General features: G+C 33.9%; 7 protein-coding genes, 1 long non-coding RNA gene and 6 pseudogenes across 10 annotated transcripts; 6 read left to right on the forward strand and 8 right to left on the reverse strand.

Annotated features, from left to right (window-relative positions):
• Positions 1 to 2,679: 2,679 nt before the first annotated feature.
• LOC145636445 (L-ascorbate oxidase homolog) lies at positions 2,680 to 11,298 on the forward strand. Of its 2 annotated transcripts, none has more exons than XM_081688009.1 (8): positions 2,680 to 2,960; positions 6,450 to 6,559; positions 8,755 to 9,025; positions 9,186 to 9,288; positions 9,462 to 9,807; positions 9,897 to 10,262; positions 10,372 to 10,450; positions 10,629 to 11,298. In XM_081688009.1, exons 1-8 carry the CDS (start codon positions 2,814 to 2,816, stop codon positions 10,839 to 10,841), a joined length of 1,635 nt encoding a protein of 544 aa, XP_081544135.1. In that variant the 5' UTR covers positions 2,680 to 2,813; the 3' UTR covers positions 10,842 to 11,298. The 2 variants fall into 2 exon arrangements, with proteins under 2 accessions (XP_081544135.1, XP_081544134.1); XM_081688008.1 differs by lacking the exon at positions 2,680 to 2,960 and adding an exon at positions 6,144 to 6,298.
• Positions 3,375 to 4,822, reverse strand: LOC145635398 (uncharacterized). Its single transcript, XR_014113840.1, has 2 exons — positions 4,424 to 4,822; positions 3,375 to 4,020 (listed from the first exon to the last, which is right to left on the reverse strand). It is a non-coding gene; the product is annotated as an uncharacterized LOC145635398 (long non-coding RNA).
• A 19,183-nt stretch (positions 11,299 to 30,481) lies between the features above and the next one.
• LOC145635399 (uncharacterized) lies at positions 30,482 to 36,493 on the forward strand. The gene is made up of 5 exons (XM_081686679.1): positions 30,482 to 30,651; positions 31,539 to 31,615; positions 31,726 to 31,762; positions 35,329 to 35,630; positions 36,273 to 36,493. The coding sequence occupies exons 1-5, from the start codon at positions 30,522 to 30,524 to the stop codon at positions 36,456 to 36,458; spliced, it is 732 nt and encodes a 243-aa protein (XP_081542805.1). The 5' UTR covers positions 30,482 to 30,521; the 3' UTR covers positions 36,459 to 36,493.
• Positions 36,494 to 48,066: 11,573 nt separating this feature from the next.
• On the reverse strand, positions 48,067 to 53,684 carry LOC145636446 (uncharacterized). Of its 2 annotated transcripts, XM_081688010.1 has the most exons (7): positions 53,463 to 53,684; positions 51,109 to 51,381; positions 50,910 to 51,029; positions 50,634 to 50,792; positions 49,639 to 49,811; positions 48,745 to 48,850; positions 48,067 to 48,250 (listed from the first exon to the last, which is right to left on the reverse strand). In XM_081688010.1, exons 2-7 carry the CDS (start codon positions 51,352 to 51,354, stop codon positions 48,221 to 48,223), a joined length of 834 nt encoding a protein of 277 aa, XP_081544136.1. In that variant the 5' UTR covers positions 51,355 to 51,381; positions 53,463 to 53,684; the 3' UTR covers positions 48,067 to 48,220. The 2 variants fall into 2 exon arrangements, with proteins under 2 accessions (XP_081544136.1, XP_081544137.1); XM_081688011.1 differs by lacking the exon at positions 53,463 to 53,684 and having other exon boundaries at positions 51,116 to 51,328.
• A 695-nt stretch (positions 53,685 to 54,379) lies between these two features.
• Positions 54,380 to 61,501, reverse strand: LOC145636447 (dihydrolipoyllysine-residue succinyltransferase component of 2-oxoglutarate dehydrogenase complex 1, mitochondrial-like). Its single transcript, XM_081688012.1, has 15 exons — positions 61,320 to 61,501; positions 61,043 to 61,091; positions 60,859 to 60,942; positions 58,388 to 58,448; positions 58,272 to 58,299; positions 58,063 to 58,130; positions 57,899 to 57,973; positions 57,715 to 57,770; positions 57,585 to 57,629; positions 57,191 to 57,475; positions 56,983 to 57,077; positions 55,966 to 56,056; positions 55,770 to 55,880; positions 54,942 to 55,136; positions 54,380 to 54,842 (listed from the first exon to the last, which is right to left on the reverse strand). The coding sequence occupies exons 2-15, from the start codon at positions 61,085 to 61,087 to the stop codon at positions 54,651 to 54,653; spliced, it is 1,431 nt and encodes a 476-aa protein (XP_081544138.1). The 5' UTR covers positions 61,088 to 61,091; positions 61,320 to 61,501; the 3' UTR covers positions 54,380 to 54,650.
• Positions 61,502 to 62,376: 875 nt separating this feature from the next.
• Positions 62,377 to 64,292, reverse strand: LOC145635400 (putative F-box protein At4g22030 pseudogene; annotated as a pseudogene).
• Positions 64,293 to 66,054: 1,762 nt separating this feature from the next.
• Positions 66,055 to 69,747, reverse strand: LOC145635401 (peroxisomal membrane protein PMP22-like). Its single transcript, XM_081686680.1, has 7 exons — positions 69,507 to 69,747; positions 69,246 to 69,344; positions 68,184 to 68,285; positions 67,478 to 67,553; positions 66,873 to 66,943; positions 66,691 to 66,776; positions 66,055 to 66,573 (listed from the first exon to the last, which is right to left on the reverse strand). The coding sequence occupies exons 1-7, from the start codon at positions 69,579 to 69,581 to the stop codon at positions 66,522 to 66,524; spliced, it is 561 nt and encodes a 186-aa protein (XP_081542806.1). The 5' UTR covers positions 69,582 to 69,747; the 3' UTR covers positions 66,055 to 66,521.
• A 2,265-nt stretch (positions 69,748 to 72,012) lies between these two features.
• Positions 72,013 to 73,483, forward strand: LOC145635402 (putative F-box protein At4g22030 pseudogene; annotated as a pseudogene).
• Positions 73,484 to 75,464: 1,981 nt separating this feature from the next.
• Positions 75,465 to 76,711, forward strand: LOC145635403 (putative F-box protein At4g22030; annotated as a pseudogene).
• Positions 76,712 to 87,379: 10,668 nt separating this feature from the next.
• Positions 87,380 to 88,740, forward strand: LOC145635404 (putative F-box protein At4g22030 pseudogene; annotated as a pseudogene).
• Positions 88,741 to 89,157: 417 nt separating this feature from the next.
• LOC145635405 (uncharacterized) lies at positions 89,158 to 92,032 on the forward strand. The gene is made up of 2 exons (XM_081686681.1): positions 89,158 to 90,110; positions 91,264 to 92,032. The coding sequence occupies exons 1-2, from the start codon at positions 89,816 to 89,818 to the stop codon at positions 91,635 to 91,637; spliced, it is 669 nt and encodes a 222-aa protein (XP_081542807.1). The 5' UTR covers positions 89,158 to 89,815; the 3' UTR covers positions 91,638 to 92,032.
• A 336-nt stretch (positions 92,033 to 92,368) lies between these two features.
• On the reverse strand, positions 92,369 to 94,222 carry LOC145637335 (S-type anion channel SLAH4 pseudogene; annotated as a pseudogene).
• Positions 94,223 to 96,428: 2,206 nt separating this feature from the next.
• On the reverse strand, positions 96,429 to 98,998 carry LOC145637336 (mitogen-activated protein kinase kinase kinase 18 pseudogene; annotated as a pseudogene).
• A 2,843-nt stretch (positions 98,999 to 101,841) lies between these two features.
• Positions 101,842 to 108,200, reverse strand: LOC145635407 (aspartic proteinase A2-like). The gene is made up of 14 exons (XM_081686683.1): positions 108,102 to 108,200; positions 106,409 to 106,780; positions 106,260 to 106,320; positions 105,399 to 105,493; positions 105,203 to 105,315; positions 104,730 to 104,898; positions 104,604 to 104,643; positions 104,338 to 104,402; positions 103,651 to 103,764; positions 103,201 to 103,265; positions 102,748 to 102,895; positions 102,545 to 102,664; positions 102,233 to 102,321; positions 101,842 to 102,145 (listed from the first exon to the last, which is right to left on the reverse strand). Exons 2-14 carry the CDS (start codon positions 106,772 to 106,774, stop codon positions 102,061 to 102,063), a joined length of 1,530 nt encoding a protein of 509 aa, XP_081542809.1. The 5' UTR covers positions 106,775 to 106,780; positions 108,102 to 108,200; the 3' UTR covers positions 101,842 to 102,060.
• Positions 108,201 to 108,594: the final 394 nt, after the last annotated feature.

Below are 108,594 nucleotides of genomic sequence, written 5' to 3' on the forward strand. Positions count from 1 at the left end.
CTCCGGTAGTCCAATTGGGTGGGTGGAACCATCCAATTTGCCTTTAAACGACCTATTTATTGGTTTACAACTTGCACCGATTTCATTAACTCAAGCATACCACGAAAATTATGACAACAAATAATGATCATATATGGTTCCAAACGACATTATATGACCCCGAGATATAATCCCTAGAATCTCAAGACTTTTTGATACCAGGCCCTGAAACCTCCAAAATTTCTCCAAAAGCGTGGATATTAGCCTTTAATTTTGAAATTTTTAGACTTTTTTTCGCCCAAAGATAATAATTGCCGAAATGTTTACCATGTTTCCTAATATCCTCCGGGAGTCCAATTAGGTGGGTGGAACCATCCAATTTGCCTTTAAACGGCCTATTTATCGGTTTATAACTTGCACCGATTTCATTAACTCAAGCCTACCACGAACATTTATGACAACAAATAATGACCATATATGGTTCCAAACGGCATTATATGACTCCGAGATGTATCCCTTAGAATTTCAAGACTTTTAAACACCGGACTTGGAATCCTCTAAAATTTCTCAAAAAGCGTGGATATTAGCCTTCAATTTTGAAAAATTTGACTTTTTTCGCCCGGAAATAAAATTTGCCGAAATGTTTACCATGGTCTCTAATATCCTCCGGGAGTCCAATTGGGTGGGTGGAACTATCCAATTTGCCTTTAAACGGCCTATTTACCGGTTTATAACTTGCACCGATCTCATTAACTCAAGCATACCACAAACATTAATGACAACAAATAATAATAATATATGGTTCCAAACGGCATTATATGACCCCGAGATGTGTCCCCAAGAATTTCAAAACTTTTCGACAACGGGCCCGAAACCTCTAAAATTTCTCAAAAAACAAGGATATTAGCCTTCAATTTTGGAATTTTTTACTTTTCTTCACCTGGAAATAAAAATTGCCGAAATGTTTACCATGGTCCCTAATACCGTGCGGGAGTCCAATTGGGTTGGTAAAACCATCCAATTTGCCTTTAAACGACCAATTTACCGGTTTACAACTTACACCGATTTAATTAATTCAAGCCTACTACGAATATTTATGACAACATATAATGATCATATATGATTCCAAACGGAATTATATGAACTCGAGATAATCCCAAATAATCAATAATCACATATACAAGCACTCAAACTAACATACAGTATTTTATACTTAATATTCATAGGTCGAGGAAAATACAAAGAAATTACCACTAAGTATAAAATAATCTAAACTCCATATTATATTTTCTAAATATTGTTATACAATGAAACAAATACGGTTGTCCCAAGTTAAAACATGTGATATCCAGCCAGGCTTACAGTAAGAGCTCAGTTTTTGTTTTTTTTGACGGTGATTTTTATTTGGTCAAAATTTTCCGTCAATCACTATTTTTCTTTTAATTATTTGGTCATGAATTATGTATTTTCGGTGTTTCCATGTCCATGCCCTAGGGCCTAGAGACTTCGTTGTAGATCTTGAAATCTAAGACTATATTGTAGTCCAAATTATGTCATTCAAATGATTTATGTAAGTAATTGACATGAATATTTGAATATATATGCGACTAAATGACTAATTATATATATTTCACCCGTCTATTTTTATTGTAGAAGTCGTGACACTTTTTGGCATGCTCTTTGATGTATTACTAAGTTCATTAAATAGGTTAAGAATGCACTTATTCATCTTATTCTCACCTATATCCGAGTTTAACTTATTTGTACATTGATATATATATATATTTTTAATATAAGGAGAAATATGACCCGACTTCAATCCTCATGATTTTATAATTCAGTACTTGCGTGTTAAATATTTTAAAGTGAAGGGATAGGTAAAGTCGTAAGGAATCCCCACCCCTTAAGTATCTCCAATACCTCAAGATTGAAAGGTGTAAAATTTACCACCAGTCACCAGACCAAATTTAGCTTGATTTGTATACTGAACTTGGATAACTCACCTTAACCTTATTAACTTAAATATATTTCATTAACTTATTCTTTTTTTTTTCCTTTCTTTCTTCTGATTTTCAATAATTCTTCATGTCACGAGTATAATTTTGTCTCCCTTATGATGGTGATATTCATTTATAATAACTAGATAAATTTTATGTAAATTAAATCACGTCTATACAAGATTTATATCCCAATGTTGAAGATCGTACAAACAACTAAATAAGAGGGCAATAAAATGTATGTTCTATGAGTAATGATCATAAATTTTTAAATCTAAATCTTTTTAAGATGTTGACTTTTTATTAACAAATTAATTTAGTAATAATTAAAAAAAAAAAAAAATCCATTTCTCTAATTGTATCAAATACACGTATAGTGTTATTTAAGCCATCATTATTTCAACTAGCCTTATATTTCCACTTGTCAATTCCTTCATCTGAGTTTAGCCAGTTTTACTAATCACCCCAAAATAGAATTATAATAATATTAAAAATTTCAATCAACTGTTAAATTAGTTGACAAAATTTCATAATATATGATACCATTAATGATCACAGCTAATGAGCTCTTAAATTCATTCTATTATACAAAAATTAAAATTTAATGCAAGTCAGAGGTTAGGCCATTTCAGTAAGTGGGTTCTACCATAATAAGTCACCCCATCTTCTACACTTCTTTTGTGCCACTTCTCACACTCTCAAACTTCAACCCCCCCACTCTCTCTCTACATTTTAGAGAGAGAAAGAGATCTACTAAATAATTTCACTATAAATTGAGAAAATTTCCCAAAAAAGAAAAAATATACTCACAAAAATATACTTTAAGAAAACCAAGAAATGGGAGAAAACAGAGCACTCTGTTTTTCAAGTTTAGTAGTGTTTCTTGTTCTTCTTGTAAATGGCATCAATGGTGAAAACCCATATAGAATGTATGACTGGAAGGTTACTTATGGCTATGTTTATCCCTTGGGTGTCAAACAACAAGTAAGTTCTTTTATTCCATCAATTCGTCTCTAAAAGTTCTTATTTGATTATATTTGTTACACATAAAAAGTCGATACAGGAAGAACTTTAGGAGACTAAGGGAATATCTAATATTCTTGTAATTATTTCATTGAAAATTTATGTTCATGATTTTGTTGTGAAATATGATGCTACATTTATTTTCTAGTTGAAAGATACTACATTATTGATTTGTTTGCACTAAAATAGTAAGAGATGCTTAATAATTAGATCTGAAAGTAATAGTGTCATCATAAATATGGCAAGTTTTTATATAGAAATCTAAACTAACATATACTTGTATATTTATATTTACTTTTAGTAATTGTTTTGTTATTATGGTGTATTTCTCATAATGCAACTTTCTAACTAGGGATTTAAGAATGGACAAATTAATAAAAGACAATAGAGGTTATTTTATTCCTACTTTCCATGCAAGGTTTGATCTAATCGATATAAAGATTTTTTTTAAAAAAAGTTGTATTCTAAAAATATCCACATCAAATGGACTGTCTAATTACTAGAGAGAATCCGTTAGTAGAGAGAATCTCCGATCCCATTTGGATCGGAGATAATAAACTAGCAAAACCAACAAAGAAAGACAACTAACACGTTATTAGATAGGCTATAGTGCTATACGAAGGGCATGTTCTCTTCGACTTAATTTCAGTTCACTTCAGCTCCAATCAGTTTAGTCCAGTTCCTAGTTTCTTTCTCTCTTAAACAATTCATTTCAGTTCAATTCAAAGTAGGGGTGAAAGTTCGGTGTTCGGTTTGGTTTTTGGCCCAAACCGAAACCGAACCACCTTAATTCGGTTTCTTGATTTTAGAAACCACACCGCACCACTTTACTTAAGAAACCGAACCAAACCAAACCATATTTATTTCGGTTTCACAATAAAAAACCGAACCAAACCGATTTTTTTGGGACCGCTCTTTCATCCTCTTCCTTTTTACACCTTCTTTTTTGTTACAGTTAGATTGGTCAGTCTCAAGTTCGAGTTCAGGCTGGTCATTGACACCCACATTGGTTGCTATTACCCTAGGACATAAAAAACAGCAGCATAAGAAGACTAGCAGAGCAATAGCAAAGCAGTAGCAGAGCAATTGAACATGCAGTAGCAGTAGCAAACTAATTAATTCCCACAAATTAGCACAAACTAAAATTCCCACAAATTAATTCCCACAAATTCGCAATTCACAAATTAAAGCAGTAGGCAGTAGCAAATAGCAAATAAAATCGCAAACAAATCGCAGCAAATTAAAGCAGTAGCAATCGCAAATAAAATCGCAGCAATTAAAGTCGCAAATCAGGCATCAGCAGAACAAATCAACATGCAGTAGCAAATTAAAATCGCAAGTAGCAAATTAAAATCGCAAACTAGCAAATTAAAATCGCAAACTAGCAAAACAAAATCGCAGAGAGAGAGAGAAACAGAGCATACCTTAATGTAGAGAGAGAGAAGCAGGTCGGTGGTCGCCTGGTGGTCGACGGTGGTCGGAGATAGGGGTGAAAGTGAATGTGGAGAATTGGAGATAGGAGGGGACGAAACTGAGTGGAGAAAGAGACTGAGAGAAAGGCAGAGAGGAATTAGGGTTTTCATTTTTTTCTTTATATACCTAGGGTAATTACTTTTGGGCCAGGGGTTTTATATGTTGGGCTTATAATTCGGTTTGGTTCGGTTTTGTTCGGTTTTTCAATTTTTCGAACCGAAACCGAACCGAAAACCGAATTTTTTAATTTTTTGACACCGAAACCGAACCACCCTCCCAAAAAACCGAACCACATTCCTTATTCGGTTCGGTTTTTCGGTTCGGTTCGGTTTTATACCGCTTCACTTTCACCCCTAATTCAAAGTAATTTTAGATTTATTAATCTACTTTGTATATCAATTGAGTGTGAAGTGATTCATGTGCATATGATAGTACGAAATTAATGTTAAATTTTAATGTATCAAGATCAAACATGTGATATGTATTGAAACCTTTTACAGCGTAGCTCAGTCATTTAGTTGTGTCAGTGAATTTTTATGGGTCCAATTTCTCATTTACTAGTTTTTTTCCTAATTATTTTGGCATTATTAGCAAATTTGTAGTTGGATATTCATGTAATGACCTAGGGAGTACAAATTGGATCTTAAAACTAAGAGCATTTTTTGATGTCCAATTTATATCACATGATTTAACTAACTCTAACATTCATTTCAAACCTCTTAGCATTAATTTTTTAATATACAATTTTGGGTTCATAGTGTTAGTGAAACTCTTTGTACATCTATAGATTTACTATTAAAAAAAAAAAAAACCAAATATAAGCTTCAAGATTCGTGATCAATTGTATTCCTATGCGGCCTATCAATAACTATATCCGATATAAAGTGTAGACACAAACTCTATCCGATATAGTTTTAGACTACTTTTAGGGGGTGATAGATTACTAGATTGGGAGAGAATTCTGTACATATCAATGTTTTGAGGATAGCTTATGCCGCCATAAGATTGTTGCTAGGTTAGATTAATAGAAATCGCGAAATTTACTCTAGTCCTTGATTGAGCTTGTACTTGGTCCTTTTAGCTGCTTCATATGACTACATGAGCTTGTTAGATGTATACGTATACAAGTTTTGACCTATATTTGATAGAGTATATAAACTGAACCTGAACCATCTGTGTTATGATAGAATAAAGATACATCGTCTCAAACACTTGTATATATAGTTTTCAAGTACTTCACTGAAATGTTGTTTACTATAGATTCATTAATAACCCTAAATTAATTTTTACAAAAGCACAAATATCATTAATTTATATCGACGACGGTTTTGCTTCTAAATTACTAGTACTATTTGATAGAGTATATAAATCGATCCTGAACCATAAGTGTTTGACCCTATTTTTGTAGAAATGTGAAAACGTTTCAAAGACATTCCAAAGAAATTTAGAATAGAAGACAAAATAAATACAACACATTAGTGAGACAACTTTATAAATTACTACCACTTCCAAATTTCCAATAGTACTTAATTCTTTTCACCCACACAACCTCCACTCGTGAATAACCAATCTATGAGCGGTGATTCTGTGACCAAACATCTATTAGGCTTTTACACTTATAAATACAATTGCTCAAACTAGTTAATTAGACTAAAGAAAATAACCCAAAAACAATGAGAGAATGCAAATCACTTTCCTTCTCAACCTTACAACTACTCTTCCTTCTCCTTCTCCTAGTAAATGTCATCTATGCCGAAAGCCCTTATCGATTTATCTACTTAAAAGTGCATTATGGCATTCGTTACCCTATGGGTGTAAGGCAAAATGTACGTAATCCTTTTCTGTATATTTATATTAGTGATCTATGGAGGTTCAGATGTATGCAATCTTTTTTTTTTTTTTTTTTGCTAATGTGCGTAATAACTAGCTAGTTGATTCCGGTTTTAATATGTTTGAGTTATGTGTTTGTTTTGCCAGGTGATTTTGATCAATGGACAGTTTCCAGGGCCACAAATTGACTGTGTGACCAATGACAACTTGATTATAAGTGTTCATAATTACTTGAATGAACCATTCCTTCTTTCATGGTAACTAACTACTACACCTATCAATCTCTTTATGTTTTATACGTATTTTTATGAATCCCTAAAGATTCTATACATATCTTCATTGAAATACTAATTTATGAGTATTATAGATTTATAGATCAAGCATTTAATGTAGATGCCATTTTTATATTTTATGGCAAAGATTTGTGGAAACTCGATTTTTAGCAGTTTAGCACTAACTCGTATGAAATGTTCATAGCAATGTACATTTCAAAAATAAATAAAATTCCTATATTATTAAATATTTATCTAATTTATTTTTTCAAACTTACTATCCATTTGGACATTTGGAAAGAAGATTATTAAAGACGTTAATAATAATGTGTTTATGAGAGTGAGGGATAGCTCAAGTGGTTAGAGTTTCCCTCCCATTTTCAGGAGATCCTGGGATCGATTCTCACCCCCGCCCTTGTGGCTCTCTAAACACCAAAAAAAAAAAATAAAAATAATGTGTTTATATTTATATTTGCAAAAATAATTAAAGGTTCATGTTTATATAATACGGAGTACTATGTTCAATAATTTGTGCGTGTGTGTGTTTTTTTTTTTTTTTTCATTTTTATCACCACTCGATACCAATTATTAAAAAAAAATGTTTTTGGAGAAGAAGAAATATTTAGTTGTCTATTGTTACAAATTTACAATAGGACAATGTACTGAGACAAGTTCAAGAGAATAATGTGAAAGGTAACATGCATGAGCTAGGTAATCATTGACTAATTGCTGATAGCAAAATGTCATCCGTTAAAGTAAGAGATCATAATGTCTTAACTTGCTAATTATGAAATTAAAATTGATTAGTACTCAAGTTAATTGGTAATTATATATCATGTTATAAAAAGTAATTTCTATTTTTTACTAATTTTATATTTTGACAGCTTATAAATAGTTTGGAGGTAGTAGCATATTATAAAATTATATACTATTGATACTTCACTCTTCACATTACTTTTTAACAAGTGTAGTATGAGTAACAATAGTGTAACATAATTAGTTAATGGCTTGACGTAAAATCTAAGAAATGTTGTAAAATTTGACTAATAAATGAATCATGATGAGCATATTATATAGTCCGTACATAATGTTTTATACTAACATTTACGATGAACAAAATATGTGTACTCCAAACTTCAATGTACAGAATATGATACAATCATACAATTACGTATTGGTGTAAAATATTTCTTTTTTACGAGTAATATTAAACGGAACGGAAGTACGGATCAGAATAGTATTTTATTAGGAGTATCTATTCATATTTAAAAACGAAAATCATTTATGTGTATTTCAGTACTCACGTGGGATCCACACACGTGATTAGATCTATGGTGCCGACTAATTTAGACAGAGCATATGATTTGGGTAATGGGCGCACGTGATATCTAACACGTAGGTCAAGATGAAGCACTAAGCATAATCCTTTTCTTTTAAGGAATTATTATTATTTTATGTTTATAATGGTCTGTCATTCCACTAACTTAATTGGGCTTTACGTTGTCATCACTCTCATCACTTTACTCACTACAAATTTCAGCTTTTTTCAACTTTTTTTTTTGGGCCTTTTGGGTTTTTTGCTCCAATCTTATTGTGTGTTATACACTTGTTGCTACTCATTCTATCAATACATTTTTTGTATTGTAGCTATTCCCTCCGTCTCAAATTACTTGATTAATTTGACTTTTAATAGTCTTCAAATTATGCATTAAAGTGATTTAATGACTATTTTTAATTGCATAACAAGAAATATTTTAGAAATTGATATTGTAAAGATATACTATTAAGAGAAATCTAGTAGGATATAAAAAGTTGCCAAGTAATTTTGAGTATAAAACTTAGTCAAATTGTGAACTTGAAGTGTATATGATGAGGCGGTCTCATACAAAGTTTTGCCATGCATTATATAGTCAAATAATAATTTTTTTTTTTACAAGGTTTTGTCATACATAATATAGTTGAATAATTATTGTTTTTTACAAGGTTTTGCCATGCCATGCATTTTATAGTAGATTGAATTCTCCACCAAAAACTTAGTCAAATAATTGTCGAATATAGTTTTTTGTGGAGAATTTAGTCTACTATAATTGTTTTTGAACGACAATATTGTGAGGCCGTTTCATACAAGGTTTTGCTATGTAATGTATAGTCGAATAACTATTGTGGCCTCAATTATGTAGGAATGGGTTGCAACAGAGGAGGAATTCATTTGAAGATGGTATGCCAGGGACAACTTGTCCAATACCACCTAGAAGGAACTTCACATACATCCTCCAAGCCAAAGATCAAATTGGAAGCTTCTACTACTTCCCTTCTATCGGTCTTCATAAGGTTTCTGGTGGGTTTGGTGCCATTAGAATCTATAGTCGCCCTCGAATTCCAGTTCCTTTCCCTCCTCCTGCTGGAGACTTCACTGTTCTTGCAGGGGACTGGTACAAAAAAAGTCACAGGGTAAGTTCATACTGCTGATTACCAGCATCTATATATGTGAGACATTACACGCCAATTTACATACAAATTCATTCCCATTCCCTTAGACTAGAACCTTGCAATTGAACTATAACGGTGTATGACATGTTTGTATAACATCAACTTGTGTATCTTTTTTTAGCAATTGGGAAGGATGTTAGAAAGGGGCCGCAACATCCATATGCCTGATGGTCTTCTTATCAATGGCCGAGGATGGAATGGTTATACTTTCACAGTTGAGCAAGGTAACTACTCTATACCAATATTACCAAATGCATTTCATAATCTCTTTAGTTATGTACCAAAAGAATATACACTAACAGAAAGTAAATAAGAGGAGTTGTTAGGCTCTTAATATCTATTACTGACTTTTGGTCCTCCAAAAAAACTAAGTTACTAACGGTTGTATGGTATGTAGGGAGGACTTACCGGTTTAGGATATCGAATGTTGGGACTGCAACATCCATCAACTTCAGAATCGCAGGGCACAAGCTTAAGCTCATAGAGGTTGAAGGGACACATACAATGCAGACAAGCTACACTTCCCTTGACATTCACTTAGGACAGTCATACTCAGTCCTAGTGACAGCTGATCAGCCTCCAGTTGATTATTACGTTGTAGTCTCTTCGCGATTCACTAAGCCTGTTCTGACCACCACAGCCGTCCTTCACTACAGAAACTCTTGGAAGAAAGTCTCTGGTCCTCTCCCTCCCGGCCCCACCACGCAAATTGGTTGGTCTCTCAACCAGGCCCATTCTATCAGGTATATATATGCTTGCTACATTACAATATTAGGCCTTAAATTATATTAAGATATATGAAGTATTAACATGATTTATGTTTTCTACTCAGGATGAATCTGAGTGCAAGTGGCCCTAGACCAAACCCACAGGGTTCCTACCATTATGGTCTGATCAAATTACAACGAACAATCGTGTTTGCAAACTCTGCAGCATATATTAACCAAAGGCAGAGGTATGCAATCAACAGCGTGTCATACGTGCAGGCAGATACACCCCTAAAATTAGCAGACTACTTCAACATCCCTGGCGTGTACTCCCCTAATAGCGTGCCTAGTTACCCTACATGGCGCCCTGCATACCTTAAGACCGGGGTGTTGCAGACAGATTACAGGACGTTTATTGAAATTGTGTTCCAGAACGAGGAAGATTCAGTTCAGTCTTACCACATTGATGGCTACGCTTTCTTTGTTGTCGGGTAAGAGCCACATATGACATATCTTATCATATCAATATATCATGCATACGCCTTTTTATAAAATCCATTGACTACATATCCTAAAATCTGTTTAATTTTGGATGAGCAGGATGGATGGGGGACAATGGACTCCTAGGAGCAGAGCCAGCTATAACTTGAGAGATGCAGTTACTCGTTCCACGGTCCAGGTATTAATCCACATCACTTAACACCATATCTCTTGTGTTATTGCAACAAAAAATTCTTTTGTGTGTGCTATATTATCTCAAAATATCTGTTAATTCAAGGACATTTGCTTAGAAATAATAGTGCAAAGTGGTTGATGTTGCATAATAATATAACGAGGGAAATGCTATATTTATGCAGGTGTATCCAAAGGCATGGACCGCCATATACATGTCATTGGACAATGTAGGAATGTGGAACATAAGATCAGAGAATTGGGTAAGGCAATATTTGGGACAACAACTCTACATGAGGGTTTGGACTCCCTCTCGTTCGTGGAGAGACGAATATCCCATTCCTAAGAATGCACTCCTTTGTGGTAGGGCTAGAGGGCGTCACACACGCCCTATATAAATATTTTATTTTAGGTAAGTCGAGTCCTCGCTCAACTTCCTACCTCAGGAAAGTGAGAGGGAGACTGATAGACTAAGGGAGTCTAAAAGAGGGAACGAGGGTTCAAACCTACGAGCACTCTTGGAAATTCGAGTAGTGCTCGAGTTGAGCCACACGCCCACACGACACACTCTTTCTAAAGTAATACAGAGTATTAATGTATGATTTATTTTAAAGAGTCACGAGAGGGTGACATAGTTTATTAATTGTATTCGAGCTTATGTAACAATATTGCCATGACGTTACATGGCATAGCGGCAAGAGCTTTGTTTTAGGGGGAGAAGATTGAATTAGTAGGTTGTGAAATTAGGAATTGTTGTATCATGCTTATCTCCCAAGTGTATTGCAAAAATGTAATTCTAGTTCCATTGTTTTATTAGTTCATTTTCGGGAATAAAGTTGAATTCATTGATCTGTAGGAAGGCTGGAAGGGTGATTCTATGATAGGCATCCCGATCCTTAAAATGAAAGTGTGAATTCAAATTTCGAGTTATGTGTTCAATGTTAGAGATCACAAAGTATATCTATCCTTTAAGGCATGATATAACACTTCCAATAAACGAAAATTTTAGCTCAACATTAAGTAACTTTTGACATAAGACTTATTAGGAACAGTTGATTAAGTGGTACCAACACAAGAATTGTCATAAAGTAATAATTCATACATATATAAGATAACACACGAAAAAAAATCTATATATACTTGTATAGTTGTATGCAACACAATTGTAAAGAATTAATTCTCATATATTACGTAATAAAGATTTAAATATTCAACTAATAAAATTTGACATTGACAAAATAATAAAATTTGGGAAATGACATGAATCGTTACATCCTTTAAACCCTCCCCAAAAAAGGACGAAAGATTATATACTCGTGCAAGTGTGCAACAAACATTAGACTATATTTAATATCTATATATATGACCTCATAATAATAATAATAATAATAATAATAATAATAATAATAATAATAATAATAATAATAATAATAATAATAATAATAATAATAATATATGACAATATTCAAAACCGTTTTGTTACATGCACATAAAAAAAATTAAATAATTAAATAGTGCAAAAATAAGCAAGTTATTAAGTTCATCAACCCACCGATTGCATGTATCGAAGAGAATTTAGTTGCACTTTGAATTTTTAATTTTTTTAATTATTTGACGGTGCCCTCCTTCCAATTTTGCCAACGTCAACCTTCTCTATTTGTCAACTCTCAAAAAATTTAGAAGAGAACATTAAATTTAAATTTATTAAAAACTCCTGGAAATTAAATCCAAAATAAATTTGTAGTATTTAAAACTGAAAGAATAAGAGAATTTTGTATATGGTGCATGTTGACATCTGTTAAGAGTTTAAGACCTATGCTTCACTCCCTCAACGTATACTTGTACATCTAAAATAAAAATACCCCAACTATATACTAGTATTTAAGACCCCGTTAAGTTTACCTTAAAATAATACGGAGTAATATTCTGTAAAAATAATTTCAGTCAATAAAAAGAATTCTAGTTTAATAAAACAAAATGATAACCAGTTCATTTTAGTATGTACAAATCAGTAACTTTAAAGAAGAAATATGATACACAATCAATAATAATAATAATTTCAGCTCAGGAAAAAAAAATTAGTTCATCAAAAATAAGATGAAGTTATTTCAAAAAATCAAAAAAAAAAAAAAAAAAAAAAAAAGATGAAGTTTATTTTTGCTAAACTAAAATCATTTTTGCTAAACTTAAGTTATTTTTGCTGACTTAAATTAGTTTTTCTTTTAAGTTTATAACTGGTCTTTCTAGTACGTGGTCAATGTGGAATCCTATCAAAGTATGTACAAGTAAAGGAAAAAAGCGTAGTAATTATATCACACGAGTATATATTTTCCTCTATTCTTCTCCTATTTATACCCCTTTATTTTGGTTGCATTTTATTCATTCCTCACCATCCTTCCTTTCATTTCTACTCTTTCATTTCCAACTCTTCTTCATTCTTTTTATCTCACTAGAAAGAAAAAAATAAATGATGAAGGTCGATCATGACAATGGTGTTAATCAAGGTGTCGTAAGGCCCTATACAAGATCAAAGAAGCCAAGACTAAGATGGACAGATGATCTACACCGTAGATTTGTCAGTGCTGTTATGAAACTTGGTGGCGAAGACAGTAAGTTTAATCGCCTACAAAATTATTATTATATATTGTTAAATATTAGTTGTAATTTTGAAATATTTTATATCTCACAAATAATACCCACAAAGTTGCAACTAATATGTCATGGAGGTAGCACATTTTTTCTTGTCTATGCTTATTAATTCCTACAAATTGCTACAAAGTTGCACATTTTTTTTGCTTATTAAATTTTTTGGTGTATTTATTTTTATTAAGAATTTTTTATTTTATTTTATTTTTGAATATTTTTATTAAGAATTTAACTATGGATTGGGTGTTGTATATTAGGGGCTACCCCTAATATGATTTTGCATGCAATGGGAGTTGATGGGATTACCGTATCGCATGTTAAAAGCCACTTGCAAGTACAATTTTTATCCCTCCACATTTTTCCTCAAATCATATGATTAATTATTATAATTTTAATTTATTTTATTAATTCGCTTCTAATCATACTTAATTAATGAGACAGTTAGATTAATCAAATTTTCATGTACCAAACAGATGTACAGAAGCATGCGACAAGAATCAATAATTCAAGGTACATATTCATCAAAAATATTGATACATCAACTGTTTATGTAATTATTTATTTAATGTTTGTTGCATGGCTGACTTTTTAGTTATTTTCTTCGTCATGTTGTAGGAGTTCGTACTGAAAGAGTACATAAACAGTACAATATAGTTTACTTTCATTCTTGTTATCAGAATTGAATGCATCTCTATTATACATGTTTTCTTCAAATTTAGGGCTTAAATTTGAATTGCTTAATATAAGGACTACATTCATGTTTAAGTAATCTATCAACATAAAAAATGAACCGGAATCCTTACCGTACAAATCATTTAATCCAATATGTATCTAGCGTGCAATTGTTGTAAACCGGCCAAAAAATTACCAGCAAAAAAGAAATTAAAAGGTCCGATTCAATATATATAATAGTAGATTTGCTTCCTTCTTCCATGAAAACAACTCCATAACTATCACATTTCTAACACCTCAACTACATCAAAGCACCTCAGCTCTTTTCAAAGATTTGTACACACTTTTTTGAGATTGATCAAGAACCCTAATTTAACAATTGCTAAATTTCTTATTCACAATTCTCATTCTATTTGGACAAAGTTTTCGGGTTGTATATTTGATATGATTATAATATTTGATATGGTTATAGTTAAAAAAATGATACTAAGAGATATATATATATTTGTATAACATAAGTTGATATCCCTATTATTTAAATTTCGGGTTTAAAGTATATTCAAAACTTTTTAGAGATTTCTTAAGATCGAACATTAAACTTTTCAGAGATATCATCAATATTATTTTTAGCATATCCATAATTCTTGATCGTTTATACAATAGGAGAATCAAATAGCACGAGCAAGTTATCTTTGATAATAAATTAAGGAGTAGGCCCATCAGGTTTATGTGTTATAAAAAAAAGGATGTTTATCAAAATATCACATGATATTTTGGTAAATAAATCAAATATTTTATTCAGTCATCTTTAATTGCGAGGACCCTTTTTAACAAAAAAGTTATTGATGTATCCATGAAAGTGACGTGTGATAAAAAAAAAAAAAAGAGGAGATAAACGTGTATCCCTTGTAAGTTTATAATACTATGTGTTAGAAAACGAACTTAACCAAAAGCTTAAGTTGATGGTTGAGGCCTAGGAATATGTTTTATACTCTATCACTCCACCTCACATATATGAAAGGCAGGCCCACCCATACTGGGGTGAATTAATTCCACTTTGAAGAAGGGGTGGATGAGATTTGAACCTGTGACCTCTATGTCACGTTGGCTCTGATACCATGTTAAAGGACCAACTCAACCAAAAGATTAAGCTGATGGTTGAGGCCCATAAATATGTTTTATACTGTGTATTATATATTATTCTTAGTTATTTTCTCGTGTGTCGTTTGATAAGATTCCTTGCTTGTTTATAAATGTAGAAGCCGTGGATGCGGCTAAGAAGGATATGCAATTGATTAATCAAATTCCTGAGATGATAAACTCACCTACCTCTCGTCCAGTATCTCGTAGGCAAACTCGGCTACAACATGTCAAGGATTCACTCATAAAAAAAGCCTTAAACAAGCACTTTCTTGGTGGTGAAGGTGATCACCACAAGATGCCGTTACAACATTCACTATTGGAGACATTGCCATGGTCAGAAATCGCGGTAAATGATGGTGCTACCAAAGTGTTTTATGTGCCAGAAGAAGCCGATAAGAGGTGTTATGGCTACAAGGTATTCGATGATCTTGCTCAAAGTTCCAAGGCAAAGCCTAAGGGGATGAATAATGACTTAGATACAACTTTGAGGTTGAATCTTTTTGACACTACTTCTGTCATAACTTGTGAAGAAGATATCTCACTAAAACTCTCCCTTTAATAATTTTAGCAGCTAGCTAAGATGATCATATTTATCATGTATCATACATGGACCTTGCATGTGTTTATGAAATTAACTAGCTAGCTAGATATTTCTTATTACAAGTATTTCTTTGTTTTTATTTAAATTTTATGAGAACTTTATTGTTTATGCTTGTAATTGGACTAATAATAAGGTTGACTTTTTTTTTTTTTTTTTTTTTTTTTTTTTTTTTTTTTATGTGTGTGTGTTCTACCCGGTTCACCCTTTGGCCGGTTAATCCGGATTCGAAGATCAGTTTTGGGAGTCAAGGTTCTAGTCCCCTCCCAATTGTTGTTGCAGGGGATCGAACACGCAGTCCTTCTTACTAAGTGTATCCCCAATCACCACTATATCAACAACCAGTAGGTAGATTGTCTCATTTATGCATATATGATATTTAGCTCGCTTTGTTATAATCTTGTACATATAGTACCTCCAACATATATAATAGTACATATAATAATCTTGTACATATAATAGTACCTCCAATGATGGTAGTAATGGATCTATATATAGAACCTCCAACGTTATTAGCGGTTCTATATATATAGAACCGCAATCATTATTAGTGGTTTTATACTGCCAAATTTTAAATTACAACATCAAAATAAAAAAACTCCCATACAACATCTAAATCAATATTCCTGCATCTTGATTCTTCGATTTAACATCTATAAATCAACATACCTGCATCAATTAAAACAAAAAAATTAATAAAACTCACGAACTCAACATAAAAAAAAACGCATGCATGTACCCAGAAAACTCAAAATAATAAAAAATTGAAAATAAACCCAAAAATCCCCGGAAAAAAACAAAAAAAAAAAAAAAAACCCAGAAAACTCAAAATAAAAAAAACCAAAAAACGCATGCTGTACCCAGAAAAATCGATTAATTAAACCCAAAATTAAACCCAGAAAAATCGAGAAAAATCGAATTAAAATCCAAAATCGATTAATTAAACCCAGAAAAATTGAATTAAAATTTAAAAATTGATTAAAATCGATTAATTAAACCCAGAAAAATTGATTAATTAAACCCAAAATTTAATCCAGAAAAATTGCTTAAAATCGAATTAAACCTAGAAATTAAACCCTAACCTCGAATAATTTTGGATTAAAATCGAATTAAACCCTAACCTCGATTAAAGTCGGTGTTGTTGATGTCGGTCTTCGTGGTGTTATTGTTGCGGTGGTGGTCTTGGTGATCTTGGTGGTGGTGGAAATGAAAGAAAAGGAGAAGGAGACGAGAAGGAGATGAGATCGAAGGAGAAGAAAGAGAAGGAGATGAGATCGAAGGGGAAGAGAGAGAATGAGTAGAACGAAGGAGAAGAACATGAGAGAGAAGGAGATGGGATCGAAGAGAGAGAAGGAGACAAGAACAGAGAAGAGAGAGAAGGAGAGAGAAAGATGAGGAGATGGGAGAGAGGAGAGCGGCTGAGGAGAGAGAGATAGAGTTACGATTAGGGGTTTATAAGGGGGGCAGTTATTTTTGATAACAAAGCCACCGATTTTGAACCGGTGGGATTAATATTTTTCCCACCGGTTCTGTTTGAACCGGTGGCAATTCCCTTCCCTCATTTTCCCCCTTTTTTCCCCACCGGTTTTTAAAAACCGGTGGGCATTACTCGATGCCAATCTTCATTTTTCACCTAGTGCTTTTACGGCAAAAAAAATATTCCTTCCATTTTACATTGATAGTCTCATTTTGAGTTTGGGTCTTTAACATGTATCTTTAATGTCCATCAATATCGATAAATATTTGATGTCATGTTACTGCATATTGAGACGAACCAAACAATATCGAACATAAATATGCTCTCTCCGTCCTTTAATAATGGTCCTTTTTGGCCAAATTTAAGTCCCAACATGTTCACCCAATTTGTTTTTATTTTCAACAACCATTAATATTATTTTGAGAAGATATTGCGTGCGTATGGACGCATGAATTATTTGGTGCGGGAGGCTTGGTTGATATATTTTACTTGGTGGCTTATATGTTTCTTTTGTTGGCTGATATGTTTTATTTGCTGGCTTATATGATTTTTGTGTTGGCTAATATATATATATATATATATAGATGTCACATAACTATTTATTTGATGAATTGACTTTATAATTAAAAAAAGTGGTTTGATGAAAAGAATACAAATGTAAGCCTGATTTTTCTATATTAATTAATTTGCTTACAATAACATAAACATAATTACAAAAAAAAATCTTTGAAATTTCTTTTCTTTTTATGTCGCTTTTCTTTATTTATTTTTAATTATATGAGTGTGAAATATTACCGTGGTATGTAAATGGAAAAATGTAATAATGTAAAACAACCGTGTATTTCCTTTGATTCTTCTCTATTTATACCCCTTTGCTGCATTATTTTAATTCATCACTCCTCGGTCTCTCTCAGCCCCCTCATCTCTCTTCTATTCCAACTTTTCTCTGACCATTTCCAATCGTTAATTCGAGAAAATAAAATGGGGTTGGGTCACAAAAACGCTGATGTAGGCCGATCTAGCGCTAAACCAAATAACATGATGTTTTGATGGACAGATGATCTCAAGCGTAAGTTTGTTAGTGCTGTTATGAAATATGGTGATGCAGAGAGTAAGTTTACCACCTACAACTTTATTATTAAATGATTCATATTTACATTAATTTTTTTTTTTTAATTCATGCTTATACAAAATTGATTATGCTAATTGTATTTTAATTTCATCCATAAAATTTGATAAAGAAGAATGTAATTAATTTATTAATTTTGAGATATGTAGTTTTGTGTGTGTATGTGTGTGGGTATGTGTGTTGATTATTAAAAATTCAATTGGGAATATAATGTTGTATTTCAGGTGTTTTCCCTAAAAAAATTTGGCTTAAGATGCGAGTTGATGGAGTTACTCTGTCGCAAGTTAGAAGTTATTTGCAAGTACGTACAATTTTTTTTTTATCTCTCAATTATTTTTTCATATAGCTTGAGATACATTTTTTTTATACGTAAAAAATTAGAAAAGTTTGTTAAGTTCAAATAAGTAAAAATCGAATTAAGATAGATATATACGAATGTGGATTTCAAACAAGTTCTTAAAAAATTAGAAAAGTTTGTTAAGTTCAAATAAGTAAAAATCGAATTAAGATAGATATATACGAATGTGGATTTCAAACAATTGATGGATTGAATCAAAGGGAGTGCATATTTAATCACTATTAACAAAACTGTAACATTATTGTAGGGATTAAAATAAAAGTGCCAGAAGAAGCCAATAGGAAGGAGCATGACTATTGGATATTCAAAAATCTCGCTAAAGAAAGTTCCAACAAAAAGGAAAAGAGGAAGAAGAAAAGTGATTTGGATTTAACTTTGAGGCTGGATGTTCGCAACACTTCTAATATAGTCCATGAAGGAGTGATTTTATCATTAGACCTCTCCCTAGCTTTAATGGTTTTTGCAGCCGGATTATTATATCTATCATGGACCATGTGTTCATGGAACTAGCTTGCTAGATACCTGAGTATTATAGTTTTTATGGATTTTATTCATATCTATATGTCGTTTCATTTTATTTAGACTTTCTAATATCCTTAGGCTTATACCTCTATTGGAGTTATTAAGGTTGTCTCAGTTATCTATATATGATATGTTGTTTTGTTTTCTTTAAGATGCACAAAATTTTTTGTGTCTATTGTGGACTATAATTATCATTTTGTTGTTGTGGTGCATGCTTGCTTTTGATATGTTAAACATTATATTGTGTACTTGTTTAGTAGTTGTTTTGTTTTATTAATGAAACAGTGACTTAAAGTTTTAATTTTTTTTTTAAAAACTTATTCAAAGTTTAAATTGTTGTCGTTTTTAAAAGTTTTTTTTTTTTAAAAAAAAAACTTATTAAATTATGATAAAAAGTACATGATTTTTAAACATGGCTAATTACCTATATAAAAAAAATATAATTTAATTTAAAGACATAAAATGAGTATTAAAATGTATTGTACTGTTCTTCACTTGTTGTACTTAGTAAAAAGAAGAAAATAGTGCGACTTTATAAGAGTACACGACTTAAAGGCTTGTGATTTAATTATAAAATTAGAGACATTTCCTCTAAGAGTGATTATTCTCATTTATAATATAAAACACACAAATACTTTTGGTTTGATTAGGCCTTGTTCACTTCACCTTACAGAAGTATTATTCAGTAAAAATAACTTCTGTTTTGTAAAATTAATTTTAGTTCAATGAAAATAAGTTCAGTTCAGCAAAAATAATTTCAGCTCAGTAAAAATCATTTTAGTTCAGTAAAAATGAATAAACTTAAAGAAGAAATATATAGAGAATCTGTATAAATAATTTAAGTTTCCGTAAATTAAATTTCAATTCAGTAAAAATAATTAAATTATGCAAAAATTAGGTAAACTCAACAGGGCCTTAGGCCTTGTTCACTTCACCTTAAAAAAATAATATTAAGTAAAAATAATTTCAGTTCAGTAAAAATAATTTCGGCTCAGTAAAAATAAGTTCTGCTCAGTAAAATTTAGTTTTCTAAAGAAGAATTATAATAGAAAATCAGTAATAACAAATCCAGTTCAGCAAAAATAACTTAAGTGAAGTAAAAATAATTTAAGTTCAGCAAATATAATCTTGTTTTAATAAAAATAATTTCATTTAAGCAAATAAGGTGAAGTGATTGGGGCCTTAGTCTATTAATCCCAATATGTTAACAAAAGATCTCCTCTATTATTTTCCATTTCTGGTACATAATCAATATTGATTTATTACCTTTTTCAATTGATTCTATATCTTTGTTGATTTATTTCCTAAAATACATATGTTGATGTGTACTTCCAATCTCTCTTTGTATGTAGTTAACCTATTCTATGATTCTATCCACCAATAATTGCTCTTACTAGATAACAGGTGTCCAAATCCTTAATGGGTACCTTTGTTCTTCCATCTTTATGTTGATTTTTATGTCATTGCAATAATGGTGGGTAGGAAATTCAAGTTGTCAATCTCATCCAATATAGCTCCAAATTTATTGTTGTAATAATTAATAGTTAATTATGAATTAACAATAATTAATTATTAATTCACAATAATATCTGGGTTGTCTGACTTCGTTTCTGGTCATGTTGTGTCGGTTGTGGTTCAGCGGAAGCGGGACAAGTATGGGACGCGTTGCAGGGCTGTTGGCTATAGATTTCTTCATTTATCTCCTTTTCTTCATTGGGGGAATTAGAGAAGGATGTTGCTTTGTTGTTGAAGAGGGTTCAGGCGTTCGCTAGGACTCAGGATATTGGTGCTCGTGCTATCGGTTTCGCTATAGCTAGCTAGAGGGGTGGGGGTCCAGATTGTATCACGGCTCTCCACTTTGGCCACCACTAGCTGAAAACCCTTCCCCTCTAGCTCCATAATTGAAATTTTTTAAAACAGGGTAGGGGTCTGGCGGGATAGTCTAGGCGAGGGTTGTGTTTAGGATTGAGGGTTGGAGTGGGAAGGGTTTCATGGTCTGGCAAGGGTCGGAGAAGAAGAGCGAGGGTTTTGCAAACTAGCGTAGGTCGGGGTCGAAGATGGGGAGATAGCGATGTAGTGCTGCAGGAAATAGATGGTAGGAGACTAGGAGGGGATGAGGGCACTGGGAGGTGGCTAACCAGGGGAAGGGAGATTAGAAGGGGGGATTTTTTTTGTAAAAAAAAATTCATCAATTTTTAAAAAGAAATATGTTAAATTGAAATTTAAAAATTCTAACCAATCATATTGTGGCATGTGTTCTTTCTTAACCTATGAAACCGTTCACCGATTTTTTATCCTATTTCCCTATTTGTGGAAGATCGGTATTGAATGTTGTTTTATTAAAAATAAGCAAAAAGTTGTTTTATTTATGGAAGATAGACTAAAGGTCATATTATACTTGACAATTTTTCCTATAAAATACTCATATTAGTTCAGATTAGTGACAATCCATTGAATAACACACATTATTTCTCCGTGCATGAGTGAGAATACGGACAAAGAAATTACAGTAAATAAATTATAATTAAAAAAAACTTGTTTAGGCGCGTGCACTACCATGAAAATTGACATGGACATTTATGGTTTACTGAAATGAATAAGGATATAAAGATTAAGTTTTTATTTTAGTGTTTAGAGAGCCATAAGGGAAGGATGATGAGAATCGAACCCAGAATCACCTGGAACCGAGTGGGGAGCTTTAACCACTTGAATTATCTATCACTCTCATATAAAGATTAAGATAGTTGAATCGTAAAGTATATAAAATTTTAGAACTATCCCTTTTTCAAAAAATAAAAAATAATTAATTACTTACTTTATTCTAGGAGTATATACTCACTTCAACGTTAAAAATTTACAAATTTCTTTTTTAGCTTAACCTAAATATCATGCAGCGCGTTTCTGGTGCGGCTGGCCGCACCATGCGACAGAGTGCCAAATCATCAAATGACAAAGTAGCCCCACTAACCTAGTACCCCCTCCAACCAAGTAACCCCTGACCGGACTAAGTAACCCCTAACCGGATCTAGTAACTCCCCTAGTAACCCTAAACCAAGTAAGTAACCCCTAATCCTACACCACCTTGATGGGCGTGTCGCGTACCTAAAAAAAATAACCGAACTAACTCTACTATGTAGTTGACCAAGTAGGGGTCGAATCCCAAGAGACTAAGGACTACTAATTAAACAGACTCAAATCAATACTAAGCAAGTCACCAATCAATATCGAGAAATCTATTCTAGAACAATTACGAACTATCAAGCAAAGAAAATTATAATAATGAATTAATCAAGAACTAAAGACATCTAAGATTAAGTATCCCCACTAATATGAATCAATGCAATAGAACAATCCCTTTCCCTCAATTAAATCAATAAATATTCCATAGGACAGATGCTTCCTAAAACAATACTAAGAGTTTCTTTCGATCAACTAATAGCTTCCCTAACATGCAATCATACCTATTTTCATGGAATCATACATATTAAAGACATTGAGAACGACATCCTATAAGCCCTAGCAAGAACAATTAGCTATTTTCATGCATAAAAGCTCTTACTTTTAATAAGGGTTCTAAATTCAATTAAGAATCAACTTTCGTTGTAAACCTAATCACATTCAATAATACTATTTCTAGTTTAGTATTAATAATAAAACCAACCCTAACAAAGAGAAATTATGAATTAATTAAATTGGGAATTGGGAATCAAATAACACATCAATCCATATTAGGGTTCAACCTAACCCTAGATTATGAAACTACTCACACATAATAATAAAAATAACAAGACAATTAATTAAAGAAAACATAATAGCAATAAAAATTAAAGAGAATAAGGAAGAGAAATCAATACTTGGAATTGGAATTAAATATGAAAACTTGAATCTTGAAAGTAATAATGAAGAACGTAATACCAAAAGCTCTAAAAATAATGTATGTAAAAAGTGATAGATAAAAGACTATATAAAACCTATTTATATGCTAGGAAAATAACAGTAGTCTTTTCTTAGGATTAGGACTCCTAAAATCCCTAAAACAGGGCTAAATTCGTTGGTAATGAAGAGGCCGCAACCGCGCTGCGGTACAAGGTCGCGAGCCGCGGTATTGCTGCGGTGTAGGTTGCCGACTTGAATTCTTGCTCCTTTGTGAAGTGCGCCGCAGGTAAGCTGCGGTAGGTCATAGTAAACCGCAATCAAGCTGCGGACTAGGCTGCCATGATGCTTCGTGGATGCTAAAAACGCTCCATATGAAGAATATCTTGCGTCCAAGTTGAATTCCACACAAATCGATCCCTATTCCTATAAAAACAAAAACAAACAAACCGAGAAGAGCAATATCAAAATAGGAAGAATAATAGCTCTAAAAGAGTAGGAAAATGAAGGAAACACAATAAAATATGACCAAATATCACATATAAATCATGTATAATATCGTGTTATCAAATTCCCCCAAGCTAAACCTTTGCTCGTCCTCGAGTAAAGCAATGAATAAATAAATCAATACTTCACCCCAAAAATAATCAAAATCAAGAACAACCAATTCAAGGTAAATCTAACAAATATGCTTCAAAATCAACCAATATAATCCATTTAATCACTCATCCTCCCTAACAATTGTCAAATAGAGCAAACCACAAGAGCATATAAAATTCAAGACTAGTGCTCACACACTCGACTCTCATTTATGTGGCGAGTAAAAGATGTACTCGATCGCTCTCCATCCCAACCCCATCATGTGAACAATGCCCTCCCAAATCACGCACTCGTGTGTTTAAAAAGACATACACTCAACCTAATAGTCGACTCGGAATATGTCAAGTCATTCCTTGCATTGATAAGTAACTACTTTCACATTCACACAACTCTATGCACAAAGGTCGGAAGGTCTTTAAAGCTTGTAATGTAAGGTCAGGGTAAGAGGTAGGATAAATTTGGGAAAATGTGAGAGAAAAGCAATGCTTAAGGGAGCTAAAATCCTAACAAAACCAAGACCAAAAATAGATAATGACCAATCATCTCCAACATAACTCAACTCCACCATAAATTCACCAAACATAAATCCAATCATATCAAAAATTTCCAACACTTACAATTACACTCATAAAAATATAACAATGTAGAACTTGATCAGTGAATAAACAAACCTTGAACTCTTCAACTTGATTTTTCTTATTGAAACTCATTTTTTTTTCTTCTGATCAACCTTCACTTAGAACAATTGAATCATTAAACAAATTTTTTTCCTTTTGAAGTTCACTTATTTTTTTTCCTTTTCATTTTTTTTGTTGAACTTCAATTTTTTTATTTTTTTTTCATCATGCTTTTTTTTTTCACAAGAAATTCAACTCTCAAATCATCAAAAATAAACCACCATGAAAAACAATTACAACTTCTTAACACCACCCAATTGTGCAAATAATAAGCACACTACAAACTCTCTCACCTCACTCACTAATAGCTCCCCCAAGCTAAGCTTGGGACTAGTAACCAATGGGGCAAAATCGGCTTGTAATGTGGCTAATAAAGAACAAAAAGGTCATGACAACAACATGGGTAGCAAGAAGGGAACAACTGTATCTAATATCATTTGAAGTCACCTAAAAGAACAACGCCTTCGTCCTCCTCAATGTGCATAATAATGAGTTGTAAAACATTACTTATAGTCACAAACCAATACTCAAATTCATTGACATACCAGGAACTAACACACATTCCTCACCAAATCAACTAGTCAAGCACTATATTCACAAGCAATTGGGCAAAATTGACGCATGTTAAGACATCCAAGCAATCAAATATCAAATCATGGCTAACTTATCCACAATACTCATCATCATATACCAAGAATCAAAACAATTTTTAAGTATGGGGCACAGGGAAGCATGATTTATCATTCATTGGAACGTATTTTTGTATTTTTTTGTTTTTTTAATTTTTTTTTTCAAAGCGGTGAAACTATATTAAAAAGCAATAAATCTATACTAAACCTCCCCCCACACTTGAATTTTGCAATGTCCACATAGCAAAGGTAAATTAACAAGACAAGTAAGGAGAGAAGATACTCACAAACCCTCATTGAGGGGGAAGAGGAGGGTTTTGAAACCCTTGAGACCGCAACCAAACACCAAAGTCAGTGAAAGCCTTCGATAAAGAAGCCAAATGATCCTTGATTTCCTTTTGCTCGGCCTTGATTTGATCAACACTCTGTTGCAATTTTGTAACTGCTTGTTCAACCGACATTGGAGAAATTCTAGCACCTTCAAGAGGAGATGATGGAACGGGTGGCTCGGGAAGCAATGGTGCTTGATTTCTCAGTGAAGAATGAGTAAAGGACCAATTATTTATATCCTTCAAAGATATTTGCTCAGGAGGGGGAAATGCATCTTCATCTTTATGAGTGCACTTAAGGGTGGTGCCATCTTTCTTTTTCAACTAACTAGAAGGAATTTCTACCGCATCGATCCCATCTACAAAACCATCTCTTTTGAGTTCTTCATTGTATCCTAGATAAGTTGCAATGCGAGTGATAAACCCTCCTTGCACAATTTTTCCTCCATTAGTGTTATTATTGGCTACGTGTTGCAGTTGTTGGATAAAGAAGGAACCAATGTCTATAGGTTCAACATGAAGCATGTGATGGAGCATATATAAATCATCCTTACGAACCCTACTTCCTTCTTGTCGACCTAAAATTGTATTGGAAAACAACTTGAGAGTATAACGTAGTGCAGGGTGGCGGACGGACGTAATAGAACTCCTCTTGGAATCATATGTGCCTTCACCAGTGAGGATCCGCCAAAGGTCATCTACATCCCATCTTATTGGGGTCATTCTAGAGCCACCACCCTGTAATCCAAGAGCCAAATTAAGATTATCCAAATTCCAAGTATGATCATTGTTGAATAGCCGAAAAGTGATCTTAGTCTCGCCACTTGATGGGTTTGGGAATAATTGGACTTTTAGGGAGCTTAAGAATTCCAAGGTTGCTCTCTGTGATGTTGGGAACTTAGTCATAAGAAGTTTCCCATCCTGACATTATCGAAAAGCCAACGAATATCATCCTCAATGTGTAAGGTTGTCAAAGTATCAAGGTCACCATAGCGTGTAGCAACGATTCCTCGCTTAAATAGCTGCTCATATTTCTCCTTATACTCTGCATCCCCATTAAAATCAATGTCAAAGTAATTGATGGCTTCATTGTTCTAATCCCCGGCAACGGCGCCAAAATTTGATAGGCGTGTCGCGTACCTAACAAAAATAACCGAACTAACTCTACTATGTAGTTGAGCAAGTAGGGGTCGAATCCCAAGAGACTAAGGACTACTAATTAAACAGACTCAAATCAATACTAAGCAAGTAACCAATCAATATCGAGAAATCTATTCTAGAACAATTACAAACTATCAAGCAAAGAAAATTATAATAATGAATTAATCAAGAACTAAAGACATCTAAGATTAAGTATCCCCACTAATATGAATCAATGCAATAGAACAATCCCTTTCCCTCAATTAAATCAATAAATATTCCACAGGACAGATGCTTCCTAAAACAATACTAAGAGTTTCTTTCGATCAACTAATAGCTTCCCTAACATGCAATCATACCTATTTTCATGGAATCATACATATTAAAGACATTGAGAACGACATCCTATAAGCCCTAGCAAGAACAATTAGCTATTTTCATGCATAAAAGCTCTTACTTTTAATTAGGGTTCTAAATTCAATTAAGAATCAACTTTCGTTGTAAACCTAATCACATTCAATAATACTATTTCTAGTTTATCATTGATAATAAAACCAACCCTAACAAAGAGAAATTATAAATTAATTAAATTGGGAATTGGGAATCAAATAACACATCAATCCATATTAGGGTTCAACCTAACCCTAGATTATGAAACTACTCACACATAATAATAAAAATAACAAGACAATTAATTAAAGAAAACATAATAACAATAAAAATTAAAGAGAATAAGGAAGAGAAATCAATACTTGGAATTGGAATTAAATATGAAAACTTGAATCTTGAAAGTAATAATGAAGAACGTAATACCAAAAGCTCTAAAAATAATGTATGTAAAAAGTGATAGATAAAAGACTATCTAAAACCTATTTATATGCTAGGAAAATAACAATAGTCTTTTCTTAGGATTAGGACTCCTAAAATCCCTTAAATAGGGCTAAATTCGTTGGTAATGAAGAGGCCGCAACCGCGCTGCGGTACAAGGTCGCGAGCCGCGGTATTGCTGCGGTGTAGGTTGCCGACTTGAATTCTTGCTCCTTTATGAAGTGCGCCGCAAGTAAGCTGCGGTAGGTCATAGTAAACCGCAATCAAGCTGCGGACTAGGCTGCCATGATGCTTCGTGGATGCTAAAAATGCTCCATATGAAGAATATCTTGCGTCCAAGTTGAATTCCACACAAATCGATCCCTAATCCTATAAAAACAAAAACAAACAAACCGAGAAGAGCAATATCGAAATAGGAAGAATAATAGCTCTAAAAGAGTAGGAAAATGAAGGAAACACAATAAAATATGACCAAATATCACATATAAATCATGTATAATATCGTGTTATCACACCTCAAAGCCTTAAACTCCACTACACCACCACCACCAACTCCCGTACCCACTGCCCCACGCCACCAGCTCCAGCCCCTACGCCACTAGCCCCTAACCCTGATCCACACACCCTAACACTGACCAAACCCGAACCCACACCCAAAACCCACTCTAACCACCAGAAACCACGCATAGCAACCATGCTGCCACCAACTCCCAAAACCCACCCTAACCACCATGCCACCGCCAACTATGCCCAACAACCCACACCTAGCCCCGATACGCCATGCCACCACCAAAATTCACCGAACCCACAAACAAACCCAGATCCAACCAAAACACAACCAAATTGGGAAAAAATAAATTAAATATAATAAATACCTTAAAAATTAAAAATGTCTTCAAAATTCACTTCAAATATGGCTATAAAGGCCAAATTTGACCATCTAGATCTAAAGTTTTCATGGCTGAATTTGGCCTTAAAAACCTCTAAGTTGTTTTCCGGCGACGGAGTACGAGGAGCTTCAAGGAAATCGACGACCATGACGACGATCTGGGTTGGAGCTTCAAGGAAGAGAAAATGGAGGAGAGGAGAGAGAAGAGAGGAAATAGAGGAGAGAAAAAATTAAAAATAAAATAAAAATAAAATTGTGGTTGGTCGTACGGTGCGACCAGCCGCATATAAAACTTTGTGAATATCATGACAGATTAAAATCAACTTCTATGACATAGCACAATTTATACAGCACATACAACAGTTTCCTTAACCCTAATCTAATCACATTAGGAAACTTAACATAAACTTATCTTTACAATGTGAGACAATAAGACATTTCTTAATTGTATCTTAATTAACAAAAGCGTAACCACTTTTTCGAAACACATGTGATACAATTAGGAATGATAATTACTCTAAATAATTACTCATGTTCATAGAATAAAATTGGAGTACAAAATCTTAGTACTACATGGAAGAATGGATTGAATTGATAGATGGTTCTTTCACTACAAGGTGAAGAATACATCCTAATTCCTATATAGAGGCATTGTCCCCTTTTTAAACGGAAAGAATCTAATAAATTCTGAACCAAATTTATATACAAACTAGCATGGATGCATGCATTATAATATACGTTAAAGACAAACAATATGGAATCTGTAACTGCATAATTATGTACAGTAATATATATATATATATTTTTTTTGACAAAGAACAGTAATATATTAGTACGCATGTTTTTTAGCAATTGATTTGTTGAATTTTTAGTTTTCATTACATTTACATTTTTTTTATTTTTATTTATTTATTACTTCGTACTTTTTTGAGGAAGCAATTTGCCAACCAATAACATTCTTAGACATTGAACCCACATTGGATCTGATATGTCATTGCACTTAATGTGTGCTTATAATTACCCTTAAGAGGTGAGATAGTTATAGAGTTTGAAGCCTAGGTCTAAAAATGTACGTACTCTCAAGGTTAAGTCAAGTTTGAAGGCTTTAACACACTAAATTGGACTATATTTGAAGAATTTTTGGACATGGTGTCAAAAAGTATGATAATGGATGGATTCCAAGGACATATAATAATGTTTGGAATTGTATATGATCTGTTGATTACATCAAGGCTAGTGGTGACTTTAAGATCGAGTTAATGAAAAGAAGCATGTGTATATACGTAACTAGCTAAATTTGTAATTTAAAACCAAAGTAGATGGTTCCAACTGCCTAGGGCTGTTCAGAGTGTGGTCCTATACAATCATATATGGTTCGTTCAATTTTATTATATGGATATTTTAAGTTTAATTTCTTGTATTGTGATAGTTAAGACTCGTTCAAAAATTTCAATCATGTAATCAACTTTGCATTTCGAGGTCCTATATAGGCTTTGAGAATTCTTCACTGGTTTACCAAACTCACCCAACACCATCGTTCGTTTACTTCGTTGCTGCATATATAGGTTGTTTATAGTGCTATACAATCATATGGTTGTTTTCAATTGTTTATAGTGAAATCTTAATTCATGAAAGTATACATGATGAATGAAACCTCATCTCAAACAATTAAGAATAATCAATAATAATTATGTATTGTAGGATCACTACCTTATTTTACTAGCTACTTGTATTATCTGATCAATTTTAATTTCCACCGTTATTATCATGCCTCTTAATTTTTTTTATTAAAAATATTTCTGTTCAACATGCACAACAATTTCAGTGGGACGAAAGGAGAATATTAGATTATATGAAGTACTAGTGAGATTATTATGTTGGGAAAAAAAAAAAAAAAACCATATAAATTGCTTGTAACAATTTCTCCTCCAGAGGAGCAAGTACTATGCATGCATGTTGTCATCAATTGTCTGCATGTATGATAACCTACAGAAATTCAAAATTCACTGTCTTTATAATTACCAATCCCACTTTTTTCTACAAGATAATGAAAACTAAATTGAACATTCACAAATAAAGTCTAAAATTCCGTGAGGAATATTATTATGCCATTTCAAGAATTCATCCATTTTTCTTTTTTCATAATTCCTTCATTAAGTTTCACCTACCTCTTTTATATCCATATTTATCATGCATAAATAAAAGTTTAAGTTAGAAACTATATCTAACATGATTATATATAAATTTTTTATTACTCGCTCTGTGCAAATTAGTTGCTCCATTAAATTAGAATATTTCGTATGTAGAAGTAATATGAATTAACAGCGCAAAAATTAAAGGGGTGCAACTAATTAAAAAAAAAAAAAAAAAAACCAAAAAAACACATAACTGACCATTATGTGCGCAAGCTAGAAGCCAAGGCTTTAGTATAAAGACAAGGCATAAAAACAGCCTATCTTTCTTCCCCTTCTCATTTTCTAGTCAGTAGTAAATTTATTTATTCTCTTTTGTTCCATTCTTATCTCTCTTTTATTCTTTTAAACAACAAGAAGAAATCAAGAATAGTATATGATGGAGATGAAAGGGAGATCGAGAGGTGTTAGACCGTACGTGAGATCGAACGCGCCACGACTTCGTTGGACGGGTGATCTTCATCACTGCTTTGTTCGTGCTGTTGAAAGACTTGGTGGTGAAGATAGTAAGCCTTACTTAATTACAAGCTTTAAATTAATATTTCTTATAATAAACTCTAGTATAATTAATCTCTTTTCTTGTTCATTATGTTGTATGTTTTTTTTTCTTGTATAAATATACTTGCAATTTTTTTTGGTGTAGTGCTCATGAATAAGTGTTTTTTCCAAAGCATTTTGAAAGCATAGTACTTCCAATTATAATAATTAATATGTATCTTACAATTTTTCAATTAATTACATATAAATACTTATTGTGTTTAGAAAATTAATAGATAAATTTAAGTTGCTTAAAATTTTTTGAGAAATAAATTATTTAGAGATAAAGAGAGTATTAGCTAGGAACCATTTTCCTAGATCAAAGTACCCATGCACCCTTAAAAAGAACATGATACAAGCATATATATATATATATATATATATATATATATATATATATATATATATATATATATATATATATATATATAATACGAAGTAGTTTGTTTTAGAGCGAGGTATATATATATTCTTATTCATCAAATAGTTAGCTGAAATGGTGCTTTTTCTGTGTGGTCGGAGTTAGTTATATAGGAGTTACTCAGTCAATCAGAAGTTACTTATAGGGGTTACTCAGTCGGTTAGGGATAACTTATAGAGGTTACTTATAAATAACCCCAGCGACATATAAAAATTTGTATAGCTGAAATAATGTCAATTATAAATTTTAGTTAATCAAACTTTACTCTAAGATGTCACAATAATGAAATCATATATATAGTCTAATGTACTTTAAAGTGATCATACAACTCAGAAATATGTGCCATTAATCAAGAGTACAGTGAAATCCCTAAGTTTTCTTAGTTAGTTATTATTTACTTTTTCTGACAAACATGATTATGGTTAATTAAATTAGGGGCTACTCCGAAAATGATTCTGCAAATGATGGGGGTGAAAGGCATAAGTTTATCTCATGTGAAGAGTCATCTTCAGGTACTCTATTTAATCAATAAAATTATATTAACCACTTTTTATATACTTGGTGTATAGTTTTAATGTGTCCTATATTTCTAATTTATTCACATTCTATATTTGTAAAACAGATGTATAGAAGCATGAAACAAGAACAAATTATCAGAGGTAATTATTTTCTATATTATGATATTTTTCTCTTATATTGGCAAGGTAATTGTCATACATATTGAAGAATAAATATTAAAGAGATTAAAATAATGATTGGATAGTACTCATTAGGTCTACTTATTATATTTTAAGCACATACTATAGAGTGGATCGGTCTAATAAAGTTTCTTTTTCTTTTTAAACTAAACAACCGCTAAAATTTAACCTAAGATTGAGTATCGAACATGATGGCGAATGTCCCAAAGAATTATGGAGTTTTTTTTTTTTTTTTTTTTTTTTTTTTTTTTTTTTTTTTTTTTAATAATTGTGAAAAGGTATATGTACGTTTATCATTTCATTTTGAAGAAAAATACATGAAATCAACAAAAGTCTTCAACTAATATATAGTACTAAAACTTATAAATATATACTTCGTATATGAAAAATCAAAGAAGATAGGTGCCATGCATTCAAAATTATTATTGTTGTAACAATATATTATGCCAAAAATATACGGAGTATCATATTAATATTGTTGTAGGTAGGCACTAAACAAAAAAATATAAGTAAGCAATGTCAATATAACATTATACAAGTATATACTGTAATTTTCTTAATAAATATTTTCAAACATCTTGTTAAACGGACTATTCATACGTCTATAGTCTCTACTAAATTTAATGAAAGAGTCCTACGTAAGGTCATACATAAGACAAATTTTCTTACACGAGAGGAATGTTTTTTTGTTCAAATATTCCTTGTAATAAAAGTAATTAGAATCCGATATTTCTGCCTTGGAATTTTCATGAAATTAAGTGGAGCCATAATCAAGTTGTGGAATTTTATTTTTACTTTAAATTGCACAAAAATATATGCTCAAAAACAGCCAAATTCGTGTGACTTTGGTTTAATTTCACGTGTATTGAACATAGAATAATAGTACAAATTCTTAAATGAACCTGGTTCACACTAATTTATTGTGGACCACTAATATTAGAGAAACTATGATTGTTTTATTAATAAAAAAAAAGTCACTATAATTAAAATAAGGTCACTATGTTGAAATAAAAGTTATTTTGGTAATATATAGGCTATAAGAGATTAATTTTTTTAATGAAATATATTATATACTGGTCAATATGAAAAATAAAGGTCATATGTTAAAATTAGGGTTATAACATTGTATTCAAGTTCACAATAATATTAAATGTTATACAAGTTTTAATAAAGGTTACTATGTTAAAAATAAGGTTACTATGTTAAAAATAAGGGTCCTTATGTTCAATATAACGTCAGTTGCGTGTGTATAAATATCGGGTTCACAATAATATTATTGTGGACCAGGTCCACGCAAGTCTTTTTGGAATAATAGAATAGAAATTACCAAGTAAACAATTGACGAATTAATTTCAAACTACTACGAAAGTTCCTCTTTTTATGACTACTGTGTAATTTTCAAAATATACTAATTTTCAAAATATACTACTCCATATAAATTTGCATACGACAAAATATACTATGAATGTAATAATTTTATCATCTAGGGCTTATTATATAAGTTTGAAACCAAATTATGGAAAAAAAAAGGACATTTTGTGAAAAACTATCTTATAAAACACTTTTTTTTTTTTTTTTTTTTTTTTTTTGCGAGAAATTACCTAATTTAAAAAATGTTGTAAGAAACTACCTTATAAAAGGCTAAATGTTGTAAGAGACTACCATTGGTCGGAAAGTCACCGATGAATTTCAAATTCCGGCGTTGACCACATCACGCTGGAAAATGAAATTCAACCTATTGATGACAGTGCCGCAATGGTAATTCAACCTAATACGAGAGGAACCGTTGATTCACACAATTGGTCATCGTGCTTGATTAGAAATAAATTCAGTGGCGCGAAACTACCATGTGCTGGATTATGACTGAACGCCTCTAAGTCAGAATCCGGGCTAGAAGCGACGCATGCGTCCGCCGCCCGATTGTCGTCCTACAGTAGGGGCTTCGGCCCCCAAGGGCACGTGTCGTAGGCTAAGCTCGCGCAGTGGATGCGCCGTGAGAGTGGCCTTGAAGTATAATTCCTACCGAGCAGCGGGTTGAATCCTTTGCAGACGACTTAAATACGCGACGTGGTATTTTAAGTGACAGAGTGGCCTTGATGTCACGATCCACTGAGATTCAGCCCTATGTCGCTTCGATTCGTCCCTCCACCCCACCCTATTCCCTAAAAACACCTATATTTTGGAAAACGAAGTTAGTGTTGCTTCTTATATGCTAAAAAAATGCGAAGTAGTGGATTGAGACAAGTCACAAGCCAAAGTTTTGGGGCGTGGGATGGTGCAAGGGGGCGTGTGGCATGTGCACAAGACATGTGCACCCAAGGATAAGGCATACAAACAACTAGTTTTGTCGTTTGAGGGTATGCCATCGTTGCCTTAAGACATGGTGCTTAAGGATGAATGAGATGGTTCTGGGCATCATCCATGACTCCCAAGGCCCTTTGGGAACCCATGGAAGTACTTGGATGCATAATCTTTCCGGGTGAAAAAATGATGTACGGAAGCCAAATTTGAAGGCTATAATACACGAAATCGGAGCAATTTAGTAGGTTTCCGGACCCAGTGTCAGAAATTCACGGAATTTTACGGGATGCATCTCGAGGTCATATGATGTTGATTGGACCCATATACAACCATAAGTCGGCTACATAAAGGCCCCGTGGAAGCCTATAGCCAATACAAGTGGCGTGTACGGAAACTGGTAAATTGGATGCTTAAAGGCAAATTGGATGGTTTCACCCACCCAATTGGACTCCCGGAGGGTATTAGGGTCTATAGGTAGTTTCTCGGCAATTTTTGTTTTCGGGTAAAAAAAAGTCAAAAATTGGCAAAATCGAAGGCTATATAATACACGCTTTTTGGCCAATTTCGGAGGTTTCGGGACCCGGTGTCGAAAAGTCTCGAGATACCAGGAGATACATCCCAGGGTCATATAATGTCGTTTGGAACCATATATGATCATTATATGTTTCCATAAATGTCCGTAGCAGCCTCGAGTTTATGAAATCGGTCCAAGTCGTAAACGGGTAAATTGACAGTTTGAAGGTATATTGGATAATTTTACCCACCCAAATGGACTCTCGGGGTGTATTAGGGTCCATGGGAAGCATCTCGACAATTTTTGTTTCCGGGTCTAAAAAGGTGAAAAAATGTCCAAAATTGAAGGCTATATATAATACACGATTTCGGGTCATTTTTTTTCGAAAACTGAACTGAATACGTGGGATGACTCCCTATAATTATGAAACAATTTCATCAACTTCTGTTTTAGTAATAGTTAATAGATATGCTTCGTATTATACATCCTCTATCCTTTATTATAGAATAACATGCATGAAAATAAATTAATTTAAAGAATATCCCTATAATTATGAAACAATTTCATCAAATTAAAGTATCTTTTCCCCATTTTTTTTTACTCAACAAGACTATTAAACTAATTACTCGTATGACGTATCTCCATTTACATAATATATTGGAAATGTTTGTTTCGGTTTGATTTGTTTGTTACCTTGAATTTTGTTTGACAGATATAATTGAAAATACGAAGATGAGTACAATTATGCAGGAAAACGTTCATTTCACTCCTTCACGTCCATTTCACCGCAGAAAAACTAAAATACCCATGTTTAAGGCCTTGCTTGATCAAAATATACTTGTTCATGATCATTTTTCACCCCATGAAAATATTCCCATAAGTTGTAATTCTATGGTAACATCCCCTCATCATCAAGAGATAGCTACCACTTATAAGCAAGGTGACACGGTGCAACGTTCACATCCCTACTTATGCTTCCACGATATCCTCAACAGTTGCCCTAATCTTGTAAGTGTTGCAATTTTCTGTATATCTATATACTCGTGCTATATATTTGCTAGCTAGCTTAACTAGTAAAATTATTGAATCTTACATTTTGAGAATTTTAGCCTTGAATTAAATCTTGTCTGCATTATTAATTGTAACCTATATACTCCATACAAATATAAATCCAAGAGATTGTTTAAATATTTTTTTATGAAGTGTTAATTTTACGATGTAGTTAAGCAAAATAATAGATCAATGTATTAGACTATTAGTGATATAATATAATTGATAACGTAATTTTTTTTTTGGGTGCAAATTAACAAGGGGCTAGCCGCTGAAAAACTAAAACAATAAAATTGACATAAGGGAGGGACAAAACGTAACATAGCTACAACACCATCATTATGTAATATACGATCTAAAGCTAAAGGAGGGATTTATTGAAAACCTAATACTCGTATGAAAAGGTATAACTTTTGAAGTATATACAAGTATTATAGAAGAGGTGGCCCACCTGTCTATGCATCTTATAAGTCAGGCCCGTTTGTTGTGGGCTAAAGAGTCCAATATAAGTTTGCTGGATCTTTTTTCTATATAATTGCCCAATACTCATTATTTAACCCCCCTTTTTTTTTATTATTATTTTTTTTTTTTTTTTTTTGGCAGAAGGGTTACAAGCAAGGTGAAGTGTATGGCTGTACGTCTTCATCATCATCGTCGTTATCGCTGTCGTTATCGTTAGCAACAGATGATGATCAAAACTTGAATACCGAAATTAATTTAGATTGGAACTCGTCATGTAGGATTAGGGCAGCTGGTGTTGAAGATGTTTCCCTAGACCTTACTCTTTCTTAGCTAATTTTATGAAGGTCATGTTTAACTAATTAAGAGATACATTAGATATATTAGAATATTATATTATTATGTAAACATGCATGTTGAAAGTACGTAGAATGGTTAGTTTGTAGTTTCTTAGAAAAATAATCTTCTTTAATGAATTAGTTTCTTGAAATTAAACTCAAATAGTCAAATCGGATTATACTAGTAATTAGTATAGTACCATATTTTTAGCTAGTAAAGTTAGTTAGCTTTTTTAGAGTAGAGAGAATAACAAAACGCAATGATATAGCTGAGATTTGATTCTATACGACGGAACTAGGTGGCGCCCATACTTCAATATAGATCTAGGTAGCAAGTAGAAACTATCCCATCCACACGCACTTCGATTTATCCACAAAAAAGGAAAACAGGAATCAAGTGATTCTCTTAAATTCAAACCGCTTACTATGTCATATATTCCTTTACTACAAATGGAATGCATAATTGTAGTATTCACGATGTTTTTGTTGAGTGCAAACCTAACAAAATTAATGTCGGTGTACTATAACTCTTGTTAAAGGTACAAAGATATAATTCCGACCATAAATATTACTATGAAAAAGGCGAAATTACTGTTAAAGTTGAATAAAAATTGGTTATATGTAGTTTTCAAAGCATATATATGATGTAACATAATATATACTTAAATTACCATATTTAGTAGAGCAAAAGTAGCACGGGCATAAAATGACTTGGATAAAAAAATTGGTGTTTTATTTTGTTAATTAATATTGCTTCATCTAGTTGCCCTAAAAATTTAATACGTACGTACCTATACATCTATATATATCCCCTTATTTGGAGTTACAATGTATAACATCCATTATTTAGGTTAACATATATATTACTATATTGTAAGAAAAGAAATATGGCTAGCAAAATTGTTGTTTTAGTACTCATGAGTGCACTTGTTTGCACCACCATTGATGCTAGGAAGCTCGTTGGTGGACTTGATGAGCAAAAAACCTTCCTTCCCAGTGAGCCACTCCAACCTGGTGGTGGTGGACTTGGAATCGGGACAGGAGGAGGCCTCGGTTTAGGGATAGGTTTTGGTCATGTTGGATTGGGTGTTGGTAGCGTGTTTGGAGGTGGAATAGGGCTTGGACATGGGGGTGGAGCGGGAGGAGGGTTTGGCGGTGGTGTTGGTGGTGCAGGTGGTGGTCTTGGTGGTGGTGCCGCCGGTGGTGGTGGAGGGCTTGGAAGTGGAATCATCCCCTAGGCTAAATATTCTCTTGCTATATTAACTAAATTTATTGGCACAATGTTGCTAGTAATTATTAACTTTAGTACATTTACTATTATTGTGTTTTCTAATTAAGCTTATTAGCCTATGGGTTAACTATGTTCCTAATGTTGATTTAGTTCCCACTAGGTCATTTGAATTATGATTAATGTTGCTGTCTTTGTTGCAGTTAAATCATCTGCATTATTCCCAAGTAAACTAAAGCTATAAGCTAAGTATGTTTGTAAGTTGTGCACTTGGTCAACTTTTAACGTGTTATATGAGCGATATAAACATGTATCAATAATGTATGTAGATTACGCGCCTTATTATTATTTTTTTTAACTTTTTTTTTGTTGCTTAATCAATTAGCCTTTTTACAAAATTATAATTAAATTGTTAACCTGTTGAAAGTATACATCGAGTTGTATAATAAGATTGCTTCTTAATATATTTTTCATGCATGTATATGTAACGTTAAAATTGAGATCATGTGAGAACCAAGGTGAATAATAAGAACTAGGAACTAATCTCAGCCATTGATCGCACTCCATCTAATGGCTCATATTGCACCCGCTCTCATTAATGGCATTCTCGTAATTTCGTTGATTTTAAACTTTTTTCTATTTTTTTAACTTTTAAGGCAATTTTATTTACTTTAACACTGGCTTCATTTACTTTTACTAAATTTTCATTTACTTTTGTGAAATGAAACTGGAAACTACTTTATAAAGTTAAAATATTACAAAAATGCCATTAATGACACGGGAAGTATGTGAGCCGTCCGATTAACATGATTTAAGGGCCTAGATTAGTTCCTAGTTCTTATTTTAGCATTGGTTCTCATTATAACTTGGTTATATATATATATATATATATATATATATATATATATATATATGGAATTGCATAATCAATTTATATGTAGACGACTAAAATGAAACAAAGGGAGTAGTTTCTCCAATGAAAATCAAAAGATATACTAATATATGAGGGCTATACCAGTGGTTAAATACTTAATTTGCATTAGTTAGCATAACATGCATGCTTCAAGAGAGCTAGATATTTCTCCATGCATACAGATTGGGGTTCCATGTGAGATTTATATGTTTGACTTATATAAAATAATCCTTACATTAAACTAATTATCATAATTATAATGTAAATCGAACTAAGATCGTATTCTTTATCCTAATAATAAAAAATTGGACAACACTTTAAGGAGGAAAAATTAAGGAAATAAATTACACACTCTGTATTACTTTTTGCATGTTAATTAGTGAAGAAATCAGCTGCAGAACATGTATGCATGTTCTACTTAGCTCCTAATTATCGTAATAATTATTAATTATCCTAATAGAAATCATATACAAGTATATAATATGGTTTAGTTTAACAAACTTTTGGTTGTATTAATTCTTAGTTAATTATATTAATTAATAAATAGGCGCGGCGATTTGTTGGTTGTTAATGAGATCCATATTTCTGGGATATTTGCTATTTGAAAGAATAAATATCAAGGTTATCATGCGACATTTTTTGGTGGGGAAATCTACTAATTTGAAATTAATACAGATCAAAATTATTATTTTTATTTAGACTATATTTCATTGTAAAGCGGATCTTAAGCTGTATAATCAATTATTGTTAAATTCCAACTACATAGCTTTACAGGAGAAAAATAAAGATTACTATGTAAATTTAACAAAATTAGATAAACTTTTTGGTCGGTCAGAATACAAAATTTAGAGAAAATAAAAATGAAATTTGACTACTATCCAAGAAAAAAAAGAGAAGCGTTTAGATCAGTCGCATGTCTAAAGAAGGTTTCATCCTAAAACATATCGACTTTGAATTGATTAAATATGGAATACTTGTACCGGTATAAGTTTAGCTAGAACATAAATTGATATACGGAGTATAATTTCGAGAGATAAATTAAGCCAAATAGAGTACATGTAAGTTGTTCACGTGACTCTTAAGCTGGCATCTACTTGAGAAAATCAAATATGGGTATAGGTCGGCCGGAAGGCTGCCTAGCTTATTGTACGTAGTACACTAGAGTAAACATCGTATAGCATATACTACAGTATAGTGCAATAGATAAATTGCAAGGAAATCGAGCTTAAAAGTTGTTTTGGTATTACATTAATTGAGATGCATCACAATCACAAACAAACGTCAAAGGGTCTATTCACTTCAGCTTAATTTCGGTTCAATTCAGTTTAGTTTAGCTCCAATCAGTTTAGTTCAGTTCCTAATTTTCTTCTCTCATAAAAATTCAGTTCAGCTTATTTCAGTAAATCAGAACAGGCCCTAAAAGGGACATTTAAGTTTACCTTTGATAACGTTTTAATTAACACATATTTTGCGATAAATTGATGGATCGGATATATAATGGTATCCCAATGATTCGAGAGATATTTGACAATTAAAGCTTAGGCCCAATTAAGCTAGAACCTTCCCCGGCCCCTTGCATGTCTTGCAAATTATTGTATGATTACATAACATTACACTAATATATACATACAAGCAAGTATAAGTTTGATTTCTATAAAGACAAGGAATTCCACTGAAATGCACATCAAATTGAGATTCTTGGTACTTGCACAAATTTAAATTGATCTTTCTAGAACATACATTAAGTAATTACAACAACAAAAAAAATGACTCATTTTTGACAACATTGATCTTATCTTGTAGCTAGCTTCAAAGTCAATAAACATTAGGTTGATTATATTGGAGGTATGGGTAGCACAAAGGCAGTGGACCTGCATGCATGTGTGGAAGCAACGATAAGCTAGACCAAATCAGCTATAACTTGGTCAATAACATAATAACATAACATTTGATCTTGATATATTATGACAAAAAGAAAGGTTGTTATTTTTAGAATAATGTTTTGATGCCTAAAAGGTAACAATATTGGGTTCACTTTAGTTCAAGTTCTTCCAAATCTAGTACCAACTCCCACTAGTCCAATTGCCTTAGAAATTATAAGAGATTTAAATTAGTGAAATTTGCTAAAACTTTGAAAAAAAAAAAAAGTATCCCCAATCTAGATACTAATTTTGCTCGATAAAGGTCTTTAGCCTTAATACTACATTCGTCTGGATTTTGTTGTCATATTACTAATTTGGCTAACTTCATATTTAACTTACTATATAACAAGGGAATGGATTCGAGACAAGCTAGAGTGTGCAAATTTATAAAATTTGTTGTACTCCATCTTATCAATATGTATGTCACTTTAGACAATTTATTTTGATCAACGTTTATGTGTCATTCGAATATTACAGAGTAGTTAAAATATAACTATGATATATTACCGTTTAATTTTATCTTTTTAGTCAAATTATTAATGCGTGAAAGTGACAAACCGTTTGTTGGAGGAAAAAAAAAATTTAGATTGTACTTAATTAACAATTTAGGACAATTGTCAAAAAAAAAAAAAAAAAATTTAGGACCAAGGGATGTTAAAATTAGATTATGAATTATATATTATAACCAATCCTATCTTTGAATGCCAAATAATTAAAAGATTGTAACTACATTATTTTGAAATTATAATAATGTAGCCTATTATTTTTATCATAAAATCTGATAAAAGTAATATATTATATTATTGTGAATTTGTGAGACAGATACAAAATTGTATTAAGAAATTAAAATATGAGTGAAAAATTGTAGAAAAGCAAAAAAAAAAAAAAGGAAAAATACAAACAAAAACCCAAAAATTTAATAATGAAAAAGCATATTTAGCTAGTTTTTCAAACAAGGAGTCACATGGGCTTAATACCAAAGGAATGTGTTTGTTATTAATAATTTCTTTCTCTTCCAATTTCTATCAACACAAATCATACACAATTTGTGCACTTATGCTGTCTTCCAATGTCTATTAAGCAAGACAAAATTACAGTGTGACCCACTATTTGGATATGTATGCCTGCCAATGCAAGTTATTAAAAGTGCTTTAGATTTTTTTTTTTTTGTAGAAAAAATATCCATGTTTGCACCATTTTATGAATTAACCCTAATTATTCTCTAAAGCTCGTTAAACACAATAATTATGAAAGCAATATTTACTAAGGCTCTATTTACTTCACCTTATTTCTTACAAATTGAATCCACACATCAAGTATGTCCGATTGCCTAAAATGTTGATTAGTTTAGATAAAGAAAAAAGATAGTAGTACGTGGAGTCTTAAATAAAAAGAACAAAGCCTCATTTATTTCATTGAGTTTGAGAAAGCATCGCCGAGTTTGAAAAAGCAGATGTAAATGCAAACGATTGCTAAGTATGCGCGGTTTTAAAGCAATTTAGGTATCTATAACTTAAAAAATGAAATTGATTATTGATTAAAGAAATAATACTCTAAGCCGAGCTTTTAAAGTTAAGGGCTTCCTATAAAATGGGTGCAAATGTGGGAGAAATATTACAAAAAAGGCTTAAATATACAATATACAAGTATAAGGTTAATTCCTAAGTTATTTATAACATTTTACTCCGTAATTTTTACGTGCCAACAGACACCATTGATTTATATATCTATTTCTATGTTGATAAAATGTAATTCTTCGATCAAATAAAGAAAAATTGAAATTTATGGTACTTGCATATATATGGAGTAGTAAATTTTTTTCAATTTGAAGAAAAACAAAGAGCATTTAACTAAGGAATGTTACATATCTTAAGTATTTGGAAATATGAGAGTTCTAGGTGTTTTGAACTTTTGTTTTTTAGATGAACTTTGATTACTCGGCAACAATGAGATAATATTCATATTTTAAAGGTTAATTTTTAAATTACCATCCAAAAATGTAATCATTTTTGAACTAACCATCCGTTTAATTTTTTAATTTAAATAACCACCCCTTAAATTAAATAAATGCTCAGATTACCACCCATTTCAAAAATCTGGTGGATTTTCCATCTGTAGGCCTTACCTAACACTTATTTTTACTCTTTTGGCTGATTTTTTTCTCTGATTTTTCTCTTTAAAAACGCTCTCTATACTTTAATTCACATTTCCTTCACCAAATTATACCAAATTTCAAATAGAAAAATGTAAATTGAAGTTTATTAAGCCAAGCCCGTATATATTGTATTTAGTTGGTTAACGGGCTACGTTAAAGCCCTTACTTTGAGTTGTATAAATACCTTGTTTACATGGAATACAAACTAAGAATACACATTCTTGACATGGTATCAGGCCTAACTAAATTTAAACCCTAAACACAGAATTTTGCTTTCCTCTCTACTGTCGATCAAGAACAGCCATGGAAGAGGGCAAACTTGACAAAGTTAGAAGAGCGTTTTTAAAGAGAAAAATCGGGGAAAAATCAGTCAAATTGAGAGGTAGATGGGGCCCACAGACGAAAAATCCACCGGATTTATGAAATGTGTGGCAATCTGAGCATTTATTTAATTTAAGGGGTGGTAATTTAAAATAAAAAATTAAACGGGTAGTTAGTTCGAAAATGGTTACATTTTAAGGTGGTAATTTAAAAACTTATTTGAAAGGACATTCCTGTATACTACCTCTGTTTCTTTTTAGTTGACACATATTCATTTTTAGGAAGTTTTTTTAGTTGACACGTTTCCTTTTGCGTTAAATTTTTTACCTTGCATTTACAAGCTACCCCACTTGCTTTTTCATTCTCTCTCACTCTCTCTCCTCTCCTTAAAATATGTGACTAAATCAAACGCGTCAACTAAATAGAAACGGAGGAAGTATTTTTTTTAATCCACTTTCATATATTCATCAAGTGTAAGATAATTAGGAAACTCTAGCTTATCTTCTTTTAATTTTGTCTATTAGTTTTACTTTCTGTATAAGCTCTTGTCAAAAAAAAAGAAAAAAAAAGTGTAAGATAATTAGGAAAAAAAAAAGTTATAGCTTTTAGGTGTATTTAGATACAGACTTTGACATTTGCTCAAATCATTGGTAGCTGGTGCTAAGATGGTACAATTGGTCTTTGCTTCGAAGGAATTTCATGAAGATATGGTCACCCACTCCACCATTTCTTGTTTCATCAAAAATATAGTATGCATATTAATTAAAAAAAAACACCTATATTTTTGCTTACCTTTATAAAATAAATAATTCAATAACTTTACCTGATTATATGCATTATGCTACTATTATTAGCTATAAACCATATATAATAATTAAGTGGAAATATATGCTAGGCAAGAAATTAATGTTGGTTTTCTAGTGAAGAAAATTGTAACATTTGACTAAAAACCAAGTGTGTACATCATGTAGCACAAACAATTGCTGACAGTACTAGTGTTGACATTGAGAACAAATGTAAGTTCACATTATACATTTCATTCATTATATAATATACATGAATACATCTAATTGTATGTTATTATATATTAATATATGTGTATTCGATTTTGGTAAACAGTCTAAACACTTATAAGGATTAGTACATGGTCATTTTCTTTATATAATACAATCGGTGGTACGTATAATTTAATAACCATGTGGTTATTTCTTTATTCACTTGTTTGTGACTTTTGAACACACATGCCAAAAAGTTGTCTTGGTTGAACCTTGTAACCGTTGTACAGTGAGTATATACTTATGTTCATGTACTGATGTATGTAAAGAGTGTAACAGTGTGATCGACCCATCATTGTGTCTTAGTTTATCTTTCTCCTTTAGGGAGGAGAGGTTGTTGATTAATCTGAGTAGGTTATATTGTACACAAAATACTATATTAACCTTGTGTTGGTAGATTGGTTAATAATATGACAAACAAAAATAATAAGCAACAATAATTGCCTATGACTATAAAAAAAAAATGCCTATGTTTTTCTCCGATATTTCTCCAATTATATCAATTCACATTATTATTATCTCTGATGGAATATATAGGAGATATTAGGTGTTAAATGTTGAACAGTAATAGTAGTAGCTCAAAGAAAGGGTTCACAAATAAGTGAACCAATGAACCATATATGGTTCGACGTGAGATGTTTGAGATCTAGGCGATGATTCTTCGCTAAATATTGAGTATATATATCTCAATTGGTATTATGAAAGTAAAACTTGTTCTGCTCAACTTATTTTCATCAAATTTCTCTTGTATTTTTGTTGAAAAATAACATTTACACTTATTTTTGTTAAAGTTAACAAATTTTATTTAAATAAAAAGTTTAATTTATTGGATAAAACTAATTTATACTTCGAAAGTTTTTTTTAGTTGACATGTTTCTTTAGTCACGTTTGCCAATGCACTTATTCAATCATTAATATCTTTAATTATCGATAAACAAAAAATATGAAAAGTTGATATTTTAAAAGTATATAACGTGACGAATCTAACAAGATCCCACATGACTATATTTTTCATTACATATAAAGCACAACACACAGTCAAAGAGAGGTGTGTGAATAGTTCTAAAGTCAAAACGTGTCAACTAAATAAAAACGGAGGTAGTATAACTTTCTCAAAAAAAAAAAAAAAAAAATAAATAAATAAAAATTTATATAAGCCAAGTCGAGCAAGTGACCTCCAAAGAAAGTTTAAACATAATGCAACCACTAAAAAATCCCTGAAGCGGAAGGATCGAAGATTAATTAATACTTCCATTACATATTATTTGCAATAATTTGACATAAAGTAAAGAGAAAAAATATCTAATCGTTGCAAATAATACAAAATGGAGGTTGTATAAAGAAAAAAACAAGAAACTACGATCATATCTATCAAATGTTGTATAAAGAATAATATTAAAAGGAATGTCTACTTAATTAAAGAATAAAACAAGAAATTACTAGAATTTTATAGCATTATATCCTTAGTGATATAGTGGTTAGACTAGGCAACTCATAGAATTGACCAATGTTGTATAAAGAATATCAAAAGGAATGTCTACTTAAATCTAATCAAATCAATGATTGAATAAATGGTATTTGTTTATTGGAACTTGAGACACTTGACATGTGTATATAAAGTACGGAAACCTAGAGCAAAAAATCATATCTATCAAACAAAGTGGGAGATAATTACTACAAAGAGAATCTAATCATATTACTATTACTTACATACATAACAAGTCCCATTAAGAGACATGGCTTTGTCTGCCAAAGCTCTCTATTCCATTACACTTCTTCTCATGATAACACTTACCTCTTTAAGTAATACAATTCATGGTGACGAAGAAGATGGTGGTGGATTCTTTGGTCATTGTGCATATCGGTGGAGAGGTTGCGGAAGCTTCTTTAACAATGCATTTGGGGGTGGGGGGAGGCGTGGTAGTAGCTTTGGAGTTGGTAGTGGTCAAGGAGGTGGTGGTGATGATAGTGAAGGTGGCAATGTTGGTTATAGTGTTCAAAAGACTATTAATAGTGGTGGTGGTGGTGGAGGGGGTAGTGGTAGTGGTTCAATAGAAGGTTCAGGTCATGCAGAAGGTCATGGAGAAGGTGCTGGTGGTGGAGAAACAACCAGCGGTATTATTAGTGGAGGTGGAGGAGGAGAAGGTGGTGGTTCGGCTGAAGGAAAAAATGGTCATGGGGAGGGTCATGGAAGTGGTGCTGGGGCTGGAATTGGAGACACAAGTGGCAATACGGTTGGTGGAGGTGGAGGAGGAGAAGGTGGTGGTTCAATTGAAGGAATAGATGGTCATGTTGAAGGGCATGGAAGTGGTGCCGGTGCTGGAGTTGGAAGTACAGTTGCAGGTGATGTAGGAGGAGGCGGAGGAGGCAGTGGAGGAGCAGTAGTAGAAGGATTAGGTGCACATGCTGAAGGGCATGGTCAAGGTCTTGGTACTGGAGTCACAAGTGGGGGTGTAGCTGGAGGAGGTGGTGGTGGAGGAGGAGAAGGTTCATCAGAAGGGTTAGGTGGACGTGCTGAAGGTCATGGAGAAGGTATTGGTGCCGGTATTGGAGTTACAAGAGGTGGTACAACAGGAGGTGGTGGGGGTGGAGGAGGAGGAGGTTCAACAGAAGGATTAGGTGGTCATGCGGAAGGACATGGAGAAGGTGCCGGTGCTGGAATTGGAGTCACGACTAGTGGTGCAGCAGGGGGAGGTGGTGGAGGAGGAGGTTCAGCAGAAGGGGTAGGTGGACATGCAGAAGGGCACGGACAAGGTCTTGGTGCTGGTATTGGAGATACAAGCAGTAATGTAGTTGGCGGAGGTGGCGGTGGACAGGGAGGTGGCTCAGTAGAAGGTTTAGGTGGACATAGTGAAGGGCATGGAGAAGGTTTTGGTGCTGGTTTTGCACACACAAGTGGTGGTTCTACTGGAGTTGGTGGTGGGGGAGGAGGTGGAGGTGGAGGAGGATCATCATCGCATGATTTAGGCGTTCATGCAGAAGGGCATGGAGAAGGAGCAGGTGTAGGTGGTGGAGTTGGAGGTGTAGGTGGTGGCTTTGGAGGGGGTGGTGGTGGTGGTAGTTTTTCACAAGGTTTAAGTCATGGTGAAGGACACGGAGAAGGTGCAGGTGGTGGGTTTGGCAGCTCAAGTGGAGGCGGCGGTAGTGGCGGTGGAGGTGGCGGAGGGGGTGTTGGTGGAGAAACTGGTGGTTTTGGAGAAGGTTTTGGCCACGGTAGTGGATATGGTGTAGGAGGTGGAGTAAATAGCTTTGGTGGTGGTGAAGGCTCAGGAGGTGGAGGAGGTAGTGGTAGCGGTTTGGGCTCGGGGAGAGGATTCGGTCATGGTTTTGGCTTTGGTGCAGGATTTGGAATTGGTGGTGGCGAAGGTGGAGGGGGCGGTGAAGGTGGTGGAAGTGGAGGTAATGGTCAAGGGTATGGTCAAGGAGAAGGTAGGGGTTTTGGGGCGGGTGGTACTAGTGGAGGCAATACTGGTTTGGGTCATGGTGGTGGAAAAAATTTTGGTGGCAGCCAAGGAATAGGCATGGGATTTGGTATGGGTATGGGATTTGGATTCGGGATGGGTGTAGGTGCTAATAAACGTTTAGATACTAATAGCAATGTTGAAAATCACAAGCACTAAGTATCTATGTAACAATATTATACTCTCACAATTTTCTATTTGCGATTTATTAATAGGTTAATTGTCACAACTAGTTAGTATAAAGTACAAGAAGATGAAGAAACTCAATTGAAGAATTATTCTTCCATATGTTGAACATCAATATCAGTAGTGTGATAAGATTCAAGAATAATAAAAGCCTAGATCGACATTTCTCAATTTAGTTTATATTATGCATATACTTCTTCAAATTATTGTAGTTTACAATATGAGCTGCCTTATAAGCTTCTCAAAACTCTAGATTTTAGCTTGTTTATGATCAGCAGATAGCAGATTGTCGAATTTTGTTCTCTTGTTTAAAACTAGTGATAATTCATCCCCCATAAAGTGCTGAATTACTCAAAAAGCAATTGAAAAAGAAAAAAAATAAATAATATAGATCGATGAAGGGTTCTTTGAAACGTACACTATAGAGCAACATGATACATATATATGATTTACAACTGCAAATTTTCCACTATGAACAGATAACTAAGATCTTCAACCTTCAAAATTGATGTAGAGTTATGCCTGAGGCCACTGTGGATTAACCACCTGCATTAACCAGCACTTGAGCTAAGAATTCTCAGATTAACATAAAATCACGATAGACAGAATTCTCTGAACATTATTTTTATTGAGAAAAGCAGCCTAAACCTACAAGAGTCCTCAAAAGTCTCTAAACTGAAGGAGAAAGGCGGAGTTCATCACTATCAGGCTCCTTACTTAAATGGTTAAACCTTTTCTACCCCATAGCCACTAGCTCTAAACCTTTCATATTACGAGTAATCATATTCTCATATCAAGAAGATAAAGATAAGCGCAAAATGAGCTATCACATTGAACTTAAATGCATCATGCTCTTTCCATAGAAAATCCTACCACCAAAAATAGTTCATACAACTTCTGCATGTTAAGTACTCGTATGCTTTCTAGCAAAAGCTCACAACAGAAAATGTAATGAAACAAACAACAAATATGTATTAAGGCATTCTACAATGAAGAAAGTGGCAGCTATGGAAAGGGAAAAAGAGAATATGAAGACTCACCTCAAGGGTACTGAATACCAAACGCATTCTACTTGCAACAACAGAAGGTTCCTCAGCATGCCCCGCCACTGCCATCTGCTCTAACTGAAGAGTCTTGACAGGAAGCCTTTCAAACATAAAAAAAGGAGACTTAATAAAATTATACTTCATAGTATAAAATCATCTATTGGTAGAAAAGTAAACACTATATATGGAACAAAGTGAGAAAATAGCATACTACACAAGTATGCAACATTACTAAAATTGGAACTATGTTTTTCTCTTGTAACTTAGGCCAATGTATAGCAAATGGATTACATAGAAGATTTGACAAACGTATGTTTGCTAATTTTGGCCAATGTATAGCAATGCTAAGGTCTTTGCCTCTTCGGACGGATAGGGATTCTCTTCAGTAACTGATAATCCAATTACTAGGGAAATTGGGAAACTAGTTTTTGTCGAAAGTTCTCACATAGTAACTGGAGAGAATCTTCCCTCCTTCGAGAGACAACCAATTTAAGACTTAAAATCACTTTAACAGTTTCAAATATGATGCTTGGCCTCCTGGATCTATGTTACAGTGAATTTTTTTTATCACTTTGAGGTAGATCTCAAACCACATAACATTTTCCATGTTTTCTAAAGAGGGAAGAGGAAAAAAGAAAAGGTATACCAACATTAAATTCACAAGAAAGATGAATAGTTCAATGGATATATTGACCGGGAAAAGAGTGCCAAGATAGGCAAGTTTCCTCAGCATATGAAATCATTCTTCAGAACACAATAAGATCAGTGGAGATTGTGGACTAAGGAAGAGGAGCAAATGTATTAGGCGAACCCAACTACATTGTACAAAAACAACTCAACATGATGAATAGTTAATCTTTAAAATAGATTATAAAAGGTATCACTTACCAAGCCATTCCCCTCATATAATATGCATTTGCAATGATTGCACAAAAGCCTTTCCACAGGTGTAATACATCTTCAGAAACTGGAGGTGAAGCAGACCATCTAACAACTGTTGGTTGTGGTGTACACAAGATGGTGATGAATATAATGCTCAACCAAAGAATACACTCATCAACCTGCATTAAATATGCACAAAAAAAGAGCACTAGTCAACAAATCCCAGCTCAAAAATACAAAATGACCAAGATGGCGAGAGAAAAATTCGCCTTTTAGGCAAGAGGTGGGCAGCAAGGCTACTGGTCACTTATAATCAGATAACAGAGTTTTGAGCACGTAAATGTCAAAAACACACACAGAGGATAACATATAGATCAGAGAATAATAACTTTTGAGTTAGAAACAAATAAAATACTAATGAGAGGGCCTATATTTGATCATTGCTAAACAGCTCAAAAAGTAGGAGGTAAAGCTCAAAGCCCCAAAGTGTTCTGTGTTTGAGTTGAAAGATAGAGCCAAGCTACTTTCATAGGCTCGTTAGTCAGTACATTAATTACCATAAAGGAAATACTAAACTTTGCATTGACCAAATGGGTGAGAGGTAGTTAAAATGTTGGAACACCAAAGGCAGTTAATTTTCTAATTTAGAATTAGTGTTTAATTGTACAAAAGTTTAAGCAGAGAAATGGTAACATAATAGGCACTTGTACAAGGGGTTTTTAAGTTCTTTCTAATCTTTCAAACTGACATGAAGCAACCTTAAATTGAAAACTTTGGGTCCTGTCCAAGACTTGCAAGTGATCCAAACCACAACTAACTAAACCATAACTAACCTCCTCCACCTGTTTAAGGGGTCTATATGTAGCACCATATGAACCACAGAAGCCAGTAAAAGTGATTCTAAAGCAAAATCACAGGACTCCAGAACACAACAGAATTCATCAACCACTCATTTTAAGATACATATAGCATTTCAAGGTGCAATGGTACGCACAACTCACTTCCTCAGATAATATTTTAGACTTCAGACTGGTACTTCCTCCATAATTTTCCATTGATTCTATTGTAACTCCAGATTCCTTCATATTTGCCAGCTCTTTCCTCAAACCTTCATCAGTGCATCCTAATGCATATGCATTCACCCCAGCTTCAATGAATTCCTATATCATAAAAGCATAAAAGGAAATTCAAAGAAAATATTAACTATCTTAATAGAAAATGAATATAGTATAGCAATGTAAGTAGAAGAAAAATATAAGTTAAAAGGAATTCCTAACCTTTAAATTATCAATGCCACCACGATCAATCACATTTCTGTACCGTCTAAATAAGCTGACAGCTATATTTGTTGATGAACGATATTCATCATCTGATGAAGTTGGATCTGAAGACCGGCACTGCAACAAGTGATACATAAATATGTATGTATGTCAACAATCAAAACCAGATTGTTAAATTAAAATCAACTATGCATACCAGCCACCTCTTGGGAAGAGTGTCCTGAGAGAGAGAGCAGCCTTTCAATCGTCCATACCCTTGTCTGGAAAGAAAGCATTTGCGCAGACCTTCGGTATTGGAAAGACTTGATTGACTAGGACAGTTTAGAGGACTGAGCAATGGTATGACATTTGCAGTCTTAGGAAGGCCGAATTCCTGAAATATATTACTATCCACGTAACTCAAGCAGTTTCCAATAGCTCCCCCAGCATGCACCATCAGCATGGTTGAACCATGATATATATCTTCAAGCTGCAAATTGCCAATCCAAACCAAAAGTGTTTTAGAACCACATACACTAATAGTTTCTTAAAGTCCTTCTTAAAGTTCACAAAAGTTTATAGGTTTGTTTCTTAAAGTCCTTACTTCATGTAAGTGTTATTATGGTGGGTAGATTAATCATACATAGAGTAATTCCCAGAATAAGTAAAGAGTCACTCGGAATTTCTCTGATTCTTAACAAGTAATGTGCAAATTTTAGGTCTGTATCCTTATGAGATCCAGAAATCAGCTTAATGCCAGATCATGCTATGAGGAAAAAGTCATCAAAGCTAGGGGTCTAGGGGGTGGCAAGGCTCCCTATCCACCAAACAACTGGAATATACAGAACATTGTCCAATTCCCGTTATAAACGGTGTATTCTGTTAAGATAACTCTTCCAAGAAAAATTATCTTTTACCACCTGCTTTTCGAAGCCTTTTGCGACTGAAGTAGTGTTTCTCTTCAAAGGCACTACTTATAGTGTAAGTTGTGTGCTTAGTCAATCACAGCAGATTTCATACCAAGGTTTTATGGTTGCTGTAACTTTATTCAGTTCTGTAGGTTTATCCTGCTAGACCTTGCTAAACTAGTACTATTTGCTCACATAGAAAACCTTAAATCATATAGTTATGTAGATAATGACCTCTTCATTCAAATCCACGTATCCACACTTCAGGAATGATTCCACAAAAGCAAGCCATGAGTCACAAGGGAAAATTACTGAATCATACAAAATTGTAAGGGCTACTAACCCAGCTCGTGACTAGTAACTAAAGGTATGGCTGCATCGAACACCATCAATCTCTCACACAGGAGTATCATGGGACAATAAGTTAGGTAAGCAGCATACATGTAAACACCATGTTTTAACAGCAGCAATCACTTTTATTAGGAAAGAAGACTTTTTGCTTGGAACCAAAAATTATGATGTTCATTTTGTTAGGCACTCATTAAGCATGACCAACATGGGATGTCTTCATAAGTTGCTGCTATTCTTTTAAAACCAGACCACCCAAACTCTCTGGACCCCTAAAATTAACAACGAATTCCACCATTAGATATAGTTGTCTTTCAATGAGATTTAATAAGTCCTCTACAGTTTAATCTTAAAGACAATCCTAAAACTGACACAGATTCCTCATCATCTAACATTGATTCATACTGTTTCCGGCAACTCCACAAATCATTCGACTAAAATGAACTTCAAATCAAAGCCTTATCTTACTGGTTATGATTGACCTGGTATAATTGAATCATCTCAGACTAAATTCAGGACCCAAAATGCACAGTAGCTGCTCTACAATTTTCTTACATCAAGCAATTATCAGATATATTTTCTAAAAAACAGGTAGACACTTTCCTGTGAAAACTCCAGTGCTTCCATATTACAATAAGTAACATTAGTATAGTTAAATTGTTTTTTCATATATACATCCCTAAGAACAAAGACGCTTAGTATAAGTAAAAAAATTCATCCCCTAAAAATTTAAGATACAACTCCCTTCTTCATTTTTCAATCTTTACATTTCGATATGAGAGAAAAATGGTCAAAGTTGAAAGATTAAAAAGTAACAGAGGGAGCAATTTAGGAATTCATGACATAATCAAGCTTTCAACCATGATATTCATAATATTTTATAATTCTAATTGTATCTTGTAATACAGTTATACATAGTCCTTAGAGTGTATGATTATCCCAGAATTAGTCACTCATAAAGGAAGGCAATTAGAAACTCCTACTGCCATGCCATTTTATTTGCACCCACAATACATATATCATTGTATAGATTTTACTCCATCCAAATCAAAACTTATACAGTAATAAAAATTACAAAAGACTACAACTTTAACAGAAAATATAAGGCATAAATCAAAACATGGGTAATTAAGGAAATGGCAAATAATTCTAAATAAATCAAAGCATGGGTAATGAAGAAAATAGCAAATAATTCTAAGTCAAGAATACATGATTTCAAATTGAGTATATGGTAAAAATTAAAGCAATAAAAAAAAATGCCAAAAATTATTCACAAAATAAAAATAAACAACAAAAAATAAATCAATAAAGTTACCTTTTCTAAGGCAAATATGATTGCCTGTGAAATTAATTGTGCAACCTGAAAGAAAAAGAAGAAAATCCAAGAAAAATAACCTTGAACAATTATTTAGAGAGAGGATAGACGAAGGATCAGTTGGGGTTATGCAAACCACCAACTTATTGTATGGTTCCAAAATATTTTTGTGGAATTTTGAAATATGATTGATCGGAAAATGAAAGGCGAGATCTTTTCTCATTTTTTTTTTTTTTTTTCTGGTGTTAGAATTTAGAAAGACTGAAAATTTGACTGTATCTATTTTCCCCAAATTGCTGCATTTGTCATTGTTACTTTAGTCTCTACAGTTTTTTTTTTTTTTTTCCTTTTCTTTTCTGGCTAAACTTTGGGTAAATACTAAATACGAAGTACTAAATAATGATTTAAGGCTGTGCTGTGCTGTGATGCTAGACTCGACCCATTGGTTATATGTCCCAAGCTCACTTATTTTTATTGGGTGCACTAAACTACTCGTACCTTGAACCCACAAAATTTTGCAACTTGCTTGTTCACATTCACAGTCCAAAATATTTCAAGATCAAAATTCAAAAATAAACTCGATTATTAGTGTCTTGTATAGTTGTATTACTCCTTAACCAAAACTTGTTTGATTGTTTCTGAGTCTATATTAGCAACTGAAATCACACTCCCTTACTCCCTCTAGCCTCTTGAAAAACTTCTTTCACTCCATATAATATGTCATCTAATAATAAATCAGTGCGATAAGAATGGAGCAACGCCGCAACGGTACTCTACTGAGCACTCTTCTGATCATATAGGGAAGGAGAGTTCGTGCACTCCAGTCTACCTTCCTCAAAAGCACATGCCATAAAATCCACACACAATTACGCTGTTGAAATGAAGACACAAGTATTTCATCAATTCTAGAGCGAAACCATCAACTCAGTAGTCATTATTGCCCAAAAATTACAAACTATTTTAAGGGTGTATCGTACTCTTCCTGAGAGTAAAATCTCAAAATTTTCAGAATAATCGAGCCAGGGAGTCTACAATTACATCCCTAGGTACTTGAGAATGTATACCAAAAACATAATGCGCAAGTTATAAATAAAAGGTAGGGAAGATCTTGACCCCCAAAATTATGTGATTACAAGACATGGTAATTTATTTTTACTATGACTGAAAAACGGAACCACATTTCTTTTCTCATATATCAAGAAGCAACCTCCTGGGATCTTCCACCACATCCTTGACACGGCGCAAAAAGAGGACAGCCTCTCTCCCATCAATCAGCCTGTGATCATATGTCAGAGCAACATTCATCATTGGCCGTGAAACTACCTGACCACCAACCACCATTGGACGGTTCACAATTGAGTGCATGCCCAATATTGCTGACTGCCAAATTGAAAAGAACAACATTAGACCGATAAACAAAGTTTGTGCATTACTCTCTAATACATACGAAGTATGAAATAGTATGAGAAATCCTCTGACCTGTGGAGGGTTGATAATTGGGGTACTCAGAAGGCTTCCATAAACACCACCATTAGATATTGTGAATGATCCTCCAGCCATCTCATCGATCGATATAGTACCCTCAGTGGCCTTCTTGGCAAGAGAGTTGATTCCTTTTTCTATATCAGCAAAGTTCATTTTGTCTGCATCTCGAATAACAGGTACCACAAGACCCTAGAAGCAATAAATCAGCATCAAGATCCAAGTTAGAAATAACTTCAGTTGATGTCGTGCAAAGGCACCCTAAATGTTTGGGTAACTAATAGTAGATAAATTAGCACATCTAACTCAAGGAAAATCATATAAACCAAATAAGCCAACTCCACTTGACTTTACAGCATATGCGCGATATAATTGTAAATAAGGTAAACCACTCAATGAAGGTCATGATAATATCAATTTTCTCTTCAAGCTGAAAAATGACTAATGAGTGAGAAACGACAACAAATGTATAATTTAGAATAGTGGTCTCGATCAATGATTATGATTTACACATCACTTACAAGAGAATTCTTCTGGTTTCCATACTGTATTCTACTCCATAGACCATGTAAAAAATCAAGAGTGGTAATCTAATTCACTTATTATTTGGCTTTATATAAACAACCCAATTCATATCATACGGTATCTACAGTGTCCAGTCCATCAGCAAGTTTGACAAATAGCTAGAAGAATGGAATTTGTGGCAAATTTACAAAGGCATTTCATTGGTTCCCTAAGTGTATAGATATCTTTTCTTTCCAGGTTTTAATATTTAAAAAAATGTATATATGAGAATATAATAGATATGATAGATCAAAAACAGACCTTAGGAGTGCCCACAGCGATACTAATATCAATGTATTCTCGGTATATGATGTCATCCCCATCAATAACAGCATTAACAATAGGTTGGCTCTGGAGTGCACTCACTGCTCCCTAGAAATCACAACAACAAAAAAAACAGCATTAGCAATTCTAACCAATCACATAACAAAAAACCACAACAAAGAAAATGACTTACTTTGACAAATCCTGACATAAATCCCAACTTCACTCCATGCTTCTCAACAAAGGCATCTTTATAATCAGAGCGCAGCTTCATCAAGTTTGTCCTAACAAAATTATATTGTCCACATAAGGCATATTGAATGACGAATCATTACCCTCTCAATGTAGAGATGCAATAATAAGCTTCTACTACAGCTTATTTAAAAAGACGGACTTCTAATTTGAGCAGTTCAAAAACATGGTTAAAATTACATTGGATTGTGTAAAACCAAAAATGTGTCCTTAAGCATTGGTAATCACACTAATCAGTGAAAAGTCTGCATGAATATATATTTCTTTGATATTCCTTTATATATTTTATACATCAAAATGTATCCAATTTTCGGAATTTTCTTAACTAGAACTGTTATATTAAATCCCAGAAAGCACATAAATACTACTTACTCGCTGCTATAAAAGCCAGTGATCATTCCATTTGAATGAACCTTTCTCAGTGGAGGAAAGAGTTAATACCGAGAAAGGTTCATTCAGACACCAGAATGTGTATACACACCTCTAGAACGCCAACAAAATAACTACTGTACCATCAGTTTTTTGTTACCACAGGTACACAACACCCAATTACATGGCTGTTACTCCAATGGAGTATATGAAATTCCCAGAGAAGAAAGTTCCATCGCTATAAACTAACTCATCTATGCGGTAGATGTTAATCATGTCATGAGGAGAGTTTTAAAAATGGTAGAGAAGAGAAACTACAGATCTACAATGATAACTACAGCTGCGAAATCAGAGATTTGTGTGGTACCATACTTCAATTTTGTTAGTTTTTTTAGCACAAGAGCACTACAAAATTACTGAAAAATTGGAAGTGTATCAACTAATTACTTATTATTTCAATATTTACAGTAAATTTTAGATTTTTTTTCCCCTTGCATTATAACATACAAGAAAATTAATGGTTTAACTTGGCAAATTTTAAACAATATATTCAACTTAAATTAATTACATCAGAAAAGTAATAGCTTACATATCAACTTCATTGAAAGTAGTCAACATGGCATAAGTGTTCTGAGAGTCTTTCAAACGGGTAGCAACTCGCTTTCTTAGTCTTGTCATTGGAACCTGAATAAATCATAAGTTCAAAAAACAATGAACTTCTAAATCAATGATTCAATCATCAAAGATTTACGAATACAAGTAACCGTCCCAAATGATTGGCAAAAGAATTCACTTACCCTTCTCTCTCTGTCCTTGGGAGGTAGTTGAGGTTCTGATGGTGAGGGTTTTGTAGATGGTGGAGAAGGAGCTTTAGGCTTTTCCTTGGGAGCAGAATCTTCTGATACAGGCTTTTCTTGAGCAGGAGTTTTAGCTTTTACCTTCTCATCAGTCTTGTCCTTATTAGTTGCATCAGCCTTGTTGGTAGGTGACTCGGATGGAGCTACATGTGCGTGATCGCCAGATTTTGAAATGATAGCTATCTTAGTGCCAGGCTCTACGGTATCACCAACTTTGGCTAGAAGCTAAAGTTATAGGAAAGCCACATTAGTCAACAACTGGGTGCGGTGTTCAAAAAAGGACCAGAGCATTACCCAAGAAATACAGAATAATTATTGAGACTAATTCACATACCTGTTGAATGATTCCAGCTTCAGGACTACCAACATCCATAGTGACCTAATAAAATACAAAAATTAGCCTACTCCTTTTTTAATCAGTGAAAAACTACAGAAACAAGGTGGCAATATATTCCAAAATATACCTTATCTGTTTCAATTTGAGCAATTGGCTCATCAACTTCAACACGGTCTCCAGGATCTGATTAAAGTACGATAATGAGTTGCATGGATACAATTTTAAGAAAAGAAGAACCTTAGCCTCCTTGGCCAACTAACTAAACTTTTTCTCACATGCAATGCAAAACATTATATATCAGAAAGACATACGCTTTAAAAATGAAGCCAAAGTGCCATCAGTAATAGACTCTCCCATGAAAGGTACAACGGCTTCCACAACATCACCTGTATTGGAAATAACAAACTTGATTATATAACCACCTAGATAGGTGCAAAGATTATCAACAGGGACCACTAAATAGACATTATCCCACCATCTGATGAGTAGGACCTCTTCCATATTTGCCTAGAAGGACCAGTTTGCAAACAAGATCCAACTTCCCTGCGGATCCACACATAGATAAACAAATATAAGCCAAGTCCAAATGTCATGGATGAACTGACATCAGCTCATATAGCAACATATAAATTTTATGTCATTAGAATAGGTAGAGGAATGATTAAGGCAAAGCGACAAACAAACCTTAGCGACCTTAGACTAGCCTGACAACCTGTGATAAGTTTGGAGGACGATTTAGATTTCAGAACATGCATCATACTAGCATAATCAATTAGTTTGTTGATTGTAAGAAGACATACCCAAATTCCCATGTGAACCAATAATCCTGACCAGATTCGATCCTTGTCTGAGATGCAAAGTCTACACAATAACATGCACATTTTGCAAATAAGAATTACTAAGTAATCATCCAAACAAATCTCTGCTAATAAATGAATTGTTAGTCAGGATTAAGAAAATATGATTATATTAGCCATAACCACACCAATAAATCAATATTGCAGTCAGGTGATTAGCTACTTCACATTTATAACCACCCAGATAAATTGGGAGATCTGAATATCATGTCACAACATACTGAGCTGAGCATGGAAAATCAGAAAACATGGTAAGAGTATAAGACAGTAGAGACTTTATCACAGCCCTAGCCAGTTTATTTGGAAATCATACTATATCTGGAGCTGTCCTTTCCAATATGGCAATATGTGGACTAGAGGACCTAGTTTCAAAGAAAGAATTAGGGACTCGAAAATGTTTGGAAGCACAATGTACATATTTCAAGCGGTACTAATTTGAAAGGTATTGAATAAAAAGTTAACATCTTTAGCTATTTGAACCTTGTTTGATGATTAAAAAAAATTGCCAATAAGGCTTTCCAGAAGCTTGTTAAATGTCAATCAATGCTGCAAAAATGACTTCAGACTTATCCAGCCAGTGATGTATATCTAGGAAGTACAAATATCCTAGCCTAGGGCTGAAGATAGCCTTTGAGGCAACAATCCAAGATCAAGTGACTAAAAGAGTAAAATTATAACAAGTTTGTTTTCATGCTTGTAATACTTGTCCTGGGTAGGGAAAAAAGCAGAGTAATTTTTTTTTTTTAATCAAGGATACCAAAGGTGAAGGGCCAATTATCCTTGTGATGTTCCCTACAACATGCATAGACTATAACATTAGTCCTCTAGTAATTGATGTTATTCATAGAACTGCTGTAAATATTACACTAGTTACATAGAACTGCTGTAAATATTACACTAGTTTAAGTAAGCGACTTATCATAATGCTATGATGCTAATATAAGAATCCCAGACATTTCTAATTTGAGATAAGATCAATTAGGTAGGGGCTACTTTGTCTTAAAAAAGAATTGTGGCGGCTGAGTGTGATGCTCTAGTTGAAACGATGTTTAGTGGGAAAAAATATGGGGAATGAAGGCATCCACCTTTGATGGGCAAACTTAAATTGTCGAGCTTTGTTATGGTGCATATGCATTCTTATTAGGATGATTTAATTATGTTCACTAGCTTGCGCTTGGAATAAGCATTGGATCATGCAGCTTATTTGCTGGTGACAAACCAATTCACCCCAAGAATCTCAAAATCAGGTCAATAAAAAGACATGGGGTTGAAAAGTGCTTCATTTTGAACATTTCTGGTCTAAGGAAACATGTTTGACATCTTGCTTATAGACTGACCTGTGAAAGAGGGTTCATATTTAAGCCAGGGTGATTACAACCCTAACAGTCATGCAAATCGGACTTGGAAATGAGTATGTGAGGTTGCTCTCTCTCTCTCTCGGGGGAAAGAGAGTTGTTGAGCTAAAAGAAAGAATGAAAAATAGTTACTCTAGCAATGCTTCACAAGATCAAAATCATGAATGATATTATAAACAATGGTCATGAATGATATTTGGGCTATGAAACTCATGTTTAGAGCAAGGATAGGTTTGAAGCTGATAAAAATTAACCTATACACAATTCTATTTGATGGTTGTCAACTAGACCAAAACCTAATGCAGAGGAAAATCTTAGCAAAATTGAAGTTTTACTGGCCAATATTCGCACAAACTATTGGCCATCAAATCAAAGCATCATGCTTCCCTAGAATGTAAGGTGTGTGTACTACATAGACGGTTCTTGTATAATGCAAAGTACTTGTTTCGGTATAAGGATAAAAAGAAAAGGTATTAGGCATGAATTTTGAAAGAAAAATCATGCATAACAACTAACTTAATCAAATTCATCATTTCTTGTACTGATACATAATCCCAATCCCAAATTGTAGCATGCAGAAAAAACATCAAAAATCTTTTTTCCATCCAAAACAATGACATTTATAGATTAAGTTCCGGAATTACAAAATCAGGAGGAGAACTATAATAATTACATAAAAAGCACTCCCTACTCCAAACACAAAACAAAAACAAAACCCTCAACCTCGTCCATACAACATGACATACACAAGGTCGCACAACAAGAGGTATTGTATCGACTACGAAGACAAGCTGCTTTCATACTTTCACAATCTACATTCTACATAGCAAAAAAGATTGGCACAAACAATAACAGTATGACAACTACATGAAAACATTCACATTCGCAACCTAAACCGCCCCCATAAGGTGATCAGTCTAGGGAAAAACACACTCAAACAACACAAATTCCAGCTAAAATCCTCAACTCAGCAAAGAAAACACAAATTCCAGCTGAAATCATCAACTTAACCAATAAAAACACAAATTTTTATCTAATTGAGCTTTATCTAACAACTACCTCTTTCGCGGCAGTAGCATAGCCGTGAGATCCGAAAGCTGGAGCAGATGGTCCAGAATTCCTGTGAATTTGACGCCCTAGCACCTGAATAACATCACAACAACATCAATTTCCATCAATTCAAAAATCACACAAACATTTTAAAAAATTACAATCAATTCAAGAAATTGTTCTAAAATTTTACCGAAACACCACCACGAACAGCTTTTCGCCGCGCAATCCCTAACATATTTCTACAACCAAAAAAAAATTCAACGCAATTAATTTTCAAATATTTTCTAATACCTGATTTTGAAAATTCAAAAATCAAAAATTCATACAACAGAAATTCGGATCTAAATTTTTTTGCTAATTTAACCGAAGCCTTCAAACATAGAGTATATAATAACAAAATGAAATCGAATAAATCTAGTCTAAAATCTGAAATATAATCTAACAAAAAATGGTTGAAATAAGTTTACCTAAAATGAAGAATCGCAATTAGTTAATACGAACAAAAGAGTAAGAATTGCAGATGATTAAGTCTGGGAGAAAAATGGGTTCCCGAATTCGTCGGTCGTCTCCGTTTCGCCGAGCGCCGCTTCTGCCAAGAGAAGAAAGGGGTTTGTGTGTTTCTTCAAGGCTTTACTTGCGAAGGTTCTATAATTAAGTTGTCTGAAAAATTATTAAAATTAATTTGTTTGATTTTTCTCTTGGACTATTGAGCATGTGTCGCGTTGTTTTGTTTTGTACTCTCTCTGTCCCTTTTGTTTATTATTTTTTTATTTTATTTTTTTGAATAGCTCCCTTTTGTTTATTATTGATATGCTTAATTGTTTAAACTATTTTAAGGGGGGTCGGGTTCAGAAACTCATTGGACCTGTATAGGCTCCGTCATTGGAGTATGTTAGATTTAACCAACTTGATGAAGAGAAAACAATCGTTCTTCTGTGGTAAAAAATTGAATAACAGTTTCTGTTCGCAGTTATAATGTCTGGAAATATGTATTAACACGTGCTTTATCATGTTACAAGGGTGGGTCTTTATAATCACGGAAATGTTATTATCATTATGAGCTTTATTGTGACAAATAAACAAGACATGACACAAATCGGAACACAAATGAAGATTAATATTCAAACTAGGAATATATATACAAGACATGACAAACCTCAAAACTTGACCTTCTTTTGGGCATAGTTTGATTACTCGATCTTGGTTGAACAACCTGGAGAGAAACTTATGTACACACTCACACTCTATTATAGAATTATATTCCTAATGATTCTAATAACCAACGTCGAAAATCCATGAGTAGAGCTACACTTACCAATTTACCATCAGATTTGCTAGAAGCATCATTGTTCATTGAAGACATTAGCCTATCAAACAATTTGCTTGTAGCATCATTGTTCTTCGAGGACATTAGCATATCAAATTTCGGTTCATGAGTAAACTTGTATCCAAAAATTATTCTTTGTAGAGATTTACAAAAGTGTTTCATTTGGAAGCTATCAAGTTAGTCATTTACAGCTTTTAATAATAAGTTCTTATTTCGCTTTTGCTTTCATACCTACATATATTAAACTTGCTTTCACATGTATATGTACATGCAAGTAAATACATTTCCCTAAACGTGTGGTCGTGTTCTATATACAAATACAATGCCATGTTCATACATTTACAAAATCACCTAATCATATCAACAAATTAAATTCATAAAAGAATGAAAGAATTCCCTAATTACAATTTACAATTGTTCAACAACTAAATGATTAAAATAGCTTGCTTGCAAACTCATCAACAGAACCTCCATTTCTTCTTGATTTACTGGCGAATTCCCTGAGTTCAGACAAGCTCCGACCTAAATGCAAAGCCATCTTCAACTCGAAAACTTCACCATTTTCTCTCTTTTGTAAGTCCCCTTCTTCTAAGGTAGACTCTACAGTCTCTTCCAAGAGCTTAAAAAAACCAGCACAATTTCTGTACATCTCAAATACCATTCCTACTTGCCCACCATGCTCTATAGTATTCACTGCAACAGCCATAGACCCCGCTACACCCGCCACGATTCCTCCCCACGGTCCACCATGGCCTAAACAAGCAGCTCCCACGCTGCAACACCGCTCAAAAGTGGACCCGAGACAGCTAACATTTTACTCAACTTCAACGCCTTGTTACCTAACCTAACATAATCCTCAACATCTTTGTTCTTTGTCACGCCTACGATTTCTCGTATATCATCCTCCAATTCCCTAGTCCATCCATTCTGCTCGTCATTACCTTTGGAAGAATTACGTTTTAGTGATGAAGTTGATTGTTTCTTAGACGGCCACCATACAGCAGGCTTTAAACTCTCGGGGTACTTATCGAGCATGGCGCCTAGGAGAGGCAATGGGTACGCTCTATCCAAGGCTAACACCCTCTCCATGGCCTCCTCGACGTCTTCCTGAGTTGGTGATCGAATAGAAAGAGTAGTTTGGATGTTATTTTGAAGCCTCTTGAACAACCTTACCGCGTTTCTTTGCTCTTCTACCAACTGAGAAGGTTGAATCTTGTTCATTATTAAAAGGATACCGGTGCCTGCAGCAAAGAGTAAGGCTGAAGACACCTTTAACCCTAACCCATTAGGCCCACTAGCCTCGGCTAGACCGGCCATTGTAACCGCGGTTAAGGTGATCATGTTAACCGAGTTTAACAGCAATGAGTTCCAATTCTCACGTTGGTTACCAATGTTTTGATGCATTTCAATCCTATCATTAACAGCTTCTAAGATTGTGTACAATTTGATAGCTTCTTTCGTGTTTTTCGTGGTTGTGATGGTAATTGGTTTCGCTTCTCTTAGAGGAAGGTTTGTAAGCTTATCAAGCTGTTCAATAAGGTGCTGTTTTTGGGCATGATTTGGTAGTTTTGGGACTGTAATTTTGGGGTACCTTAAGTATTTTGAACCACTAATTGAGCTTGTGATTATAGATTTGTTTGAAGAAACCGAGTTTAACGAAAATAACGAAAGAGTTGAGGATTTTTGTAAGGAAATCATGTTTTTTTTTTTTTTTTGGAAGATCTTGAGTTGAAACTTGTGTTTGTTGAATAATATGGTGTGGTTGGTGTTGTTGATCATATATATAAATACTTGTGGTTCAAAGGTAGATCTAAGGAAAGGCCAAAAAAAGAAGGGAAAACTTGGTCAAAAAGTTGAATATTTGTTAAATATTGAGGATATTAATTGACTAGTAAAGGAGAAGACTTTTTCATGGATTGTATACCATAATATTCAACTATTCATAGATTTGGATAGTACGAGTAATTATAATGGACTCTTCAAAGTTTAACATTTATGTAGTAAAACTCATGATATATACTTTGATTTGTTCTAATTTAGAGGCTGTTATTTAAGCTTATAATTCACACTTTACTGCCAAATAGCTAAATGAAGTCTTATATTTGACATAATGTTAGTGCTTAATTTGCATTGACATTTAGAATGTAATTATGTCACCAACTTTAAGAATTCAACTAAGATAAAGAAGAATTAATTCAAATACTCAAGGGCAAAGGTGTATAAATACGAATATACGGTCTGAGAATTTTACGCTCTTTCTCAATAGGGTTGACTTGTACGGCTTTTAAGCATGAAATGTGAATTCGACACCTTGACATTCTCGGCTATGCATGCCCAAACCCCCTCCTCACCCTTTTTGCTCACCTACTAAACATTCTCCGTACAAAAAGTAAAACTCCTTTTTACTTCAACTGTATTTTCATACTCAACTACTTATCTAAAGTTACATGGTTTAAAATAAATAAATAAATAAATTACATGGTTTAAAACCGACCTTTTACAAGTTAATAAAGTAAAGTCCGATCCACTCGAGAAAAATTTATCACAGGAATTAGGCAGCTCACAATCTTATTACTACCTCTATATTCTTCCTTCGACATTGAATACTCGACTACTCGTATAATCATACTCATATCGCTACTAACCTTGCGTTACTCACATATTTGTATATTATTTATAAGATGTTTACATTAATATTTTTAACTAAAGATATTGATGGTCAAAATTATTTTATATTATAATGCAAGAAATTTAATTCGGAGAGCCTATTTGGTAGTCCCTAATCACAAATCAACTTGAGTCATCTGAACACGGAAAAATTTTATAACGACATTTTTCTATGTCAAATATTGAAATTTTGTACTAGGAAAAAACTTCTGAACTCTATCTTAACATTTTCAATGTCAAATATTGTAAATCATGTTATCACGTGAACGTCATGTTCTATGCCAAAGTTGTTAACTCGGTTTAACATAGGACGGTTTGAGGTTCTATTACTTCTGTACACGCTGAAAGAATACAATTGTATAAAAACAAGATGCCACCTTATAAGATGAATTATAAATGTAGATTTTCCTCTTATAGTACGTATTGTCTAGAATAGATTACAATTTAATGAGCTAATCTTGAGTCATCCTTGGCTCAACTCTAAAGCTTGTAAACGTACTTTAGCTTTTCAATTTGAGTTGTACATATAAGGGGGCTTGACTCAAGGTCGGATTTGGCTCGAATTAAAGAGCTAATCTTGAGTCATCCTTGGTTCATCTAAAAAGCTTGTTACGACTTACGAGTAACATACTTCACCTTTGTATGCTTTTTTCATACATAGTGTGATTTTTAATATAAAATTAGCTACTGCATATTTACATGTGAGTCTTGGACTCTTGGGACAAAAATTAGCCTGTTTTGATTTATTGAAAACAACTTAACTGAAGTGATTGGAGCTGAACTGAACTAAACTAAACTGAAGTGATTGGAGCTGAGCTAAACTGAACTAAACTGAATAGAGCTAAAATGAATTGTTTATTAGAGAAGGAAATTAAGAACTGAACTTAACTAAACTAAACAGAGCTAAAATGAATTGTTTATGCGAGAAGGAAATTAAGAACTGAAATAAACTAATTGGAGCTGAACTGAACTTAAGCTGAACAGAAGAGGCCCTTAGTTTGGGTCCAGAGCACAAAATAAAGAATTTGAGCTTTGGGCCCAACTTAGTGCCAAGTTTGATTAAGCCTGACGTCAATAGCTCGAGCCAAGACCAATTTTACAAGCTTGGTGAGGTTGGAACTCGAGCCATATCTCGGCTTGGTTAGTCAAGATTCCTATATGGGACCATTCTATAGGAATATTCTAAGAAGGAAAACGAGTCAAACAAAAAGCGATAGATGGATCATTGAATACAAACAATAAGCATACTACTACAATACCATTATATCAATTCCACCACTCGTGAATCGTGATGATAACAAGATGAAAGACAAACTTCAGGGGAGGCTCTACCAACTATAAGCAAAAATGCTTTGTTGTTGGAAAACTAGCCCTTTTTTGCAGAAGTTGCATAAAGATGTCTGAATCATCTCTAGGTTTAATTTAGCAATCACCTATGAAGACAATAGGCTTTGCAAGAGACTCCGAGAAGATTTATTGATTTACATTGTACATTTCAAAGGATCTAGCTAGTCGAAACAATGAATTTTAACTTCAAATCTAACCATCTGCGCCATGCTGACATAATGTAAAAATAGTATAATAGGATATCACTGATTCCACTTGCATTGAACATTCAATGTGGTAGTAGGCTCTAGAGATTAGTGATGAGTTGGATACGTACGCTTTTGTTTGGTCAAGCTTTGGTAAGAAGCATAGACCTTGCTCGTAAGTTCAAAAATATTCCCCTGAGAAGTTCAAAGAAAATAGAGAGCTCATATGTATCAGATTTCATTTTATGTCCATATATACATATATAGACACACACACCATAATTGGGAAAGACGAGAATATAATATCATTACCAGCCAAAAGCAATCATGCTCTGGAAAATCACCCGTAAATGCAAAGGTACATACTGGTGGTTAATCCACCCAAAAACGGGCCAAAACTGATCCAACCATCAAATGGAGAATATTAGATTAGATAATAAGTCAGAATGTCACATTAAAAAAATATAGGGTTCAGACAAATAATTGTGTATTACCGTCCATGCTGTCAACTGCACTGACGGATAATCTTTCCTAATTCTGCTTCTGACCTGGGTCCATGGTCTTCCTGCAATTTACACATTGATAAAAGTCGTTCAATTCGAATAGTTAAATAAGATTAGTCAACTAACAACTGATACTTTCAAACACAGACCCTCAACATATGAGATACAACTGTACAAGTAGTATCATCACAGTTGAGAGAAGTGGAGATGGCCATTAGACTATGTTAGCAGATTCTCCGTAACATTGTGTGATATCCAGGATTTTGAAGGTTTAGGAATGTAAATCCAGTATGCACAATATACATAAAGCTATTCAAGCTGAGTGGTCAGCAATCAACACGTGTTATATGCAAATGGTGATATATAACTGCCATGATCATATTACACACATCACTACCAGTCCATAAAGTACATGATCATGCATGATTCCGCAAACTAAATGATACCAGAAGAAAGAAAAATACTCCCCTTAGCAGTTTTACCAAGTTGCTGGTTTTAGAGAGCATGTAAAAATGAGGAAATAATTCTCAATGCATAATGCACTCAGTTTTCAATTGCAGAGAAAAATTGCACACAATAAACTGAGATCAACTTACTCTCCACGATCCATCCATAATATATCATAAAGAGCATGTTGTTCAATGGGGAAACTGTCAATTGCTCAACAACAACCTGAAACATATAGAATATAGATTATATGAGCATTTTATTTTACTCATTTTCCTCTGCCAGTTTCAATAGAAAACATGGTAGGGAATCAAAAACAGAAGTAATATTGCTGATTTAACGATGGCTTGAATTTCACCATTTCCTTCTCTCAACCTGAAGTCCTGAACCACCCACCCCAAACATGTTAAAAGCATGTAAAGATGATTTTGATAAACAGACTTGACCTCAATTGATGAATCGCTGCATAATCCACATGATTATGACAAACAATCAGTTTGACATGAACTTGGCAACAATTAAACATATGTTTGCGCTAATATCTGAAATTTTCCATTCATTGGTCAATAAGGCCAAGCCTAAGGATGATAATATTACCCAGTACCCACACTAGTCAGCTTGTGTTGGATACAGAAAAGTGTCCACACATCAGATTCATACAAATTTTAAATTAAATTTGTGTTTTTTTCATCTAGAAAGAATTCGTCAAGTCCAGAGTCATGCTTGATGATCAAGCACTTGACATTGGTGCTTGAGATAAAACGAAAAGTCTGATTAATACACTGATAACAGTAGTTTATAAACTTCTATTGCCTTTTTACCCAGTTCAGATAAATGAGAATGTCATACTGATACCTTCTTAGCCACTGTCTTTGGATCCTTCTTCCCTTTGAAAACCTTATCAAGCATGAGGTGAAAGAAATGCCCAAACGGTCCAAGATAAGCGAATCCTAAAAGCTGCATCGAGCCCACATAGGTTGGTAAATGGAAACAAGTAACAGAATTACAACAAATTGAATCACACGCATAATAACAAGATACTACGTATCTTCAAAATAGATGTTTAAAGGTCATTATTCCGATTCGAGGTAGCATAGTGTGGATAATAGCCATCTTCTTTAAAGGTCATTATTGTTTATTCTAACTTGAAGTAAGGTTGGTAAATGGAAACAAGTAACAGGTTTTAAAACAAATTGAATCATACTCATAATTGCTACAAGATGCTCCCTATGCTCATTCTTATTGAAAAGATTAAATGCCATATTGCATACGCCGTTCCAGTTATATTTTTTAATGTTTTTCCTGATTTGAAGTAGCACAGTGTATAAACTAGCAATCTTCTTAAAAGGTTGTCATTTTTTATTCTAGTTTGAAGTAGATTAGTGTGTATAGCAGCAGAAAAGATCCATATACTAAGTCAAATCCCTCTCCAAACACCCATCAGAAAGCTATGAGCTCGTCGAACCACTAATTTAGTCAGGCCGACAATGAGTTCAAACTAATTAACATTAGATAAGCCACATAACTAAACACTCTAAAAGCCCCTTATAATCTTCAATCAACTTTTATATTTTGACTTTCAAAATTCCACAAATCAAATTTTCTTGATTATCAAGCTAAACAAAAAGAACATGATTATAGTCAATTTGCTGCAATCTTGAATATTCACACACACACTAAGCCTAAAGTTAGACTGAAGTTTGAACAGTTGAGAATTCATCATTCATTGCGTCATAATTTAAGCAAAAAAGGGGGCAAACATTAAAAAGTCAACTACATATATCAATTAAAAATTGGAATTTGGGATCAATTCAAAATTAAACCAGCTGATCAAAAGAAAATCAAAATCCCAGAAATAATAGATTAATGGGTAGTCAAAAACTAAATCTACAATACCCAAAAGTACAAAATTTATACCACTTTAAGCAAAAGGCGTCGAATTTGAAGCTTTTGAATACCAGAAAGCTTCTGAGAAACTATGTCACTAATTGCTGATAAAACCCCAGCTGTAATTGCCTGAAATTATCATCAAAATAACATTCAACAACAAAATTTAACCCATAAAATTGAAAAAAAAAAAATTTAATCAAACAGATAAACAAGAAAATTAACCCATAAATTCAACCGACAAATTGAAAAACAAAATACCCAGATTGCAAAATTTAAGGGAAAAATTACCTTAGTTCTTAAGGGGTGTCGCTGAAGCTGGGATAAATAACGTTGTAAACCTTTCTTTGCAATATTGCCAGTCATTTTTTTTTTTTTTTTGAAGTTTATGATTGATAAAGATGAATGAAAAATTTCTCAGCAAGCAGTAGTTGTTATTCGATTGTCTTGAATTATTGTTTTTCCTTTGATTTATGTGTTAGTTAGAAATATCTCTGTTTATGTTTGCTACATTGGTTTTTTGGGCATAAACACGGGCCCACGTACAATAAATTCCCTCCTGATTACTGAGTGAATTTTTAATGGATGAGTTGTATTTCCCAGTTTTATAGGTACCCGTATAGAATTGTAAGCAAGGACCCTCCACAATCAATGCTAATACTACCTCTAGGTACATTTTCTCTCTTTGCTTTATGTCAAATCGTTGCACATAACGTGTAACGGAGGTAGTAATAACTTTTGCACGGAGTTTTTTGAATAATTATACTAAATAGATGGTGTATATTTTATCAATTTACCACAAATTGCATTCACTTTTGTAGTTTATTCAATATCTTAAGGTGAAATTTCACATACACTCCTATTTAGTCTAAAATCCTTTTAAATTTTCAATTACCTACCCTCCACAATCAACTTAGGGCCTGTTCTCTTACATTGAAATTCAGTCCAGTTCAGTTCAGCTCAACTCCTAATTTCCTTCTCTTATAAAATATTCATTTCAGTTCAGTTCAACTCAATTCAGTTCAGTTCAATTCGTCTGAGTTCAGTCAATGAGAACAGGCCCTTATTGGTCATTTTGCATACTCAATATTATATCTAAATTTATGCCCGCCTAGCATCCACATGAGTACCCACCACTCACTAATCCCTATCTCAAATCCACCTCATAATTAATACTTGTATGTGTCCGTTAAAATTTCGTATAATTAATATTATAAAAGATGAAACTCCAATTATATTGTTGAAATTAATTTTTCTTATTTTACGCGGATATAAGACAATTTTAAGCCTTGATATATTATATTATTAAAAAAAATCAAGTAGAGGGGTAATGGCGAATTTAAGGCGGACCGGATACAACTTAAGATCCATTCCCGCTCCACCAACCATGGCGGCCTGGTGGGTATAATTTTCACCCTATCCACATCCCTGCACCTGCTTACCTCATCACCTGCCAAATTTAGACCCATGTATGGATGGGGATGAGACGGGCCTACTCCTATTTAACTTGCCCCATTGACATCACTAAATAGTGTAAATACATGCTCTCTTAAAATTTCAAAATAATAAAATAAAATAGAGGTGACTATGGCCTAGATTGGATCGGATGGGATGAATTTGTTTTCAAAGTTGATCATGAGTTAGATTGGATCAGATGGGAATCATGGGATGAACCATTCCTAATTTTATTTTATTACTCTCTCTATTTTTTCTAAAGAGTTACCGTACACTTTCATTTTTGGCAAACATTATTATAATATTATTTCTTTCCTCACATGATCCCCTTTTAAACCCACTACCTGCTAGCTTCTTTATTACTTTATCTATATTAATTTTTTTTTATCTCTCATATATTTTACTTTTCAATAAAATATTAACTTGATCTACTATTTTATTCTATAATTTTTTAATTTATTAACAACCCCACTTATCTCTTACTTCATATTTGGTCAAAGTGTGTAACACACAAAAAAAACAAGAGGGATTTTATATTTACCTCTCACTTAACTTTGGGTTCTAAGTCAAGAGATTTGAGGGAAATTTCAGATAGAGATAAATGAGGTAATAACTACTACGGAGTAAGTAAATTTGCATTTAATTTGACCGGATAAAATACTCCATACTGTATTTTTTTTTTTTGACAAGATACTCCATACTGTATTTGAAAAAACAGTAAGTAACCAAAAATTCATGTATATAGTTGATTTATACTCATACAAGTACTATTTTATGTACTGTTTTTTAAAAAAAAAGGTACTTTTGTATGTTTTTTCTTAAAAGGCAAGGGTAAGATAAAGATAAATACTCCGTACTTAGTACTCCGTATCCCGTATGAGCAACCCTAGCAACGTACGAGATTGTATTATTGTAGAGACTAGGGAGTCACATATTAAAAATATTGCAGCAGTACTGATCTGAATTTTTCGCGCATGCACATCGTCAGATTTCGTGACCCAAATTTGCAAGTTAGGAAAAGTATTTATTCCAAGTAGTTATAAAAATCCAACAAAAAAAACAAACCAAAGAATGAATAGGTCCATTCAATGGGCTTAATGAGTCAAACCTAAATGCCTTGTACGTTATTGGTCAACATTGTCAAACCAACGGTGTTCTCTTACCAACTTGCATGCATATATATAAGATAACGCCTCTTAACATGAAAAATTCATCTACAACCTCACATTTCTTCTCCTCTCATCACAACATACAAGAGACCCAATTTCATAAAAATATTTTCATACTAAATCATTTATCTCTTATACACTACTCCTCCAAATTCGTTCTTAAATACATGTTTATGGCTACATTGCAATCTTCATCAATATTGGCTTTGGGGTCTGTTATTAGATCAGACCATGTTACACATTCTTTAATTCGTTCCGTGGCTCCTAGCCTTCAAATTAGATCTGCCTTATCAATCCCTAAGTTACCGAACAGTAAGGTTTTAAAAGAGTTGTCCTTGAAAAATACCACCTTCTTAAAGAAAAACACAAAAATAAACCTACCATTGGAGAACACAACTAGTCCTCAAGACGAAGTTAATCATGAGGATAGTGCAACATTAGAAACCGTTAAGTTACATGTAATTTTGGAGGCTGTATTAGATAGGATAGAGATGCACCAAAATATAGGTGACCAACGTGATAATTGGAACACCTTGTTGTTAAACTCCCTCAACATGATCACCCTAACCGCGGCCACCATGGCCGGCATGGCAGGGTTCTCCGGTGAGCCTATCTTAGGGTTAAACGTAGCTTCAACCCTACTCTTTGCCGCGGGCACTGGCATTCTTTTGATAATGAAAAAGATACAACCTTCTCAACTAGTAGAGGAGCAAAGGAACGCGGTGAGGTTGCTTAAGCAGCTTCGAACCAAGATCCAAACCATTCTTTCTCTTCAATCACCAACTCATGAAGACGTGGAGGATGCCATGGAGAAGGTTTTAGCCTTGGATAGAGCATACCCTCTTCCTCTTCTAGGCGCGATGCTAGAGAAGTTCCCCAACACGTTCAAGCCAGCCATGTGGTGGCCTTCAAAGAAAGCCATGACTCAAGAAAATGGCAATGATAGTAAAACAAAACAAAACTTGTTTGACAAGAAAGAGGGAATAGTGAACAATGGATGGACAAAGGAGTTGGAGGAGGAAATGAAAGTAATTGCCGGAGTTATAGATAAGAGGGATACCGAAGATTATGTTAGACTAGGGAGCAAAGCATTGAAGTTTAACAAAACCCTAGCCATGTCCGGCCCAATCCTTATGGGGATAGCCACCATAGGGTCAGCTTTCGCGGGGCATGGTGGCCCTTGGGGTGGACTTGTGGCGGGTGTTGCAGGGTCCTTAGCTAGTGTGGTGAACTCCATAGAGCATGGTGGACAAGTAGGGATGGTATATGAGATGTATAGGAATTGTGCTGGAACTTTTAACCTGTTAGAAGAGAAAATTGAGTCCACTTTACAAGAGACAGATCTAGGAAAAAGAGAAAATGGTGAGTTGTTTGAGTTGAAGGTGGCTTTGCATTTGGGGAGGAGCTTGTCTGAGCTTAGAGATTTCGCGGCAGCTACAAGCTCCTCCGGTTCATGTACAAGCGAGTTAGGGAGTCCCAAAGGTGAATTCGCTAGCAAGCTCATTTAAATTTCTATTGCAGTTTAATTAACTGTGTATATATATAGCTAGCTACACAGCATAGTTTGATGATCATGTAGTGTATAGAGAACTAGTTGATCAAGTGTTTAGCTAGCTTAGATAGGATCGATATTTATTTATTCTTTCATTGATTCATTAAGTTACATTGTACACTATTGTATAGGCTGTACAATGAACTTTTACCAATTTTGTTTTACTTGGTAAAACATCAAAATTAATTTTTAGTTCATTCTTTGAATAATCTTGTAACCTACAAAGGTTTAAATTATAAGCATTGCAATAATAATAATAATAATAATAATAATAATAATACATTTTTTGATTTTAATACATTTTTTTTCTTGTGTAAAGTGTAATATATACTACATATGAAGTATGATTAAGTATTTATAATTATACAGAATAATAGAGGCCATAACTTATAATTACTTAATAATAAATACTTGTACAGTATAAAAGGAAGCTTGACAGTATTATTTTGTACAAGTAATTTATAAGAAAATTGCACCTTTTGTTAAGCTTGCATGTTAGCGTGAAAAGTGTAGTAACAAATACTGTATTATTGATTTAAAACATCTTAAAATATTGGAATATGTCATTGTCACTTTGAAGGGCTTAAAACAATGACAGGGAAATAAAGGAATGATTAAATGATTAAAATATAATGGACCCCCAAATAAGTTAAAAGTTTAGAATTTGACTAATGATATGAGATATGATTTGCAAAATCTTGATTTTTGTTTAGTTGTTTTGCCACCTAAATGTTTGTACTCCGTAGTATTGAAGTAAGGAGTGTATGACTCTAAGGACTACACATCTCATATACTTAACTGGTGAAATTTTGTTCATGGAGTATATTTAACGGAGTCCACCATTAAATAAAAGAATTACAACCAACAAAATTCAACACTTTGCAAATCCAATTACATCGATCTAGGAGCGAGGGAGCTCGATCCAAAATTAATAGAGAGTATATAAACATATTCCTAAGCCTGTAATCAAAAGCTTTTGAGTAAGTCTTTAAACATGATATTAGAGTAAACATGACACAAAGACAAAGGTTTAAATCTTAGATCATCCACGTCACCTTTCAAAGTGGAATTTATTTGATTTTGCGCTGGGTATGAATAGCCCCAAAGCCGCTTCCTCATACACTTGCTTCAAACTCAACGACTCTCGTGTGATCGAGATGACGTAATAGAATATATACTTAACATATTTCTAGGCCTCAATTGTTAGCTTAAGCTTTAAAATAATATTACCTTAATTGGCCTCCCACATCTAAAAAAGTCTAGCATGCACATTGTTGTCTCCTAAATTGTTTTAATTAATTGTGTTAATATAATGAAAATTGATCCAGAATCCTTATAGCTTAATATAATTATGTTCAAATTCCTTGTCATTTTTATTAAAGATAAGGTAAAAGCCTACATCAATCAGGAGATTGAGAGGAGAAATTCTTTTTAAAATGAGCTTGGTGAGAATTTAAGGGAGTCGTTAATAGATAATTGTTACATGGTATCGCGGGTGGGCCAAATGTGTTGGCTAAAGGGTGGTGTTAAGCCATCAACCTTTATATGTTTAATGTGGCACTTTTCCATTAGTTGAATGACTTGAATCTTGAATCTTGCATCAAGTTACATGGCATTCTATATGCTCATGCTACTAAAGCACTACCATGTATGTAGGGGCATGTACGTCAAATCTATAGACCTAAAGAAGTAAAGAACAGTTCAAAGTGCATGTTCTAAATTTTACTACGGAGTACATTAACATTGAACAAACCACATCCCTATAATTCTACAAAGATTATAATCCGTAATAGTTGAATATTAGATCATGAAAAAGTCTTTACACTTTACCCTAGAATTTAGTTTTGACGACCAAGTCAATAATTGATTTTATATTAAACTAGTCAAGATCCTCATATTTGACTAAGCTTCATTCCTATTTTTTATAGTTTTGTTCATTAGTTAGTTGTATAAATAATTAACAACCCCAACTAACTAATCTTCAATCATATTCGCCATTCATCAACAAATTAAACAACCAAAAAAACACAGAGAAAACCAAGATTAATATTCAATTTTAAGATCTTTTTAAACATGATTTCTTTACAAACATCCTCAAAAACTTTTGTTACATCAAACAAATTCACCATAAAAAGTGCAATTATTGGTCCTAAATACCTTAAATACCCAAAAATAACAGTCCCAAAACTACCAAATCAAGCGCAAAAACAAATATTCATCGATGATTTTAACAAGCTTACAAACCTCCCTTCAAAGGAAGCTAAACCAATTACCATCAAAACCACGAAAAACACGAAAGAAGCCATCAAATTACATACAATCTTAGAAGCTGTTAATGATAGGATTGAAATGCATCAAAACATCGGAAACCAACGTGAGAATTGGAACTCATTGCTGTTAAACTCGGTTAACATGATCACCTTAACCGCGGTTACAATGGCCGGTCTAGCCGAGGCTAGTGGGCCTAATGGGTTAGGGTTAAAGGTGTCTTCAGCCTTACTCTTTGCTGCAGGCACCGGTATCCTTTTAATAATGAACAAGATTCAACCTTCTCAGTTGGTAGAAGAGCAAAGAAACGCGGTAAGGTTGTTCAAGAGGCTTCAAAATAACATCCAAACTACTCTTTCTATTCGATCACCAACTCAGGAAGACGTCGAGGAGGCCATGGAGAGGGTGTTAGCCTTGGATAGAGCGTACCCATTGCCTCTCCTAGGCGCCATGCTCGATAAGTACCCCGAGAGTTTAAAGCCTGCTGTATGGTGGCCGTCTAAGAAACAATCAACTTCATCACTAAAACGTAATTCTTCCAAAGGTAATGACGAGCAGAATGGATGGACTAGGGAATTGGAGGATGATATACGAGAAATCGTAGGCGTGACAAAGAACAAAGATGTTGAGGATTATGTTAGGTTAGGTAACAAGGCGTTGAAGTTGAGTAAAATGTTAGCTGTCTCGGGTCCACTTTTGAGCGGTGTTGCAGCCGTGGGAGCTGCTTGTTTAGGCCATGGTGGACCGTGGGGAGGAATCGTGGCGGTGTAGCGGGGTCTATGGCTGCTGCAGTGAATACTATAGAGCATGGAGGGCAAGTAGGAATGGTATTTGAGATGTACAGAAATTGTGCTGGTTTTTTTAAGCTCTTGGAAGAGACTGTAGAGTCTACCTTAGAAGAAGGGGACTTACAAAAGAGAGAAAATGGTGAAGTTTTCGAGTTGAAGATGGCTTTGCATTTAGGTCGGAGCTTGTCTGAACTCAGGGAATTCGCCAGTAAATTAAGAAGAAATGGAGGTTCTGTTGATGAGTTTGCTAGCAAGCTCTTCTAGTCTTTCTAGTCACCATGCATGCATGCCTTATATATAGCTAGTAGCCTAGTAGTAAAATTGTAATTAAAAATTAATTCTTTCATTCTTTTGTTTGTAATTAGGTTAAATTGAATTTAACTGTAAATTAACATGACATTCTAAATCACTTCTACATAATTAGATGCAAAGATTTTAGCCATCACACTTTAATTTTAAAGTTGAATTTGCACGTAGATGCATGTGATTATGTATGTGGATGCTAGTGTAAAAGTAAATTATATTCCACAAAAAGACTCTTTAGGAGCAGCAAAATTGTATTATATTCACCGACCCGAACTGATGAATCCGAATTGTTCCGAAAAGTAACCGAACCGCTAAAAACCCGTTAATTTAAAACCGTAAACCGACCCGATCCGATTTTTTAAAACCTGAAACTGAACCGATCCGAATATTTGAGAACCGTTGTTAATGAATTTATCAAACCGAACTGATACAACCCGAAATCAAGAACAACCCGAACCGAGTACTTCTAAACCTAATAGCAACTCGACCCATTGTAAACCGAAACCGTTTAAACTAGAAAAAAACCTGATAAACCCAAATCGTTTACAACCTGTAACTGGTTAAGATTGAACCATTTATAACCCGTAATAAGTTATGACTGAACTGTTTACCACCCGTAACCGGTTAATCGAACCGTTTATAATCCGTAAGTCCGTAACCCGTTATGACCGTAGAGCTTTTTTTTTTTTCTTTTTTTTTGGGTATATTTTATCAATAGTGAAACAAAAGGGTTTAATTTGAATTACAAAGTATTTATATTGAAAAGGTTTGGAATTTTGATGTCATTGAAACTCTTATGCTAAAATATTATCGTCCTCTAACGAGTAATGGCTTATGGAACACAATATTGTATTAAAAAAAATCTAAATCAAAAGCTAATTCTAGATTTGTTATTATTATTTGATCTGAAAATCATTATACAAAAAAGGACATAAATCTAAATAGCTAATTAATACTCTGTATGATCTACTGGAATAACTAATTAAAGAATATTAAGGAAATACTAGAAGATATACGTTAACGAAACCCGTTTAAAATTGGCAAAATCAGTTGTCAAACCAACTGAGTTCAACTCGAGCCGACAAATTAAATCAAGAAGAAATGGAGGTTCTGTTGATGAGTTTGCTAGCAAGCTCTTCTAGTCTTTCTAGTCACCATGCATGCATGCACATATATAGCTAGTAGCCTAGTAGTAAAATTGTAATTAAGAATTAATTCTTTCATTCTTTTATTTGTAAAATAGTCAAATTGAAATTGTAAATTAACATGAGATTCTAAATCACTTCTACAGAATTAGATGCAAAGATTTTAGCCATCACACTTTAATTTTAAATGTTGAATTTGCACGTAGATGCATGTGATTATGTGGATGCTAGTGTAAAAGTGTATTCCACAAAAAGACTCTTTAGGAGCAGCAAAATTGCACAATCAAATTTGTAATTTGAAACCATGTTGCATTATTGTTACGAGAAGCCAATGATTGAATCTACAATTAAACTAAAACAAACGTTGGTTGTTTGATTTTGTTATTGGAAATTCTGTATAATGTCTCAGAATGTTAATGCACGTACACATATATTTGGGAGCTATTCCATAATATATACTCCTCCGTTTTATAATAATTGTAATACTTTAACCAACACCTATGTCAATGCATAACTTTAACCATTAATATTTCTAATTACGTAGTACTCCGTATATATTATCAAGAAATATAAAAGTTTGATCTAATGAAAATGTACAGAAAGATTAATCCAAAAATGTTTTACACGGTCTATTAGTAAATAAAAGTAGAGTCAAATTAAGTGTTGCGATTATCACAAAACAACGGGAGTATTAAAAAAAATAAAAATAAAAAATAAAAACTTCCTTTGTAATTCGTACTTGCAATGTATATATTTATTGAAAAACATAGTCATATATCGATCAAATTTTGTTAGATCCATCTTAGTGTATACTTTATTAAAATTAATTTAGTACTTAGTAGTAATCCTAAAATTATTGAGGATGATTGTGTCATAATATTTTGAAATGTTAAGATTATTTACATTGATTATCATTAATCAAATAATCGTCAAGCTAGGCTAGTCTCGAGCTGAGTAAGTTTGACTCGAATTTGGCCTGGTGTTGTTCGAGATCTTAATGAGCCACGCGTTGTAGCTATAATTGGCTTGGCTCACAAGTAATGTGAAGAAGAGAGACAACTAGGCTAATTAGACTAATTAGTTTTCTACTAGTACGTACTGTTACAAGTTATGAAAATTACGAAATTATATATAGTAGTAGTTATTAGGGAGGTGAAAACCGACCCAAACTAGTGAATCCGAACCGTTCCGAGTTGTTCCGAAAAGGAACCGAACCGCTAAGAACCTGTTATTTTAAAACCGTAAACCGACTGTCCCGATTTTTTAAAACCTGAAACCGATCCGAATGTTTGAGAACCGTTGTTAATGAACTTTACCCATTATCAAGCCAAACTGATACAACCCGAAAGCGAGAACAACCCGAACCGAGTACTTCCAAACCCGATAGCAACCCGACCCATTGTAAACCGAAACCGTTTAATTAAACCCGACAAAAACCTGATAAACCCAAATCGTTTACAACCTGTAACTGGTTAAGATTGAACCATTTATAACCCGTAATAAGTTATGACCGAACCGTTTACAACCCGTAACCGGTTATAATCGAACCGTTTATAATCCGTAAGTCCGTAACCCGTTATGACAGTAGAGCTTTTTTTTTTTTTTTTTTTTTTTTTTTGGGTATATATTATCAATAGTGAAACAAAAGGGTTTAATTTGAATTACAAAGTGTTTATATTGAAAAGGTTTGGAATTTTGATGTCATTGAAACTCTTATGCTAAAATATTATCGTCCTCTAACGAGTAATGGCTTATGGAACACAATATTGTATTAAAAAAATAAAAATCTAAATCAAAAGCTAATTCTAGATTTGTTATTATTATTTTATCCTGAAAATCAATATTTAAAAAAGGGACATAAATCTAAACAACTAATTAATACTCTGTATGATCTACTGGAATAACTAATTAAAGAATATTGAGGATATACTAGAAGATATACGTTAACGAAACCCGTTTAAAATTGGCAAAACCAGTTGTCAAACCGACTGAGTTCAACTCGAACCGATTCTGACCTGAACCGATTACAACTCGACCCAAGTAGGACCCGATATGTGTTGACCATAAACCCGCTTTAAATTGACAAACCCCGTTTTTAAACCGACCGAATTTAACCCGAACCGATCATTAGAGCTGTCAAAAGTTGACCTGACCTGAAATACAGACTTAAACCTGATTATTAACCGACCCATTTGAACACGAAAAAATGGTGACTTAAACCTGACCTGGCCCGACCTGAAAGTCTGAAACCAACTAACCCTAGACTTGAGTTGTCCCGAGTATGTGAGACCCGAACCTGAACATAAACTGACCTGGAGATGACCCGACCCGAATGTAACCCGTAAATTATTGACCTGAATCGAACCCGACTTGAACCAAAATTGACCCAAACCCGTTTTAACCCGTCAAAACCCAAATTTAACCTAACTTGTTACTAACCTAACCTGAATTCAACCTGACCCAAATTTAACCCAACCTGTTACAAACCCGATCCGAAATCAACCCGACTTATTATTGACCTGACCCAAATTCAAACCGACTTGTTATTGAATCGACCCGAATTTTACTAGACATATTACTAATCCGACCCAAAAGTTCAACCCAATCTGTTATTAACCCGACTCAAAATCAACACGACTTGTTATTGACCCGACCTAAATTCAACCCAAATTGTTCCTGACCTGATTTCAAATCACGTTAAATGTAATTTAGACCACCTTATTATTGTTGATCAAAGCATTTTGTCTAGAGAGACAAAGTCGATCCAGGCCAGCAAAAGAAAGGAGCATCATCCTCAAATTTAAGAGTTAAATATAATATATATTTGTTGTATGGTCAAAGGAGATAATTATCTTCCTAAATTATAAACTATAGTTCCCTAATATATTGCCATATACATTATAGTAAAAGGAAATAATTAGCTTGATAAAAATGATAATGATCTATTTATAGTTAGTTGAACCGAATATGACCTGACTTGAAAATGACTCGACCTGATTGTAACCTGCAAATTATTTACTTGAACATAACCTGACTTGACTCTGAGAATGACCCAACTTGAAAATGACCCAACCTGATTATAACCGGTAAATTATTGAATTGAATCGAACCTGACTTGAACCCGAGAATGACCCGACCTGATTATAATTTAACCCGCAAATTATTGACTTGAAGCGAACCTGACTCAAACCCGAGAATGACACGACATGATCCTAACCCACAAATTATTGACTTGCACCGAACCCGAGAATTACCCTAACCCGTTTTAACCCGTGAATACCCGAATTAAACCCGACCTATTGTTCACCCGACCCGAATGTAACCCGATCTGTTATTAACCCGACCCAAACCCGATAAGAAGTATGACCCGACGTGACCCGACTCAAGCATGACCTAACCCAAACCCGACACGCATAGGTTAAGGAATTAATCCGAATTGACCCGACCCGAGTTGACCCGACCCAGTCTTACCGACCCAAACCCGACTCGTTTACCCGAATTGACAGCTCTACCCGAAACCTCCAAATTTTCTCAAAAAACATGGATATATTATTAGCCTTCAATTTTGAAATTTTTTGACTTCTTTTCACCCCGAAATAAAAATTACCGAAATTTTTACCATGGTCCCTAATATCCTCCGGGAGTCCAATTGGGTGGGTGTATCAATCCAAATTGCCTTTTAACGACTAATTTACCGGTTTACAACTTGCACCGATTACATTAAATCAAGCCTATAACGAACATTTATGACAACATATAATGATAATCATAAATGGTTAAAAATGGCATTATATGACCCTGAGATCGATGTATCCCCTAAAATTTTAAGGCTTTTCGACACCGGGCCTCAAAACCTCTAAAATTTCTCAATTCCTAGCGTGGATCTTAGCCTTCAATTTTGGAATTTTTTGACTTTTTTTCGCTCGAAAATAAAAATTGCCGAAATGTTTATCGTGGTCCTAAAACCCACCGGGAGTACAATTTAGTGGGTGGAACCATCCAATTTGCCTTTAGACGGCCTATTTACCGGTTTATAACTTGCATTGATTTCATTAATTCAAGCCTACCACGAACATTTATGACAACAAATAATGATCATATATGGTTCCAAACGGCATTAAATGACCCCGAGATGTATCCCCTAGAATTTCAAGACTTTTCGACTCTGGGCCCGAATTCTCCAAGATTTCTTAAAAAGCGTGGATATTAGCCTTCAATTTAGAAATTTTTGACTCTTTTTCCGGTTGGAATTAAACATTGCCGAAATGGTTACCATGGTCCCTAATACCGACTGAGAGTCCCATTGGGTGGGTGGAACCATCCAATTTGCTTTTAAACGACCAATTTACCGGTTTACAACTTGCACCGATTTCATCAACTCAAGCCTACCACGAACATTTATGACAACAAATAATGATCATATATGGTTACAAACGGCATTAAATGACCCCGATATGTATCCCCTAGAATTTCAAGACTTTTCGACACCGGGGCCCGAATTCTCCAAAATTTCTCAAAAAGCGTGGATATTAGCCTTCAATTTTGAAATTTTTGACTTTTTTTTTCGCCTGGAAATAAAAATTGCCGAAATGTTTACCATGGTCTCTAATACCGTCCGGGAGTCCCATTGGGTGGGTGGAACCACCCAATTTGCCTTTAAACGACCAATTTACCGGTTTACAACTTGCACCGATTTTATTAACTCAAGCCTACCACGAACATTTATGACAACAAATAATGATCATATATGGTTCCAAACGGCATTATATGACTCCGAGATATATCCCATAGAATTTCAAGACTTTTCTACACTGGGCCCCGAAACCTCCAAAATTTCTCAAAAAGCGTGGATATTATTAGCCTTCAATTTTGGAATTTTTTTACTTTTTTCGTCCGGAAATAAAAATTACCGAATTGTTTACTATGGTCCCTAATACCCTCTAGGAGTCCAATTGGGTGTGTGGATGTAATACCCCGTATTTTTATACGCATTTTATTTAAAGTATGTATTTTATAAAGTATTTAAATGGTTGTAATTATTTTAATTAAAGTATTTTAATTAATATTTTATTAAAGGAAAGTTTATTTAATTATTTTATTTAAAAGTTGGGGTTTTATTTTTGGAAGTTTAATTTTAACAAGTTTTATTAGGGAAGGAATTAGGAAAAACCTAGAAGAGGGTTAGTAGAGAAGGGGTATAAATATCCCACTTATGAGGCAAATCAAACTTTGCCCAGAGTGGAGAAAACCCAAGGTAAACTTCTCTCTCTCTCTCTCTTCCTTATTTTTTTCCTCTTTTTTTCCCCCTTCCCCTTAAACTTTCGGCTGCCACCCCCCCTCACCACCGCTGCCAGCCACCGACAGGCTGGTGGCCGCCGCTGCCAGCAGGCGCAAGCCGCCGCCAGCAGGCAGCCGCCGCCGCCAGTAGCCGGCAGCCGGTGGTGGCTGCCGCCTTTCTCCCCTTTCCCCTTTTTTTTTCGAACCTTATATAAAAAAAAAAATAAAAAAAATTGAAGCTTTCTTGTTTTAATTGAATCTATTCTTGGATCTAAATATAAATTATGAGTTTGGGGGTTTAATTTTGATGTTTGATAATTGTAATTGTATGAATTAATTTTCAGATTTGGTTTTTAATTAAAAAGCCCCAATTTTTGAAACCCTAGGTCCTTGATTTATGAAAATTATGAAAGCATATGAGGAATTAATGTTTAGATCTTCAATTTAAGTGTTTTAAGACTAAATTACAACAAGTTTTAATTAGAATAAAGTGCTGGAATTTTATGTAGAGCACTTAATATTATGTTTTTGAAGGAAATTTAAATTACCCATTAAGTTGGACTTAATTAGAGTGTTTTAAATATAATTTCAGCTTATTCAAATTATGTTAAGAGGGGTTTTAGGATAGTATAGATTGCTGGAAATTTGTTTAGAGTGGGTTTTAATGCTCTATTATAATTTTAATGTGTAGGAGACTTCGAAGTGAGCAATTTTTACTAGTCGTGACGATTTTAAGATCGTATTCAAGGTACGTTCGCGTACTTAGCATATTTTGATGATGTAGAATCATGCTAGGTTTAATTTCAATCAATTACAAGTAGTATCATGCTAAGGTTTATGTATTGAATCGTGAATTATTGGTGTTGGTGATTGAATTGTGGAGCATGAATTACTTGTGACGGTTTATGGATTGGAAAATTATATTTTGGCATGATTATATGGACTACATAATTATTTATGGCATGATAGAGAGCATGTTTAATTAAACTAATTGTTTAATTATGTTTGGAATATTGAAAGGAAATTTTATTATGGTTCATATAATTTTTATTGACGCTTTAAGCATGAGAAAGGAGCTATATAAGTGTCTATGTACACAAGGAATAAATTGTATGTTGGTGCCTTTGTGCACTTAAGGTGTTTTAACACCGAGGTATAGGATTGTTGGCGCTTTATGCGTTTAAGGTGTCTTCGACACTGAGGTAGAATTAAAAAGGGTTCAACATTAAATATTTTGTGGTCACTAATTATTCAAGAATTAAATTGGTATATTTGTTTAATTGAATAATTATTGTTGATTGACTTATTATGCCTTGAGAGTCATCACCAAGTCTAATAATATGTAAATAACGTAAAGTGAAAGAGATTACGCACCAAAACTCTTGGAACGTATATACCTTGAGTATGAACATATGGGGGGAGTTATGTGACTTTATATTTGATCATAACTTCTAACGGAGTACAGGACGCTGTATATTCCTTTTTTTTTATGCGCTGGAATTCCGCCACCTATGTGTGGCACAGGTTTGTTGCTGGCACGGTTAGCTCCCGTGTTAGTTAACCCCAATTTATTGGGATAGGAATAGTTGGAAACCCGTTCGATGCGTAATCAACGCTAAATGAATTATTTAGTGTCTAGTTAAAGTGTCTTGTTGATTGTTGTGTGTGCTTGTAAACAGGTGCAATGAGGTAAGTGTGTGTGATGATAGGAGAATGCATGTTAGTGTGTTTAATTACGCTTATGTACTCAGCTTTGCTGACTGTGTGTGTTGTTTGTGTCTGGCCATGTCTTTAACTTGGCCCTACGATGATCCATTTTAATGGAGAGTAGTGGGGGCAAGTAGAGATACACTTTTCAGGTATTGAAGCATGTTCATGGCGGGGCATGAGTGAAGAGAGAATCATTCTAGCTTCTATTAGAATATGATGTGTTTTATGCATTGAATATTTTATTATATTACTTTATGGACTAACACAAAAGATTGGTTGTTTCGGTTTTAATAAGGGTCTTAAATGGTTCCAAGTTGTAGTGGATTTTAATTGGCTTTGGTTTTGTTGATTTTCAACTTTAATTTTCGTTGGTTTGGTTTTTAAATTGTGTTGTTTAAATAGTTTTGGTTTTCAAGTCTTCCGCTGTGTATCTTTGATAGTTGCCTTAGCCGTTTTCACGGTGGCGGTAATGTCTTGGATATTCCTAAAATGTATTTTAAAAAGAGTAAAGTGTGCATTTAAAGGAAAGGAATTTCTAGGGTGTTACAGTGGAACCATTCAATTTGCTTTTAAACGGCCAATTTACTTGTTTACAACTTGCACGGATTTACCGGTTTACAACGACCAATTTAATTAACTTGCACTGAACCCGACTTGAACCGAAATTGACCAAAACCCGTTTTAACCCGTCAAAATCCGAATTTAACCCGACTTATTACTGACCTGAATTCAACCCGACCTGTTCCCAACCCGACCTGAATTTAACCTAAAATGTTACAAACCTGACCCGAAATCAACCCGACTTGTTATTGACCTGACCCAAATTCAACCCGACTTGTTATTGACCCGACCCAAATTTTACCATACCTATTACTAACCCGACCCAAAAATTCTACCCGATCTGTTACTAACCCGACTCGAAATCAACACGACTTGTTATTGACCCGACCTAAATTCAACCCGACCATTTATTAACCCAACCTAAACCCGACCCAAACCCGATAAGAAGTATGACCCGACGTGACCCGACTCAAGCATGACCCAACTCAAACCCGGCCCGCATAGGTTATGGAATTAATTTAAATTGACTTGACCCGGCCCATTCTTACCCGACCTAAACCCGACCCGTTCACCTGAATTGACAGCTCTACCGATTATAACCTGACCCGATTAGACTTCGACCTGAAAAGAAACTGTAATAAAAATAAACCAAACCAAACCGACCCGAAATTATTTAAAACCATCCCGGACTGACCCGATAGTAATTCCAACCCGTTAAAAACCGAACCGTTACAAACCGAAAACCGATAAACTAAACCCAAAACTGAACCATAAACTCGATTGACACCCCTAGTAATTATCAATCAAGTACCTAATTAATGGATTAGTCTAATTAATTATTTATGTCCTAATTTAAATGATTTAACAAATTAAAAAAAAAAAATATCAGGTGTATGTTCGGGTCAATTATTGAAGCATATATTCATATTCAACTTGGGTCAGTTTGAGTCAATTTATTTGGGTTAAAATCAATTTGGGATAATTCGTGTTTTTGTTTAAGGGTATGATTGTTTCATATAATTTAATCTTATTATTTAGAAAAAAATAAATTCTGATAATTTCTAATAAAATTAAATTAAATAAGATAAGTTTAGATAATACAAAATAAAATAAGTTTAGATAATATTAAACATATAAAATAAGTTTAGACAAATTAAGTTCAAAAACTTTATAAGTAGTATAAAACAAGTGAAGACTAAACAAAAATTTCAAATAATTTTTAAAAAAATAAGTTTAAATAAAATAAAATAATTTCATACAATATTATATTAATTAACCAAAGTATTTACCAAACGGATTAATGTCAAGTACAAACTGAGTATTAGATTGGGTAAATAGGTAAGAGTCAATATTGTTAAGTCTATAAATCCCTCTTAGAAAATGACAAAAATCGAATAGCCAACATAGCTATTGTTTACTGTATCTTACTATTTTATTTTTACTACTTAAGTGAGTCTTTTAGGTCTATAATCACATTGAAACATAAACACCTCCATGCCAATTTCCAAGCACTAACATGTCAAATATAAGCTAAGACCTTGGTATGATGGCAATTAATTGTAATTATATAGGCTCAAAGTATTTACTTGAAGCCTCAAACTTAGAAGTAAGAACAAATCAAATGTTTAATTTTATACCAATTACCCGCTCAAATTGAACGTTGAAGAGACCAAACCAAAGCCCCCTCCCTCAAACCCAAATACATGAATAATTGAATTCATTAAATATATGAAAAAGTCTAACCTATCATAGCTCATTGGCCAAGTCAATTAATCCAATTTGTCCTACTAGTCAACATCTCAAAAGTTGACCCACTTTTATTTTTTCTTTTTTTATTTTTGATGAACCTTGAGTATAAATAACAACTCCAATCCACCATAATAAATCATAAACATATACAAAGTACAAATTCAACCAAACCATCAAAAAAAATTCAGAGAAAAACTAGACCATTTTTTTTTCTTCCAACTTTTACATATTTTTACACAAAAACAAGATTCAATCTCAAGATCTTCAAACAACATGGTTGCCTTACAAACATCAACAACTCTTTCGATATCATCAACAAACTCGATTTCTTCAAACAAATCTATGATCACAAGTTCAATTAGTGGTCCAAAATACTTAAGGTACCCCAAAATTACAGTCCCAAAACTACCAAATCATGCTCAAAAACAGCACCTTATTGAACAGCTTGATAAGCTTACAACAAACCTTCCTTTAAGAGAAGCAAAACCAATTATTACCACCACAACCACGAAACACACGAAAGAAGCCATCAAATTACATACAATCTTAGAAGCTATTAGTGATAGAATAGAAATGCATCAAAACATCGGAAACCAACGTGAGAATTGGAACTCATTGTTGCTAAACTCGGTTAACATGATCACCTTAACCGCGGTTACAATGGCTGGTCTAGCCGAGGCTAGTGAGCCTCACGGGTTAGGGTTAAAGGTGTCTTCAGCCTTACTCTTTGCTGCAGGCACCGGGATCTTATTGATTATGAACAAGATCCAACCTTCTCAGCTAGTTGAGGAGCAAAGAAACGCGGTAAGGTTGTTCAAGCAGCTAAAAACTAAGGTCCAAACCACATTTTCTCTTCGAACACCAACTCAAGAAGATGTTGAGGAGGCCTTGGCTAAGGTGTTAGCCTTGGATAGAGCGTACCCATTGCCTCTCCTAGGCGCCATGCTCGATAAGTACCCCGAGAGTTTAGAGCCTGCTGTATGGTGGCCGTCTAAGAAACAATCAACTTCATCACTAAAACATAATTCTTCCAAAGGTAATGATGAGCATAATGGATGGACTAGGGAATTGGAGGATGATATACGAGAAATCGTAGGCGTGACAAAGAGCAAGGATGTTGAGGATTATGTTAGGTTAGGTAACAAGGCGTTGAAGTTGAGCAAAATGTTGGCTGTCTCAGGTCCAATTTTGACAGGTATCGCGACTGTTGGAGCTGCTTGTGTAGGTCAAGGTGGACCGTGGGGTGGTCTTGTTGCAGCTGTCGCCGGGTCAATGGCTGCTGCAGTGAATACTATAGAGCATGGAGGGCAAGTAGGAATGGTGTTTGAGATGTACAGAAATTGTGCTGGTTTTTTTAAGCTCTTGGAAGAAACTGTAGAGTCTACCTTAGAAGAAGGGGACTTACAAAAGAGAGAAAATGGTGAAGTTTTTGAGTTGAAGATGGCTTTGCATTTGGGTCGGAGCTTGTCTGAACTCCGGGAATTCGCCGATAAATCAAGAAAGAATGGAGGTTGTGTGGATGAATTTGCAAGCAAGCTGTTTTGATCATGCATATAATGGTAGTGAAAATAGTACAGTAGTTAGGAAATTCTTTCATTCTTTCATAAGTTATAGGTTTAGATGATTCCTTAATATAGGAATAATGTTTGTGATACTATAGTGTATAGCCTAATTTAGGTGATCTTGTACATGTAGGAATTAACAAATTCTTTCATTCTTTTATCATATTTGAGTCTTGTAAAACTGTATGCTTCGTATACATAAAACTGCATTATTGTTATTAATTTAGCTAACACAATCACTAATGAATAAGTACTGATTCTTTAGCAGCTTACCATTACCAAGTTCTCAACTTTTGGAGGTATCCTATTAATCCATATCACCCTTATAACTAGACATCCATCAAATATCAATGAAGCCTAAGACAATACATTCCAAAAGACTACTAGGCTCGACTATATGTCTACAAACTATTAGCCAAAATTATAGTCAGTCTAGGCAAATCTGGTCGGACGACTTGATCATCTCAATCTACATTCACCCTAGTTGTACCGCTGCTAATCAAATACAAAGGGATAAGCCCGATGGTGATAAGAACTTTGTTTGGAGGCCAAAACTGAGTAGTGGTATATTGATGTCTTTCAAATACACCTCGAATGCCCTTAATTTTCTTTCCCTTATAAGATGATAAGTGCATGTAGGCTTAGAAACTTAAAACACGCATCGCGTGCATATAGATGTAGTTATTGTATTATGATAAGCACATTGTCAATAATAATGGTATGAAATAAATCGATCCAACTTAAATAAAAAAAAATCAGCTTGAACGATCTATCCAAACCCGATCCGAAGAACTCATTTGCCACTAAAATGCTCTAACTCTTAACATTTTACATTTTCTACTTTCCTATGGCCCTCTACTCTATACCAACAAAAATACTTTAAATAAAATAAAATAAGAGCCCCTGAGCCGCCCAAACGAAACACCCAGAAATAGTATTGCCCCGCATTACTCTTCTCCATCCCTCTCTTCTCTTCTCTCTCTCTTTTTCTCTTTTCATTCATCTGCATTTTTCACCCAGAAAAACCAGAGAATTTCATAACAAACAATTGAATTAAGATGATACATCTTCTATACTCAGTAATCTTCATTGAAGCAGCCATAATTTTGCTGCTACTTTTCAAAACTCCATTAAGAAAGCTTGTAATTGCTGTTCTTGACAAAGTCAAACGTGGGCGTGGTCCAATTGTCATCAAAACTGTCTCTGCTACAATTGCCATTGTTTTCTTTTCCACCATTTATAGCACTCTTAAGATCCAACGTCGCGCGATTGGAGAAGATGGTGGGCCCGATACTCTCAATCCCACTGATCAAGTCATCTTTTCCAGGCATCTTCTTGAAGCTTCTCTTATGGGTATTCTTCAATTCTCTTTATTTCTTATCTATTTTTTCTGGGTTCCTTTTGATTTTGCCCTGTTTTTGGTATTTGCATTGAATTTTTGATGATTTTTTGGGAATTTAATTTTGGGTTATTGATGAATGTCCTACTGATTAGGGTTGGTTTGATTAATTTTTGAATTTTGTGTTTGGTTGAATTGTGAAATATTGCACCTTTTTAACTTTTTGAAGATATTTTGCTGGGTATTGATCACAATTTTAACTTTTTGTCCCAATTATTTTTGGGTCGGTTTAGATTTTTTTTTTTTTTTGCCCATATTACTGTATTTGGCTTAAAAACTTTGGGGTTGTGGGTTTTCTCAATGTGGAAATTTGTTGTTATCAAAATTGAATTTGGCTAAAATATTGAAGATTCTAGTTGATGCCTCATTTGGTGTTGCTATCCTATGAATTTGAGAAATTGGATTGATTTGCTATGTGCCAATGCTGATTTGTGCTTCGTATCATACTTCTATGTTGTGAAGTATATCGTTTTGTTCCTTTTTGTAATTCAAATGATTGAATGAATTCTCCATTAGTTTGTTTTCCAAATATCGAATTCAAAAATCAGGCTTGGTTTTGTTTTGTTTAAAGTAAGTAGAAACATCTCTTTAATACTGCTGTATGGATCGAATTCAGGAGAACATTGTGTTGTCATTCTCTATGGTTTAGTGCAACATATTTCCATTGCTAATCATTCTTGGGATGCCAAAGGGAGACAGACAAGGCTATGAATGCCTGTCATTATGGAAGATGGAATTAGATATTTTAGTTTGAGATTTTTGTGATTCTTCTTGCAAAGTTACCTCCTCGATCAATTCCTAGCTTAGTATTGGAAATGGAACTTAGTGTGGTATCTCAATATACAATACTAGTATAAGTTTATTAGATTATCATTGCTTCATGTCCTTGATTGTTCCAAACAACATTATTCAGGATATGGGGTTTCTATATATGTTTTGCTGCTACAGTCTGTTGGACTTATTAGCTTAGTTGGTAGCTCTTTTAGGACAATCTTAAGTGAATTCATATAGAGTACCATTTCATTATTCAAGGTCTCTCATTGTAGATTACTAATTGTAATAGTCTTTGTGCATCTAAGCCCACATTTGTGGTTTTCATTGCTGCAGGATTCATCTTGTTTCTTGCACTAATGATTGATCGTCTGCACCACTACATCAGAGAACTTCGTTTGAGGAGGAAGACCATGGAGGCTGTGAAGCGGAATGACATGAAATCTGCTGGCCCTAGCTCTGAGGAATTGAAAGCCAGAGAGCAGCAGGTAGACACATTTAAAGATATGATTAGGCAGCTGGAATCAGATCTTGAAAGCAAGGTTAAGGAAGCAAGTACATCAGAAGCTACTGTTGAGGCTCTTAGGAAGCAATCTGAGGGGCTGCTTCTTGAATATGATCGTTTATTAGAAGAAAACCAAGAACTTCGGAATCAATTGCAGACGCTGGACCACAAAATTTCACTTTCCACTGGCAAGAAGGACTCGTAATGAATATTTTGCAACCCCCTGTTAAAGATTTTGTAGGTTCCTTGGTCTTCCTTCGAAGTCACACAAGTTTTTGATTTTTTCCATTATACTTTACACCATTGTGCCACTCGAGAGAGCAAGATATAGGACAAGAAATACTGACGCAGGAAGGAATACAAATAGAGTAATTCTGAAGTGTGTGTTTGCTCATCACCCCCAGTATGCATAGGCTTTTGATAGTTTCTCTTCATTTTTTTTTTCTGTCAAAAATTTTCTATTCATTTATATGTTTATTGATACATAGAGTTCTGTTACTTCAATCTTCCAGTTTGTCAGACTCTGTTATGCTTGTGCTTTCTTCGATCTAGAAGAGATTCTCAACTTACTAATCTATTGAGATTGATGAATTTTTATCACCTATTTGCTGCTGCCTCATTTTTTTCTGTATAATCTTCATGGCTTAGCAGATGAATATGGTTTCTGTATAGAAAACTGTGAATCTTTGGATACAATGCTTAGGGGTTTGATGACCAATTCATATTTGTATCTTTGAATAATTGAATTGTCTTGAGAAGGGCGCGAATTAGATTGTTGATAGTACTCGAGGAGAAATTCCCCTGGGATTATATATGGGAACTATTCACCTATGTTTGTCAAGTATGCATGTAACTCTGCCAAATTTGTGCCCAATGCATAAAGGCTTGCCGATGGATATGATTTAAGACATGGATTGTTTACACTAACAGTATTTATCAAGCCATAGGATCATTTTCACGAAGCAGCTTAGCAACATTGAGCACAGTAAACAACAGCAGTCCGATGAAAACTAGGAGCGAGAGTCCTGAGGTTATGAGCATCAAAGCTGCTGCTGCATGGCTCTTTACCTCCTGTGCATACTCTGCAGATGCAAGAGCTAGCATGGTTAGCGGGAACGAGTATGCCCACCATGCGATGTTATACTTCCTCATTGATTTCTTGAATAAGGTTGGTCTGCTCACCTGAATCACAAGCCAAAGGATTGAGGTCAGTATATTATAAAAACATACTTCATATTATGATTTTCTGTTTGCTTATGTTTCAAATTAAATGACATATGTTCTGATCTATTTAAATAAGATGTTTCAGCTTTAAGAAAGGTTAACTTATCTCCAGCTGTAATTAAGTTGCCACTAACATAAGACAAAATAAAGATTATGTTCTTGATTAGCATGTACATATAAACTATACGTGTATTACTACTGCCTTAATCTGTCTTGTTGCTTCTAATTTGAATGATTCCATAAATCATGTTTAAGTTAATGTATATTACGGCCTATGCACGCAGTGTTAATTAGATTGCTTCTTTTTCTCAAATTTTATAATATTGTATCCTTCTTTGTTAATCTTTACTTAGTCAAATGCTATGACCGGTTGGTGAAAGTTTGTTCGGTAATACTGCTAGTCGTCGTTTGTGGTTCTTTTTTGTTATAATTAACTTGATTTTCTGTTTCCTGAGCCTATGGATGCAAGGCTTTCCAACCTGCAAGGCTGCAAGATCTGTCTTTGAACCATACGGTCGCTCTTCGGTTGCCCTGCCTCTTCAATCCACAATAGGATCACTGAAAGATGATACGTGGGCAGTAGAGCAGCACCTATACAGTTGTCCCTTCCTGTTAAGAAATCTTCATAACCTAGAGAAGTAAAAAAAAAATTACCAATGATGCAAAGAGGAAGAGTGAGAGGAAGAATAGCATCTTTGATTCAGTATCGTACGATCCGGAGATAGAGCTCCAAGCCAAGCTAGCCATGCTTGGGACTGCGAGGAAGAGGAAGAAAACAGGACGGAGCATGGCAGGAAGGCGGTCTCTACCAGACAACCGTTGGTAAAGTGTGACAAATAGCACCAAGTAGTGAGCCATCCCTAAAGAGAACATGCAAACTGCACTTTCCTTCCATCCCATTTGAGCCGCAGCCCTAGCCCCTACTAGATTTCCTAGGACCGATAATTGGCTTGTAGGGTTTGCCACCATCGAGAGGAACTTCTTCTCGGTGGTGAACCATTGACCATAGATTTTTACATCGAGGGCTATGATTGGGATGGAAAATGCCCACCAGAGGATTAGATGGGGGATAGTCTTTGGAGCAATGGCGATAGGGGTGGATTGGAGGAGGAGAAGCCAAGAGGTCCATGGGGCGTAAAGGTAATTCACATCTACATGGTGTGAGAGCTCTGCTTTCACCAAGTGGAAGTGAAAGAAGCATCGAAGGACATAGAAGGAAGAGAGTAATATTAGGATTAACAGAGAGAAGCACCATAGGAAAAAGGATATAGTCGATGGGAGGCTGTGAAAGACATCTAGAAGAGACAATGGCTTGTCACTAGTACTATGATTGTGGTTAGTAGTTTGGAGAAGCATTTTCAATAGGAGTGCTTGGCTTCCAAAAGCGAGGCTGATTCTAAAATACCCTGCATGGAGTCGAGCTAGAATGGGAGACAACGATTTCCTCGAGGAGAACGAAGGGTTAGAATTTGGTCGCGGAGCTTTAGTAGTGGTGGTGTTGGCCATAGTGGTGGAAGAATCGATAACTAGCTGAATAGAAGGGCGTTGTAGCTCGCTACCTGACATTTTGTTGTAGGGTGAAATTTAGAGGTTTATGTTTTGTTCTATTGCCTAGATGGGTGTTTATATAAGCAAACAAATATATGGTTAAGATTATGACAAAGAGTATCTTTCTAGATAGTGACTAGGAAAAATCAAACCGATGTTCTCCCTCTTAGTTGGTACTTCAATATTTTCTGCATGATATGATATGTTACGTAACATTATTGTAAATTATGAGTATAGTATACATCAAGTAATTGAACAAAGTATATATGCACCTTGGAGTTATTTGAGTTTGAAATGTGGAGGTTTAATTGGGCACAAATTGTAATTTTCATCAAAAGTCAAAATGTTTTTAAAGGGACGTAATGCTTAAATTATTGAAGTCAAACAATTTAGAAACTATAATAAATTCGAGGAATCTTAAAAAGTTTGAAAGCACGTCATTTTCCTCATGTATTGAAGGGATGGAAGGTCAAGCTCCGATCCTACCACATTAGATTGGAGTAACGCAGTTAATATTTTGCAATTCTTATTATACTAGACTTACATCCTTACTTGAATGTTTTGTGACTAGTTATTACTTTCATAACTTGGTGCGAATTAGTAGTCGTTATATACTCGTGTATGAGGCACAGGAGAAGAAAATATTGATATAAGGATATGTTAGATGAGAATAACTTACATGTAAGTTATTGAGCCAATGCACGTCCATATGATTATAAAAGTTATTGGCCGGACGTATATAAAAGTTTGAAAGAATAGTGCAAATTAGACATATGATTAAAGTTTCAAAGCACGTCCATATATGTTCCTCGTGTATTGAAGGGATGGAAGGTTGGTCAAGCTCCTACCACAATAGGTTGTATTACCGCAGTTAATTTATTGCAATGCTTTAAAAAAAAAAAAAATACACGGCTTAATAGATTAGGTTTGCATCCTTATTACCTAAAGTTCAGTCGACCAATTACTTTCATAGCTTGCCGCTTTACTTACATGTAAGTTGAGAGTAATATTTAAAAAAATAAATAAATAAAATAATCTTCTTCGTATATCAAGTTAATTTTCCACAGTGGTGTGTTTAGTCTAATTAATCACCTACTCTACTTTAACATACTCAAATGAGGTAATTTACACGTAAGAATTCAACAAATTAAATCCAGCTAATTCGATCAAATTGTAAATTGAATGGAAAAAGTATTTTATAGAGAATAAAAGACTTCATGATGAGTAGACAAAACTTATAGACTAATAAAAGAAGCAATGAAGGCTAACTTTTCGTGTACAATTTCAAAAATACAGCTTTGTGATCAAAATTCCTTTTGTATTTTAATTAGTTGGTACATAATTTTCATTATTAAAACATTTGCTAAATTGATTCATATGTATCAAATCATTTTCATTAAATTTATTTAGTGGCGTATTATAAAAAGCTAAGCATATTAGAAAAAAATTTAAATTATTTTTTCGCCTTTTCTAAACAAAAGTAAACACTCCATATTACATGTGACTATTAATTCGTTTTAGAGGGAGTAGTTGAGTAATTAAAACCACAACTCACCTAGTCATAACAAATGGAGTACTTCTACTGTTCTACGTACTTAATTAGTTAGAGACTTCATATTCTTTGCCCCTTTTAACTAATTTGGTCGTTGTAATAATGTTCCTACATCCACTCAATTGTATTACTTGAGACAAATGAGTCTTTCAAATATGTTCGATTTGTTATACTTTCGTATATCATTATATTCTCTAGTACTAATGTGACCCATATATATATATATATACAAGTATTAACCATTTCTTCAATAATTATTGTAACTATAAACATATACCTGAAAGGCTGAAACAAATGCCATAATTAGATAGCTAGCATGACGGATTTTCATTTAGTGCATGTTCTCTTCAAATTATTTTCAGTTCAATTCAGTTCAGTTTTTAATTTTCTTCTCTCATAAAATATTCAATTCAGTGCAGTTCAGTTCAGCTCAGCTCAGTTTAGTCCATTAGAACAGACCCTTAATCTAACAAAAACTAACACAATGCTTCACATGCACATTTTACGTGAGTAGTTATTTTAAGAGTGTACAACAAGACGCCTATAATAATGATGTAATTTATCATACAAAAGTATCAAAATTATACAAGAATAAACATTATTATATTGAATACTTTATTAACTTAACTAGCTAGCGAACATCCACAATAGTTGAACGCTTACTCAATTACGTTATGCCCTAAACTTAATAACAGAAACTACTTTGTTTAGGCATATATAGGTGAACCACCAATAAACCAGTGGCTTTGCAAGTTGCTGCTTGAGTGAAACCGTGACTATGACTAGAAAAGCTGAAGTAATAAAGGTAAAGAAAAACAAACCAATGGTTCACAACTACAAAGCATAATGACTCTATATGGTAAAGAGGCAAAATAAAGAACCCTTGGTATTTTCCTACTATCATAAAAGTATAATGTGTGGTAAACTTTCATCTTTGCTAATTGCTCTTAATTAATTAGCGGAGTTTCAATGGTTAGTTGTTAACTTTGACGTAATCATGTACTACATAATTAATATATACCCTAATTGTACATAATTAGTATAAACCCTATTACATCTATCCTATTAATTGGAATATTTTAATAATGCACAGCAAAGGAAAAATATTTATCCATGAGAAAATAATTTTTAATATGAGTAGAAAACGAATAATTATAAGTTAATATTAAAACTAACGATGATAAAAATCAAAAGAGGATAATTTTAAATATGAAAGTACGTAACATAAAAAAATAAAAAGTATGACGTACGTTTATATGCCAAATGCTAATGTTGTTACATGGTCTTTAAATGAGTTGGATAACTTCCTCTTGTGGATGTTGTTTGAAAAGGAGACACAAACTTTGGTTAAATTTGGTTGATATTTGTGCATTATCATCAACTTTATATTATTTTGGCGTTATTGATCAATTCATGTAATATGACCCTTAGTTGCTAAAGAAAGTTAGTTGCCAAGATACTTAAAAGAAGTAACAAAATTAAAGTAAAATGTATGGTCTTTACCTAAGGTAGCTAACTAGTTAGGGAGTACGACATACTGTATTTTGGTACTCAATTTATTCATCAATTTGTTCCTAGAGCTAAGATTTATGCTTTACATGAGTTTACACCTCATTTAGAATATAAGAATATTCCATTCTAAAAACAATCGTACGTAGAGGTTGATCGATTAATATTTTCGACTAAGATACATTGATCAACTTGCTTGTTTAATTTGCATTAGATTCCTTACAAGATTCATTGCCATTAAAGGTTGATTAATAGGCTGGGTGGCAATGATATGATGATGACATTAGTTACCTACATGGTTTTAATAATCACAATTCGATTTACCAAATGCAATAGTATAATGTATGTTACGCGCTATTATTTGTTTACTAAGGACTTAATTCTAAAAAATATTGTCCGTAAGATGCTACCAACCCTAAGCTACTAAGATTGGAAAGAAATTACTCAAAAAAATTTCTTCATAATATAGATGACATAAGATTATACAATTACAAGTAAAATCACATTTTATAAAATAACTATACATGCTACAAATTGTATCTCTACAACATTTTAACACATCAAAACTAACAAATGGAAGGTTCTGCTCAATGGATGAGCATAATAACCCAACTATAAAAATGAGATTTCTACTTGTCCTATTGGGCTTAAAATTTTGGGCCAATGTAAGGCCCAGCCCACTAGTAACATTTTCTGTAGTTTTGTTGCATCTCACTGTGATCCAATCTTCATCACAGGCCCAATTAGGAAATTCATCCCAAGCTGAATTTTCCATCAAATCCTTTATTCTCTCAATTGGAGACTTGTTGGATTCTTCTTGGGCCTCATTCTTCTGGGCTGAATTCGATATCTCCCAAATTCCTTGGTCCAATATGCTGGTTGGAGAGTCTGAAATAGGCCCATGATCTGGCCCAACATCTATTACAAAAGGATGCTTAAGGAGTTCAGCAACTGACCACCTTTCTTTTGGGTCTCTCTTCAAGCATTTAGACAAAAAGTCCTTGGCTTGATCCGATAGAAAGCCCGGTGTTTCGGGCATAGAACCCGTAAACCCGATTTGATAGAGGGCTGAAAATGGGTCTTGGCTGATATTGGGCCATGGACTCAGCCCAGTAGCCATTTCAAAAACAGTGCAGCCCAAAGCCCAAATATCGGCCGGGTAGCTTTGCTGTTCGCCACGTGCCACCTCAGGGGCCATGTACATTGGGGTCCCACTTATCTCCGTAATGGACGAATCAAATCCAGCCATGTCATCAACCTGCTTGCAACACCCAAAGTCCCCAATTTTCACCCCATCATTTGTTACCAAAATATTAGCACCCTTAATATCACAATGTACCATACCTTTAAAATGTAGGTACCCTAGACCTCGGAGAATTTCGCTGGTATACCGTCTTACTAAGGGATCGATTAGGCCACCGCCTTTTTTCTGAATTGCATCAACAAGTGTACCACAAGAGGCATACTCTAGGAGAATATTGTACAAGACCTTACCATTCTCAATAGTAACATCATACCCTTTGTACTCGATAATTCGATCACATCTCAATCTTGAATGAATTTCTTGCTCCTTTCGAAGGGCATTTGACCTCGAGTTCTCAATAGACTTGACCGCGAGTAATTCTCCATTAGGGAGGCACATTCCTAGGGAAACAACGGCCGAGGAGCCATGGCCAATGGCCTTGCCTCTACTCCATTTCATTGCAAGCTAGCTAATAGGCTTTGTAGGAGGAATTCAAAGAAGTTTTTTTTTTTTTTTTTTTTTTTTAAAAAAAAAAGAGAGAGCAATTATGATTTTTGTGGCGTTGGTTAAGGTTTGTTGTGAGATCCAATTGAAGTGATCATTTATATATTAAGAATTTGGTTGAAAAGAGAATATTAAATAAATGATATTAATTAGTAATTATTTTGTCCAATGAGTGGCGTTCTTTTCTACTATACTCTATCCAAAATATGACGGCTCCTTTTAAATTTGAAGGGATCTTCACATGCCAAAAGCAAAGAATAAAACATAGGAGACGATTTGGAAGAATAGCATATTTAACATGGTTTAGGACGGCGGAAATTTTATTATTTTTTATTAATTTAATAACAAAAATATTTGCCCTTTTAAAAATTATGTTTAATGAAATAAAAAAATATATATTTTCAAGTATTCCTACATATTTTCATATAAGTAAAAAGAAAATAAAATATACCAATTGTAAAAGTTATGCAAGTATTAACATGCAAACCAAGACTTGAGTATGCAAAGGGTTACCTCATTGGATAGCACAAGCTAAGAGAATATACTTTTGATTTATCAATGTTATTGGCTTTAATTATTGATTAAGGAACTAACATGATTGAAATTTCAAATTAGTTTACAATAAAATTGTGATTATTCTTTTAACACCTCAATCTAGATTGAATTATGAGCAGAACGATTGATTTTGAATAGATGAGTTGTAACATTTTTTTTTTTAACTTAATTTACATATAAGTCGTATGTATATAACATGAAAATAATAATCTTTGTCGTCGCAATACATTTAAAAAGTGATTTGAGTTGAACTCTCCTCATAAGCCACGTCGCATAAGCTTATAAAAAGAATCACTCTGGTGATATAATGAGTAACTCCGTTATTATAAAGTCCTCGTTGGTACCCTAGCCTCGTACCAGCGAGGACTTTGTCTAGACTTAACATATAAGAGAGCCAAATTTGTGGGGTTAGGCAGGTGCATGGAGCCAAGGCGCGGTTGCTTATACAAGTGAATGATACTCCTCATTGGATTTCTCACATGGCGGCACGTGAGCACGTGCTACGAGAGTAACGGCCAGATGACCTGAATCTATGTTGAAAATATTTCAGCTTCTAGCTGTACGTCCAAAAATAAAATGAAAACCATAGATTATATCCTGTATAATTGGTACGACTTCTTATATTATAATCTGTGATAATTATTTGTACATTGTATTATCATTAGATGGCTTGATTTGAGGGAATAATTAGAGGTAAAAAAAATGGTTCTAGGATATTAGAATAAAATAGACTGATTTGTGAAAGTCTATGTGTTAGATGATTTAAACTATATTATTATTAGTCTTCTAATCATTAGGATTAAAAGTTTAAAACTATCAGTGTTTCCTAAGATTAATTAACATGCAACGAATTTAGACTTGAATGTATTTTTATTATATGTCTGTACACTATAGTACAAGTAGCTGCCAATAATAAATAATACTATTACGTACAAATGATTGCAAATCGGCTATTTTTAACGCGGTTTACATTATTTAAATTAGCTATAGTTCTATTGTTTGATTTTGAATAATGGTACACTTTATTATGAGTGTAGTTTGTAATGACCTTCTTTTCGAATCAAGAAATATGTTTTTTCCCCAATAACTCAGGGTGCAAGATTGTTAGTTTATTACTCCGTACTTAAATAAATCATATGAGGGGTGTTTTTATTTTATACTATAGTACGGAGTATGTACTTTGTTCGAAATCAATGAATTGGACAGATAGACTTAAATTCTGTTTATCGCAATTGTGCGAGTTTCTACTCATTCTAAAGAAGTAAAGATAGTAAGTCGAATGTTGCATTAGTAGATTTTGTATTCCAATAAAGAAGCTCCCTCACAAAAGTGGTGGTTGGAAGCAAAAAATATTTCTTTTTGATGCAAAAATTTCTTCAAATTAAAGTAGTGAAAATTGTGTGAACAAATAAGTTGCAAAGAAAGAATACTGGAATTGTAATTCTGAAGCAAAGTTGTGTTTTTTTTGCGTTGAGATTTAAGACCAAAATAGTGAAATTACACGTTGAAAGTTTCACCTTTAACATAAGCCTAACGTTAGCATATAATAAAGTCTACCAATTTATTTACTCTGCTTTTCTTTTCTGTTTTTTTCAACTGACTTTGTATCTGAGTTGTGAATTTGATGCTCCCACTAAGAAGCAATACAGTTGAACTTTTATTGCTTTGTTACTAATGCAAACTATATTAAAAGTGAAATTCAACTTTCAAATCTAGGGGCGAAGTAGTGTAGATGTACAAAAACGCGACTATTTCAATCACTTTGTGTATCTTATGTATGCTACTTTTTTTATAAGTATCGATCTATGTGTTGAAATTAGATTCATACTAAGTGTATACTATCTTAGACTCGAATTACAAGTTTTCTGTCTAGGCTAGGATGCCTGGGATTGGAAAATTGTAGCCATACATGGACCCTTATACATCCGAACCAGACTAGTCATGGTTTAGTCCATGCAAGTCTTGACTATAAATAATGAACCCACGGGCACAGGCCACAACCTACGCACCTTGCTCCATCACCGGCTCAAGCCAATTCTGTTCCTGTCACACCAATCGGTCAGTCATTAGACTCTAAAGTAATTTCCATCTAAGAGGACGTCCTTAACCCAGCTTTTCAAGTCGAGGTCTTCTAAAAGTATCCAATGTTTCGGATTTGAAGTTTCCTTTGAACTCTCTAAATTATCGACAGGAACAAAAGACGCCTAAACAGAAAAAATGTTCTAAATCATCATACAGAGTAACGGAGTACTCTACCTTAGAAAACTGCCAATAGATCAAAAGCGAAAGCTATGTTGATAAGCCATTTGTATTGCTTTAAGTAAATAAAAACTAGCATTCAGATATTTACAAAAGCATATCTGCCATTCTACGGAACAGTCCAGCAGTAACTTAAAGAAGCGAAAATTCCAGTCTCAAGCTTACAAGGGAAACCATGGCTTAACACTTTAACAGTAACTGAACACGCGAAATTAGGTAGGTATACAAGGCAATTTATGCTGCTTCAGCAAATCCAACTTGGAGATTTCCATAGTCAAATACAGTATGATACCGACCCATGAAGATATCTCCCAGAATCCTGCATCATTTTCAAGCGCATGAGTTGAATGCCAAGATGTGTTCGCTCTATAAAAAAAAAATATATCGATGAATACAAAATACGTACCAGATTGGTCCACGGGGAGGGGGTACATCCAAAGCGGTAAATCCACTGATACACTGTGCAGCAGAACCCTCACCAACCTTGAGTATGTACTGAGCATAAAAACACACGAAAGTGTTAGTGTAAGCGACATTATGCCAGTTTATTTGCTATAACCATTAAGCATTAACACGACAAATAATAGCGTAGAGCTAAAAGAAGCCCAACCAGAACCATGCATTGATGAAATACTGATTTCCAATTTCGTATGTATGACCATAAACAAAAAATAGCTACCCAACATAGCAATTACAATGCATATAAAGCATTCTTTACCTCCTCAGGTCTAAGTACGAACTCCTTTCCTGAAATAGTAAAGGCCACCGGAGGCATCTTAGAAATTTGGGAACATTCAACACCTGATTGTCCCAATTGGTTTGGAATTCGATCACATAACTGCGTGTTATCAAATAGCAAAGTTAGAAAAAACAATCATTTCTAATCGAGAGTTATCTCACAATATTCTTGAGATGACCCACCTGATCGGCATAACTTATTACACGATCCTGGGTCGCATTCTGCTTGAGTTGACTCTCCATCCACACAACAGCCATCTCACAAGCAGTGCACATACCATCAGGTGAACTGTCAGAATTCTGCTCATCTACCACAGACTCGATCCCCATGCTGCAAGAAGTAAATTAACCTCTTTCAATAATCACAAAATTTTCAATGATCCTACATCGATTTATAGCCATGATTGACTCTTTTGAAGTTGCTAAAATGGATGTTTGCAATGATTTCTTTAAGATCTTTTGAACAATCATTTTCAAATATATAATCCAAAAAATTTATACGATCATTTTAGGTTGGCAAAGATTTAAAATCTCGATATATAGAGTCAGTTAAAAGCATTTAAACCAAGGACAAAAGAAATACAGTATATAATTTGATAAATATCACAAATTTGAATGTTCAGTCCCAACACCTACCTAACACCATGTCTACCATCATAAGCACAGACACCAATTTGAGAGCAGACCTTCTTAGGGGACTCCTATCAAAACAAAACAGAAGTAAAATCAGTAAGTACTACGAAAAAGTTCTACTCTACTAAAAGTATTTATATATAAATGCCAAGTAAATGTAAGCGCCTAAATCCAGCACAAGTCCGCAACTCTATTGACTATTGAGCATGCATGGAGTTGCAACAAGTTTAACTAAGGATTTTTTGTCATTTTCTTCAACCATTGTATCGATAAATCTCCACTGAAGGCTCCACTTGTTTTAATTACTACATGCCAATAGTGACGATCAAGAAAAATTGAATTGTTCATACTCCTTACCTCCTTTCACTTAAGAAAAGTTGTTAATAAGTTTGACACTCTTAGCAAGAGCATGAAGCATCAAACAAAGAATATGTAACAAGAAACTTAACTCACCTCTGAAAACAACAGATTGATCATTGTTTGTCCGTACTGCTGAACTACATTCTTACATGCCCGACTGGCAACACCTGAAGCTCCAATGGCCTCGTTTATCTGGGTAATAACGGTCTGCATACAATGTGACAGCCATTAGTATCTGCATTTGCACGAGTAATGTATACAAAAACTTTAAGCTATGTCCTTGAGATCTTATCTAACATATTAATCCTGGACACGAAGTACTACAGAGTACTTATGCTAGGGAAATCCAAAGCCAAATGTGAAAAGTTACACGTAAATTTATCGTCTGACCAGATGGTAACAAATGCAAATTGTTTTAACTTTTAACATACAGTGCTAGCTCCACAATTCCGCCTATCCACATGACACTCATAGAGTCATATCTAAAGTGGAGCCAGTCATGCCAAAATTTAATACAAATGTACAACCTATGCTACTCCGACTCAAGTATTGGTGTTAAAATTGGTGTTCAAGTATCAGAATCAGCTATTCACAACTATTTCCATGAACTCTGGACCAATTTAAGCATCAAGTTTACAAATCCATATCGTAGTGTGACATGGGTATTTAAGTAAATTATCGAGTCCAAGTAACAGTGTACACCATCAACAAGCTTGAGGCTAGGACACCCATCTTGTAGAGCTACTATATAATTCAATACAGATGACAAAGAAGACTAACCGTAGGGCCAGCCAACAAAGATGTTCCAGAATCTGCAATAGCTGCGCATCCACCTGAGCAGTACCCTACAGATAACAGGAGAGTCCATCAGCATCATAAATAACAAAACAGAGGAAATTGAAAACAACTGACAATTTCCTTAGATGTTGAAGTGTTTATCTTATTGTTAAGAATATAGTCCAATAACACTCCGATTTCCCATCCCTTATACTCCGTAGTTGCTATAATTGGCACATTCCTGAATTTTATAGTAACAAGATGCATACCTGTAGTTTTACCATTGATAAGAACATCACCCATATCGAACTGCCAACAAACAGATTCTTTAAGTAAGATCCGTGAATGAATATACTAATTTGTCTAACATGAACCTTTCACAATCAAACAAATACCTGCCAATAACCCTTCCTTGTTACGGGAGCATATGTGTGCTTGCCTTTAAAGTGCTTTGGGTCGACCCCTCCAAAGATAAGTTCACCACCTTCATTGTCTTCTTCTTTACGGTTAAGCCAAAATGAAAATACTGGCTCCTTGATAAGCCCTTGCTTAACCATATTGTACCTTGAACACAAGTATTGTCAAATTAGTTTTTCATAATATTGAAATGACAACTGCCCCAAACCATCCTACTTATGATGAGTCTAAGTCAAATTAATATGTTATTGTACTTAATCATATGGTATTAGATAAAGTACTGTATAAGACAATAAAAGGATATGATAACATATATTTCCTTTTTACTTTTGACATTAACTCATTCAGGTATCTCAAAATCAATTGTTTATGGTCCTATTCGATGCATAAAGAAGATTATATATACGAGAAAAAGATAATGATTATGTTCATGGGTAACTGCAAAGCTTACCAAACTGGAACAGCATTCCCAACTGCTATTTCTTGGAACCCTAGTCCAAGTATCCCGTCAAACTTGGCAACCACGAATGTGATGCTAGGCTCTCTAGTGGTTTCAATGAATTTCTGAGAAATAAACACAAAGTTATCAAAAGATGACTAACTAGCCAATTACCACTAAGAACTGATGTTAAGTTGATTTTACTTGCCTGGTCCTTTACAACAAGGTCACCGACCTCCACGTTATCTTCACTGAAGAAACCAGATACAGATCCAGAACCATATCGAATGGCAGCAGATTCTCCTGCATTGGATATAGTCAAAAATTAAGAGCCATGAGAAATCTCAACAATGATCAGTATGATGTTAAGAAAAATACAAAAGGATACATGATCATGTTAACAGAAAATAATCAATTACATATTAACGATCCGATCATAATTTACAATTAGACAATTACTCGTATAAGTTTATAACGGTATTATATTATGATACAGCACTGGACTTCTCATACAGTGTACAGAGTAGTGTGTAATTCTCCTTTTTTCTGCTAGTCTGTTCATTATCATTTGTAATACTCCTATCAAAACTCCAACAATGGTACCAAAGACAGAAAATAGAATCCCAACGGAATCAGAAATATATATTTCCTTGCTACAATTCAAGCACACACTCGCACACGAGTACAACAAAAACATACCAGAATACAGGCAAATAGCACAGAGACAGTCATTATCTTTTGTAGAGGTATAAAGTTGTAAAGATTGTAGTGATAAATCCTAGAACCCTGTGATCTATAAACAGAAAAGGCGAATACAATATGCAAAGCATCAAAATATCATGAAGTTAAGCTAATTGTGTCCATTAGACAGAATTGTAACACGTATGTATGTCAACATGTCCAATTACAGTATAACACATAAGTTCGCTATGAAAAAAAGGGCATCACTGAACAACCAAAACAGTGAGCCAGTGGCTGTCCTGGCCAAGAATAGATTTCATAAGCTGTTCGATATATAAATTAAGGCATATCAAGAGAACTCGAAAATTTATAAGGAAAGATGACATACCATCCTTCTGGTAAGTACTAGAAGAGCCAGAATTGTACTTGGCATGGAAGAAGCAAGCAATCTGCACACAAAAACTCATAAATATAAGACTTAAAGAAAATTGATAAGCTGACAAATATTATTCATAATAGTGATTATAAGTAACTGACCGAGAAGTAGCACTTTGCCGAAGGCACCCACAAGTTAGAGCTACCAGTATCAAAAATTACAGTGAATTTCTGAGGGGGAGTACCAACACCAATCTCCCCAAAGTATTGAGCATCCATATAATTCTTCAGGGCAACAATATCACCCTCCTCTACATCTCTAAGTTCACCAACAACATATTTCCCTAGGGAGGATCTCAGGTTCTCCCTATCTTTCAACCCAAGCCGAGAAGCAACACGAGTATTCTGATCAATTTTCTTCTTTTTTAATCCAACTCTAAGTAATCCATCATTGGATGTTGCAAGGACCAGGGGCATCAGAAATAATGAAAGAAACAGCGGAATCACAAGCACCTTAACTTTAACCATCTTTACCTATCAAAGAATTTTCAGTTTACATCAGATAATGAACGCTACGAAAACGAACTGCAATAGACAGGAAATAATGACCCTTGATTTCAGAAAAAAGAGTGATCATGTCCTTATTGTAAGAAGCATACCTTCCTGCCTAGTTAGTGCGTTTTGCCAACCAAACAACTTTAATTTTCTTACTTACTAAGAACTTCTATCACCTTTTTATGAGAAAAAGAGTAGCATACATAAAGAAATCTTGTTCTGCATTCTACATAGGCTTTATAATCCGCTCAATAATGTTCCATACAAAAGCAAGGTATTCGGATACTTCCGTGATTCCTATACACGTTTATGTCAAACAAACAAGCACTTGTACACTTCTAGCTAGAACAAACCTAATCAAATCTTATGCACACTGTCTAACTCTATCTCGTCAACAATTTTAACCCTAAACCAAATGGGTGTTACACTATCATACCAATAATTCATGTATTCATATAGCATAAATCTTTGATGCTCAAAACATCATCTTTTCCAAATAAAGCTAATAGTTACACCATACCAATTTCTACAATTATAAAATACCTCTTAACAAATTTACAAAAGTTCCTTTCAAGGTAAAGGTGCTAGTAACACATTATAACTCAAAAAATAAAACAAATTAACAAAAAATAATGATCAAAATTTGTAAATTTAACTGCCAAACTATTTTAAAACAGAAGTTAAAATCTCATTTATATTTAATCACCTACCAGTCTAAATAATTCCCTACAAGCCTAATGGCATCCACAACAGTACTGAAAGTCTGAAACAAACTCCTGGAATAACAGATTAAATATTGTTTCTTTTCTTTGGAAAATTAAATAATGGAACACGCAAATTATACAATGCCAGAAAATTCTCTCTTTAATTTCTCCTTATTTTATGATGCACACCATAAAGATGGCTCCTTTATAACGGCAAAATATCAGTAAATACAGCTCAATATTTTTGTGGTATTATCAATGAAATATAACTGATTATACAATGCATGCACTCAGAAAATGACCTTAAATTCTCCTTAATTAACACAAAATTGAAAAATAAAAAAACCCAGGTACAGAAATTAACAGAACTTCATATAAAAATTTAATCAACAAAAAAGATGTACGCTAAATAGATAAAAGATTCAAAATTTGAACAAAATTGTAAAATAAAAAACCCAGGTACAGAAATTAACAGAAATTCATATAAAAAAAAAACTAATCAGCAAAAAAAATGAACACAAAATAGATAAAAGATTCAAAATTTGAACAAAATTGTAATGATAACTGCAAAATTAATCAAAAAGAAGAAATCTTACTGAGTTCAAAAGGTGGTGAGAGAAAGTGTGTAAGTGTAGGAGAAAAGAGAGAAAAGATGAAATTGTGAAGTTTTTAAGACTTTGACAAGTTTTTTTAAAGTCCCCTGCTTTTTTAATTTGTAAAGAAAGAGGTTTATTTATATAGAATTATAATAGACTGGTAGGTGATTATAATTAGCACTAGTACTACCAAGTGCCAAGAGTTTTCTGTTTTGTTTTTCTTAAATTAAAGCGTTCTGGATTAATTATAAGCATTAAATACATTTCATACACGAAATGCAATTACGTGTTAATTGATGTATTAGTTTATTTTACGGATTAAAGTTTAACATTATTAATTTCCGTTATTATAGATGAAACATGCTTCTTTACATGCTTGTCAATTCACATTATAATATACTCTGTATCCAATATCTTAAATTGATTGTAAATTTTAAATCTTTGATTAATTAACAAGGAATCTTTATGGAAAAATGACGGAGTAATTTGAAGA

The sequence above is a fragment of the Chenopodium album genome, chromosome 6 (assembly GCF_948465745.1).
Source record: "Chenopodium album chromosome 6, dcCheAlbu1.1, whole genome shotgun sequence".
NCBI lineage: Eukaryota > Viridiplantae > Streptophyta > Magnoliopsida > Caryophyllales > Amaranthaceae > Chenopodium > Chenopodium album.

Bases quoted from the DNA above. Each gene is read 5' to 3' on its own strand.
- LOC145636447 (XM_081688012.1), bottom strand. From the start codon at position 61,087: ATGTTAGGGATTGCGCGGCGAAAAGCTGTTCGTGGTGGTGTTTCG. The intron at 57,476-57,584 runs GTATGTGAATTA...CTATAACTTTAG, and splicing joins AAGCTGGAATCATTCAACAG to CTTCTAGCCAAAGTTGGTGA. The intron at 55,881-55,965 runs GTAAGTCATTTT...TGTGATTTCTAG, and splicing joins TTATGTCAGGATTTGTCAAA to GGAGCAGTGAGTGCACTCCA.
- LOC145635399 (XM_081686679.1), top strand. From the start codon at position 30,522: ATGATGGAGATGAAAGGGAGATCGAGAGGTGTTAGACCGTACGTGAGA. The intron at 31,616-31,725 runs GTACTCTATTTA...TTTGTAAAACAG, and splicing joins ATGTGAAGAGTCATCTTCAG to ATGTATAGAAGCATGAAACA. The intron at 31,763-35,328 runs GTAATTATTTTC...TTTGTTTGACAG, and splicing joins ACAAGAACAAATTATCAGAG to ATATAATTGAAAATACGAAG.
- LOC145636446 (XM_081688010.1), bottom strand. From the start codon at position 51,354: ATGCTGATGGTGCATGCTGGGGGAGCTATTGGAAACTGCTTGAGTTAC. The intron at 50,793-50,909 runs GTTAGGAATTCC...TTTATGATATAG, and splicing joins GTGGCATTGATAATTTAAAG to GAATTCATTGAAGCTGGGGT. The intron at 48,251-48,744 runs GTGAGTCTTCAT...TGGTTAATGCAG, and splicing joins TGGTATTCAGTACCCTTGAG to GTGGTTAATCCACAGTGGCC.
- LOC145635407 (XM_081686683.1), bottom strand. From the start codon at position 106,774: ATGGTTAAAGTTAAGGTGCTTGTGATTCCGCTGTTTCTTTCATTATTT. The intron at 103,765-104,337 runs GTTAGTCTTCTT...CATTGTATGCAG, and splicing joins CTTTGTTGGCTGGCCCTACG to ACCGTTATTACCCAGATAAA. The intron at 102,146-102,232 runs GTACGTATTTTG...AAAATGATGCAG, and splicing joins CCTCCCCGTGGACCAATCTG to GATTCTGGGAGATATCTTCA.
- LOC145636445 (XM_081688008.1), top strand. From the start codon at position 6,146: ATGAGAGAATGCAAATCACTTTCCTTCTCAACCTTACAACTACTCTTC. The intron at 9,289-9,461 runs GTAACTACTCTA...TATGGTATGTAG, and splicing joins TACTTTCACAGTTGAGCAAG to GGAGGACTTACCGGTTTAGG. The intron at 10,263-10,371 runs GTAAGAGCCACA...TTGGATGAGCAG, and splicing joins TACGCTTTCTTTGTTGTCGG to GATGGATGGGGGACAATGGA.
- LOC145635401 (XM_081686680.1), bottom strand. From the start codon at position 69,581: ATGACTGGCAATATTGCAAAGAAAGGTTTACAACGTTATTTATCCCAG. The intron at 68,286-69,245 runs GTATAAATTTTG...GGCTCGATGCAG, and splicing joins GACGCCTTTTGCTTAAAGTG to CTTTTAGGATTCGCTTATCT. The intron at 66,944-67,477 runs GTAAGTTGATCT...TGTAAATTGCAG, and splicing joins TTATGGATGGATCGTGGAGA to GAAGACCATGGACCCAGGTC.
- LOC145635405 (XM_081686681.1), top strand. From the start codon at position 89,816: ATGATACATCTTCTATACTCAGTAATCTTCATTGAAGCAGCCATAATT. The intron at 90,111-91,263 runs GTATTCTTCAAT...TCATTGCTGCAG, and splicing joins TCTTGAAGCTTCTCTTATGG to GATTCATCTTGTTTCTTGCA.